The sequence below is a fragment of the Amphibalanus amphitrite genome, unplaced genomic scaffold (assembly GCF_019059575.1).
Source record: "Amphibalanus amphitrite isolate SeventyFive unplaced genomic scaffold, NRLGWU_Aamphi_draft 000686F_arrow, whole genome shotgun sequence".
In the NCBI taxonomy this organism is placed as follows: Eukaryota; Metazoa; Arthropoda; class Thecostraca; order Balanomorpha; family Balanidae; genus Amphibalanus; species Amphibalanus amphitrite.
In genome coordinates, this window is record NW_024882180.1 from 194,614 (window position 1) to 320,000 (window position 125,387).

The 125,387-nt window shown below is 50.8% G+C and overlaps 6 protein-coding genes across 12 annotated transcripts; 4 read left to right on the forward strand and 2 right to left on the reverse strand.

Annotated features, from left to right (window-relative positions):
• Positions 1–4,647: 4,647 nt before the first annotated feature.
• On the reverse strand, positions 4,648–7,580 carry LOC122364604 (uncharacterized protein K02A2.6-like). Its single transcript, XM_043335166.1, has 3 exons — positions 7,388–7,580; positions 5,003–6,865; positions 4,648–4,703 (listed from the first exon to the last, which is right to left on the reverse strand). The coding sequence occupies exons 1-3, from the start codon at positions 7,578–7,580 to the stop codon at positions 4,648–4,650; spliced, it is 2,112 nt and encodes a 703-aa protein (XP_043191101.1).
• An 11,927-nt stretch (positions 7,581–19,507) lies between these two features.
• On the forward strand, positions 19,508–58,369 carry LOC122364609 (formin-like protein 20). Of its 4 annotated transcripts, none has more exons than XM_043335182.1 (11): positions 19,508–19,656; positions 30,136–30,251; positions 52,081–52,200; positions 52,617–52,824; positions 53,702–54,445; positions 54,534–54,616; positions 54,914–54,964; positions 55,212–56,032; positions 56,427–56,591; positions 56,955–57,466; positions 57,789–58,369. In XM_043335182.1, exons 1-11 carry the CDS (start codon positions 19,647–19,649, stop codon positions 57,929–57,931), a joined length of 2,973 nt encoding a protein of 990 aa, XP_043191117.1. In that variant the 5' UTR covers positions 19,508–19,646; the 3' UTR covers positions 57,932–58,369. The 4 variants fall into 4 exon arrangements, with proteins under 4 accessions (XP_043191117.1, XP_043191115.1, XP_043191118.1 ...); XM_043335180.1 differs by lacking the exon at positions 19,508–19,656 and adding an exon at positions 19,717–19,882; XM_043335183.1 differs by lacking the exon at positions 19,508–19,656 and adding an exon at positions 20,032–20,186.
• A 696-nt stretch (positions 58,370–59,065) lies between these two features.
• LOC122364610 (proteasome subunit beta type-1-like) lies at positions 59,066–63,277 on the reverse strand. Of its 2 annotated transcripts, none has more exons than XM_043335185.1 (3): positions 63,082–63,277; positions 59,673–60,159; positions 59,066–59,376 (listed from the first exon to the last, which is right to left on the reverse strand). In XM_043335185.1, exons 1-3 carry the CDS (start codon positions 63,082–63,084, stop codon positions 59,159–59,161), a joined length of 708 nt encoding a protein of 235 aa, XP_043191120.1. In that variant the 5' UTR covers positions 63,085–63,277; the 3' UTR covers positions 59,066–59,158. The 2 variants fall into 2 exon arrangements, with proteins under 2 accessions (XP_043191120.1, XP_043191119.1); XM_043335184.1 differs by having other exon boundaries at positions 63,119–63,153.
• A 392-nt stretch (positions 63,278–63,669) lies between these two features.
• LOC122364611 (protein RFT1 homolog) lies at positions 63,670–72,627 on the forward strand. Its single transcript, XM_043335186.1, has 8 exons — positions 63,670–63,679; positions 68,603–68,693; positions 68,811–69,000; positions 69,296–69,523; positions 69,878–70,117; positions 70,581–70,831; positions 71,071–71,199; positions 71,640–72,627. Exons 3-8 carry the CDS (start codon positions 68,929–68,931, stop codon positions 71,911–71,913), a joined length of 1,194 nt encoding a protein of 397 aa, XP_043191121.1. The 5' UTR covers positions 63,670–63,679; positions 68,603–68,693; positions 68,811–68,928; the 3' UTR covers positions 71,914–72,627.
• A 3,214-nt stretch (positions 72,628–75,841) lies between these two features.
• Positions 75,842–79,746, forward strand: LOC122364612 (M-phase phosphoprotein 6-like). Its single transcript, XM_043335187.1, has 3 exons — positions 75,842–76,093; positions 78,455–78,546; positions 78,870–79,746. The coding sequence occupies exons 1-3, from the start codon at positions 76,043–76,045 to the stop codon at positions 79,195–79,197; spliced, it is 471 nt and encodes a 156-aa protein (XP_043191122.1). The 5' UTR covers positions 75,842–76,042; the 3' UTR covers positions 79,198–79,746.
• A 19,225-nt stretch (positions 79,747–98,971) lies between these two features.
• On the forward strand, positions 98,972–116,155 carry LOC122364614 (zinc finger protein 135-like). Of its 3 annotated transcripts, none has more exons than XM_043335190.1 (5): positions 98,972–99,063; positions 106,678–107,980; positions 108,338–108,529; positions 109,145–109,399; positions 113,348–116,155. In XM_043335190.1, exons 2-5 carry the CDS (start codon positions 106,694–106,696, stop codon positions 113,528–113,530), a joined length of 1,917 nt encoding a protein of 638 aa, XP_043191125.1. In that variant the 5' UTR covers positions 98,972–99,063; positions 106,678–106,693; the 3' UTR covers positions 113,531–116,155. The 3 variants fall into 3 exon arrangements, with proteins under 3 accessions (XP_043191125.1, XP_043191124.1, XP_043191123.1); XM_043335189.1 differs by having other exon boundaries at positions 99,036–99,282; XM_043335188.1 differs by lacking the exon at positions 98,972–99,063 and adding an exon at positions 106,203–106,328.
• Positions 116,156–125,387: the final 9,232 nt, after the last annotated feature.

The window sequence follows — 125,387 nt, forward strand, 5'->3', positions numbered from 1 at the left end:
ATTTTTACAAGTATCACTTCTTAATGATTTAAGAATATCATTTTCTATCAGAGAAAGCTTCTAACCGATTTTGGCAATTCAATAACTTCATTGGTCATGAAAGTACGAGAAATTATGCATGAGAAAGGCAAGTTATATTTCCTATTCCCTTCTTTTTAAAACAAAATAAATTTTTATTAATCATAAGTCATTATTTTAGTGTGTCGTTTTTCATCGTCATGCATTTAGAATAAATTTATTGCTGAGAACTGGCAACGCTGTTCGCTAGAGGAATTTCCGGTATGGGGACCACGAGAAATAATTGAAAGAAATTTGGCTATTTAGAGCTCAGCACTCGCGATGTCGGCCCCGAAGCGCTATAAGGCTTTCTGATGAAATCTTTTTCTGATATAAGGCCTAAACTACAGTGTCCCAAAAGTACAATTTGGCTTGGGTGTCGGAGTGAAAAATTCGAGCCCGAAAAGGCCAATGAGAGTAGAAAATGGGCAGCAAAACGTGCGATCTGAATTTGATAGATGAGGAAAGCCTTGACAATTTCAGTGTGAGTTCAGTGCTACGGCACTGGTCTTGGGTGTTATTTCACTCACTTATGCGAAAAGACCATTTGGGAGTGGGAAAATCACTTCGAAACTCATATGCGAGAGTGGAAAATGATTCCCCATTGGGTGTCGTCTCCCACCCAAATCAACATATTTTGGGACACTGCTAAACTATTGAACCATCAAACCATCAGACTTTCCGTCAGTCAAACCACCAGACCATCAGCGCATGCATCTTCTGATGGTCTGATGGTCAGCAGGGTGACCATCAGACCATTAGGCTACACCATTAGAAACCATCAGACCATCACAAAAAAACATCAGACCATCACACAACACCATCAGACCATTACACAGAACCATCAGACCACCACACAGAACCATCAGACCACCACACAAGACCATCAGAAACCATCAGACCACCAAGCAAGACCATCAGAAACCATCAGACCATCAGCTAGAACCATCAGAAACCATCAGACCATCAGCCAAATCCATCAGAAACCATCAGACCATCAGAAAAATCCTGATGGTTTTTTTCCTAGGGTAGACAGCGGGAGGTGATGATGCCCAGAACGCAGCGGGTGGCTCCGGCAGAGCCAGCCGGTCGACGGAGAGGCAGCAGCCAGCGCACCACTCTGGCTACAGCGACGGCAACAGAGCCCGCTCCATGTCCGGCCTGCGATGGAGAGGCGCACAATCTGGATTGCTGTCCAGTTTTCAAAGCCATGGCGCCAGTCGACCGCCTGCAGCTCGCGCGTGACAACAGACGCTGTTATCGCTGTCTCGGCGAGTCACACTGGGCCAGCCGGTGTCGAAAGAAGTTGATCTGTGGAGAAAACGGCTGTCGTGGGAAGCATCACCCACTGCTGCATGTGCCCGATCACTCGAGTCGGCGCTCAGAGGAGCAGGATGCTCCCGCACTAGCTGCTGACCAGCCGAGAAGTGTGATGGCGACAGCCTTGGATGCAACGAGCGGGCCACGTAAAGCACTGCTGCAAGTGGTTCCCGTGAGAGTACTCGGCCCAGCTGGGAAGTTCGTCGACACGCACGCGCTGCTCGACTCGGGAGCGGACACATCATTATGCATTGAGAGCGTGCTTCGGGATCTGTCGGTGACTGGGTCGACGGAGAAGCTCACGCTCGGTAACGTTGAGGGTACCGGCATGACCCGGCCTACAATGAAGGTGTCACTGCAGGTGGCTCCGCTGTCGGCAGACGGGCAATGTGAGCCTGTAAAGGTGCCCGAAGTCTTCTCCGTTCCCCAGCTCAATATCCGGCCGCAGAGAGTCGATTGGTCAAAAAGGGCTCAGTGGAAACACCTGGAAGGCATCTCGATTCCAGACACCAACGGACGGAAGATCGAATTACTCTTAGGTGCTAATGTGCTGGAGGCGATTCTCCAGCGGGAGGCCCGAGTAGGTGGGCCAGGCCAGCCGGCAGCCATCCGGACGTATTTTGGGTGGTGTCTGACGGGCAGCGTGGCACAGCTTCTACCGGTCGGCTCCCGAGAAGTGCTGCATGTGGCCCACCGCTGTGAAGGCGAAGAGAAGCTGCAAGCTCTAGTGAGAGACTTCTGGTCTACCGAGGCCTTTGGAACAAGGTACAATATGAAGCAGCCTCGCTCTCATGAAGATCGACTGGCGGAAGAGATGATGGAGTCCACCACCAAGTGGAGAGGTGACAGGTATGAAACCGGCCTTCTGTGGAAACCTGATTGCGCCCCCCTGCCCAATGACCGTAGCATGGCCCTGCGCCGCCTCGAATCTACGGAGAAGGCGCTCCGACGAGCACCAGAAAAGGCTGCAGCTTACCGCGACACTATGAGAGAGTATCTGGATAAAGGCTACGCCCGTCTGCTGACCGAAGAGGAACTACAGAAGCATCATCAGAGGTGCTGGTATTTGCCGCACCACGCGGTAACCAGCGCGAGCAAACCTGGTAAATTCCGGGTGGTGTTTGACGCAGCGGCGAAGTTTGCAGGCACATCTCTCAACGAGAATTTGCTAACGGGCCCAGACCTGCTGAAACAAATCCCAGGAGTGCTGCTTCGCTTCCGCCAGCAGCCAGTGGCTCTTATCGCCGATATTGAGCAGATGTTCCTGCAGGTGGCGGTCCGAGAAGAGGATCAGCCGGCACTCCGGTTCCTGTGGCGGGATCTAGAGACAGACAGACCCCCGAGCACCTATCAAATGGACCGGGTCATCTTCGGAGCTCGCTCGTCACCCGCCTCAGCGAGTTTCGTATTGAAGAAGACCGCAGAAGAGAGGGCTGAAGACACTCCCGAGGGTCGTAAAGCAGCAGCCATCGTGGTAGAAGACTTCTACATGGACGACATGGTAACTTCAGTCAACAGCCCCGCCCAGGCGAAAACTATCGTAATCGAGGTGACAAAGCTGATTTCAAGAGGCGGGTTCCGGCTGCGAAAATGGCTCAGCAATGATAAGTCTGTCCTCGTCGGAATTCCTGTGCAGGAGCGGGCTCCCAGTACAGCTGACTTAGAGAAGACACTGCCAACTGAGAAGGTGTTGGGTGTCACCTGGGATGCCGAGCAGGATGAGATTAGCAGCACGGCGCCCAGTGAGCTGGCTAATGTGCGGCAGCCGGCAACGAAGCGAGAAATACTGCGCGTCGTGGCGTCTATTTTCGACCCACTCGGATTCACCTCGCCGTTTGTGCTTCTAGCCAAACTGCAGCTGCAAGCACTCTGGTCTTGCCAGCAGGGCTGGGATGACCCACTCACCACAGAGGAATCTGATCGATGGGCGGCATGGATGGAGGAGCTGCCCCGGCTGAGTGACACCAAGCTGCCACGATGGTATGGTGTTCAGGAAGAAGCCCCTCTGAGAAGAGATCTCCACGTTGTTACGCCGCTAGTATCCGCGGCTGAGTTCGTTCCAGCTTCCGGGTCCGCGATCTCGGTCCGCGATCTCACACAGCGTTCTGAATAACGTAGTCCTGTATTGGTGATCGGTATCCGGCGGGGGCCGCTGCCCGACTGCTGCACGGCCGCACCGTGCCCACGAGCGCAGCGAGCTCAGCGCCACCTAGTCTACTGCACAAAGTTCAGAGGGCAAAGGGCTACGTCACCACACACTACCCCCCTCAACAGGAATGACAGTCGTGGCGAAGCAGACAACACAAAAACTGGCCGAAATAAGACTAAACATCCGTCTAAAACTATTTCAAAGCAAAGCCAGTCGCTTCGAACACGACTTTGTGGCGCCGTCACATTTCGGCTATGAGGCGACGTGGCTGCTTCCGCTGCCTGACGGAAACACGCTGAGCGATGCCCCCAGTGGCTGATCCAGCTCCTGTTCCTGTCGCCGATGAGGTCACACCGCCACCTCTGCTGACCTGCGCCTCCTCGGCGCCAGCGTCGCCGCCTGCAGCTACCTGCGCTTCCTCGGAGCTGCCACCGGTAGCGGTAGCAGGTGCTGTCACAGCATCATTGCCCGTCGCCTCTGGTCCGTCTGTGGCCGGTGTGGCCGGTGACCTGACCGTCGTTTCCGACCCGCCGGTCACACCTGTCCCGACGATGACCCCCGGTCTGATGGTCACCGGTGGTTCGCCAATCCCTGTGGGTGCCACCGGAACCTGTCCGTTACGGTTCGGTGCTGCCACCGTCGGCTGCCGGCTGATTTCCTCCGCGCCATCGGACGCTGCAGCAGCCTGTTGGGTGCCCGCCAGACGCAGCTGGTCGGCGTGCCGCGACCAGATCGCGCTCCCCACGTCCACTTCGAACGACAGCTGGCCCGTCCGGGCGGTGATGACGCCCCGCCGCCACTTGGACGGTCCACCGTAGGCCCGTGTCCAGACGTGGTCTCCGATCGAGAACTGCCTGTTGTGACCTGGCCTACCGGCCTGCCACTGGCGAAGTTTTTCCTCGCGCTGTCGCACGTGCACATCCGGCTTTAGGAGGTCCAGGTTGGTTCGCACGTTCCGTCCCAACATCATTTCCGCTGGAGACCTCCCCGTGGTCGCGTGTGGCGCCACCCGGTATGCCAGCAAGAACCGCTGGAGGCGCTGAGAAAGCGTTCCTCCGTCCTTGAGTGCAGCTTTCAAGCCATTCTTTACGGTTTGAACTGCGCGCTCCGCCGCCCCGTTGCTACTTGGATGCCACGGCGCTGTCCTGATGTGCCGAATCCCATTCGAGTTCAGGAACTGGGAGAACGCAGTGGCGGTCAGCTGGGGTCCATTGTCGCTGACCACCTGGACCGGCAATCCAAACCTGGCGAACATTTCGCGCAGAACACGCACAGTGCTTTCCGTGCTGGTCTCACGCATCGGCACTGCCTCCACCCAGCGCGAGTAGCTGTCATACACTATCAGAAAGAAAGAGCCCTGGAAGGGTCCAGCGAAGTCGATGTGAACCCTGAACCAGCAGCTGTCCGTCGGTTCCCAAGGGTGAAGTTCAGCACGCGGTGGTGCCCCGCGCTTTTCCATGCAAGCCGCGCAGTCACGCGCCAGGGCCTCCAGCTCGGCGTCCATGCCCGGCCACCATACGTATCGGCGCGCCACACCTTTCATTTTGGCGCTGCCCAGGTGACCTTGGTGCAGCTCTGCCAGCACCTGTTGCCGAAGGCAGTGGGGAACCACCGTCCTGCCACCCCAGAGCAGACATCCCAGGTCCGTGGAGAGCTCATCCCGCCTCTGACGGAACGGGGCCAGCTCCTGCTCCACCTGTCCGGGCCACCCACTGTGCACGTACGTCAGGACGCGCGACAGTACCCGATCGCGGCGTGTCGCCGCCGCGAGTTGTTTGGCCGTCAGAACTGGAGCTACTCCGTCCATGAACAGCAGGTACGAGCCGCCGCTGTTGTCGTCCTCAGCATCCGTTGGCTCGACCTCTCCGCCTGGCACTGCCATACGAGACAGACTGTCCGCCAGGTGCATGTCTTCTGATGGACGTAGCTCCACATCGTAGGTGAAAGCCGCGAGCTGCAGCGCATACCGCTGGAGCCTGGCCGCAGCCAGCGTTGGCAGCTCGCGCTCCGGACTCAAGATGCGCGACAGCGCCCTGTTGTCCGTGACCAGGGTCCATCTCCGGCCGTAGAGAAACTGACCGAAGCGCTTGACAGCGAAGGACACCGCCAGCGCCTCCTTCTCTACCATTGGATATTTCCTCTCCGTTTTTGTGAGTGTCCGAGAGGCGTACATCACCGGACGCTCCAGTCCTTCCTCGTCAGGCTGCAGAAGCACGGCTCCCACGCCGACTTCACTGCTATCTGTGACGAGCTTGAGCGGCGCCTCTGCATCGTACCGCTTTAGGACTGTGTCCCCTGCCAGCAGTTTCCGCACTCTGACCAGTGCGTTTTTGTGCACATTAGTCCATTTCCACGTGGCGCCCTTCTGTAAGAGCTCGTACAGCGGCGCTAGTTCCGTGGAGAGGTTGGGAAGCACGCGCTGGTAGTAGTTGATGCTCCCCAAGATGCTGCGCAGACTTTTCACATCTTTAGGGTCCGGCATGTCGATCACTGCGTCAACTTTCTCCTGTACTGGACGCAGCCCCTGTGCTGAGATGCGCCAGCCGAGGTACTGCACCTCGTCGAGTCCAAGTTGACACTTTTCCCGTTTCAGCTTCACCCCATGAGCTTCCAGCCGAGTTAGCACTTCATCCAAGCGCACGCACAGGTCTGTCATGTTCGCCGCCGTCACCAGCAGATCGTCTTGATAGGCCACACACCCGTCTATGCCATCCAGGATGTGATCGATTGCTGCCTGAAACACCGAACTGCACGCCGATATGCCGAACGGTAGGGATTTCATCCGATACCGTCCTCGGTGCGTGACGACTGTTGTCATATCCCGCGATTCCTCCGCGAGCTCCAGCTGCAGGAAGGCGTCTTTCAGGTCCAGTTTGCAGAACCGCCGTCCTCGGACGCTCGCAAAGATGTCCTCGGCGGATGACGTAGGATGCGTCGCCATTTGCAGCTGCGGGTTTACCGTCAGTCGATAATCACCGCACAGACGCACACCGCCATCAACCCGTGGCACCGTCACCAGTGGTGTTCCCCAGCCGGGCGCGTCGTTTGGACCGACTTTTTCCGCGATCCCGGCCTGCACCCAGCGGTCGAGCTCCTGCTCGACGGCCGGTTTCAGTGCATATGGAGGCGAGCGCACCGGCCGTGACACCGGCCGTGCATCCGGTTTCAGTGTCAGGTGCGCCTTTACTCCACTGATGCGCCCCGGTGTGCCGTCAAACACCGACTTGTGCCTGTTACAGACCGCCTCCAGGTCCGCCGTCCCTCGTTCCGGCGTGACGTCCATCACCGCCGTCTCTCCGCCGCCCACACTTATGTCCAGAGCCCGCAGCCAGTCGCGGCCTAGCAGACGGCGATCGCCAGGCAGGTCCACCACGACCAGTCGCAGTCGATGGTCCCGACCGCGAAACCTTACAGAGACGTCTGCCTCACCCCGGAGAGGGATCCGGTGACCAGTGAATGACGACAGCTGTAGCTGAGTAGGTTTCAATCGCAGCCGCGGGATGACCGTGTCCCGCCCCACAGCAGTGATAGGGCTGCCGGTGTCCACCACCATTTTGATGGCCACCCCGTTCACCGGTAAAGTCATTTTAACCGCCTCCGTTAGGTTAACAGCGTTTATCTGCCCCAGCCCCCACATGTCCGCCGTGGCAGTCCGCTGTCGGCATTGACTGCGCAGATGTCCGATCTGCTTGCAGCGGTAGCACCGCCGCGTCTCCGGTGCCGGTCTGACCCCGTCGGATCCACGAGTGTCAGATTCCCGGCGCCCCGGCCCCGTCGGCCGCCGTGACGCTGGTGCCGCACGCGCTGACTCATCCGGGCGTCGGCTGTCCTGACAGTCCCGCTGAAAATGTCCCGCCGCACCGCAGCGGTAGCAGCGGACCGTGCGCCGCTGGCGGCTCCGGTTACCGTCAGCCGTGCGCTGTGGCCGGACAGCGTTCAGCTGATCCGGCCCCGAGGTCACCACATCGACCTCTGGCCGCTCGTCCAATGCGGTAGTTGACCGTCCGACGCCGTCCGTGCTCAGAGACGCGTTACGGAACTGCGTCACTAGCATTTGCGTTTGCTCGTATGCACGAGCCGTAGCCTGCAGATCTTGCAGTGAAAAGTTGTCTCCTTTGGTTCCGACCGTCTGCAACAGTCGCTCCTGAATTTGTGGAGTCGCGCCGGCCACGCTCCTGTCCCGGAGCTCACGGTCGAGGTCAGCCGCCGGGAACCCGCACCGCCCAGCCACCGCCCGCAAACGAGCCAGGTACGCGTCGAATGACTCGCCGGCGTACATGCTCGTGCGGTGGAACGTTACACGTTCCGCCATAAGGTTAGACGTCGGCTGTAGATACTGGCGTAGTTTAGCCACAGCGGTGTCGTATTGTGACGTTGCATCCGTTGCAGCCGGCTCCGGCAGGGTGTCGAACACGTCCTGGATGTCCGACCCCATTAGATGGAGCAGGACTGCAGTCCGCCGCCGGTCGTCTGTTATGTCCATCGCCTCGGCGTAGAATTCCAGACCCTTCAGCCACCGGCTTAAGTCCATCCCCTTTGCAAAAGGAGCCACACTCGGCAGTCCGGCCGCCATGTTTGCCACCGCCCCGAGGCTGCACCGGGGTCAGGCACTGCACACTGCACTGACCGCGCTGACTCACCAGTCACGCCACACCGAGCAGAGTCCAAAGTTCAGAGTCCAGCGGCCGCCGTCGCCGCCCGCACCACTGTTCACCCAACACGGAGGTGCAATACAAATGTTCCCAACAACGATACAGCGAAACGCAGCGGCAGAGCTGACAGCGTTAATGCACAAAATTATGCAGCAGTATAAAAAAATACTAAGCACTAAGCAGAACTAAGCACTAAGCAATATCACCCGGCCCGACGCTATCACTTCACCGTGATGTATATCCGCGCCGACCGCCGCGCACTGCACCATCCAGCACGCCAAACGAGTTTGTCCGAGTCCCGACGCTGTCACTTCCCCGTGACGTATATCCGCGTCGGCCACCGGTGCCGCACCACCAGAACGCCAAATCCGTGAGAACGCCACTTTTCCTTCCGAGATCACCACTAAGCGAATCTCATCCTTGTCGCCAAGTTGTTACGCCGCTAGTATCCGCGGCTGAGTTCGTTCCAGCTTCCGGGTCCGCGATCTCGGTCCGCGATCTCACACAGCGTTCTGAATAACGTAGTCCTGTATTGGTGATCGGTATCCGGCGGGGGCCGCTGCCCGACTGCTGCACGGCCGCACCGTGCCCACGAGCGCAGCGAGCTCAGCGCCACCTAGTCTACTGCACAAAGTTCAGAGGGCAAAGGGCTACGTCACCACACACGTCTTCTGTGACGGATCTGAAAAGGCTTTTGGAGCCGTGGCGTACCTGCGTCACGAGTACTCAGATGGAACCATTCACTGTGCGTTTGTCATGGGCAAGTGCAGAGTCGCACCGCTCAAGAAACTATCTATCGTACGCCTGGAAACTCAGGCAGCCGTGCTGGCTGTGCGTCTGGCAGCGTCGGTTGTCCAAGAGCTCACTGAAGAGGTGCACCGGGTGGTGTTTTGGAGTGACAGCCAGGTGGTTTTGAGCTACATAGCTGTAGTGTATCGAGTACCTAGTGCATCGGGTGTCCGAGGCTCGGCATCGGGCCCCCGGTAATACGAGTGTGAGGCGGCCGCACCCTGCTCGGCTCCAGTCAGAGCCAGCAGTCGAGAGGCTCCGCCCGGCCGCACAGCACGGCAGTGCCTTAGTGTCTGCACCGCGAGTTTGTGAGAATACATCGGAATCCGGAGACGGCGGTGAACACTACATCTGGCGACAAGGATGAGATCCTGAATACTACCGACGATGAACGTCGAGGGGGTGTCGCCGCCAACTCCGTTCCTGGCGAGACCAGGAAAACCAGCACTGCCCTGGAGTGACTGGATTTTCAGTTTCCACAACTACCTGACTGCCCTGGGAGGTGAGGCCTACAGCACGGAGAGGAAGACGGCTCTCCTTCTGCACTGTGTCGGCGCCGAGGCGCAACGGGTGTACCGTACCCTACCGGTCCAGCCGAGGAGAGAAGACGAAGACGAGTTCCATGCGGCTGAGCGGCAGCTCGCCGAGTTTTATGAACCTCAGGTCAACGTGATCGCGGAGCGGTTCTTCTTCCGGCAGCGACGGCAAGAGTCGCACGAGCCGACGGCCGACTACGTGGCGGCGCTGCGCCGCCTGGCAGTAAACTGCTCGTTTGGACAAATGACAGACGCAATGATACGTGACCAAGTCGTGGAAGCAACAGTGCATCCGATTCTCCGCGAGCGTTTTCTGCAGGATAAGGGCCTGACCCTGGACCGCGTTCTGGAGATCGCCGAGGCATTCGAGCGATCCCGACGCGAGGCGACCGCCATGGCCGGGCCGGCGCGGCCCGCCGCCGACGGAGCGCAGTCACTGCATCAGATATCTGACGCTCGTCAGCGCCGCGGGCGCCGGCCCTGGCGACCCGCCCGGCGGCAAGACGACCGCCGCCCCGCCCCTGCCCAGTTGCAAGCCGACCGTCGCCCCGGACCTGCCCAGCTGCAACCGGACACGTGCCCCAGCTGCGGTCGGCGCCAGCACAATGAGCGCGGTCGGTGTCCCGCTACCGGGGCCACGTGCAGGCAGTGTGGGCGGACGGGTCACTTTGCCGTGGTCTGCTGGTCTGGTGAACGGAACGACGACAGAAGGTGTCACGAGCTGACTGTTCTCTGCTGCGCCGTACCAAATACCGATAAGATGATGTGCGAAGTACAGATGGAGGTACCAGGTATCACGCAGACCGTGAATCTGCAAGTTGACACGGGTGCCACGGTGTCCGCTTTAGGACTCGGCATCGCCAGACGTCTCTTCAAAGGCAGTCATCTCAATAGAACGTCTGCTCGCCTGTTCGGTTTTGGTCGACACCAGCTTCAAGTGCTTGGCACGCTGCCAGCGCTGGTGACCTACCGTGGACGGCGAGCCAACACAGAGTTCTTCATCATAGATTCCGACGGTGAAGAAGCCGTCATGGGACTGGACCTGCTGAAGCAGTTGGACGTAAACCTGCACCCCGCGAGTGGGGCAATTGATCAGCTGGCGGTCACTGGGAGCGCAGAAGTCCCGGAACCGCCACCGTCTCAGCCCGACCCTGGCGAGATATGCTCACTGACAATGGTCCGTGGCCACCCCGAAGAAGCGGACCTCCATGAAGACAGCTCCGCTGAAGAAGAGGTGATCGCTCTTCTGACAGATGAAGAGAGCGTGCTGACCGAGCAAGACGTCCGCACCGCGTCAGCTGCTGATCCTGAGCTGCAGCAGCTGCGTCATCAGATCAAGCGCGGCTGGCCGAGCAGCGCCAAGGCCTGCCCGGTTGAAGTCCAGCCGTACTTCAAGATGAGACACGAGTTGTGGGTGCGCAACGACGACGTCATCCTGAGAGGAGCCCAACAAGTTGTTGTGCCCGTTCAGCTCCGCCGCAGATACCTGGAGCTGGCGCACAGCGCGCACGACGGAATCGTCCGCATGAAACAGGCGCTGCGGAATCTGGCGTGGTGGCCCGGCATCAACCGTGAGGTGGAGGAGCTGTGCCGAAGTTGCGAGCGCTGCCAGCACAGCGACGCAGTCCTCTCCCAGCGCGCACGCCCTGCGCCCATGCAGCCAGTCGACCTGCCGGACCGCGCCTGGTCGAAACTGGGAATGGATATCGTTGGTCCAATCAACGGAGCACCAGCGACTGCCCGTTACGCCATCACTCTGATTGACTACAGAAGCAAATGGGCGGAAGTCTGCCTGACGTCATCGACTGAGACTGAAGACGTCATCAAGTTCTTGTCAACTGTGTGGGCCAAAGAGGGCTATCCCGACGAGATCGTGACGGACAATGGGCCCCAGTTCACGAGCAGGGAGTTCACTGCGTATCTGGCCGCCCGAGGGGTGAAGCACACCAAATCGTCCGTCTACTGGCCTAGAGGCAACTCCGCCGTAGAGCGCTTCAACAAAACGTTCAAGTCGTGGATCACAGACTGTCCACCAGCAGCGTTCATTGACGAGGTACGCAAGAGCCTGGCGGTGTATCGAGCCACCCCACACACGACAACTGGGAAGTCACCGTCAGAGCTCCTGCATGGACGACAGATGAGGCTGAACCTGCCTGTCATTCAGCCGTCAACACCAGGAGCCGACAGTGTGGCGTCTCGAGTTCGACGCCGACAGCAGTCCAACAAGAGGTCCTACGACCGCCGCCGTGGCGTGACGACGCCGCGCATCACTGAGGGCGACTACGTCTGCGTGAGACGGCAGGGACACCGCTCGAAGACGTCCTGTCGGTTCACGTCTCCGGTGCGAGTCACTGGGCGCGTCGGTCCCGCAACGTACCGTCTGGCTGACGGCCGGACCTGGAACGCCGCCCATCTGGCCCGTCTCCCATACGCGCCGGCGTCTCCCTCAGCATCTCCCCCCGCTGGGCCCGGCGAGACCACGTCGACCGCCACGACTTCCGAGGCCGACGCCGCTGGCCCGCTGACCTCGCTCGCCGCTGCTTCTCGCCCGTCGACCGAGACAGCTTGCGAGCCGTCGCCGGACGCCGCCGATGTGAGCGTGCAGCGTCCCAGGCGAAGCGACCGTGTCTGTAGACGACCGGACTACTACGTGTCGCAGTGATGCTGTTCCTTTTTTTGCGAGAGGGGGGAATGTGTAGTGTATCGAGTACCTAGTGCATCGGGTGTCCGAGGCTCGGCATCGGGCCCCCGGTAATACGAGTGTGAGGCGGCCGCACCCTGCTCGGCTCCAGTCAGAGCCAGCAGTCGAGAGGCTCCGCCCGGCCGCACAGCACGGCAGTGCCTTAGTGTCTGCACCGCGAGTTTGTGAGAATACATCGGAATCCGGAGACGGCGGTGAACACTACATCGGTTGGGACACCGCTCGAAGACGTCCTGTCGGTTCACGTCTCCGGTGCGAGTCACTGGGCGCGTCGGTCCCGCAACGTACCGTCTGGCTGACGGCCGGACCTGGAACGCCGCCCATCTGGCCCGTCTCCCATACGCGCCGGCGTCTCCCTCAGCATCTCCCCCCGCTGGGCCCGGCGAGACCACGTCGACCGCCACGACTTCCGAGGCCGACGCCGCTGGCCCGCTGACCTCGCTCGCCGCTGCTTCTCGCCCGTCGACCGAGACAGCTTGCGAGCCGTCGCCGGACGCCGCCGATGTGAGCGTGCAGCGTCCCAGGCGAAGCGACCGTGTCTGTAGACGACCGGACTACTACGTGTCGCAGTGATGCTGTTCCTTTTTTTGCGAGAGGGGGGAATGTGTAGTGTATCGAGTACCTAGTGCATCGGGTGTCCGAGGCTCGGCATCGGGCCCCCGGTAATACGAGTGTGAGGCGGCCGCACCCTGCTCGGCTCCAGTCAGAGCCAGCAGTCGAGAGGCTCCGCCCGGCCGCACAGCACGGCAGTGCCTTAGTGTTTTGCACCGCGAGTTTGTGAGAATACATCGGAATCCGGAGACGGCGGTGGACACTACAATAGCCAACGACAGCAAGAGATTCCACACATTTGTGGCAAACCGGATTGCTGAAATCCGTGACTTGACCGAGCCCAGCCAGTGGCGACACGTTCCTGGTGAGGTCAACCCAGCTGATGACTGCTCTCGCGGGCTAACGGCCTCTGCGCTCACTAAGGACAGCCGTTGGATCCGTGGGCCCGATTACCTGTGGAGGCCAGAAACCTGCTGGCCGGCTGGTAGTGAGCAGCATAAGCTACGTCCTGATGAGGATCCTGAAGTTAGAGTGGTGTTAGCTACTCAACACAAAGCCAGAGAGACAACCGCGGTCATTCCTGACCCAGAGCGATTCTCAAGCTGGCTGCGCTACAGGCGTGTAGTCGGCTGGACGCAGCGATTCCTGATCAACTTCGTGGCATCTCACTCGTTCGAAGATCGCCAGAACGACTTGAGAAGTGGTCCACTGTCGGCTGATGAGCTGCAAGACGCGCAGAATCTTGTCATTCGGGAGGTGCAGCGTGGGGCGTTCACTCAAGAGCTTGCAGCGCTGAGAAGCGGAAGGTCCATCAGCACGAGTAGCTGTCTACTTATGCTCTCTCCAGTTCTTGATGAAGACGGCCTGCTTCGAGTCGGTGGGCGGCTGGTGAACGCCCCTGTGCCTGAGTCCGCCCGCCATCCGGTCATCCTGCCGCGGGACAGCCGCGTGACAGCTCTGATCGTGAAGGACGTCCACCAGAAGCTACTGCACGCCGGAGTCGAGCAGACACTGAACGATCTGCGACAGCTATTCTGGATACCCAGAGGGAGAGCAATGGTGAGGAGAGTCCTGCACAGCTGTCCGGTGTGTCGCCGGCGCCGCGCAAAATCGTGCCAGCCGAAGATGGCAGATCTGCCCCAGGCGCGGTTCGACACGCGGCACGTGTTCAGCAGCGTCGGTCTCGATTTTTTTGGTCCTATGCTCGTCAAGACGGGAGGACGGCATGAGAAGAGGTACGGACTGTTGGTGACGTGCCTCGCCACCCGGGCAGTGCACCTCGAGCTGTGCCACTCGCTCAGCACCGACATCTTCCTCATGGCGTTCCGCAGATTCGTCTCAAGGCGAGGCAGACCGAAAGAGGTGTTCTCTGATAACGGGACGAATCTGCGAGCAGGAGAGAGGGAGATGCGTCGGCAGATCCAAGCATGGAACGTCCACGCCATCAGTGACCGCCTCGCACAAGATGGCATTAAGTGGCATTTTAACCCACCAGGTGCGTGTCACATGGAAGGCGCCTGGGAGCGGCTAATATCCTCCGTTAAGCGTGCTCTGAGAGCAGTGCTGAGCCAGCTGACTGTCACGGACGAAGCGCTACAGACCGTGCTGACAGAAGTTGAGGCGGTGGTCAACGGTCGACCTCTGACCCATGTGTCCACAGAAGTGGATGATTTGGAGGCGATTACGCCGAACCATCTTCTGCTCGGCCGACGGGTAACTTGTCTGCCACCTGGCGTCTTCGACAACGGCGAGTCTGCGAGCAGGAGGATCTGGCGACAAACACAAGCTCTGACAGACCAGTTCTGGACCAGATGGCTGAAGGAATATGTCCCCAGCCTGACCTGTCGCCGCAAGTGGACAAGAGACATGCGGAACTTGGCGCCCGGCGACCTGGTTTTGATCGCAGAAGATAACGTGCCGCGGGGTCAGTGGCCCCTCGGCAGAGTGATCGAAGTGATGCCCGGCCCTGACGGCCGGGTGAGGTCAGCTCGTCTGCGCGCTCGTGGTGGTACAGTGCACCGACCGGCCACCAAGATATGCCTTCTCGAGGAGGCGAGATAACTGCTGACGGTGTCCAGTGATACCGGCGTCTCACGCGCGCGTGCGCGTGGAGGGGGGAGGATGTTCTAATCCGAACAAAGTCCATATTAGAACGATGGCGCGAGACAAAAGGCGCATGAAAAATGAAATGTGTTACACTGATGAAGAATGTGAAGAAAATGATAACGGGGAAAAAAGGAATTTGAAAATTTGGCTCAAAACTTGGTTCATTGTGATATTGTTATTGCTTTGGCTCGACGAATGAATGAAATGTTTGCTTGCGTTTCCGTTTTTTCTTGATTGGAAAGATCCGGCACTTTTGTTTAATGTTGCAGACACAACAGACGGCCGCGTCTTGGTCGGGAGTGTCTAAAAAGCAGACGAGATTAGCAGACGAGCCCATGCTCAGTAACTACTGGACCGATTTTGATAATTCTTTCACCATTCAATAGCAGGGAACTTATATAGGTGCCGTTTTTCGTTTTTTGGCGATTGGTTCACTCTGACTGGACCAATCGGACCAAAATGGTCCAGAACCATACACCCCCTTAAAAGCAGACGAGCCCATGCTCCGAAACTATTGGACCGATTTCGATGAAACCTTCACCATTAGACGCGCCGTGGTCTGAAACGGTGCCGTTTTTGATAATTTTTTGATTGGTTCACCCTAAGTGGTCCAAATCGGTCCAAAACCCCTAAAATCTGTTGCAGACGAGCCCATGCTCCGAAACTACTGGACCGATTTCGATGAAATCTTCACCATTAGACGCGCCGTGGTCTAGAACGGTGCCGTTTTTGATAATTTTTTGATTGGTTCACCCTAAGTGGTCCAAATCGGTCCAAAACCCCTAAAATCTGTTGCAGACGAGCCCATGCTCCGAAACTACTGGACCGATTTCGATGAAAGCTTTACCATTAGACGCGCCGTGGTCTGAAACGGTGCCGTATTTGATAATTTTTTGATTGGTTCACCCTAAGTGGTCCAAATCGGTCCAAAACCCCTAAAATCTGTTGCAGACGAGCCCATGCTCCGAAACTACTGGACCGATTTCGATGAAACCTTCACCATTAGACGCGCCGTGGTCTGGAACGGTGCCGTTTTTGATAATTTTTTGATTGGTCCACCCTAAGTGGTTCAAATCGGTCCAAAACCCCCAAAATCTGTTGCAGACGAGCCCATGCTCCGAAACTACTGGACCGATTTCGATGAAACCTTCACCATTAGACGCGCCGTGGTCTAGAACGGTGCCGTTTTTGATAATTTTTTGATTGGTTCACCCTAAGTGGTCCAAATCGGTCCAAAACCCCTAAAATCTGTTGCAGACGAGCCCATGCTCCGAAACTACTGGACCGATTTCGATGAAAGCTTTACCATTAGACGCGCCGTGGTCTGAAACGGTGCCGTTTTTGATAATTTTTTGATTGGTTCACCCTAAGTGTTCCAAATCGGTCCAAAACCCCTAAAATCTGTTGCAGACGAGCCCATGCTCCGAAACTACTGGACCGATTTCGATGAAACCTTCACCATTAGACGCGCCGTGGTCTGGAACGGTGCCGTTTTTGATAATTTTTTGATTGGTCCACCCTAAGTGGTTCAAATCGGTCCAAAACCCCTGAAATCTGTTGCAGACGAGCCCATGCTCCGAAACTACTGGACCGATTCCGATGAAACTTTCACCATTAGACGCGCCGTGGTCTGAAACGGTGCCGTTTTTGATAATTTTTTGATTGGTCGACCCTAAGTGGTCCAAATCGGTCCAAAACCCCTAAAATCTGTTGCAGACGAGCCCATGCTCCGAAACTACTGGACCGATTTCGATGAAATCTTGACCATTAGACGCGCCGTGGTCTGAAACGGTGCCGTTTTTGATAATTCTTTGATTGGTCCACCCTAAGTGGTCCAAATCGGTCCAAAACCCCTAAAATCTGTTGCAGACGAGCCCATGCTCCGAAACTACTGGACCGATTTCGATGAAACCTTCACCATTAGACGCGCCGTGGTCTGAAACGGTGCCGTTTTTGATAATTTTTTGATTGGTTCACCCTAAGTGGTCCAAATCGGTCCAAAACCCCTAAAATCTGTTGCAGACGAGCCCATGCTCCGAAACTACTGGACCGATTTCGATGAAACCTTTACCATTAGACGCGCCGTGGTCTGAAACGGTGCCGTTTTTGATAATTTTTTGATTGGTTCACCCTAAGTGGTCCAAATCGGTTCAAAACCCCTAAAATCTGTTGCAGACGAGCCCATGCTCCGAAACTACTGGACCGATTTCGATGAAACCTTCACCATTAGACGCGCCGTGGTCTAAAACGGTGCTGTTTTTGATAATTGTTTGATTGGTTCACCCTAAGTGGTCCAAATCGGTCCAAAACCCCTAAAATCTGTTGCAGACGAGCCCATGCTCCGAAACTACTGGACCGATTTGGATGAAACATTCACCATTCGACGCGCTGTGGTCTGTAACGGTGCCGCTTTTGGATATTTTTTTATTGGGCCACCCTAAGTGGTCCAAATCGGTTCAAGTACAGCCCAAAAATACGTTTTCACGTAGTCAACCGATGAGCTGGTTTCCGCAGCGCGGAGGTGCCCCAGGCCCAATTAGCATGCATTTTTGCTCTAGTTTGGAAAGCAAAATGCATGACAATGGGTTTGGGGCACCTCTGTGCTGCAGAAATCTATCCGGACTCTGACAAAGTACAAACGGGTTTTAGGCATTTTGGACCGATTTGGACCACTTAGGGTGGACCAATAAAAAAATTATCATGTACGGCACCGTTTCAGACCACGGCGCGTATAATGGTGAAGGTTTCATCGAAATTGGTCCAGTAGTTTCGGAGCATGGGCTCGTCTGCAACAGATTTTAGCGGTTTTGGACCGATTTGGACCACTTAGGGTGGAGCAATCAAAAAATTATCAAAAACGGCACCGTTTCAGACCACGGTGCATCTAATGGTGAAGGTTTCATCGAAATCGGTCCAGTAGTTTCGGAGCATGGGCTCGTCTGCAACAGATTTTAGCGGTTTTGGGCCGATTTGGACCACTTGGGGTGAACCAACCAAAAAATTATCAAAAACGGCACCGTTTCAGACCACGGCGCGTCTAATGGTGAAGGTTTCATCGAAATCGATCCAGTAGTTTCGGAGCATGGGCTCGTCTGCAACAGATTTTAGAGGTTTTGGACCGATTTGGACCACTTAGGGTGGACCAATCAAAAAATTATCAAAAACGGCACCGTTCCAGACCACGGCGCGTCTAATGGTGAAGGTTTCATCGAAATCGGTCCAGTAGTTCCGGAGCATGGGCTCGTCTGCAACAGATTTTAGGGGTTTTGGACCGATTTGGACCACTTAGGGTGGACCAATCAACAAATTATCAAAAACGGCACCGTTTCAGACTACGGCGCGTCTAATGGTGAAGGTTTCATCGAAATCAGTCCAGTAGTTTCGGAGCATGGGCTCGTCTGCAACATATTTTAGCGGTTTTGGACCGATTTGGACCACTTAGGGTGTACCAATCAAAAAATTATCAAAAACGGCACCGTTTCAGACCACGGCGCGTCTAATGGTGAAGGTTTTATCGAAATCGGTCCAGTAGTTTCGGAGCATGGGCTCGTCTGCAACAGATTTTAGTGGTTTTGGACCGATTTGGACCACTTAGGGTGGACCAATCAAACAATTATCAAAAACGGCACCGTTTCAGACCACGGCGCGTCTAATGGTGAAGGTTTCATCGAAATCGGTCCGGTAGTTTCGGAGCATGGGCTCGTCTGCAACAGATTTTAGCGGTTTTGGACCGATTTGGACCATTTAGGGTGGACCAATCAAAAAATTATCAAAAACGGCACCGTTTCAGACTACGGCGCGTCTAATGGTGAAGGTTTCATCGAAATCGGTCCAGTAGTTTCGGAGCATGGGCTCGTCTGCAACAGATTTTAGGGGTTTTGGACCGATTTGGACCACTTAGGGTGGACCAATCAGAAAATTATCAAAAACGGCACCGTTTCAGACCACGGCGCGTCTAATGGTGAAGGTTTCATCGAAATCGGTTCAGTAGTTTCGGAGCATGGGCTCGTCTGCTTTTAAGGGGGTGTATGGTTCTGGACCATTTTGGTCCGATTGGTCCAGTCAGAGTGAACCAATCGCCAAAAAACGAAAAACGGCACCTATATAAGTTCCCTGCTATTGAATGATGAAAGAATTATCAAAATCGGTCCAGTAGTTACTGAGCATGGGCTCGTCTGCTAATCTCGTCTGCTTTTTAGACACTCCCTCTTGGTCGCGTCTCTCCGGTCTTCATCCCCCTGCCCCGCGGGCCACGCATCCTGGTCCGCGAAACGTTGAGCGTTGGAGTATCAATTCAATTATCAGATAGTTTGCCCACCTTAGGACTGCATTTGCCGGCTGATTTTGCACTTCGGTGTCCGCCAGCACTGGCCACTGGGAGGGAGGACTTTCATTGGTGAAAATAGTGGGAAGGGACCGACGAGTCGTATCGTGTAGGGTCCTTCACTATGACCGTATCAAATGCATCGGCGAGACGAGTACGACAGCCAGCAACTCTTCTACGCTTTTCTGAGAAAGACCGCATAAAAAGGATCCCATCCTAGCCTCTTGATCCCATAATGCCTTCTCGCCTCCCTCCGCACCTCCCCTCCCCACGGTATATAGAGAACTCCCTCCCCCTCCCCCGCCCCCCAACCCAAGCCGGCCGTATATCAGCTGTATCAGATCCCCCTCCCCCCTCCAGCCTTCAAGGTCACAGTTCCGGTTCAGCGAATCATGAATCATGAATCGTGAATCCAACGTGAATCGGGCAGCTGCTGGATTGTAGACGAAAACGACGCAAAATGGTTCCAGGTAAATTCATGGTACTGGCTCTCATGCGTATTGAAAGGGAGGCTGGCTGTAGAAATCTGCAATAGCATGAATAAAATGGTGCTATTTCGTCTCGTGGCATGCCTCGTGGTTTGTGTTGTTGCCGGTTGTGTTTTGGGGGCGTTGGTGCTTTTGTTTTGGGTTATCCGATTTTGTTCTTCTGAATCGAAGGAATTCACCAAACAAATTATTAAAGGATCTTCTCAAGGTATAGTGTAATTATCAGTGTTCGTCTACATCGCTGTAGTTGTGACTTGTAAAGGACAGCATAGGCGGCGGAACGGGGGGGGGGGCACCGTCTCCCCCTTTGATTTTGGTATGTTAACATTAGCCCTATTGGCGTTACATGGAAAGAATGGGATCAAAAGTCGGTAGTGACCCCCCCCCCCTTCATTGAAGTTGTTCCGCCACCACTGCTGGATGGGGACGGGAAAGCATTGGTTGTGATTTGTGGATCTTAGGAGTTATTTTCAGCACTTGGCATTAACATTCAAGACAAATTGTGATTATTGGCAAGTAGTGATGTTCAAAAGTACTGCATTTTAGTGCATTATCCACATGTTTTGTTTTTAATATTATACTTAGTTCTTTTTTAAATTTGACCTTGACCTTCACAGTTCGCTGTAGATGTATGGGACGACGGTGAAACAGGGCGCCTGGGGCGATTTGATCAAGGTTCGTGAAACTCGCACGTGACGTTTCGTATGTAGAAGGCCCATGGGGAGGGGGAGAAGTTCCAAATCCAAATGTCACGTGACTAATATGCCCTCTGGCACCCTGTTTTCACCGGCGTCCGATGTATGTGAGGTTCTGCTAGCTAAATTACTTGGAAAACTGGCAAATGCACACTGCTTTTCATAGATGATAAATGTGTTCAAAATTTTACGTAGGTACATGATGTGTGTCTAAATACACATTTGACTTGTTATTGTTATCATTTATCCTTTATGTACATGACTTGGACTCTGATTCCCCTCACTCCCAAGTAGTCTTTACTTATTTTTACAATCCCACAGGCCTCAGGGATCAGGAGACAGGATACTCAACTTGTCAGGAACCACAACAGATCTAATCAATCAGTCGTACAGTGTTAAGCACTGTGCTAATTTATCAGTATTTAAATCGTACTTTGAAAATATTTTTCATGTCTCAAATTATTCATATATGTACTGTGCACAAGCCACTGAACCAGTTTTCTCAGTCATTATCTTAGGAAATCTTGTGCTGTGTTCAAAAGGGATTTTTACATTGAGGATCAAACTTTGAAAAAGCAAACTATATCATATGCATATATGATATACCTAGTTTGTTTGTGGTAACCAACACTATATCATATGTATTGTTTTCATTTGCTGATTTTTAAAGCCAAAACTAATAATGGACTGTTGTTAATTACCTACAATTGGTGGAGTTTGACAATTGCAAGCTTAAACAGACATCTGATAGGATTGTCATGTTCAAACATTGAAGGTGTTAAAGTAGTAAAAGACAAGCATAGTTATGTTATGAGATGGATACAACACAGTCAGGTGGACACGTTTTGTCTGAGACTTCTTCAACAGTCATATCACCTCTTTCAGAAATAGAAACAGTACTAAAGTACTGCTTCTTTTTCTGAAAGGGGTATTGAAGAAGTCTCAGATGAATGTGTCCACCAGATATTTGTGTTACCTCCATCTCATCATATGTATTGTATGTGTTCATAGGATGACCATTGACCATTCCGCAAGCTTCTTAAACTTCACAAATAATGCCAAAATCCATAACCCACTTTTCTTTCATGGAGAGTTAGCAATCCTCAAATGCCTTTCAGTAGCTTGTTCATCATGCCTTAACCCTCGCCAGCACAAGGGGGTGCATCAACCCCCTAAGATTTTTTTTTTCGCGAATAACCCGCGTAAAAAAGCGACCGATCGCGACGAAACTTTCAGTACCCTGGGCCCTGGCATTGATCAATTTTACACCTAACCTGAAAAATTCATGACCCTGACCCAAATGACCTTTGACCTGTGACCTACTTTCCGAGACCATGTTTGGGCGGAATCGCGATTCGGCGCATGTCGGCTCGCATTAGCCGCGCCTTTGCAAGCTTTCCGTGGTTTCAAACGTTCAAACATGTGATTTGATGTTTCTCCCATGCATTAGGGTGGATGTCAAGTACACCTGAAGGTCAGGTCATTGACCTTTGGTGACCTCGTTTCACTATTTCGAGTTTTACATGTTTCCAGGCTAGTTTTTTTGAGCAGAATTCGAATTTAGCAACCATTTGAACAATAACGAAGTAGTTTTGGTGCCTTTGTAACTTGTTACGACGCTGTCAGAGGCGGTTGACACTACGAATACCCGTCACGACCCCTACTGGTTCACCTGACCTGACCGGACCCGACATGGTCTAAATGCTTCAAGACATCATCTGTGATAAAAACTAACGATATTCGTGATCAGCACTCCGAAAAACCTCTTAGCAGCCACACTATACGACTTTCTAACGGATCCCGATTTTCCCCACTTTTGGGTCATTGACCTGACCTGGAAGGTCAACCGATGACCTAGGACCTTGAAATTGGGTATCATCGGCTTTTTGTCGTGACAGGCAACACGCTCGTTTTTTTCCACGAAGCTCTAGCTCGATTAGGGGCCAAATGCGAGGGGGATCGTACCCCCCCCCCCCGTGCCGCCGAAGGACGCAAAATGGGCTGTGCCGGCGAGGGTTAATCAGAGGTCTAATTCACCATGGGAGATTATGGAATATGATTGTGTTGACTGCCGATTACCAGCCCCGCAGATTTCGTCTTTGATATGCCTACAGTCCTACACTTGTCAATGGTATTTAGTCTAAATTCCGAGACAAGTCATACAAATTTCAATGTGGCGTTTTTCTCATAAAGATCGCTGGATTAATCGCTACAAGAGTCAAAGTCAGACGCTGACAGCTGACTGCTCAGGATGTTTTCTTAAATAAATCTGTCCCACTTCCAAACCAAGCAGTAAAACCAGGCTGAATCTTTTGCTCAATGATGCTTGCCCCCCCCCCCCCCAATGCAAATTATCCTTACCTTTGAGGTATGTGAAAGTGAATGTGTAGTCGAATGCTGTTGTTCGCTAGCGGAACCGCACTGCCCGACTGGAACCGGCCGCCGCGTGCTCCAGGGTATATAACTACTATATATAGTACGTAGAAGCGTGCTCGGTCTTCGGTGAGTCACGTGACCGAGCTGACCTCGTTCTGACCCACTGCTTACTCGGGAATATGATTCTGACACTAGATGCGGCCATACAGAAAAGAGTGTTTCACTGTCATTTCGGATGGGAGCGCGTCTGCAATGCTGTATGATTAAGTCTTCGTAGTCTGTACCGTCCTCATAAAACCCTTCCCGCGCCTCTGCAGACACTCATTGGCTCGCTTCCCGCAGTGAGGCCATAGAGTCCACCGCGTAACAGTTTATTATCTTTACCGCATAAGCCCACTGACGCCTCTGACGGAAGTCGTCTCGCTCTCGTCAGTGGAAACTTTCCTACAATATCGGGAAATAAATCCGCTCATCCCACACCTTGAACGCCCCCCTGTATCGACACCCTCCATTCTAGCATCTGTCCCCAGCGTGCTGACCTCGCACCTACCTGGGAGTGGCGATCTACCGCGCTTGGCCGTCATCCGGCCAGCCCGGTCCCCTGGCGGGTGGTGCCGATCTAAATCGGGCGGCGCACTTGCCGACGGCGTGCCGGTCGGCCACGTGACGGGGGCGGGGCCGGCGCGACGTCAGGAGCCAATCTGGCAGACGGTCGCCGCTCGACGCCGGCTCGGTCGCCCGCTCGCTGCCGGGTTTTTGGCTCTTGGAGTGCCGGTTTCTTGGTGGTGTAGTGAGGAGTGCAGGTCGTCGCTCGGTGCGGTGCACGGCGGCTAACGGGGCAAAGAACTCAGGCACAAACGGTGACCATGATCATCCACGTGTTTCGTGTCACGAAAGGTGAGCGCCGCGCACCGCTGAGCCGGTACACTGGTGGTCAGTCGGACGGGGAGGGCGACGAAGGTCAGCTCCGGAAATCCCCAAAACGCTTTTCCAGTTCTGTCTGAAAGGATGGGATTAATTACATTCCGTTGAACTCCTTTGGCGACGACCGTGTACGGTCAGATGGCACGTGGCATGAATGCAAAAAGCGCTGCGCTACTAATCAGACATGTGAGCGCACATCTGTTACGAAGTTTGGATTGTTTTTTTGTTGGGTTAGGCCCTTTCGGTCGACAAGACCATTGCAGAGCCGGAAGGATGATAGGAATTAGGGGGAGACATTGGTCTGGGCAGGCACCCTAGTGAGTCGCCGGGGCTGAGCCCGTCCAGAGGACAGGCCACCCAGCCCCAAGGCACTCACTGCACCCGGTTACGGGGTGCGCTCCCTCAGGAGCAGCGGTGCCGCTCCAAGGGAGCAGCCCGCATGAGATAAAGTTGCCTGTCCAGCCCGGAGGGGGGATGCGGCTTGGAGGAGGAGGATTTCAGTATCCTGGGGATAGAAGCACGGATAGGTGGACGAAGTTTGGAGTGTAGATGGAACATATCGCTATCTTGGGTAGGCGTTGGGCGCCCGTACGGCATTCTGTCCTTGGGACGGGCCACCTGTCGGGCTCCCTGGCGATGACAGCTTGGTCCCTGACCGGTGCGGGTCGCTCGCGCCTGTGCTCCCCCAATAGCGCCCCTGTCCGTACCCTCTCGCCCCGTTCGAGGCCCCTGCGGCCCCTGGCTCTCGTGCTGATTTTGGATCCCCGCCGGGCCAGATAGACTTCCGCACATTGATGGGGTCGGGACAGTGATCCGATATGACACCCGTCTCACCAGCTGATGTGCGTGACAGCAGCGGTGACCGGCCGTCGCGGTGCTCGCATTCGCCGGCAGAGACGCCTGGTGGCCCTGCAGAGGAGCCATTGGCACGTGCTCTGGCGGCCGCGTGGTGCGTGGCTCGGTGCCAGACTCGCCGGCCGGCTGGCTGGCCCCCGCCACTGAGCCCCTGCCGGCCCCGGTCGGGTCGGGATGGGTTGGCTGAGGTCCGTTTGGGAACTCATGGTGCCAGGAAAATGGGTGATGGGGTGCGCGAGGTCCCCTGGCGTCCGGATTGGACGATGAGGAAGGATGCCTGGATGGGGTATGGGCTGGCACGGACTGGGGCGTGCGGGGTATGTCGGGGAGGGGGTTATTTTTGGAGAGCCGTGTGACAGTGGAGTCCGTGACCCGTCACCACGGTCCCGCCGCTGCCAGTTGCCGAGGAGTGTCCTCCATTGGGGTGGAGGTCCGTCTCTTGTGGAGGTCCCAGTCCGGTCTTTTTTTCATACTTCGCAAGGAAGCGCTGCTTGGATGGTGAAATTTTGTTCGCCGATGCAGCGTCAGCTGTGCGTCATTTCTGCTTCTGACTGCGGCAAATTTAAGCTGATTCTAGGGGTTTTTCATCCCAAATATGCGTTCCAGCTGCCTGCTGCAGCATCAAGCATGACGTTGTTTCACAATAACAACTCGACGCTGCTGCATGATAAGCTGTCAAACAACTTGGGCACCCAGACGTAACGATCAATTCATTTGTTCTAAAGCAGACAATGCTGGCTAAGTAGAACGGCAAATAGTTCTTGTAACGGGATTTCATGATGTGTTTCCACCTCACCTATTTTTTATAAGGATAACAAATAGTTAGAATGAAGAACTTTGATTATATTTAATGATATTCACAATTTTAAGCTCAATAATGCTATACTCTCAACGGTTTCATACCTTACCTTACCTTACCTTAGAAGTACACGGAATTTTGAGGCCAAGTAGCAGGCCTATTGGACCGGATCATTACTTTAAACTCGCTCTGTTTCTATTGATCGAAGACTGATGAATATTGGATGTTTTTCCAGTGGGAGTCGAGTCGGGACTTGAAGGCATTGACAGTAGGTGCGGATACAACAGAGGGAGGCAGGCCGTTCCAGCTGTTGATTGCTCTGACTCCCAGAAAGTTCCTCCTCGCTCTTGATCTTGATCTTGGCTTGTGGAGCTTCAAATGATGGCCTCGAGTAATCCTGGAGCTTGCCAATGGAAGGAGACCTGGGCGCACATCGAGGGAGCCCCGGAGTATCTGGAAGACCGTTATCATGTCTCCTCGTAGGCGTCGATACGTAAGTGAGGGCAGGTCCAACTCCCTGAGTCTCTGCGAGTATGGCTTGGGCCGTAGTTCACGGACCAGCTTGGTAGCACGTCTCTGGACTCTCCCTATCTTCTTTTGGTCTCCCTTCGATGGCGGTCCCCATATACTGTTACCATATTCCAGGTGAGGTCTTATCAAGGTCCTGAACAACACAGTAAGCATGTCTTTGCTAAGATTTCCAAACGATCTGCGGATGATTCCGAGGAGCTTGTTTGCTTTGGCCACAACCCTTGCTGTCTGAACATGAAACTTCATTGCACTGTCTATTGTCACGCCTAAGTCCTTTTCTTCGTCAACAGCAGTGAGGTTTGATTCAAACATTTTGTAGCTGACACAGGGGTTCCTGGGACCCATGTGGAGCACCTTGCATTTGTCCAAGTTGAGTGGGAGTCTCCAGCGTTGTGACCACTCAGCTACTTTGTCGATGTCTTCTTGAAGTCGAAGTCTATCACTGGGGGACTGAACAGGACCGAACAGCTTGGAGTCGTCCGCGAAAATCTTGATATGACTTTCAAGATGGTCAGGCATGTCATTGATGTATATGAGAAATAACAAAGGACCCAGTACGGAACCCTGAGGAACACCACTTTTCACCTTAGAGCTGCTTGACAAGGCGCCTTCGACCAGGACCTGCTGGGTGCGATCAGACAGGAATGCTTCGACCCATTTCAACACCCTTCCATCAACACCATAGTACTTCAGCTTAGAAAGAAGAAGACCATGTGGGACCGAATCAAATGCCTTGCTAAAGTCGAGGTAAATGGTGTCGACAGGCTGCCCAGAGTCTATTGCTCGCGTCCAGTCATCCATAGCTTCAAGGAGCTGGGTTGTACAGGACCTTGCAGGACGAAAACCATGCTGGTTTTCGTCCTTTTTTTTCATGTTGAAATCTTCGCTGAAAATTGACACACCCAAACCCGTGCAATACAGGGCATATTTCAAAGCACTTACTGCGTCCCATTTTGGGGCGCAATCCCCTCGCCTTGGGACGTAGCCCCTCCTGGTTTGACCCACTGCGTCCCTGACCTGTGCCCTGTCCGGTTCCCTGACCTGTGCCCCGCTCTCTGTCCTGCCCTGTTCCCTAACCTGTCCCTTGCTCTCTGCCCTGTACCCTTTCCTCTAAAATGTCCTGTGCCATGCCCTGTATCCTGCCGTGCCCTGCTCTCCACCCTCCTCAGTGCCCTACCCTGTTCCATGCCCTGTGCCCTTAGTCGTAGTACGCGCCCTCTGCTCAACTTTGGGACGCAGTGAAAATTTGTTAAAATATGCCCCGGTGCAACATGATTGGTGTACCTATTGCACAACCTTTCACAACCTTTGCACCTATTAACCGGCAAATAAATATTGATCGTCGCCTGAGGCGCCGCCAGCACGCCTCAGTGACGTGTCCTCCAAAGTCCAAGGTGTAGGCAGGCTCGGAACATTTCCTAGCTCAATCCTCATACTTTGCTCAATGCCCAAAGATTATATACCTAGTCAAAACGTTTAAGGTCCGCCCCATGACTCGGGAGTACAAGAGACAACAAAAAAAGATGCAGAAGACGTATCACGTGCACAATGCACATTCTACGTGGGCATGCGGAGGGACAGCTTACCATCTCTCTAACACCATTCATTCCTGGTCGCTATTGGCCCTTGTGCGACTCCGTTCCTGCACCTGCCTCTGTGCCGCTCCACCCCGGTGGGATCCTGGTTCTATCCCTGGGAGATGATCCCGCCGCGTTTCCATTGGGGAATAGCTCTGCTGGGAACGGGCGCGGTACGTTCCCAGGACAGGTGGAGGCCTATTCAGGGTGGCTGCGTGGAGGGGTTGTGAATGAGCGTACTCCAGAGAATGAATCCCATGTTGTTGAGTGACGCTTCTTGCGATTACGTTATCGGAGTCTGCACCGGAGACGGCCAACTGAGGACGATACTGTGGGGCTTATCTGTAACTTGACGGCGGGTTGGTGGGTTGTGACATTGTGTTTCGGTGTGTCTTGTGTCCAAACTCCATGTTTTGTGTACGTCTTTCTGCTTTTTTATTATGCTAATTTTTCTTATCGCCGTAAAAAAACGCTTATTACGAAGTTTTCACTTCAGCTTCAGCCTTTCCAAGAGGCAATAGGTGATCTTAAAGGGACCCTCCCACCTTCAAAAAAGTTTATGAATTGGCATGAAAGTGATGTCGCTCGGTTCAGAAAGAGCGAAAACGAATATCTACAAAATTTCACCGAAAAATATTCACCGGTTTTCAAGATATTAGACTTTTACTTTTGTTTACTTTTTTGGGATCTCCGCTGTTTCTAGCGACTTTATTTTAGAAGTGCGGCGTTTGCGGCAGATGTTGCGCGCAAATATATACCACCGCGTGCTACAAAACGTTTTAGTCAAACATTTAAAAATCGTTAGATATTTGCGCTGACGTCACACATTCAGAGGGGTATTCCTAAGCATTAGCCCCTCTGAATCAAAATGCTGCAATTCTGAAATTCAATATTTCCGATTGATTTAAGGCATTTCTCGATGTTGTGAGTGCCGAAACCGGTAATTGTGAGCCAGGGACCCCATTTTGGCTATCTCAACTCAAATCTAATGTTAAGGTGGGAGGGTCCCTTTAACGGCCTTTATTTTTGTTTGGCTACGGTATTTGAACTGTTGTGTTCAAAAATGTTGTGTCCTTTAAGTCTACACATGGGTAGACTTAAAGGAACGACCAGCCATGGGCTAGAGGCTAGAGTCAGTGCGTTCCGCCCTCGCCAGCGCGCTATTGAAGAAGTTGCCCCTTGAATGGCCAGTTACGCAATATCTCTGACAAAAAACGACTCAGATTGACACACTGAGAGTTGACATGCCTGAAGGCTAATGCCGTCACGCCCTAGGAGGGTGAAGTTTGAAATGTTTTGGCTCATCAATTTCGGGTCATAATCCCTTTGAACCATGAACCCGAGCATGCATCCTTATCAGCAAATCCCAGATTATTGCCAAGCCGTGCGTTTAGCCACTCCTTTGAAATTCAACGCCGGGGTAATTTTGAGGAATGCGCGTGCCCATTATCGGGGCCCGGGGGTCCCAGAGCGTCTCCGGGGGGGGGGGGGCGATGGGGCTAATTTACCACCCAGAAGGCGTGTCAGTCGCAGGGACGGGACACCGAGTTTGCCGCTTATCCGGTGTGAGGGGACACCGGCTCGGGTTCCGGTAATTGCTGAGACCCTTCGCGCTGCCGCCGATAGTCTGATGGAACGGTGATGGATGTGATGTCGGACTGCCCGATCGAACGGAGAAATCCGGACATTTCAGTGCCGTAAGGTGGGGCTATTTGAGACAGTGGGGCTATTTGAGACAGTATTTAAAATTGTTATAAAATAAAAACCGTTTGAAATTTATGCTTAATTTTGGCTCAGGCGATTTACTGCTCGATTCCACACTTTCCTGAGCAAAAATATCACATAAAAATAAAACGCTCTTCATTTTATAGCGATTTTAAATACTGTCTCAAATAGCCCCACTGTCTCAAATAGCCCCACTTTACGGTGACAGTTTAATGATTTACTAACACTCTTTTCAGTTATTCAGATTATGATCAGGATACGCATGTATTTTTCAGGAGTGCGGGGGAGTTTTTGACTTTTTGTTGATATTTCTTGTCCACTGCATTTTGTTTTTATTCTTCAGGGTACCTATTATTCATAATCCTTTTTCTAAAAAGCGTAAATTATGTTTTATATTACCCGCCTTTTTTTGGTGTTTAATATGCTTCTTGTCCCATCTCTCAACCCTTTTATACTTCCTGTTTAGGATGGCCTTGATTCTTTTTAGTTATTCGAGATTGCATTCAGTTCAAGTTTCACTGGTAATATCCGCTGCCCTGTGTCGACCCTACACGCTGTGTACCATGTGTCCACTCCATTCCTGCCTGTGCTCGGTCGGTCCACGCCCGCTCCTCCCCATCCATTCAGTCTCCGTCCCGCTCAATTAGGGGTCTGTCTGTGACCGGTCACCTCGGGTATCCGTCCCGTTCCTAATCCCGGTCCCACCCCATCCCCTCCTCCGCTCGCTGGCGGCACCGATCACGGCGGCGTGGGTCCCCATGTGGCCGGCCGGCGCGGGCGGGCGGGCCGACCGACCGGCCGGCCAGTCGCCGCCGAGCTGTGAGAGAGTGAGCGCCGCGCCGCGCCGCCGCCGCGATGTTGTGCCAGCGCGCCGGTCCGCCGCCGATGGCCGAGCGCCGTCAGGCCGACGAGCCGCCCGATTTCGACCTGCTGCTGGATGACCTGCTGGATATGAGCGATGTGTATCCGTGCTCGACAGACGTGCTGCGCCTGGACGCGCCCGCGCTGGAGCCGCAGCCGACCTGCCGAGTGCCGCTGGAGCTCGGTGACGAGCCGGAGCCGCAGCGTGACCTGTGCCTCTCCGGACGGAGCGAGGTAGGTGTTCCGCCCACACCCCGGGCTAGTCGAGCGCTGCGCTCTCGCCCCCGCTCGCTCTCTCCCGCTCTCTTTCTCGGTAGTTATCCAGTGTGAATCGCATGCCGGATGACTGCCAGAGCAGGTTTTCTTTGAGCTGTGACTAACCACCACGGCGCGCCGAACTTATTAGTGTTACTGATGCTGGTGACGGTTCTGATCATGGTTTTGGTTATCGTAATTATGCTAGTGTAGCCCGCGCAGGTCACTAACTGTTGCTGGAGTACGGCCTTTGGTCAAGTGCTCGCTGGTCAATCAGAGCGGCCTCCTTTCGTTTGGCTCCGGGTAAGAGCAGCTCATGGCGATGGGAAGTGAGCGGACTGCCCTGGATGGAAAGCGGCGATGGGTTGAACCGATGCCAAACGGTGATGATGCTTTACGGCCGCCCGTGCGCCCGGGGATGGTTGTTCGTGACACCTGCTCTCGTGGCGGGCTTGTTTAATTCGGTGAGGTTCAGCTGTAGCCTGTAGTGACCGGTGTGGAGCGGCCGACGGACCGCGCCACGTGGACTTCAGTACCGTTTGGTGTCAGTTTCCGAGAAGCCAGCCGGACCGATAACCGGTCCGGCTCGGCCCATGGTTCATCGCCGGCTTTCAGAGTTCACCCCGTAACTAGGCTCGCTGGACCGTCCGCCTTTCTATGCCGGTGGAGGTTTTTACAACAGTGCACCGGACGGGTGATGGGACCCCGTCCCTTCTCTGCCGCGACAACACGGTTCGGACGGACGGAGAATGACCTCGGGTGATTCAGACGGCCGTCCGAGCGGCGTGTTTCACCGTCTGGACGGCGTGTGAGCCGGTCGGGCAGGCGTCACACCACTGTGTCAGCGGCGGATTGGCCGCGGCACCGTCCAGGGAATGGGCGCCCCAAGGGTCGGGGACGGCGCTATCACAACACGCCGCGACCACGCGGTGTGGGGACCGGGCGCGCCGCAGGTGCCCACGTGTGCGCCGCTTTCACTGCGGTTATCTCCCCTAGAAGTCATCCTGTGATTCTGTCACCCCGGCAGGTATGCCTGGGCGCGTCTCCCCTGAGTTTGCCGACATTTCCCGACCGGCCGGCCGGCGGCGTCGGCTGTAATCTGTCCCGCCGGCCGGCCGGCCGGCCCGCGCACCACGTGGGTGCACCACCACGCCGCCACGTGGGTCCGGCGTCGGCGCCGGGCCGCCGATCAGCTGACCGTGGGGGGACGGGGCGGGGAAGGACACCTGACGGCGCCGGCAAGGGGGGGGGGGGGGAACCGGCGCCGCCGCACACTGGGCCGGGGGTCCGGAAAAGTGCTAGAAATTATTTGTGATTGAGTCGTTGATCTCAGTGACAAGCAAACATGCTAAAAACGAAGTGGGGCTGCTTAACCCTCGCCGGACCTAACTATTGTCGGACCCCCCCACCCCCTCGGCCGGCCGAGGGGGGGAGGGTTCGTACGACCCCTTTTTGCCGTTTCGCCCCTAATGGAGCTAGAGCCTCGCGGAAAAAACAAGCGTGTGCGCCGTTTCAAGGCGGAACGATTGATACCCGATTTTAAGGTCCCAGGTCAACCGGTAACCTCTGAGGTAAAGTCAAAAAGCCCAAGGTAGGGTTTGGTTTTTGGCAAATAATTTCGCAAAACAATGGCCGCAGAGCACCGATTTTGGCACCATCGTGTTCGCCTGGCTCAGGCGCGTCGAATGGTATGCTTTTTGTTCGGGTGAGGTCAACTTAAGGTATTGACCTCGAGTCAAGGTCAGTTCAGAGTACATCAGGCCACGAACTTAATCGAAGGAGGTCGTATCGCATATCATTCGATTCGGGAGGTCTTCCCGAGTCCATTGGTGGCTTTCCCGAGTCGCTGGCTCAATTTGATCGTGAGTTATTGACGAGAAACTCCTATGACCGGTGTGACGTCATAAATGACGTCACGGAAGGTCAACAATGCAAAAGTAAAGCATCGGATCTTGCAAGGAGTGCACGAAATCACGATTCCGTGTGCTTGAGATAGTTTGAAATCACTCCATGCGCAAAAACAACAGTTTCCTTATTTCCCCATTCACTTTTAATTGTGAGGTCACGTGACCTCGAAGAGTAGCAGGCATTAGCAAAAATTGCGAGTAGGGCATGACAGAGAGATGATTGGTGGTTTGTATGGCATGGTCATTTTTAGCGGCTCTAAATAACATTTCTCAAAAAGTCTAACTAAAGAGCAAGTTGTTGTTGATTACCTATCACTGACTTGTGTTTAGGGGTTAATAATGACTGAATTTTTGAGTTTGACCCAGAAATGTTGACAGCATTGTGTGCGTTGATCAATTCGGAGCTCAGGGACATATATTTTATTTAGATTATAAGCGTTTGTTTTTCACTAACTTCCAGCGTTTTAAAGAGCGCCGGGCCTTCAGTAGAGCGGCGAGGTGACACTTGCCCCTACATCATGTGGTTTACTGGCGCATACCTCGAAAAGTAGCAGGGAAAAGCAGCAAAGCACCTATATGGAACGAAAGATGAGTAATCAGAGGCTAGTATAAAATGTTCATTATGGTTCATTTTTAGCCGCTCGAAATAACGTTTTTATAAAAGTCTAATTAAAAAATTGGATATGATTTTAAATTACGTCTTGCAGCTGCTTGCAAACAGCTAGCTTATCTTGCAGAAAAGCGATGCAACATGTCAGAATGATGTTGGCACAGTGAACAACAGTGCCCTGAACTAGTCTGACAGGAAATTTCGTTCAAAACGACGATTGGTCAACTAATAAATTACCACTAAAGTTCATCATTAAAATCGGTAAATGTGGTGGCCTATAGAGAGCCTAAATTGTCTTGTGTTTGGTGACAACTTACGACCTCAATTTTGACCTTAGGGCAAAACTAGCATCGGAATCGTATTCTTCGATCAATTCGGGATTAAATGATACCTATTTTGTTCATATTGTGGACAGTCAGTTTGGGGGAATTTCTAGCGCTTTTTTCAGGCTGCCGGCCTACAGTGCGCCGCTACCAGGGGCCGACCGAGGTGGCAGGTGTGCGGATTAGAAATGTTATTTTCCCCGGAAAGGATTTGTAAGGTTGGGTTGTTTAATTAAAAGGGTCGTTTCGAATTTAAAAGGGTTTCTATTTATGTAAGAGGATGACATTTTGATGAAAAGTAGTTTATTGATGGCTGAAGTAATAACTAGAAAATGCGTCAAAAATCGTATTTTGGGTAGCGAGCTTATGTCTCTTTTTACACAGCGACGCCCGAGCCAGTGATGCAACGCTTGTTTATGAGCATACGATCGACTCGACTACCACTGCGGTGAGGGGTCTAATTTTGCATCTCTACCGCTGCCGTTGGCGGCGGGCCCGTCTGCAAGTGTGGGGGAGACTCGTCGGTGGGGAACGTCGGAAATGTGACGTCATCCGTCGTGACGTCACGCGGTTTGCCACGTCAGTGGGCCAGCTGTCTGGCGCTCGAAGGAAAGTGTAGCCAAATGGCGACCGAACCGAGGATAATTGGGCCGTTTGGCATGGTGGTTGTGGCATGCTGGTGGCACTGAAACGGCCGCTCACCGGAAATTGCATTGAGAAATGTGTGTTTGAGACAGGCTACCAGTGTCGAGTTCACCTTTCCGCTCTCGCCATATGGGATGCCAAGTGAACGGTGAAGACTTATTTGGTATTTTGCTATCTGTACCCTGGCCTCCGTTGATAAACTTGTCTGGCGAGCCATTGATAAGTTTGGTTCAGTGGGTACGAAGGGTTCAAAGGTCATATGGTGTTTAGGCAGGCGGAAGTTCACAAGTTTTTCGCTTCAAATGCTGTAGTAACTTAGCAATAACTTGCCGGGTGGTTGACGGCGTATATCGTACTGTGCATATAATGGACGTTCACTTCCCGATAGCGTTGGCCGTCAAAAACCTGCGGGCTGCGACCTTCGACATCCCATTTTATCGTTCTTCTTTCGTTTTTTTTTTTATAGAGGGGGTGCCAGGCAAGATTACTTTTGCCAGGTGCCTCTAGTAAAAGGCTTAGTGCCTTTTGATGCATATTGCCCGTCATATTGATAACTCAACTTACAACATTGGGCTTGAAGTAAGATGGGAGTTTGGAGCTGAATTTTTTTTCGGGTAATATTGAAGAATTCCGTTATCCATAAATTATTCTCATGGCAAGGTATGCGGGCACGTGCCGCGGGGTCTAAAAGGTCAGTCAGTCAGTCAGTGATTAACCGGTATCCGGCCAGTTCTTGAACCCATTGGGTGGGTGCGTAAACATGTGAAAAAGATGGTTGAAAAAGTGGCTTCCCGAACTCATATAAACTTAATAATTGGATACGAAATTCGAAATCATCGAAAAAATTCTGTGGAAAGTTCTGAATGCAAAAGGTTCTCCGCTGGTGTCATCAGGGTTTTTTCTTTGAACCCAAGACCTGTGTTGCAGAACAAGGCCAAAACATACGCACTGTATTCTGCTCGCGAGCAGACCTCCAGTATCTACTATAATCACCCATATCACTGCACATGAGTACGAGTAGTCATCCGTTCGGTTTTCTAGGCTTCTCACCAGTCCCCTTCTCCTTTTTATGCACATAACCCTGTCCTGACGCACGGTCAACGTCTCGATACCAACTCGTCTGGCTCCTGTATATACCTCTGTCACTAACATTCTGTCGGCAGTGGTGGCGGCGACGACGGCAGGCGGAGCCGCGTTCTGTATCGAGGTTTTGTCGGGTGGGAGGGGTAGGGGCGTGTTACGCCATGTGGTAGGTGTACTGCCGGGCCACGCGGCGCGGCGCGGCGTGGCCGACCTCATGGCCCCCTGTCGGTCCGATAGGTGTCGCTGAGACGCGCTGAGGACACCCGACCGCGCCAGACACGCGCTCCCTCGCCGGCCTTGGCTACCACGTGTGCGGAGCGCCGGCTAAGAATGTGGGCCGATTTGTCGGTGAAATGAATATAGGTAGAGGTCGGAAGTGCGGGCCGTTTGAAGGACATATGGACGCTGGATGAGTTGGTTCGCGATTTTGGCCAGGTCGTTCGGCCATCGTCCTTCGTCTCTGAATGAGACAATAGATATTCCTGGCTGGAGAGAAGGTGGATGATGCTCCGAGACTTGGATCCATTGGATCGTCCCCACGCGGTCCGTTGCCCGCCGCTGCCAAGGTTTCATCCGTTTATGGACCCAATCAGGTCATGCTCAGCACCAGACATGCAAAACGGTCGGGAGAGCTCAGATTTACGTGTGGTGAACCGTTATGCTAATAATGATCAGGCATTTGCGGGGAATGTTTACCGTCCGTGATTAACAGTCATTGTAAAGTTATGTTTTGTTGCATAACATGGCAAACATTGCATGGTGATGAGTGATGAACTGTTCAATCCCGGTTCCACTCCGCATCATTATGGGATGTAAATGTGTGACTGGTACCATTTTAGAGTTTTGGACGTAATTTTATTTACTTCTTGTTACACTTGTCTCAATAATAATTGTCGCTTACCTCGAGCTCAATAGTCCATTGTGGAGTGGTACGAAAGCTGGGTTATTTTTACGTATGTCTTTTTGCAACCGTCGGGTGTCCACGCATGCCGGCTACTTACAGACTAGTGGTTAACGACCGTCATTCTGAGCCTGCTCCAGAAGTGCCAACTCACCGTCTGAGATGGCCTCGCCCTGCCAGCACGACGCTACCCGTGGGCCACGGGAGCCGCTCACATCAGCTCAGTCAGTCCTACCCGCGCCTCCCCAGCTCCCGACCAACCCCGCCCATCGCCCAGTAGCTGGTCAGGCAGCACCGGCCGTTGAACGGGCTGAGAGACCGGTCACCGGCCATGGAGCGGGCCGGAACTGGTCACGGGCCGGCCGGCCTTGCTCGGCGCCTCGGCTCCGGACGTTACCCCCGTCGTGTAGGGAGGTTATGACGCTGCTGCGGGCGGCCTATGGGGCGGCGGGGGTGGTGGTAGAATGGAAAACGGATGCTGCCGAAGTGGGGCGTTTGGAGCGACGACGGCCGCTGAGTGGGCGGTTGACAGGTCCGTGGTGTTGTGCGTCGAACACTGTCAAGCAGGCACCCAGCTCATATCCCATTCAACTGGTTGCACGAAAAGGTTCTAATACTATAATGTAAACTTCTACTGCTTTAGCTCCCGTTCAACTCTGCAAGAAGAGGTTCTAATACCAGAATGCGAACTTGTGAACTTCTGTTGCTTTCTTGGTAATGAATCACACCGTTCTCTGATGTCGCAACTAGATGATTCATCGTTTGTCTAGCTGACCCGTCACACATACGACCTCATGCTAAAAAAGAGCTTCTGTTGCCGGTCAATGATGGCGAGCTCCACTATTTCGTGAGGGTTCTCTGAACGACTTTATTGAAGAAATGCAGTGCGAGTGACCAACACATGCCGGTCATGAGCATTACCCAGCCGCCAGACTGCCGTAGTCTCGGCCTGTTGGACCGTTTGTGGCGAGACGTGTCGCGTGCCGTGCTGCCATAGCACCATGCCATTGCAGTGTTGCAAAGCCAAGGCTCGGTCTCTTTCACAGACTACCCGTTCGCTAAATGCCTTGAAAGACTGACCGTGAGAATCCCATCGGCCGGTCACGGGTGCCCTGGTGGGCAGAGCAGGGGATGGGTTTGTTTCGCTCGACCACGTTCAACCCTGGCTCCCTTGCGGTGGAATGGGATGGGATTATACTGCTGAAGCTGAATTAAGGGCTGTGAACGTGGGTGAGAACGTGGAGCTTGCGGGCTGATCGCAGCTGAGTTTCCTGTGTCGTGAGCATATACGTGAAGTATATACTTCCGCATTTACTATAAATATTAGGGTATGATTGATCGGCTGTACCCGATTTTCGAGTTAAAGTTTTCGAGCTTAGGGAAGAAATACGTTTTTGAGCTTAGGGAAGAAATACGCTCGGATTATGGGAACGAAGTGGAATACGGCTCGTGTTTCACCCTGCCTTGCCTCTCCATTCCTATCCCTTATTACGGAGCGAGCGAAGCGAGCGGAGTCTTACGTATGTAGAATAACGGAAATTTCTGAGTATGAGCGGCCGGCCGGCCGTGGTCATGATTCTGCGACGCTTATATCTCAGCAACCACTTGACCGTAATTTTTGTAGGGTAGCTTCATTCCTTCTACCAAGTATTGGACTATTCCCGATGCATGTGGGTGACCCCTTATGCACGTGCCACGTGCAAAACGAAGAGGTGTCACTTTTGTAATAGTTGCAATATCTCGGTAACTACTGGGCCGATTGCGCTGAAAGTTGGCATGTAGGTAGGCACCCACTAGGCACTGCATATCCATGTGCCAGAGTTGGGGTGCTGCTGCACGTGCGCACGTGCAGGGGTCGATTCCAGATCTCGAGAACGGCTCGACCGATTGCGCTCAAATTTGGTACACGGTTACGGAGCAGTTAGTAGGGTGCCGTGCACAAGTCAGTTGGGACCCATTTTGCACGTGCGCACGTGCAGGGTGCCGCTTCCAGATCTCGAGAACGGCTGGGCCGATTGTGCTCAAATTTGGCACATCGCTAGAGACCGGTTTGTACAGTGTTCCATTTTTTTGAATTTTGGGTGGAAAATCACACCTAATGGGCAAAATATTTTCATCCCCAAAAACCAGGTTAATTGGAATTCTTTCATCTTTGAAAAATGCTCAACGCATGCTCAACAATTAACAGCCAGATTACCAGATACACCTAACAGCGCCATATAGTCAGAACTTACAGGTTTGCTCCATAATACGCAATTTCCATGAAAAAAGATGCTAAATCAAGGCACAAACCCAACAACTCACCCTGACTGACAACGAAAGAAAATAACCTTGCACACTTCCAGCTGTTAATAACAAATATGCGTTGAATGACCTTGATCACCTCAACTGTTTGTAAAAACCAGGCTTGTGTTCTGAATAAATGTTTTTGGATATTCATAACAACTATGATTGGTGGTTTGCTGCCAACGCAAAACGAATGAGCCGCTGCTTGCGCAAATTAAACACTACCTCTGCAATTCGCTTTTGACTAAGTTACGCAGGATACGCCTACAAAATTTTCATCTTTGGACCCGCAGTCAGCTGGGCACACCCTGCGCACACCCTAGGGATGAATTTAAAACTTGGTTGGCTATAACTTGTTTCATATACAAAATAGGGTTATAAGACCGATACAAATTTATTCTACATTCATTTCTGATCCTGTTGTATCAATTTCACCACAAATTATGTCCGTCAATGGCTTCTAGAGGACTTTAAAGCTCGATGCGTCGGGCCTGGCAGAGGTCCAAGATGAGAAAAGCCACCCTGCGCACACCCTAGGGATGAATTTAAAACTCCGCGGTCTCCGGCTGGTTTCATAGGTAAAATAATGTTTTGAGACCGATACCAATTTATTCTGCGTTTATTTCTGATCCTATCGCATCAAATTCGCCACAAATTATGTCCGTCAATGGCTTCTAGAGGACTTTAAAGCTCGAGGCGTCGCGCCTGGTAGAGGTCCAAGATGAGAAAAGCCACCCTGGGCCAGACTTGTAAACGACTCTGAGTTGATTCGTGAATCGACTCAGAATCAAACCGTTTTTCGATGAGTCATGAGTTGATTCGAATCACTTCATCGAGGAACTTGATGAGTCATGAGTTGATTCGAATCAATTAAATTTAACATCATGAGTCATTTGATGAATCGATTCAAATTTTCAGACTCAAACAAAGAATCGACTCAAAAAAATTTGAGTCGTTTACAAGTCACCATCAACACCCTAATAATCAATGCTAGATCACCCCCTCAGCTTTAGCCATCACTTAACTCCATATTTCAGACTTACAAGAGTCTCAGAGGCTCAGGCACAGGCGCCTAATGAGCCAAAAGCATTTGGCAGTTGGTACCTAGGTACTAGAGGTGGCAAAACTGGAAAATTTTGGGACCCGGACCCGGACCCAGTCTGACTGGCACATTTCCAGAACCGGTCAGACCCGGACTAGGTCAGCATTGGAACCAGATGGACCCGTTCCCGAAATTCATTTGGAAAATTGTGTACTGCGCAAGAAGAAAATATTTTCTTTCCAATTGAGCAACCTTGTGTTGCAAAGTAAAACACTCATGCCATGGTCATCTCACTTCGCTTCACAGTTTGTATTTTAGAACCAGATTCAGGTCATATTTAATAATATAAGGCGTAAGAAGAACAATGAATTTCATGCTCACCTAAGCCCCTTTTACTACAGCTGCTAAAAATGATGTGAACTGGGGATCCATGGAGCAGTGACTTCATCAGTCAGAACCTAACATCAAACATGGAACAAGATAAATATACTGATACCTTTGCTAATATTCTTGGTAAAAGATATTCGTTTTTAGAATGGAATACATAAGTCCTTCAAATATCAACTATATAACGTCCCAAACCAGAAAATCAAAATCAAAATAGAGAAACAAAACAGACTGTAAGGTCCGCCAGAAATGTCGACACCAATAGCAAGACAGGCGTTAAAACACTGCAAAATTTTGTTGGCGTTAAAGTACTGCAAAATCGAAATGGCATTAAAGTACCGCAAGGTTGCGATCATGACTTAGTGCCAATTCATTAACGTAGAAAACAAACTACAATTTGTTGTTAGTACTTATAGATATAGAATAAAAACCAAAGTTTCTGGGACTGACCTGATTTTGATCTTAGCGTCTTTGAGCTGGGATCCATGAGCAGAGTAATTGCGTATTACAAACGTATCACTATCACTGGCGGTCGCAGCCGCTAGCAAAAGGGGGGGCCAAACTCACACTCGCGGGACATAACATTAATCCGTCACCGGAGGGGGGGGGGGTGATCGGCTATTTTTTACGTCCACGAGGCGCCGCGCAGTTGGCACTAATTATGCTTCACCCAATCACCCATGTCATTCTTGCGTGGAATCTTTAAGCACAATTTAAGGCAAAACCACCAGTTCCATTTCCCGTCCCACGGTGTTTCCCCCGGTCGGGCCACTGCACCATGGCGACGGATCGGTGTAGCATATACTGGAAGGTCGGGCACGCGGATTTATGACCTTACCACTATAAAACAATTCGGAAAAGTACAGATACCTACCTCTTGCTTTGAACAAGCATGTGAAACCCAGAGAGCATTTTCAGACTATGACATTTACCCATATACATAGTTGTGTGGCGGCGGGAGAGAGTAGGTACACCGACCTCTGGAGACCAAAGGTTCCTGGCTTTCAAAATTGGCATCTGAGGGCCGCGCGCGACTCCTGCGGGCTTCGTAACGGCTCTATTGGGGCTCACTCAACCTGCCTAGTCCTCATGCTGAAAAGACTGGCCCTGAGCCCTGAGGATTTCATCAATCTCTGCCAGCCCCAAGACCCACAACGGCTCATAGGGTCCCGATGTCGAAATATGAGGGAATCTACGCGGGACCATCAGGACGTAAAGTGATCTCGATCAGGACCAACGTAAGGCTGTACAGGAGGCTGCGTAAGCCCTCTCATCTTCAGAAGCCAACCCATGTATGTTTTCACTTAGAGGCCAGATTAGGGCCCTCAGAGACCAGTACAGGGCCTGCAAACTGCAAAGGCCAGTAGTTTGAGACCATCAGAGACCGAGTTGGGCTCTCAGAGGCTAATGTGGGTCCTTACTCATTACAGGCCAACATGGGGCCCTCAGATGTCAGCGTGGGGCTCTAAAAGACCAACATGAGCCGTCGTTGGACCCCAGAGGCCAGCAGAGGGCCCTCAAAGGCCAAGATAGGCCCTCCTCAGAGGCCAATGCAGGCCCTTAGAGGCCGGCATCGGGTCTTTAGCAGCCAGTGCGGGGCCCTCATTGGCACCTAAAGGTTCGTCTTAGGACACCAGAGACAGAAATAAGGTCACCAGTGACCGGTGTGAGACGCTCAGACGCCGGTTGGGGCCCCTGAGGCCGGTTAGGGACCCTCATAGGCCAGATGTGGGGCTTAAGAGGTCGATGTGGGCTCTTAGCGGCCAACGTGGGCGCTTGACCGCCACTGAAGTTCCCTCAGAGGTCAGTGTAGGACGCTCAAAGACCGCTGTGGGAGCTATATTAATAGCTTGGAGTGGTTTTTTTAGCCTCGTGACGATCGAATAAGGGCCAGGGCCCCATACACCTATGGAGACCCATCGGTTGTTTGAGGGGGGGGGGCAAAGATGTGATGGCCCCCTTTATTGGCCTTTGGGGGGCATGGCCCTGATGCCCCCCCCCCCCACTGTGTACACATTACACACAAACCTCTGAGATTGTATACTAGCTCATGCAAACTCTATGCAGGCCCCGGAGGTCCCACGCTAATCCTTAAGAAACCAAGCCGGCATACGGCGTCACCACCGGGCTTCTGAGGTGCACCGCACCAACCCATGAGGTCTTACTTTAGTGTCGTAGAGCCACGCTCATTTGGCATGGCCCACCCGCCACTGCCGAAGAGGGTCTCATGCCAGCCATTGCTGGGCCTACGAGAGCCTCAAGTAAACCCACGCTGATATTCTTATAAGATCCGGCCTTGCTCGTGAACCGGTGCCAGCGACGCTGACCGTCAAATTGACAGAATGCGAAGCTGAGCCCACTCATGAGTAAAATTTACGTCCTTTGATGGCGCAAGAAAGAAAATGAAACATACAAAAAGCTTTCTAGGACTTTTGTTCGATCTGAAAGGTGGGGCCAAAAGATAGTATGGCCCCACCTTTCAGCACCAAAGGGGGGGCCATGGCCCCCGTGGCCCCCCCCTGGGACCGCCTATGATCACTATGATGAACAAGTAGGAAAATCCGTTCCTGATGCACATTTACTCGTCAATGCATTCGGGGTCTTTGTATCAATGTCATTAGGCGTTTAGTATGTGCTAGAGTGGAGACCGTGGATACTTTGTCCTCTTCCCGATCGTGTTCCAAAATAGGGTTGGGACCTATCTGCATGCTCTGTATGTTTTGGTAAAATAAAAAAGCTCAGAATTTTTAATGATTTAATTTAAAATCACTTTGTTAAAAAAATGCCTAGTTAGTTCAGAAATTAATTATTTGTGGCTGAAAACAACTTGCTTCTGATTGGTCGGGCTAATCATGACGTCACATGTAGGTATATAACTGTCTGTATATTTGGCGCAGTTGAGACATACATTTTCTATGTATTTTCCTATGGTAAATCGGAGTGGTTGGTCGTGTTTTCAGTGTCTCTTTATTTTGCGCTGGTATTGCGTGGCTAAGAAGTTTTATCCAGAATGGCATATATTAAAATGTTCCTTTAATAATGGAGCTTCAATATCTGTGAGTTTTATTGGCAAGCGAAAACTGATTTCGCTGTTATTTTATCTGGAAATTACTCATTTTTTTAGGTAAATATTTAAAATATTTTACGGGAACAAGTTGGCACTTTTCTTGATTTTTGCACTCAAATCGCGTGCGATTTAACTGTATTGGAACTTGCAAAGAAGCTTGGTGATTAATTAACTGTGTTGTTATGGCACTGTTTGCAAAGCATGGATAATGAAACTCTGCCAAAGACTTAGCTACATAGCAATGCCTCAAGTAATACGCAGGAGGGACAGAATTCAGAGTCCGATCGAGAAGAATCGGTGCAAATGTTACGAAGACCAGGCAGCTCTGATACAATAGCTAGTCGTCTCACTACTCTCACTCCATTAGACCAGCTGATTCCTGACAGCACCGACTCGGATGCAAAGATGGAGCTCATCTTCCAAGCCAGAAACCAGTTCTTTGATGGAAGATGTGATGCTGCCTCTGTCTCTGCTTTGTTGGCCACTTTGGACGGGGCGGAGCTCCGCTCCTTGCGTGAGCGGTTATTCGCCTGTCATCCAGAAATAGTTCCTTCGTTTGCTGGCCGTTCCCTGATTAGGTGCAATACGGGGAGCTGTAATCAGGGAAGTAACTTTCCATATGAAAGGGGTGCAGGTGCACCCCGTCCCCCACCCACTAGAAGTGCACCCCCATAGGCTAAGCGGCGCCCCACACGCCGCCCCACACGATTAGCTCTAGAGCAGATGGCGAGGGTGATTTCTCGGCTACATTCCATCTCGGCGTCGTGATGCTTGTGGGCTAAGAAAGCGTCCAGTCGTATGTAGGGTAGTGTAGGGGTAGGGTTGAGTTCAATAAGGTCCTTACATTTGAAAGGTTTGAACAACCCGCAATCAGCACAACATACCACAAGTTAAATAAAAAACTACCAAACTCCGCCCAACTAATATTAATAAACATTACAGCCAAACTAATGGCCTAAATAAAAATATATCTCAAATCCTAACAGTTATCGCCGGTGATGGCGCCATGAGTTGCTATTATCCAAAACAGATGCAAATAAACATGTTTGTATGTCCTATGTATGTTTGTTTTAAAAACATTGCAGCGGCGCTGGGAACTGCAGTCTTAGATCTGGGTATGTTTGGCATCTGTAACTCTTCATAGGCACATTAACCCTATTTCGGACGGGGAGACCTTTCAGGATTTTCTTGTACAATTGCCAAACGCCGCGAGACATTCAGCTCATATTTGGTGACTTTTCCTAAATGCTCATTGCGCACATCTCAGCAAAAAAAAAAAAAAAATGCCGGGTCAGGTCAGGTCAGGTAACCAGAGCGGGTTTGTTGACCCCACCTCAGAAAAGTTTGCAAACACGTCAGAGCTTGAGTTTTTCACGAAGTTATTTCCTCTCATCAAGTCTTCAAAACAGTACCTGCAGTATGTGTCGTTTGTATATCTCAGAATTTTTTATCTGTGACCTGAGGTTAGGTCAAAGTCGTGACCTTTACATTGCAAGCCTATGGAAAAGTATTGAAATGCGACCTGCACCTCGAGTAAACGAGTCAAAACCACCCAATTCTTTCAGAATTATGACAAATTATCTTATCTGTAATGATCCAGGTGCCATTTACTGACAGGGACACCGGAGAGGGTTATCTGAGCCGAGATCATGTGAGGTGATATCTACCATACATCAATGCTCACAATACTTACAATATTGACAATGCTTTTGCTTACAACACTTACAATACTTACGATGAGACCAGCAAGCACTCTGCCGTTACAGTTCTAACTTCTGTTTCGAAAAACGACGTTACACACATTCGCTGCCAGCATAACATGTATTGTTTGACAGTAACAAAATACAATTGACATCTGAACCCCAAACGGACCGCCATCCACTGAAATTTTATAACCCTGACCGGTCAGGGGGCGAATGGAGGTCATTTCCTGGGCATTACACCCAGCCCTTGCACAAAATATCTCACCTCACAGTGATCATTACAACAATAGCACCGACTTGATAGTGGATTTCAAAGTACTTGCATCAGCTCTTCCTGCTATTGCAGACGATCATCTCCTCAGGGTAATGTTGTTTGGGACATGAACGAAGATCGTTTTCGGAGTTTCATAAGTGCTACTGCAGCAGCCTGGCACAAAACAGGACTTGTACGCTCTCCTCTGCACTTTGACCTTCAGTATATCACAAAAGAATTGCTTAGAATCCATCTTACGCTTCTTTCACAGTCTCCCTTGCCACCGTAGGGCGTAGATAGATTGCTGTTGCTGGTAAGTTAAGGCACGGTAGATAGAAATTACCTCGGTTCTCAACGCCTTAAGTTATTTTCATAAAAAAGAACAAATAAATGATCAATAAGATGACAGGAATGTAAACATTTTAATCGTAAAGTAGTCCAAATATTGGAATGAGCTTTTGCTTTTCAGCATCCTCCGATTCATCACCTTTATCATTTGAAAATTCGAGGTACATAAAATGTTTATCACGCGCTCATGTTAAGTGGGAATATAGTACACGGCAGACACATCAATTTTTGACACTGAACATTTCATCCGTAAATGTTTTAGCATAATTTAAAGTTAAAAACAGCGCGAATGGCAGAGTGAAGCAAACAACATCTTTCACCCATTGATATAACATGTAATCTGTGGTGCGCCAGATGCGCCATTATTTGTCAACCGCAGAAGGTGACATGTGACGTAACAGCATCAAGAGCATCTTTTTTCAAGAACTTTTCAAAACAAGTTTCCTATCTTTCTTCCCCCATTTCTCTCAGCTTATTGATTTTATGAGGCAATGGTATGCACCATAAATTCTGTGGAAATAGTTTGATCATTTTCATGCATTCTTAAAAAATCGAGTTCCCAACCCCATTGTTACCTTTATGCAGTAGATTAGCGTGCGTAAGGCTTAGCATATATGACGCTCAAATGCGCCGTTTTCATATCAACACGGAATCATTGGCCTTGGAGAATGGCATTGGTATTGACTCAGTTATTTGCCAGCTGTTGCCGTATGATGGCGCTAGTAGAGCGCAGGGGGGTACGCTCCGGCTGTTTAGCATTACAAAAAATGGTGACAGACGTTTGTGGAGGATTGTCGACGAACTCTTGTTCCGCGAGCAGTACTTACACGCTAGCGGAAAATTCACCAATCAGCGCTCGGCAGCACTCGACGCTGATTGGTCCGACGCTCGTGACGAAATTGTGGGGGACCGCAGTTATTCTCTATGGACCCGAATAGGCTTTTGGATTTCGGAGGAGTTTCTTTAAAATTATATGCTGTTTGGAACTGTTTTCGAGTTGAAATATATTTCTTATGACTGTTAGCTATATAATGACACCATAAGATCATGATTTTAATAAATATTACCGATGTAATATCGGCCGAAAAGACATGCTGTCATGGCACGGACTGCCGTGCGGCTGATGTGGGGCCCCTAGTGCCAGCGTATGGTAATAATGGGTTGACGAAGGGTTATTGGAGAAACTTAGAGCCCCATCAGCATTCAGTATAGGGTCATCAGAGGCCGGGAATGTCCATCAGGGGTCTGAGTAGGCCTGTCATAGGGGCATACATGACACATCATGGCCCATGGGTCAATGTAGATCCATTAGGGGCCGTTGAAGGGCCATCATTGTTCAGCGTGGGCTCGCAATTACCTCTGATGGGCATATGCCGTGCCCCGATGGACTAACGCTGGCCCCTGATGAACCATCACCAGCCCCTGATAGGTCTACAAAGCCCCCTGCTGGGTCCAAATTGGTCACTGATATGCCCAAATGGGCCACTAAGAAACCCGTACAACATCCCCTGACTGCACCTGCTGGACCAATATCGTCCCCTCATGGGCCCACCACAGCTCTTGAATGACCTTTTCAAGTCCCCTGAAGTGCCTTCATTGGCCTAAATGGCCCCTGATTGACTTATGTGGTCCCTATTGGTCCTATATGGCCTCCATGAGCCCTCAACGTCCCTAGACAGCCTTACATTATATTCCACTGGGCCCTGTTGGATCAGCACCGGCCCCTGATAGGCTTGCACTGGACCCACCGGGCCTATACCGACCCATGAAGGGCCTATGTCGAGCCCTCATGGACCTCCGATGATCACACGCCGACATGTGTGGCCCCATCAGCAGTGGTCCGTCTATCCCATGTACTTACGGTCTTTTTGGCCGATGTGACACCGGTAGTATATAGAAATGTTATGATTAAATGTCGTTATTACACAGTCAAAAGTCACAGAAAGAATATCCAAGCTCAAAAATGGCCTCAAACCCAACAAAAACTGGTATAAATCCCCTTCAAAAGCCGTAAGTCTATTAAACGCCATAGGGGAATAGCTACAGTCCCCCGCAATTTCGTCACGAGCATCGGGCCAATCAGCGTCGAGTATTGCCGAACGCCGATTGGTCGATTTCCGCTAGCCTGTAAATGCTGCTTGCGGATATAGTTTTGAACAAGTGAGGGTCGCGGCTACTAATTATCGCTTGTCACCACTTTTTCGTCGGGAACGTTCTACCTGGTTTATATAGCCTTGGTAGAGCGCTAGTGTTATACGCTCTGCTAGCGCCACCATGCGGCGCCAGTTGGCTAAAAATCTGTTCAATATCACGGCTTCTGGAGAATGCCTTAGATTCATTTCATACAGATAGAAATAATTTCAAAGCTGATTGAGTTATGAAATGCATTTAAATATCAAACCAAGGCCATGGGTATCAGACATGAACTGCGATTTCCGGTGGGCACAGTGACTTTGGTAATTGGTATGTCAATGTCTTTGAAAAGGCAGGTAAGATTTGCAACTGGTCAGCCTTGCTTCAATTGGATTTGTGTCCATTATAAATGGATTTCAGTCATACTTACCTCATATGTTATTGGTATTTGATTTCTACAGCCCAAAATATTGTTGGGTGTGTACAGCAAACTGAATGGAAGTGATGTGTACAAACATTTGAAGTATTTTCTGGACTGCTTGCAGTTAGAACTTGTTTGCTTTGTTGTAGGTGACAAGATAAGAAATTGAAGCAAGACTGACCAGTGACCAGTATGCTACAGAATAGGTAGCCCAATCTGCAGGAATATTAGAATTCAAAAGTGGAATTGTGACTTAGGAACTGGAAACTGCATCAACCATGTTTGCCAAAGTAGGTACCTATGTACCTAGTCCTACTAGGTAGCTGCTTGAATCTTTGGTCAAGGCTACTATGCTGCTTAATACAATTGTGGTATGCGGCATATTCATTTTATCATAGCTTTGAGTCAAATAATCAACAAATGCCTATAGTGAGTCATGGGTTGAATGAAATAAGTTCAATAAAAATGTTGTGTGAGTCATGAGTTGATTTGAATAGATTCATCAAAATGTGTGAGTCATGAGTTGATTCGAATCATTCCGTTGGCTAGTTGCTCGAGTCATGAGTTGATTCGAATCATTTTATCGAGGAACTTGATGAGTCATGAGTTGATTCGAATCAATTAAATTTAACATCATGAGTCGTTTGATGAATCGATTCAAATTTCCAGACTCAAACAAAGAATCGACTCAAAAAAAATTTGAGTCATTTACAAGTCTGCCCTGGGCACACCCTAGGGATGAATCTAAAACTCCGCGGGCTCTGGCTGGTTTCATAGGCAAAATAATGTTTTGAGACCGATACTTATTTATTCTGCGTTCTTTTCTGATCATATTATATCAATTTCACAACAAATTATTAACGTTATTAGTTTTTAGATGTCTTTAAAACTCGAGGCGTCGGGTCGGGCAGGGGTTCAAGATGACTGACACGCCACCCTGGCACACCCTGGGGATGAATATGAAACTCTGTGGCCTCTGGCAGGTTTCATACGCGAAATGAGATTATAAGACCGGTAATGATGTATTTTACGTTAATTTCTCATGCTTTTGCAATAATCTTACCGCCAATTATTCATTTCAATTAGTTTCTAGAGGTTTTTAAACACGAAGCGTTCGGCCGAGGGAAAGCCAAGATGAGTGAAAGGATACCTTGGCACACCTCTAGGGATAAATTTAAGATACGGTATTCCCAGATCTGCCCAATACATGTTCTGAAGCTGGTAGATTGGATTAAGAAAGCCCTAGCTTTTTAATAAATTATCCCTCGCCCGTAGGGGGGGGGGTCGAACGAACCACTCCCTCGTTTTTTTTTCGAGAATAACTCGCGAAAAAAAGGCCGATCGCGACGAAACTTTCAGGACCCTCGAGTCAATTAATTGGACACCTACTCTGAAAATCTCATATTCCTGACCCAAATGACCTTTGACCTGTGACCTATTTCTTGAGGCCATGTTTGGCCGGAATCGCGATTCGGCGTATGTCGGCTCGCATTATGTCCTGATGTCCTGATCAGTGATGCCCTCCGTTCCGTTGCAGTTGCTCTGATCAGTGATCACTGATGCCCTCCGTTCTGTTGCGGGTGCTCTGATCACTGATCACTGATCAGTGACGCTCTCTCACTCAGCACTTACCACGTGACATGATACGTAGCTACCGCTCCGTTTCGGTGGCCGGCCATGAGGTCGGTGGCATCCTTTTATCATTTTTTTTTGCGTCCCGTTCCGTTCCGATACGGATGCCCTGGTTAGTTGCACACTTTTTATTGCGATGTTGCGCATTATGCTGCGCAGTGCACATCGTTCCGTTTGGGGTGCCCTAATCAGTGACCCTTTTTCTAGTCTCATGTAGTGCACCGTTCCTTTCGAAGAGTTGCGCTGACACCGTTTCCATTTTCACTATGCGTAATGAGTACCGACTATCGCTGGCCGTTCCGGCGTTCGGGCCGGGAGATTTCCGGCGTATGTCATGCTGCATAGTGCGACTGCAATTGCATACTCAATACTGCGTCCCGTTCCGTGTGCTCAGAGCGAAGGCACCATTTCCAGTATTATCCAGCCATTGTCATATCTGTTGAAAATGGAAAGCTCAAAGCTATATTTGTACACTGTACGAATGTTACCAGGTCAGATGCGAACGAAAACTACGTACTTATATTGCCGCATATTATCTCAAATATACAGTAATCTTGGAAGCAGTGCTGCCATATTGTAGGCGCAAAACGTCCCAGAGGCCAGAACACATGAGTTATACGGTTTCTGGTTTCATAGCGATCAGTTACGTCAACAAACTGCCCATCAGGGTATCATGATTACCTAAGATTTTATGTCTGACAGTGTCACAGTGATGACCACGCCTCACGCATTACACAGTCTGAGTCAACTGCACTAAATCAATAATACAGGACGACCGAATGATACCCTTTGCAACGGCAACGACAGGTTCCTTGCCACTTCCTTTGCTTAAAAATGAAAGAAAACTTATCCACATGGCAAATTACACTACACCAGACCAGATACCTTGACCAGTGACTAGAACCAAAGCCTGCATATAGGGAGAGCTCCCTCCCCCGCCCCTCCCCCACCCTCCTTAAAGGGACCCTCCCACCTTCAAAAAAGTTAATGAATTGGCATGAAAGTGATGCCGCTCGGTTCAGAAAGAGCAAAAACGAATATCTACCAAATTTCATCGAAAAATATTCACCGGTTTTCAAGATATTAGACTTTTACTTTTGTTTACTTTTTGGGATCTCCGCTGTTCCTAGCGACTTTATTTGAAAGTGCGGCATTTGTTGCGCGCAAAGCAGCATATACCACCGCGTGCTACAAAACGTTTTAGTCAAACATTTAAGGGACGTTCGAAAGCCTGATGACGTCATCAGATTCCCGTAATGGTTAAGAGATAGGGACCACGCTGGTCCCACCCTGCAAGTAAAGGGAAGAAATTTCTTGAACACCATAAAGCTGCGGGGGTTGCGACCAGGATAAATGGTGGTTTCTGAGCCTGGCCGCAAACTTGGCTATCTCAACTCAAAACTTATGTTAAGGTGGGAGGGTCCCTTTAAGATATGATAACAGATTTCAACAGAATCATTGCATCTTCTGCTTCTTAAAGACCTAGTTCGCTCGCATGATGGCGACTGGCGTCGCGAGGATGGAGGTCCGCGGATGATCTTTAGGAGAAATATACAGGCAGAAGGACCGTCCTGGATCCGTGCCAGTAAGCATGAGTAGGAACTTAGCAGATGCTGACGGTAATATCTGCTGTCTGCATCTGAAACGGAAAGGAAGGCATTGATTTAAGGCTAGGAGAAGGATGGCCACTGGACTGTCATTCAATTGTGACAATGCATTTTGACTTGTGAGGAAAATGAAATCTCACTGGTTGAAGTAGGTATTCATTCTTTGCTGTATAAGAGACAAGGGTGATTCTTAAATTCATTAGTCTCAATCAAACACAAATGTTGGGATAAAATGGGACGGATTTAGAAACACTTGGCGATCAGATGTTAAAGTTATAATTCTGCCGTAGATCATCCTTACCTATTTGCATCGTCTTTTTCGGTTAGTTTTGGTGGTCAGGAATGGTATGTTCTTTTATTATCAGCCAGCGTAGCGTTACGCCTTTATTGCGAAAGTGATATAGGTTTTCACTTGTTTTTTTCTCATCCTAGATTTTTTGGTCATCATCGTCACACCCAACCAAAATCCAATTTTAGAACACTGGAACCGGGTGTCGTGCACAAGTCAGCTGGAGGTATCCCCTCGAATTTTCGCACGTGCAAGGCCCACCCTCTCGCTCGCTCCGTTAGTCGCCCCAAAAGGCGTTATACTGGTTACGGAGCGAGCGAAGCGAGCGGAGTCTTTCCTTAGATTAACGGAAATTTCTGAGTATGAGCGGCCGGCCGGCCGGCCGTGGTCACGATTTTGAGACGCTTGTATCTCAGCAACCACTTGACCGATTTACACGCGGTAATTTTTGTAGGGTAGCTTCATTCCTTCTACCAAGTATTGTACTATTCCCGATGCATGTGGGTGACCCCTTATGCACGTGCCACGTGCAAAACGAAGAGGTGTCACTTTTGTAATTGTTGCAATATCTCGGTAACTACTTGGCCGATTGCGCTGAAAGTTGGCATGTAGGTAGGCACCCACTAGGCAATGCATATCCATGTGCCAGAGTTGGGGTGCTGCTGCACGTGCGCACGTGCAGGGGTCGATTCCAGATCTCGAGAACGGCGCGACCGATTGCGCTCAAATTTGGTACACAGTTAGGGACCGGTTAGTAGGGTGCCGTGCACAAGTCAGTTGGGACCCATTTTGCACGTGCGCACGTGCAGGGTGCCGCTTCCAGATCTCGAGAACGGCTGGGCCAATTGTGCCCAAATTTGGCACGTCGCTAGAGACCGGTTAGTAGGGTGCCGTGCACAAGTCAGTTGGAGGTACCCCCTCGCAATTTCGCACGTGCAAGGCCCACCCTCTCGCTCGCTCCGTTAGTTGCCCCAAAAGGCGTTATACTGGTGGTAAAATTGACGGGTCATTCTTTGTTCTGTGTGTGAGTTTAGAGACGGAACCTTGCTCATTGTGAGTAGCCATGTGAAAATTCACGTGTGAAATATGTGATCCACCAGCTCCGCCGCCGTTAGTTTGCGCTCCGTCCAACAGGTGTCAGCACTGACAAGTTGCCCTTTTCTGTCAACAGATGGCGTCCGGCCAGGCGCAGGACGCGGCAGAGAGCCAGCCGCTGCTGGGCGCCGCAATCACCAGCGACATGGACCTGACGGACATGTCCTTCAACGACTTCTTCAGCTTCACAGACGATGTAAGTACGCGGCCGTCCTCCGTGTGTTGGTGCTCAGCCGGCCAAAATAACCATCGAAGACTTTCCACTTGTACTGAACTTTCCACTGTGTTTAATGCGAGACACATTTATTAGATCGTATTCCATTGTGCGGATGCAGGACAGTGTGCCAGGTCTAACTAATAGCGCAGTTCCCTTGCAGCCCCCCCTGCAAACGATACCAGCAATCAGCCGGCAGCGTCGGCTATCTGCAATGTTACGTCACAGCCATAATGGCGTGATATCTGGGCGTTCCCGGGACTGTTTGCATAGATACTATCTCAGCGGCACCGTGCCATGGCTCTGATGGGCCACCAGTTTAACCTAGTGCCCCCTAGCTCACCGCTGACCCGTCCGCTCCCCGCGGTCGTTGAGGGCTAACCCTGTACTCCCCATAGGTGGGCGAGACCCTGGACCGCGAGATGCACCACTCTCTGTTCGGAGACAGCGGCCTGGGCATGGACCTGGGCTCGCTGATGACGGGTCCGCCGGCGGACGACCCGCTGCTACCCGACATTGCCGCCCAGCTGTTTGACGAGGTGGCCTCCGCCACCACCGCCCCCGCCCAGACTCCGGCGCCGCCGCCGTCGCCGATGCCGGAAGGCGGTGAGTGGGTTTTCTGTGGTGGAATGGGAAAGAATAGGTGGATAGATGGATAGAGATAGATGGGTGTTTGTTTTTTGTTTGTGTTTGTCTGTGTTTGTGTGGGCTGGCAATGGCTCGAGTACTGGAGTCACGTGGCGGAGATGCAGCAAACTGTGCCTCGGACTTGTGACATTGTTTCTACTTTCTACTTACTTTCTACTTAGTTGCAGCTCATAGTTTCTTTTTGTTATCTCAGCGTTCACTGGGTAAATATTGAATATGTCTTTCCTTTCGACTGATATAAATATCTTCAGCGCTTATTAACATTTTGCACCATTTCAATTTCATCTTTCTTTTCCATCCTAGCACCATTCTAACATTTTAACATCTCTAATATCATTCTCTCAAACTTCGACTGACACGGGCACTAATCAACTTATCGGCCGCAGGTTTTCTGGGGTCGTGGACACGCATGCCTCTTATTTCTTATGTTTCGTCGAAGAGGATTGTCTGTCGCGGAGTCTCAACGTTTAGGGATGCCAACTGTCCGCCGGATTATGTTATCTTTACTTCTTGGAGGTATGCCACCTTACAAGTCACTCGTCACACAGTTTCTGCATCTCTGTCGGTTAGAATAGCTCCAGCGTTTGTCTGAGGTTGCCCAGTCCCGTTATACATAGACACACAGACTGTGATTGTAGAGACTTTGGTCCGAGACTAGACTAGACTAATCCCGCCTGAGACATGTGTGCGTGGGTGCGTGCGTGCGTGTACCCTTCCCCGTCCCCGTCTGTCCGCTGTGCTTGCTCGGTGGCCTGGAGTGGAGAACGCGCCCGCTCGATAGCTGACTAACCCCGCTCGTCGGCGCGCGGCTCGCGCTGCCTGTGTGTCGTTACAGGCATCACTGCTCAGTCGCGTGAGGACCTGTTGGCGTTTTTTGAAGAGCAGCTGGAGCCAGCTGGTGAGAGTCACAGCTGCCCGGTCAGCCCTGCTCCGGTGGTGGTGAAACAGGAGCCGCAGCTGCCGCCGCCGCCCCCGCCTCCGCCACGGACCATGCAGACGGTGCGCGCTGGCCAGTCGCTGCTGAAGCCGAGTGTGACGGCGGGGCTGCGGCTGAAGGCTCAGGAGGGCCGCCGCGTGCTGGCGTCGGCTCCCGTCAGCCGCCGCGTCACGCCGTCCGGCTCCCGGCCGGCCACTCCGTCTGCGGCCGCTGAGGCTCCACAGGCCGCCGGACGCGACGGAGGATCACTGCGAGCCCTGATCGTGTCACTGAAGAAACGTGCCACGGAGGAGACGGACCCGAAACTGAAACGACTGCTGCTGAATGAGGCCCGCCAGGCCCGCAGCCGGCTGAAGACCACTGCCCGACGTGCCAAGAAAATCAGCGAACAGTACACTGGGGGACCGACGCCAACCGCTACACCGCCGCCGGCGACGGCTGCTTCACCGTCAGCCGAGCCGCCTCCACCGCCGCCCCCGCCTCCGCTGGGTTCCGAGGAAGCCCCGCAGACTCCAGAACTCCCCGCAACGGCGTCGGCCTCCACCGACTGTGGCTCGTCATCAATCAGTGTGGGCAGCGCCGGAAGCACCTGCAGCGAGACTGAGAGCATCGGCTCCACGGAGGCAGTGTCGCAGCTACGCAGTAAGTACGGGGACTCCGGCCTTCGAGGGTGCCTCCGCCGCCGCCGCGCCGTCCCTTCACCGCTCACGGGGCGCCCGTTCTGTTTCAGCGCAATGCGAGCTGCTGGTCAAACACGTGCGTCGCACGTCGCAGTCGGGCGCCGGCGACGGCCCGCTGCCGCCCATTCAGGAGGTGCGTGAGACGGACAGGATAGGTAGAGCTCAGACCCCTGGGGAAGGGAAGCAGACGGGAATGGGGAATATTTTGTTGTTGTTGTTGCTGTTGCTACTGGAGAATGTGGTGGTGACTGGATTTCGAGGCTGAAAAAGTTGTGGGCTAGAGATGAGTGGAACCAATTAAGGCTGGCTTTGTTACAGTTAGTATCTGTTTTTTGTCAAGTTAGAAAGGGAACTTTGCAAAATATGTTGACATCCGCTGTGTGTGCTCGTCCCCTGTTGAAGAGTTATGCTGATCGAGGCCGTTTTTCAGACGTCGGCTGACTCGTCGGATCGCTCGGTGACTTCGGAACCTCCGTCTCAGGTAAGTCAGCTCATCACTCGTGTTGGGTTCCGTGTTGGTATGAGTTTTCAGCGGTTGATAAGTTTTTAGGAATTCATCTTTGATAGTTTTGAGTTATGAATACAATTATAATGGACATGGAAGGACGAAGTGTATGCGCAAATTACGTTTTTTTCGTTTTGCCTTCATATTTTGTGTCAATTGTTCACCTGTGTAGGTACAATTCTCAAAACAACCAGCACTAACCCGCCACTTCTTCTGCTTGCAGACGAGCTCCCCGTTGCGTCAGGCGCTGTGGGACCACAGCTACTGCTCGCGGGGCAGCTCAGGCGCCTCCTCCCCTGTACCGGGCGGTGAGGGCGACACGCTGCGCAAGGTTCCCGACTACCTGGACCGGCCGGTGGCTCCGCGCTCACCGCTCCTCGAGAAGGTGCCGCCGTACGTGCGTGGCGTGCCGTCTGGCGATGGAAAACAGCCCTCTAGGAAGAAACTGAGCCTGACCGAGTACCGTCAGCGCAGGAGCGCCCTGAGCAGCCGGTGCGCCTCTCCGGCCGCCCGGTCCCCGCCGCAGGCGGCGGTCGTCCCTGCGGTGGAGGTGCCCGTGTCAACTCCAATGTCAACTCCAACTCCAGTGCCGAAACCGGTGCCGGCCCCTGTAGTGGCTCCCGTACCGGTGCCCGCGTCTATGCCAATGTTGACGTTTGAGCCGGTTCCGACGCCTGTCCCCGCGCCTGTCCCGGCCCCTGTACCAGCACCAGTGTCCACCCCAGTGCGGGCCCCACTGCCAGTGCCACCACCAGCCCGTCCCGTCAAGCAAGAGACAATCGAACGCCGTCCACCTCCACCTAGCGAGCTGCCAACGCGGCCACCGCCGCCACCACCTACACTGCCCCCTCCGCCGCCGGCTGTGGTACCTCCGCCGCCGCCGGCTGCCGTACCTCCGCCGCCGCCGGCTACCGCTCCTCCCCCGCCGCCCCCGCCGCCTCCTCCACAGCACGAGGTGGCGAGAACACGCCACAGCAGTCCGCCGCGAGGCTACCGCCTGGATACCCCGGCCGAGTCGCCGCGACGCAGCAGAGATAGGGACAGGTGGGTGTCTGCCGGGGAGGAGAGGACGACTGCGGGGTGGGGACAATCTGTGATCCGGCAGCGACTGCGCGAATTTGTGCTCCTTGTGTACATGAGCTATGTAGATAACTACTGAGGCATTCCCAGCGGTATAACTCGATAAATGTAAAGTTTCAGTGATCTTCGTATTATTTTTAGTTGTGTATGATGACACAAATGTGCGGTAAGGGATAGGGTCGTGTATGCTGTTGAGTTCCAAGCCTTGACGTGTATTGCTCTTCAATTAGGAAGTCTTCAGAATCTCGCCCTTACAACATTGAGCTGTGCAGCTGGCTCTCCGTACCCTTTTTCCCCTGCAGGACGATTCGCTATTCCTTCAAACCACGACTGACGTCTCTTCCGACCGCACCCACAGGTCGAGTTCGCGGCGGCGGCACACGAGCGGCTCGGACCGCAGCGTCGCCTCGTCGACCTCGTCCGACTCGTCGAGCTCTGCCAGCAGCAGCCGCAGCAGCTCCGAGAGCCGGTGTCGCAGTCCCGACGACCCGCTGCGCTACAACCCGGCTGACTTCGAGCCCAGGTACGGCGGTGACGGGAGCAGAGAAATGGCGGAGATAGCTAGGAGTGGCTATAGGATGTTTGGTTGTGTTCGGAAGGTAGCGAAGGAGGATGGTTTATTAAAAGACTACAGTCAAATGTGAAGTGCGTGGAGCAATGTATGTTTGATATAGGCCTTAGAGCACCATCCTAGTCAACCCAGTTTTGTGTATTTTGCTGTTACATGACGAGTGATTAAGCTGTTGCCTGTTTGAGAGATGATCGTGGCTGACTTGGGGCCCGTAAGATTTGTTTATGTCCCTCTTACATATCCCGTCGGCTCCATTCGTCTGTCACGTTTGTACCGTGGTGTTCACTCCGTCTGACTCACTGTTCTCCCTTGCAGGCCGGAGCGGCGGCGTCGTCCGTCAACACGCAGTCGCAGCCGCTCGCCGCTGCGCCGCTCGCAGAGCCGGTCACGCGGCTGGCGGCCGGAGAGCGGCGGCGGCGACTGGCGCTCCCAGCGGCGCTACGAGCGGGAACAGCGCGAGCGCGAGCGGCGCCGGAGGGAAGAGGAGCGCCGGGAGGAGCGGCGCAGACAGGAGGAGATCGCCAACCAGCAGGACGCCATCGGCCGACGGGTGGTCTACATCAACGGCCTGTCGCCCGGTGTGACGAGAGAGGAGCTGCGCAGGATGTTTGGCGGCTACGGCCCCATCACCAAGATCAGAATCAAGGAGCGCGATCCGGCTACGGATCTGTACCGTGAGCAGCGCGACGGCTGTTATGCGTTTGTCTCGTACGAGACGCACAAGGCGGCGGTGACGGCGCAGGCGCAGGGCAGCCAGCGCTACCCCCATCTGGAGGTGAAGTTCGGAGGGCGCCGAGAGTTCTGTCTGGACCAGTACGCCGACCAAGGTCAGTCATGGTAGCGCCCGCGGCGGCCAGGGATGGGCGTCCGGCAGTGTTGGCTCGTGATGAGAGCTATCAGTTTTCAGAATTCAGTTCGTTGACAGTTTACCTCCAGCCTTTAAATGGTGGCCTAGACAGAAGTTCTCTGTTTTATTTTAAATGCAGAGTGATTCACTAAGTTTATTGGACGTGCTTCCGATCATTGCTTCTCTTAGTTTCTGCAGGTGGCGGTACTCTTCGTTTTTCTTTTATTTTTTGTTTTGGCGTCCCCGAATGCGCTCATCGGCTCTGGACATCGGCACCTAACCTGACGCTGACTTTCCCACAGACGCCGACCTGAACAACCCCGCCTACTACGGCATCAAGGGTGGCGGCGGCTCGCAGCGCGGCGGCGGTCTCGACTTCGACACCCTCCTGCGCATGGAGATGCAACGGGTCAAGAAGACGGCGCAGTCGGGCAAGATGGCCTGACAGCCAGCGTTCAGTGTTAGCTAGCTCAGTGTGTAGTGCCATGTGTGTGAGGGACTGAGAGACTGCGGGAGACGGGACAGACTGCAGGGACGTCCTCTCTGTGATAGCACGGTGCCGCGCGCCGTCGGTCGGCCGGAGCGTGCGCGCGCGCGGCCGCATTTTGTACTGTATTTGTGGGCGCGGGTTGAGACAGCAGCGTTAGATGGAGCGGTGGTGTGCTGTGTGTGGGAGAGGGTTGTTGGGCGCGGCGGCGCGGGGGCGGCTCGTCCCACCCCCGGCCACCCGCCAGTGTGTGTCTGTTTGAGGGTAGCGAGCTCAGGGCATCTCCATTGTCTGCGTCGGCGGGCGGCCTCGGCTGTCGCCCGCCGACCTCGGTCGGTCGGTACTCCAGCGGACCTGTGACACGAGACAGGGCGGCAATACACGACTGGGACTGGCGCCCGTCTCTGACACTGCAGACCGAGGGGAGATGTCCGGTGGGGGACCGGGCAGCGAATGACTCATGCAGGGGCGATTTGTGACACAATGGGCGCGATAGTTTGACGGATGTGCTGAAGCGCCGGAGATGGGGTAAAGCGGGAGGACATCGGCTCGAGCGAGATACTCGATGAATAGCATTGCAGGGCGTCCAGAGGACCAGCAAAAGGAGTAAAAATAGTGACAGCTTTGAAAACGGAACGAGATCTAACAGACAAGCTTTTGTAATGCCTAGAGGTCGATGTTCTACAGCAACTGAGATGACCCTCGGTCACTTCACGAACAAGCGACGTTCCGGCTGTTGCCCCGAGAAAGTAATATGCGATGCAGGTTGACCCACACGTCAAACCATTTCCCAGTCGGTCGGACACCCTAGGGAAGAGAAAAACAGTTGAAGAGAAACGAGCCAAGAAACGGCTGGATGCTTATGCAAGCTTGTAACGAAGAAGTGTGGTGGCTAAGATTATCACGGTATGACGTTTAACTTCATGGTTGAGGTGGGCTACGTGAATGGCCACCACAAAGAGAAGACAAACGAGTCTTCGTAGCCAAGAAAACGAGAAAATGTCCCAAAATTAACGGTACATTTTCTAAAACCCTGCCCCACCAGCACTTTCTCTTTAAACCTGACAACTGACTCATTTCACAAACATTAACTATCACCTCCACAGGAACAACTGTATTATCATCATATGCAGAAGCGGACAGCAGCGCAGGGACAGTGCAGAGAAATCGGCCGTTCGCTCGGCCTCAGTCGCGGCGCAGGGGGAACAACTCCTCGGTGATGCCGTCCTTGGTGATGACCTGGATGGCCACGGCGTCGCCCGTGTAGATGTCGCGCTCGCACGCCGACGTGAACACGTCCTTGATGATGCTGACCGTCTTCTTCACGGTCAGCGGCTCGGGCGTCACGTTCTCCTGGTTCTTGTAGTTGATCTGGTTGTCCAGCAGTGGCTGGATCAGCGCTCCTGGAAGACAGCGGGAGGGTGAAGAGTGAGCCATCCGAATCTCATACTTCGGGTGCAGTGCGAACAGTATAGTATGTAACTAACTAAATGAACAGATGTCACATTATGCAGCATAACGGATGGATTTAATGGAATGCTCAATGATCATAATCAAAAATTATATCCCACCAGCGTACACCAAAGCCCATTAATTGATCCACCTAATCACCGCAAAACCTCCAGCCACCACCGATAGATCAAAGTCGCAATCCACCAAACTGGTGGCCTTTTAACCCCATTACTACTCCAATACTCACCTCCAGACCCTCCGGTATAGCATTTGCCGGGGTCGTGGTGGCCCACCGGGTCATAGTGGTACACAATGCCCTTTCCATTCTCATCCAGGCCGGCCAACACATTGGACACGTAGTACGGGAAGAAGCGCTTGTGGTAGAGCATGGTGGAGAGCAGCTGCGCCACGGCGCCCGTCGACATGGCCTTGTTGTGCTCGTGGCGGTACATCTGCATGCGCGCGCGCAGCACCTTGGTCATGGTTAGCACGTCACACCAGCAGCCGGTGCTGCCCAGGATGGTGCGTTCCGACAGCTGGAACGTCTTCTTCTGGTCGCGCGTGTAGATGCTGTAGCCGGAGCTGAGCCGCGTGTCGGAGGCGACCACCACGAAGTCGTCGCCGGCGATGGCCACCACGGTGCCGCCGTTGTCGGCGTACGGGTAGAAGTAGCGCTGCCGCGGCCCGCCGGCGGCCGTCTCCCGAGCGCCCGGCTGCATCGTCTGTACCGACATCTGGCGGTAGAGAGGGAAAACGTGTAATATCCGGGAGCTGCATCGTCTGTACTGACATCTGGCGGTAGGGAGGGAGAACGTGTAATATCCTGGGGCTGCATCGTCCGTACTGGCATCTGGCGGTAGGGAGGGAAAACGTGTAATATCCTGGGGCTGCATAGTCTGTACCGACATCTGATGGGGTAGAGAAACATTTCAGTTTAGTCTGCCCACACAGTCTGCAGTCTGCACTGACATCTGTAAGTGGGGGAGGGGAAACATATCACATCCTGGCTGCAACATCTAAAGACATATTCTGGAGGTGGGAGAACATTTCATGGCAAAAATATGACAGGAGTGGCAGAATCCATTGACATTCTTCAAGATGGATGAGATAGTAGCCAAGATGTGCAGTCATAGACTTCTCAGAAAGTATAAAACTAAGTGCCTAAAAAAAAACTTAGTTTCTCAAAACACGATATGAGATGGGACTCTGTTTTGTCTGCCGGTGTCAGTCGCGCCTCTCGCCCGCTGAGCAATACAGCACTTATACAACCACCTATATAGAGTAAAGTTCTTATATCAAAATAAAGAAAATAATTGCTTTAAAAGAGTTTGATTATTTTCTGATCATTTTCAGCATAAAAATACATATATCCATCAGGGTTGGCATTTTTGCCGGCAAAAACTAGTTTATGCCATTTGCCGGTTTAAACCGGTTTTAACCGGCAAAAAGTGGCAAAAACTGGCAAAAACTCAGAAATATCACAATGCTATGCCTAGACATGATTTTGAACAGGAAACATTTTAAGGAGAATTCGGTGAAAGCTTTATGCTTTCAAACGGAAGTGACATTGACCACTGAAATGTTTCATACCTAACTCAGAAACATTTTCATGGGCTATCCATAAGGAGCTAGTAAGATGCCTTTTAGGGGTGACAAATGAGCCAGTGCAAGGGTGACTGGGTGAGTCCTGCACAATCAGAAGTGCGAAGAGGTATCTGCCACCGATATGCACATGCACCCTACTTACCGTGGCCGCCTTGTCCCACTCTCCCCTTGCATGGAAATACATTCCGTTGTGGATGTCTACCGACATGCATAGACATTTTAAGCAGGGATAAGTAATGAGGCAACTTCAGAATGTTTAGTGCATCTATATAACTCCCAGAAATGCATTTGTACATTTCAAATCCATTCCTAACTAGAAAAGTTGTAGGTTTGGCCATCTGAGTTTTAGCCAGTTTTTGCCAGTTCTTGCCACCAGGGTTTCTGCCAGCCGGTTTAAACCGGTTAAAACCACTGGCAAAAACCAGTTTTTGCCACCCCCTGCCAACCCTGATATCCATAGCAAAAACAATTCCAGGAAAGTGAACTATTCCCTTTAACTCATCCTAGTTATGAATAGGTATCATCAATCGTCTTTTACTTTCTTTACTTTTTATACTAATAAAAGGCAGGTCCTGTTTATTGCTAAAGGCAAAAATATTATCATTTGTAACATTGACTAGTTGATTCCTATCTCAACCACTGGCAGATGCAGGCTCCAGAAAACAAAAAGGCAGTCTGGTCTACAACATGAAGGCATAGCCAGGCCCATAACCCCGCAGGCCGCACTCTGCACAGACATTGACATACACCACACTAACTTTTTAAAGAACTGTAATCCCCAAACCAAAAACCATTAACTTTTGATGCCTTAGAGCTGCTGTGTATTTAAGTTTATTTTTCCCCAAAAACGTACAATTTTACCTTACCTTACCTTACCTTAGGTGTACACGGAATTTTGAGGCCTATATATATAGGCCTGTTGGACCGGATCTTTACTGTAAGTACTCGCTCTGTAGGTACTGGTTGGTATCAGTTGTCGAAGACGGAGGAAAAGCGGATCGTTTTCCAGTGGATGTCGATTCGGGATTTGAAGGCATTGAGAGAGGGGGCAGAGACGACGTGTAGAGGCAGACTGTTCCAACTGTTCACTGCTCTGACGCTCAGGAAGCTCCGTCTTGCTCTGGAGATGGCATGGGGCTTGTGTAGCTTGAAGGGGTGACCTCTAGTGGTTCTGGTCTCGGCGAGGCGGAGAAGCCCTTCTTGAACCTGCATGGCGCCGTGGAGGATCTGGTATATAACTATCATGTCGCCTCGAAGCCGGCGGTAAGTTAGCGACGGTAGGTCGAGCAGACGAAGTCTCTGAGAATAGGGTTTCAGACGTAACTCAGGTACTATCTTGGTTGCTCTGCGCTGAACCCTTTCCACTAGCCTTTGATCTCCTCTTGAGAAGGGTCCCCAGACACAGTTGCTGAACTCAAGGTGTGGCCGGATCAGAGACCTGAAAAGCACTGGCAGGGACTGTTTGTCGAGGTTTGCGAAAGACTTCTTGATGATACCAAGGATTCTGTTTGCCCTGGCGACAGCTGCTGCCGTCTGCTGGTGGAAGTCTAGCAGGCCATCGACAATGATTCCCAGGTCTCTCTCGCTCTCAGTGGTCTTCAGGGGTCTTCCCAACATCATGTACGTCGTGTTCGGGTTGCCCGGGCCTACGCGAAGGACATGGCATTTGTCAAGATTGAATGGGAGTTGCCACTGGCTCGACCAGTTTCCGAGTTTGTTCAAGTCCTCTTGCAGTGTATCGCTAGCCTGGGAAGAGTATACTGGATGGTACACTTTGCAGTCGTCAGCGAACAACTTGATACTGGAAGAGATGTGGTCTGGTATGTCGTTGATGTAGATAAGAAACAGAAGAGGTCCCAACACAGATCCTTATTTTCGTTCTTATCTCAATCTAGAAGGTGGTAGATAAATTTCATCGATTTCATCTTTCAGGCTCTTGACCAGAACGCCCCTTCCATTGGATCCGGCAGCGATCCTAAGCGATAAGCTACAATTTAATAAACACAGTCCGCCCAACAACAAAATATAATAAAATTCAGTGCTATACATACCATAAGCAATTTTAAACAATCCTCTCAGCAGCCCTACTCTCTCAGACGCCGCAGCAAAACACACAGCAACACAATGCGCTATATTTGTCTCCCCGTTCATATATGTCGCTTAGTGACCCGGCAATTCTAAGCAACGTGTTCAATAATGTCTCCAACGAAAAGTTCACCAATCATGAAGCGCGGGAAGAGGAAAGTTTATTCAAAGGGAATCACAAGCAGTATTTGCTTAACGAAATGAACAAAAATATTTTGGATTGTTCCAGCTGCAATAGCAGGAAAAACAGAACGTTTTAATGAGTCACTGAATCATTTATCTTGATTTTGGTATTTGATTTATTTTACATATCACCTTTTTATTCGATACTTGAGTAGTCAAAAAAAATAATTAAAAAAGCTCAAATGATTTGATCGGAAATATTTAATACGACGTCATCAATTTCCAATTTAGCTTTTAAAAAGTGGATAATCACATGACGTATTTCCCCATCCTTGTTGTTCACCACGTTCCAAGTATTTTGTCACGTGTGTGGGGCGCGTATATATCTTTCCCGAGCGAAAAAAACAAACATTCCAGTTTTTTGGCGCTTTTGTTTCAAATGTGGTGTTTCTGTTCGAAGGCCCATACAGATGGTGTATGCGCAAAATTTCTAACGGAAAATCACCGACTATTTAGTGTCGACAGCTGCATATTAACTTTTTGAACACGCCTCCATCACTGCTTGTTTATTGGCTGTCTGGTGGGGCTCTCTCTATCGCCTGGATAAAAATAGGCCCCGCCCATCCCAATCAGCTGCTGCATGACGAGTTGATGACGACAACCACTACTTACCAGCAACCAATCTAGGGATAGCGTACGTGACAGTAATGGTGCAGCGGTTGCAAAATATTACATTGTTATTCAAACGGTTTTTGCTATTAGGGCCTTGTTAGATGAGGATGAGGTTAGATTAGATGAGGTGTTGATGAAGGCAGGTATTTTTTAAAAATATTTTTTTGACAATTTTTTGCCCTTGTTTTACTTAATAGCTGAACCCGGGACCACCTGAAGTCTAAACCTTATTTTATATAACATGTCAATGCTGATGCTGTCTTGAAATCAAAATGTGAAATTTAGACAATGGTAATAGGAATAATGAATAGCAATTTCACCAACAACATTTTAATCTCTAGGAAGTGCAATTAAAATTGAAATCACTGTCTGCCACACTGCTCCATCCTGGTCATGCAACCAACGTTCATGGGTGGTGTTTCACGGCAGAGCACGCACTGCAGTGCTCAGCACTGCAGTGCGCTGCGTGTGTCAGAGCATTGGGTTTCCATGGCAGTGTCAACAAACTTCACTGTGACGCTAAGCTATGACAGCATCCCAGAACGCTAGCACGCTGCGGTACCAGCACCAGCAGCATGCTAGCAGTATTTGAACTCAAACCTCTGTTCTTGGTACGGTTTTTCAGAACCTCTCACTCTGTTCCAAACGCGATTGATCATAAACTAAGAGGTCACATGCAACGTCATTTGAGTGATGCTATGGTATGCCGTAGCTACCAGTGCACACAGTGTCTGGATGGTGAAACAGGGCCATTATTAATCACATTTGCTTTGCTTTGTTTCAGCAGAAACCTGTCTGCACATGGGAGGAGCGCAACAAAAGCCCATCAAGTTCATGCATGGCAGTGGATCTCAACAGGAGAAAACCAGAAAGAACATGGATGCTTGTAGATTGCAGTTGTACACTGCTGTTATCACCTGATGTGCGTGGCTGGCATTGCTCCTGGCAAGAACCACCTGCAAGTGATGAGATGGTGCCTCAGTCGTTGAGTGTGCTGCAGTGTGAGAGGCGCCCTGATCTCTACTTTGTGATGGGTTTCCATTGGAGGTTCAACTGAGAAGTGAGAACTGACTGTGACCATGCTTGAGCATGCCAGTGGAGCTTTACATGCTTAGGGCAGCTTTTGAACAGATGCTGACCATGGCATGTCCCATCCAGTTATCACGTGCACAGAATGGTGGGGGGGAGGGCAACTCTGGGCTCTTGAGTCAGCCCTACTGCACAGGGGGTACAGATGGCCGCTTACGTTTGGTGTGTCCTGCACTGCATTATCAAGCCCAGTCTGCGCCACAGGCAATGGGTCGGGCTGCACTATGTTAAAGGCAGACTATCTTGCAAAGGAGGCTGGCATCCTCTCCCATAATGACACACCAATTGGCAATCATCGCTGCGATGATCACGAGGGTGTCCGCTTATCTAACATGGTGAGGTGGAGAGCCAGTTCAAGCTGGCCTGAGGGATGGTTTTACTTCATCTGAGGCCCCCTTTCCCCGCCTGCCAGGTCCGGTCAAACGACCGCTTCACAGTGAACGACTTGCAGTGGATGCCGTCCCACAGCGCAACGAGCTCGCCGACCAGAGGCGGCGGCCAAGAGGCGGCCGCGCTCCCCCAGTCGACGGTCCCGGTGGACGTCGGCAACGCCCACCGCGCGACCATCAGATCGGCTCGCGACAGCGCCGTCGCCGACTGACCGCATGACTGGTATCTGTTCTTGATGTGGGACCGACTGCCACCGCCGGTCGCGGAAGGGCATCGCTCATCGGCCATCGACGTCCGCCAGCTTCGCGTGGGTCACTGTTCGGGCTGCCACCAATACACCGAATCGGATGGAACCCTGTCGGCGAATGCCGGCGGTGCCCCGACATCGACTGCGCGGCGGCCAGTGCATCGCGTGCCGGGAGGAGGCTGGCACCCCCGATCGGTCATTGGTCACAAACCGTGTCCCAGCTCATGACTGCATCCAGCGCAGCTCTGTGAGATGTTCTGCAGCTGCTGCAGTCTGCCGCGTGTGTTGAAAGAAGAATGAACATGAGAAAACCTCAAAACTTTATGCCTATTCGTAATTGACCAGTATTGGAATAAGTTTGGATTTTGAGAATTTGTGTCCCTGTGCTTGTGCCTGTGTGGAAAGGCATGCTTTACGGTGTACCATCTCAATGTCAAATCCCGGCTGCGCTGTGCGGATTTGTGCGGCTGCTGACAGGCCACCTGGGTGCCAACGTATGTGCGAATCCGCGAATACGTTGTGTTTCGTCAGTCAGTATCGTTCTGAAAATATTGACTAGGCTATATAATAGGCTATATAGCGTATGACGGTTCAGCCCAGCAGTAATAACTGACCATTGATTGGGCGAATTTTGTGTGGTGGTTCGCTAATACATAACCTAAAGAGTGTTTTGCCGGAATCGTTTAGTAGCAGAACTGACCGGAATATAAGTAGAATGCAACGGTTTGAATCGTTAATTTGTTGAAACGATTGTTCTCTGAGACCACTGTGTAACTTTTGACCTGAGAATCACCAATTATAACGACAATGGGGAAGCAGTAGGCTGTACTGTAGAGTGTAGGCAGGCAACACTATATAGTTGGCACACTTACGAAAGCACACGACTTACGCAGTGGACATCTGCATCATGCATGTTAAGGTTTACTGGGAAGAGTGAGAAATTAGTCAGAATATAACTGACTAAGGAAAATAGGCGATATTTCCTATTGAGCTGGGGCGGAGAGGGGGAGGGGACGTGTGGTCAGCTATGCTAATAATTCATTCTCTTTATGCAGCTGTGTAAAAGGGCGTCCGTTTTTGGGTGAGACCTTCCCCATCGGCCATTTCCAAGTTAAATCGTGGTGGAGAGTCTGGAGACCTCAGCCTCGGTAGTCGGTACCCTGCGCGCTGCGCCACCTTGCGAAACATAAAGCAGCAGTCCTGACATCTACAGGCGTGACTTTTCATGAAAGCGCGGATGTGTTCGCGCTTATGCGAAGAAAGTTCTTCCGAGTATGGTTGATAATGAGATTAATTGTTGTCATTTATTTATTAATTCATTGGCAAAAGTACCCTAATAAATCGGTAAAATAGCTTGAACTGTATCGTATTTCCTTCGGAAAAAATGACGAACTCATCCTAAGACATCCAGATTATTGGATGCGTTCGTCAGTTGTAAGTAGTTCAAGTTTTTGGGAAAATTTGCTTGTGGAAAATCATAATATTTCAAAGATATTCCTATTTTCGAATAATTTATGCATTTATCTGCATTGAAAAATGATTGTAAAGCAAAAGTGCAAAAGATTATTGTCAACTTATTTTCTCAAATCACGATTTACGAACGCACAAAACTCCAGCTTTTAATTTAGTGCGTGTGCGAATTGCGGTCAAGAAAAAATATTTAAACTGTCTATATTCCTCTTAAAACAATGAAGGATGAATGAAGAAAACGCTGTTTTGAACAATTGTATATTTATTTTTTCTTAATTAAGCAAAAGTACAAAATTTTCAACTATTATTACATTTGCTCTCACAAAAACCATCACTTTTTAGCATGACGTCATGTCAGCCAAATTTACTAGCGCCATCTCTGGAGAGCATCTTTCGAAACCTCCAGACGATAGAGAGAGCCTCTGGTGGTGTGTGGTATAGGGTGTGTTGCTGTATATACCGTGTGTTGCTGGGTGATTGTGATAATATTTTCATGATTAACCTTTTTATTCAGCGGTAGAGACCCACAAGTTGACTCCATTATAAATACTGTCTCTTTATCATGAAACAGACTCAGAAACCTTGGCATGAATGCTCTCAGGCTCTCAAGAGAATGTTGAAATTCAGGTCTCAGTCTCAAAAGATTAAAATTGCATTAATGAAATGTTTCACCTACCTTCCAAGCCATAAACACTCATACTGGTACTGGATGGAACTTAAAATAAAAAACAGGGGTGGATAATTAGGGGTTTGTAGCACCCCTTAGGATTTTCGGTATTAGTATATATTAGGTCCGAGTGGACAATTGTGACGCTGTTGATACAAATATGTAACAGCAAAAAAATTAGGTTTTAGGTTAGGTTAGGTTGTAGGTTTGTAGGTTTGTAGGTTTTAGGTTGTAGGTTAGGTTAGGTTAGGTTGTAGGTTTGTAGGTTGATAGGTTGTAGGTAAATAGGTAAGGTTAGGTCAGGTTTGATTATGTTTTTTCTTTTTTCCAAGACATATAAGTATCATTTTTGGATTCAGGATGTCAAATAATGTAAGAATATGAAAACTTTATCTTTAAACAGTCACTCGGACTTAATGTATACTTTTACCGGATTTTCCACCAATGAAGTACCTATATGCTGCAGAGACCAGGGCCCTGTTTCACCGTTGATAGCAGCACGCTTCTATCAAATTGCGCGAGCTGACGTAATGTGATGAGGTCACACTAATGACGTTTCATGTAATCAGTGAGCTGCGTTTGGAACAGAGTTGCTGTTTTGTTGAATGCGATGTGTTTGATCGTACGGCCGTGAAGCTGTTTGTTGGCAGCAACATTTGATGACATCACACAGATTGACGGCGTCATGGTTTGCTGATGTTTCCATGGAAACCCAATTTGACACGTGTGATAGCAGCGTGCTGCTATCACCGGTGAAACAGGGCCCAGAATAGCATGGTCTGTGTTGCACATATTGATGCTGAAGCTATACCTATCAAATGTCTTTCAGATAACCTACCGAGTGTACTGTTCACATTCATCACAAATGCAGTCATTCTCCGGTATATTACATCTGATGTCCTGGGCATCATCAGTGTCAGGTATGCACCCTTTACTTTTTTCCATAAGTATGTAATGTTTTATTGCCAGTGAATTGAGTGTATTACAAAAGAGCAGTGTTGTAATTGCCTCTGACTGACGACCCGCTCCCCTGTTAGCGTGCCCGTGTCAGCGGCGGTGTCGGCGGCGCTGGCCGGCCTCTGGCTGCACGCGCTCAGCCAGCCGGCGCCTGAGGTCACCTCAGAGTACCGTCTGGGCGTGTGGGTCACCGCGGCCATGGTCGTACTGGAGACGGCCGCCCAGCCGCTGGTCATCCTGGCGCAGGCCATGCTCTTTGTCAAATTGAAGGTGAATGACGGCGGTGGGGTGACGCAGAAGAGAGGAACAGGGTGTCAGGGGAAAATATTTGAGGCGCGTCGGTTCCCCGATGACTCTGCTATATCAGTGAAATTATATCCGAAGCTCAAATCGCCTGCTGTGACAGTCGTTTGCGGATCGTCGATCGTTCACACCGCGTTGAAGTACTGTATTCTCCCTACCTTGCTGGCATATGTGGATTATCTCTGACTCTCTTATCGTCTTCTCGCCCCTCCCCATCTCCTCTCACCACTCTCTCACCCACCCGCTCTCCCTCTCTCCCAAGGTGGTAGCCGACATGGTCAGTCTGTGCAGTCGGGTGGCGCTCAAAGCCTGGCTGATCGCCCTGTACCCGTCCCACGCCATCTGGGCCTACTGTGTGGGCCACGCGGTCAGCTCCGCTCTCCTCGTGGTCATCTATTACGGCACCCTGCTCTGGCTCGTCCGCTCACCGGATAACTGTCTACCGGTGAAGTCGGCGAGCGAGCTGGGACCCAGACTGGTGCCGGGACAGGTGAGGCCAGTGAACTATTTGTAAAGGGGCGGGGTTTCAAATGTAGTCAAGCGTTTTCGCGGTCATAGTGGTTTCTTTTGGCCAAGTCGTCGCATTCTTCGTTTCATTTAGCTAGAACTTTAGGTCTAAGGCCTCTTAGATTGCAGTCAAACGGTATTAAGATCTACCTGTGTTACAGACAGCTCACGGCAGCGCTGGATCGAGTATCCTCAGAAATAGAGCCAAAGTTGTGCTGCCACGTTTTCCCAGCAACCGCGTCTGCCTCTAACATTTCCTGTCGCGACGGTGGCGATGTGACCCTTGCTGCCATCTCTCTTCACTGAACAGTAATACCTCTCTTCCCCTCCCCGTCAGCCGGCGCTGGACCGTGACCAGCTGGCCCTCACCTGGAGCTTCTTCAAACAAGGCCTGCTGAAGCAGTTGCTGACGGAGGGCGAGCGCTACCTGATGACCGCCTTCCACCTGCTCGACTTCTCCGAGCAGGGCCTGTACGACGTGGTGGCCAACCTGGGCAGCCTGGCGGCCCGATTCCTCTTTCAGCCAGTCGAGGAGAACGCCTACGTCTACTTCTCGCGCACAGTGGAACGGGGAAAGGTAGGTGGCAACGTGGCTGATTGTGTGGTAGGAGGTGTTTGATGTTAGTTTTTTTTTTTTTTTTTTTACTGAGGAGTAGTGGCATTTGGTGAAAATATCAGTAACGTTGACCACAGTGTGTCGATGCCCGGTGAGGCGCCGAAAAAGCTGTAAGCACACACTCTGATATTAGCCAATTATACTCGTAGCTACTCTTCATCTCCGCTATAAGTCCTTACTGCCAGTCGTTGTGATCTTCATCTTGGTGTCTTTTTTGTCATTCGGTTTGTTTTGTTGCCCAGCTTCTATCCTTCTGGCCATCTCTCCCCTTCTCGCCAGTCACTGGAAGGGGACAGTTTGGCACCTCTCTTCCAGCCGGTGCCTGACAGCTCACTCCCCCTCCAGCCGGTGTCTGCGGTGGCGGGCCGGGTGCTACACGACCTACTCCGCGCTATGAGTCTGACCCTACCTCCTCTCCCTGCAGCCGGTGTCTGCCGCGGCGGGCCGGGTTCTGCACGACCTGCTGCGCGCCATGAGCCTGCTCGGTCTGGTTGCCGTCACGTTCGGCTGGAGCTACTCCCACCTGCTGCTGCGGCTGTACGGAGGCGCCCTGCTGACCGCCGGTCCGGCCGTCAGTCTGCTGCGCGCCCAGTGCGCCTACGTGCTCCTACTGGCGATGAACGGAGTGCTGGAGTGCTACACGTTCGCGGTGATGCGCCAGGAACAGATCAATGGGTAAGTGCCGTGGAGGGTTTATGGAAAGCAGTCGGGAAATGGTCGGTGGCTTAGTAAGGAGTGTCGGTAGAGGCTGAGCGGATTAGGAAATGACGTTCTCATGTTGGTTTTTGTTGTTAGACTGCCTTTTGCGGCTAAAGGCGAAGTGGAAAGGCTGGCCAGTCGTGTCGATAAAGTGAAGCTAGGAACGTTACTATCGGGCGCTTTGACAGGTGTTGTGACGTTTTCCGGTGTTTCAGGTATAACCGGAAGATGGTGCTGCTATCTGTGATATTCGTCATCTCGACAGGGATCTTTACTAGGCTATTCGGCGGGTTTGGATTTATCCTCGCCAACTGCGTCAATATGCTGACCAGGATATACGTTTGGTGAGTTTTTGTGTTTTTGAATAGATTTGATTTGTCCTAAGTGGTCTAATTATTTACATCATTATCCAATCTGTCATGGATAGTCAATATCACGCTTTATTCGCCGATCTCGATATACTTGGATCTCGTTACTTCACCCGTCCATCGACTGATACGAATGTCTGCTGTCCCCAATAGTGTCCTGTAGCCCTCTCAATTCTCATCCCGTCCCCTCCCCGTATGCTGCTGGTTCCCGATACAGTGTCCCGTGCCACTCTCAACCATCATGTCTTCGTCCCATTTTATGCTGCTGCTGCCCGCTCGCCCCGTCCAGTGTGTTGCTGGCGCTTGATGCAGTGTCCCGTACCCCTTTCACCCTGTCCCCACCCCGTGTGTCGCTGATGCCCGATACACTGTGTCCCGTACCTCTCTCACCCTGTCCCCGCCCCGTGTGTCGCCAGTTGCCGGTTCGTGGCCGGTCTGCCACTGGAGCCGGCGGTGTCCGTGCCGCCGCTGCTCGGTCTCCGCCCGCCGGCCGCCGTGGCTGCCGCGCTGGTGACCGCCGGCCTGCTGGCAGCCGGCTCCGAGAGCTGGCTGTACCCCGGCTCCGCCGCCGCCCATGTGGCTGTGGGCGCGCTCTGTGGGGCCGCCGTGGTGGCCGCGGCGGTGTACAGCGAGCCCCGCCTCCTCCAGGCGGTCAGGGAGCGGGTCGGGGATAAACTGAAGCGCAGCTAGCGGGGAGTGCTACTCACATGGTCACGCAGGGAATAGGTGTTGTTTTGTTGTGATATTTATGTGCATTTTGGGTTGAATATACACCGTGCCTGTCAGTAGAGTGGATCTATCAATTTTAAGACTGGTGCGACTGCAGGGGGCGTTGTGGCTATCGCCCATTTGAGAGCTGGACAGTGCTTGAAAGCAACTTCCTACCGATGAATTTTGGCATTCAGATCCTAATTATAGCCATTTGTGATGAACGATGGCGATGCAGGGGACGACGGCAGGGGAGGTGTGGGGATGGCACCTCCCTGGAGCTTATGGTAATCGCGGAAGCCCATTACCGTTTACCACCACTGCATAGCCAAAGTGGTAAGACCGGAGAGACGCGATCAGGCCGGATTGCCAGTTGTCGATTCCTCTATCGTTGTAGAGGTCGCCTGCAAAGTGAGATTACTGCTTTTCGTAGAGGGCGGTAAAATCGTGGCCGGTTAGCGTCTGGTGGGGCTTGTAGGCTAATGATGGGCACGACCGGGTGCTGTATGCTATAGGTATGTGGTGACAGCGGCGTTCCTGAGCGTAGGGTGTATCTCTTGCTCTGAAGTCCAGAAGTCCTTATCGTTCTTGTGCATTCACTTTGTCAGTGCCTGATGTCAGTGTCAGTGTTTGTCAGTGTTTCATTCTGTAGCAGACATGCAGTCATATTTGGTTAAATAGAACCTGGCAGTCTGAGGCAGTCTTTTCATTACAGTACCTCATTACAGCATCTCATTCATTACAGTTCAATATTTAGAAATGCAAGACATTACACATAAGGGCCGATCGGGCATAGAAATACAAAACAACAGTATACGCTCGCTGGCTATTATTCTGAGACTCAGCATTGAACCTGCCATCACTACAATACAGGAGGCGACAGGTGTAGAGGTGACATCATACTCATTTATCAAGTTCTGCTGACTTGACCCACAAGTTGACTCCATTATAAATATTGTCTCTTTATCATGAAACAGACTCAGAAACCTTGGCATGAATGCTCTCAGGCTCTCAAGAGAATGTTGAAATTCAGGTCTCAAAAGATTAAAATTACAATAATGAAATGTTTCACCTACCTTCCATTGCCATAGACACTCATACCTACTGGTACCGTAAACTGGGGTGACTTTGTATCACTTTTGACCAGTTTGGTACAATATCTTGTATATCACTTGAGATTTCACTCTGGAAACTGTTTCATCATACCAATTGAACAATTCTCTATCTAACTGAGTACAATAAATGCCTTGAAATTTATCATAAATATTTTATTTTTTTACCAAAAAATTGATCATTCTCACCCAGACGTCGGGGTGACTATGATCACTACATTAAAATCACCTTATGTGTGCCATAGGAGCCCTCAGAAGGGGCTTGTGTGATAAAATTACATGTTTTGAATAAAATCAAAGGCTTTGCTTGACAAAAACTCACACATTTTACAGTAAAAATATGAATCATTGAGGTATTAAAATAAAGTTGCATGCTCTGGGTCTAAACTGACATTACAGAGCTATAAGCAGCAAAATTAGCTACTTTAACCTCTGACTTCAAGATTAAGTAACTGTCACAGATGTCCTAAGCCACAGGCTACCTGTTCTACATCACACTTTGTCTGCTGGTGGCTGTGGGACCACTTGCCACACTATTCATGCCCCTCCCAGCTGATTTTCTTTTTCACTTCCCATTGACGCTCCAATTACCACTGAGATAGAGCAGCTCAATGCTCATCCTCCATCATCAGTATCAGGGGGGTACGCTCCGGCTGTTTAGCATTATGAAAAATGGTGACAGACGTTTGTGGAGGATTGTCGACGAGCTCTTGTTCCGTGAGCAGTACTTACACGCTAGCGGAAAATTCACCAATCAGCGCTCGGCGGTACTCGAGGCTGATTGGTCCGACGCTCGTGACGAAATTGCGGGGGACCGCAGTTATTCTCTATGGACCCGAATAGGCTTTTGGATTTCGGAGGGGTTTCTTTAAAATTATATGCTGTTTCGAGCTGTTTTCGAGTTGAAATATATTTCTTATGACTGTTACCTATATAATGGCACCATAAAATCATGATTTTGATAATTATTACCGATGAAATATCGGCCGAAAAGACATGCTGTCATGGTACGGACTGCCCTGCGGCTGATGTGGGGTCCCTAATGCCAGCGTATAATGGTAATAATGGGGTGACGAAGGGTTATTGGAGACTCTTAGAGCCCCATCAGCATTCAGCATAGGGTCATCAGAGGCCGGGGCGGGAACGTCCATCAGGGGTCTGAGTAGGCCTGTCATAGGGGCATACATGACACATCATGGCCCATGGGTCAATGTAGATCCATGGGGCCGTTGAAGGGCCATCATTGTTCAGCGTGGGCTCGCAATTACCTCTGATGGGCATATGCCGTGCCCCGATGGACTAGCGCTGGCCCCTGATGAACCATCACCAGCCCCTGATAGGTCTACAAAGCCCACTGCTGGGTCTAAATTGGTCACTGATATGCCCAAATGGGCCACTGAGAAACCCGTACAACATCCCCTGACTGCACCTGCTGGACCAGTGCCGTCCTCTCATGGGCCCACCACAGCTCTTGAATGACCTTTTCAAGTCCCTTGAAGTGCCTTTATTGGCCTAAATGGCCCCTGATTGGCTTATGTGGTCCCTATTGGTCCTATATGGCCCCCATGAGCCCTCAACGTCCCTAGACGGCCTTACATTATATGTCACTGGGCCCTGTTGGGTCAGCACCGGCCCCTGATAGGCTTGCACTGGACCCACCGGGCCTATACCGACCCATGAAGGGCCTATGTCGAGCCCTCATGGGCCTCCGATGACCACACGCCGGCATGTGTGGCCCCATCAGCAGTGGTCCGTCTATCCCATGTACTTACGGTCTTTTTGGTCGATGTGACACCGGTAGTATATAGAAATGTTATGATTAAATGTCGTTATTACACAGTCAAAAGTCACAGAAAGAATATTCAAGCTCAAAAATGGCCTCAAACCCAACAAAAACTGGTATAAATCCCCTTCAAAAGCCGTAAGTCTATTAAACGCCATAGGGGAATAGCTGCAGTCCCCCGCAATTTCGTCACGAGCATCGGGCCAATCAGCGTTGAGTATTGCCGAACGCCGATTGGTCGATTTCCGCTAGCCTGTAAATGCTGCTTGCGGATATAGTTTTGAACAAAAGAGGGTCGCGGCTACTAATTATCGCTTGTCACCACTTTTTCGTCGGGAGCGTTCTACCTGGTTTATATAGCCTTGATCAGTATCTAAGCCTTTCCTTTCTCTTTCTTTATCTGGGTCTTTCTCATCTTTACCATTATTTTTGCTGGAGATGCTAGCGAATTTATACTTCATGCCAATGACAACAAAAAAACAAGCTGTGACATGAACATGATTATTCTAACTGGGACCCAAAGTGTCTGATATAATGCTTCATTGCTTTATTTAACTATTGGCATAGAAAATGCAGTTCACAGCAGCTAATTGCTCATTTGAGGCCCAAAATTGGTCTATGATCAAAGTCACCCCGGGTATCATTGTCACCCCGGTTTACGGTACTGGATGGAACTTAAAATAAAAAACAAGGGTGGATAATTAGGGGTTTGTAGGACCTCCTAGGATTTTCAGAATTCTGTACCGCTGAATAAAAAGGTTAATCATGAAAATATTATCACAATCACCCAGCAACACACGGTATATACAGCAACACACACAGCCCAATACCACAGACAGCCAATAAACAAGCAGTGATGGAGGCGTGTTCAAAAAGTTAATATGCAGCTGTCGACACTAAATAGTAGGTGATTTTCCGTTAGAAATTTTGCGCAAACACCATCTGTATGGGCCTCCGAACAGAACCACCACAATTGAAACAAAAGCGCCAAAAAACTGGAATGTTTGCTTTTTTCGCTCGGGAAAGATATATACGCGTGTGGGGCAACGGTGTGGGGTTTATTTTGACGATTGTGCGTGTTTGGACACGTTTATTCATTTTAAGTGTTTTTGTATACCTTTGCTACTGTTGCGCTGGTTCTTATTAGGTATAAGTTGAAGTAGGTTTTTTTCGACAGGTCTGCATTGCTTGCATTTCATTGATTTGCTGTGCAAAAATGGCTAAAAAGAGCGGAAAGACTTTGTCCAGTAATCTCTTGGAGATGAAGGTGAGTTTCTGTTTATATCAAAATCATCATGTCATCATCAGAGCAGTGTTTCACTGGATGCTGCTACCACGCTGCTATTCCATTTCACGAGCTGATGTCACACCTGTGGTAGTGTTGGAGCAATGGCCAATGGGCTTGTTGATGTCTCCATGGAAACCCAATTCAGTAGGCGGAACTATGGTCATGAGTACCCAAATATAGGAACGTTCCCATTTTTGGGAACGGAGTTCCCAAATATGGGAACGGGCGTTCCCATTTATGAGAACGGAAGGCAATTTTTCGGCCGTTCGCCCACTAAAACTCAAAAGTGCATCACGTCTCAAAAAAGTGCACGCTGATTTAAGTATCTACTAAATCTCCATAAAGTTATCTTTAATCTGACCGTGGAACAAGGAAATTGACCGTGGAATGATATTTTTAATGATTTTTTAAAAATGACAGAATGGTGGAAATATGGGTTATACGACATTTAACATGCAATTTTAAGGAAAATGAAGCATTTTTTACATTTTGAGGTCAAGTATAATAATTTTCGCCTGGTTATGAAATTTCATTCTAGCGACACCAGATGCTGACATATGCAAGCGAACACGCGGACAGTCCCGAGGTAATATTGTTGACTTTTGGTGTCGGGGCGATCGACCGCGTGGAACGTCAGTGATTTTACCGAACTACTGTTGTAAACTCAGTTTCAGTGGTTTAAAATCATTCAGCTGTATTTTATCAGCCCTGAAAGACATATTTTATTTGGATGCTAGCTGTTTAGCGTTGTTTTATAAGCAGCGTCATGAGCGTGGTTTTTGTCTTCGGCGTTTCTAAGCATGATCGTTTGGGGGGAATTTCTCTGATATAGGTCGCTCTGTGTGGCTTATTTATAATTTTTATGCTGATTTCGATCATACCTCGTGCCCATCCTACCAGGCCTTTTGCCACTTACACTCATTAAGAAAGGAAAAAACTAGATTTTCATTGGGACTAGGTGTTTTGAGGGTGTAACATATTCAGCGTTCCCATTTTTGGATACTTCTTGTGCTCGTCAACTCTCGGTGATTAGCAGACAGGTGCTTGACATGTCTCCACCCTCGGCGCGGACGGTGGATATAGGTATGGAAGACCTTGTTGAACATCGCTGAGCGTTGTGGATTACGTAATCCTGCAGAGGGGGGCGTGCCCGCTGCGAGATCGACGGGAATAAAAGCGCAGAAGACCGGGCGAAACATGCAACGGTCTTGCCGGAAAGGTCATCTGATGATTGTTGCGTTAACAATAATTTGCGGCGTTGGACGTGATGCTTGTTAATGAAAAGAGCCCCTGAAAGGCGTCGGTGAAATCGTTCCCAATTTTGGGTACGCCGTTCCCATAATAAGGAACGCTTGCAGCGCCAGTGTACGAGAGCGTTCCCAAATTTGGGCTCGCGGCCCGGGTGATGGACTGCTTTAGAAATAGGGGAACGATTTGAAACTACGATGGGCCTTACAATATCAAACTCTTTCCCATCAATATTGAGACAACTATCAGGTGGTTCACGATCGTTTTATATTTTTTGGACGTCATTTAACAGTTCTTTTTCTTGTTTTAAATAATGCCTACATGGCGTTCCCATATTTGGGTTTATCGTTCCCAAACATGGGAACGAAAATGCGTTCCCGAAAATGGGTACGCTTGACCATAGTTCCGCCTACTGAATTTGACAGTTGACACTGTGATAGTACAAGTAGCGTGCTGGTGTCACCGATGAAACACGACCTAGGTTATTGCTTCAAATACTAGTTGAGCTCATATTTTTATTTTTAACACTGTGCTGACATTGACATGTATCTTTGTCCTTTTTGCCACTTTAAAATGTTAACATCAACATGGATTTTGCTGAAGATGCCTCTGCCTGGTGCCCATGGTCAGCCTCGCCAGTACTCGCCACATACTTAGTGGTCTGCCGCAAACCCATAAGCAAAACCATGTCATACATAACAGAAACTAGTAATGGTCTGCTGCAAAAACCATAGGCAAAACTGAAACCATGTCATAACAGAAACTAGGATTGGGATGTTGATAATGCTGTAGGTTCCTGGATTGTAAAGCCACTATGCAATGAAGCATGACAAAGCTCCCCTAGGTCTAGCATTAAATGCTATGACATTTCAAAACTGAGGATTCGTCATTTGCATGTCTGTCACTGTAAAGTATGGCACTGATCAATGCAAGATGGACAAGATATAAAAGATGGACCCACCCAAGCCCAAAAGTCAATGTGCCTATTCAGCTAGAAATGTGCACCTCCTGAGTAGAAATTGGAAACTGTACAAGATAAAGCACATTCTCCCTTCTCATACTGGTCTTAACAACAGATATGTTTTTCTTCAGTTTATGAAAAGAAGCAAAGAGAATAGAGAGAAAGAGGAGGAACAAGAGGAGTACAGAGAAGTGTTTCATTCAAATATTCCAGATGATCAAGGGTAAGGAAGGTGCATGCATGAGCTTAAGATCATTGGAGTCTTATTTGAGTTCAGCCAAAGAAAGATTTTTCTTCACTCAACAAAGATTGTACGTTTAATACACTAATCACTTTACTAACCAGAATTATATGTCGTCTGGCAACATCTTGTTCCATGTTTTTTGAAGACAGTGTCTATTTCTTTGCATGTTATTAAAAAACTGGCAAGCATGCCTCAGTCAGAAGTGTTGTTCAACAAGTGGATCATGCTGGCCAATCCTCTAAATACTTCCCACCTTCCCAAGGCTATGACAGTTGATACTTGATTTGTGACTCCACCCCCAGTCGGCGAGTCACCTACCAGCCGGACATCGCCCAGCTGGAGAACCTGGTGTACCCGCGCCGCTCCTACGGCGGACAGAACCCGGCCATCGAGAAACTGATGGCCGAGAAGGACGGTCAGACGGGCGGCGCGGCCGATGAGTCCATGGAGGCGGATGTGACCGACGCTCAGATGGCTGACCACTACTCCTCAGTGGTGGGCACCATTGGGAAGAAGTTCCGCACCAAGAGGCAGCGGTCGCGGTCTCAGGAGCAGGCTGGCGAGCGGACCCCCAGCCGGCCTCCCGTGCTCAAGAAGGTCAAGCAGTTCCTGCGTCCTTCGGATGAGTGAGATGGAAGGTATTAGGTCCAAAGGCTGTGAGGCTAGCGCTCAACGGTCCGCCTAGCCACGGGGTCGAACGAACGCCGGACTAGTGTTGAGGGCCGCTGGCCAGTGCCGGATGGGAAACGGTGGGAAAGTGTGGAAAGACTTGTTTGTATTGCAGTTGTGCGAGATCCAGAAAATGTTTGGGATGTCCTAGACAATTTTTATACATTATACGGGACATCTTAGGACTTAGATCAACCGAATGCATCATTCGTAGCAAGTGTTTGTGACTGTCTGTGGGTGCTGGTGATCTGAGTTGAGGGCTTTGCCATTAGATGGCAGCACTGCCACGCCGTCTTGCCGTATAGTTGCGTGCCTGATGACTGGAAGTCCGTTTTATCACAAAAATGTTACCATTTTCGATTAGGCTCGACATCGAAATACCGTTGAATGCATATTTTTCATTCATTGTCATTTCCTTATTTATTTGTATTTAAAATGACATTATTTGTCCCGTATCACCCTAACTTATCGCAGAACCAATTAATACTAATATACTAAGATCGCCAGTCACCGGCTTGTGTATGCTCATGCGATGAGGTATCGAAGTGTTGTGCCGGATAATGCCAATGGTAATTGCGGTAAGGTGACATCCGATTATAATTTGCAATCTAAAACATTAAACGTAGAAACAGATATAGGCTATGACTGCGACAAGATTGAAACCGAGTTTCCGATAGACGGTACGGCCAAGACGGCTATAGCGCTTGTATTTATTAGGTTTGAAGGCATGGCGATGCTGCTGTTGTTATTGTTGCTAGCGGCGAGGATCCGGTCGTCTGACAATTGACCGTGGTAACAAGATTAGATGCTGACTCGGTTCCAGCGCCATGGTGGGTCTAATTAGGCACATAGAGGCGGAGAGGCGTTTTTAGCTCTCACCTTCCCCAAACTACAGGTCTTCACACGTCGTACGACTTGAGCTAAGGGGGCGTAAAAAAACCTCCTCCCTGTTCTCCTCTATTTTCTGGTGCGGCTATACCACTGCACAGCGTGGGCTAATCAGATAAGTCAGGTTTTAGTGATCACCCCACTATTACGTCGGTCATCTTCCATCAGTCATTCAATGATTTGTATGAAGACTTAAAAACGCAAACAGGATGCAGTGCCGACACCCAATGCTTTAGAGTTACACCACGAAGGGACTAGGGGATGGCCATGCATGGTCGTTTGTAGGTGGGACACTCACAGTCAGTCTGTTTAAATTGGTGAGCGGGCATTCCGCTCCCAACCCGAAATGTAGGTATCTGGTATCTATTGATCGCTATGGCTCCCGGCGAGCGCTGGTCCCAGTTGACGACTGCGTAGCTTGATATTTGGCCGTAATTATCGGTTTTACGTTTTTTTTTTCTTAGAACTTAATAATTTTCGAGATAATTCACGATGATAAAGCCCGGGTGAAAATGGTGACCGTGGAGCGCCTTCCAACCGTTTCCGGTTCCCAAATCGCTCTCATCTGGACACCCGACCGCGCGGTCAGCGGCGCACACTGGTCGGAAACGCCCTCACGAGAGGCCACGGGCGATTCCGGAGTTTCGGATTATTTTCTATATAGATCGATTTGAAATTGATCAAATTATTATACTTAGGCCAAAAAAACTAATCCGGGTGACCAAAAATAGCTGTAGTCAGCCCCCGAAGATGGGGTATCCCAGAACTCGGAAACTAACGCGGAGCAAGAGGTTTCTTGAGGCGGATATTCAGAGTCTTATTGCTGATAGACACCAAATTGAAATCCCACATATTATGCATCAAAATGTTCGTTATGAAGTTGCCGACTGGTCAGTGCAAAATTTTTGGTATACTTTTTCCCTAACTAAGATGTACTATAGCTTTTTTATGAAGGCTCTCCTACAGTGATTCTGGAATATAACTGCAAAGTTTAGGTAAGGAAACAACAGGTAGTCCCATCTAGTTCCACCCTGATTTTTTGTGAGATGAAGTAGGATTTAAATTTACACCAGGGCAACATAAAAGCTAACTGCGCATATTTGCGCAAAATTTGCAGGAGCCGCTCTTCCTACCCAACTACCGCCCGCCCCGCCCCAGTTTTGGCTCGGCCGCCGCGCCCGGCTTACGCTGACCTGTGTGGCCTGCACGCATCCATGCGCAGCTGACTGGTCATTAAAAACAGATGCGCTTGAGTTTATGAATTTTGTGAAAAGCGCGTTTTATGTATGCATTTATGTATGTATTGACATCAAAAGCCTTCCACATATTGCGTGGCGATTACGGCTTGTATTTAGAGAGCCTTGCTATTGACAACCATCACTCGGCTGAAGAAAGTGGAAATTGAAACCTTCGTGAATATAAGACGCTGCAAATATAGGACACCTGTCACTGACGTCGGGTTACCTTGGGCCGTCTTTTTACATTAGATCACAATTCCGGTATTTAACCCTGGCCGGACCGATTGGTTTTCTACATTGACCGGGGAGGGTTGGTACATCTCCCTCGCCGTTTCGCCTTTAATTGAGCTAGAGCCTCGCGGAAAAAAAACAAGATTGTAAGCCGTTATAAGACGCAAAAATTAGGTACTACCCGATTTTAAGGTCTTAGGTCAGCCAGTGACCTCTTAGGTCAGGTAAGTGCCACAAGGCACGGGCTCGGTTTTAGGTTACTTACTTTGCCAAAAATGGTCGCACTGCCGCGATTTTGGCATAATCGTGTTTGTCTAGCTCAGGCGCGTTGAATGCTATACTTGGTGTTCGGGTGAAGTCAACTTAACCCTCACCGGCACAGGCAATTTTGCGTCCTTCGACGGCACAAGTTGGTACGACCCCCCTCGCGTTTGGCCCCTGATCGAGCTAGAGCCTCGCGGAAAAAACGAGCGTGTTGCCCGTCACGAGAGGAAGCCGACGATACCCAATTTTAAGGTCCTAGGTCATCGGGTGACCTTCCAGGTCAGGTCAATGACCCGAAAACCGGGAAAATCGGGACCTGTTAGAAAGTCGTAAATTGTGGCTGCTATGTGGTTTTCCGGGGTGCTGATCACGAATATCGTATTAGTTTTGATCAGAGATGATGTCTTTAAGCATTTAGACCAGGTCGGGTCAGGTCAGGTCAGGTCAACCGGTAGGGGTTGTGACGGGTATTCGTAATACGTGTCAACCGCCTCTGACAGCTTCGTAACATGTTACGAAGGCACCAAAACTACTTCGTAAATGTTCAATTGGTTGCTTCAGCTCCAAAAACTAGCCTAGAAACATGTAAAACTCGAAAAAGTGAACCGAGGTCACCCGCGAGGTCACCAAAGGTCAATGACCTGACCTGACCTTCAGGTGACCTTGACACCCATCCTAATGTATGGGAGCAACATCAAATCACATGTTTGAACGTTTGAAACCACGAAAAGCTTGCAAACGCGCGGCTAATGCGAGCCGACATACGCCGAATCGCGATTTCGGCCAAACATGGTCACGGAAAAGAGGTCACAGGTCAAAGGTCATTGGGGTCAGGGTCATGCAATTTTCAGGGTAGGTGTAAAATTGATCAATGCGAGGGTACTAAAAGTTTCGTCGCGATCATACCTCCCCCCCCCCTGTGCCGGCGAGGGTTAAGGTGTTAACCTCGGGTCAAGGTCAGGTCGGAGCCCCTCAGGTCACGAAAATGGTTGAAGGAGGTCATATCGCATATCATTCGATTCGGCAGGTCTTCCTGAGTCCAATGGTGGCTTTCCCGACTCTCTAGCTCCATCTGATCAGGAGTTATTGACGAAAAACTTACATGGCCTTAGTGACGTCATAAATGACGTCACGCAAAGTCAACAATGCTAAAGTCAAGCACTGGACCTTGCAAGGAGTGCATGAAACCATTCCCGGTGCCCGAATAGCAGCTCCCAATTTCCCTTCTTGACTTAAAGTGGTGCTAGATCCTGTATTATTCTCAATTATGACGTCATAACTTAACAGATTTACGTCATATATTTAGTGCTTGACATCCAAATGATAGCTTACATATGACAGAGAAGGTATGCAAAGTTTTATGAAGTTTGCTTCACTAGTTGTGGAATAACAAGCAAAAAACTTTTGCGGAAAGGCCGCTGGCCTCTCGCTGGAGCGTTTCCGACCAGTGTGCGGCGGCCGGCGCGGCGTGGGAGCCGTCCTCGGGTGACCGCCGCCCCTCCCCGCGCGTCCCCTACCCTGTGACACCAGCTGTCGTCCTGTTCCCTAATCGAACTCCCCGGCCAGTCCCGCGCGAGCCATCAACGGGGGACAAGCCACTATCCCCCGCTGCCCCCTCGGGAAACTGCAACGCCGACCAAAAATCGATGTCTCCCGCGAGGGCGGCTCCGGCGCGGAGGGTGGGGGGTGGGGGAGGGCGGGGCGGGCCGCGCGCCGCACGTGTACGGACGCCGGACGGGCGGCCACATCTGGGCCTCGTTTCATAAAAGGAATTACTTACGGCGTTCCGTCAATTATGCCAGATTTGGCGTATTTGATGCCAATTCGGTTTCATAAAGCCGCAGACCGGAGTAATTCACGCCATCGAAAGTACGGAGCTTCATTTACGGCAAATGCTCGATTCCGGACCAATTGATGCCATTTGGGTTTCATAAAACGACGTAATTAACGCCAAATATTTTATCAAGCTCTTGATATCAGTGGTGTAAACTACGCACAAAAATGTTGCGTGATTTTGAATTAATGTGAAGATTCGAAGCTAATTTTTAATATATTTTATAATGTTTAGCCCGGTGAGGAAGAAAGAACAGCCAAATTGAGAAAAGGAACTGCAAATCTTCTGTACCAGTCGCTTTTTGTGGCCACTATCGGAATTTTGTTTATTCGCCGCGCCGCGCCACTTTCGTAGTTAGGCACTTCTGCTTAGCTGGCTTTCTGCTGTTTTCAATATATTGTTTTGATAAAGGATGGTCATCAATATCAATTTTGTTTTTTCATACATAATTTTAAGATTTAAATTCAACATAATTGTTTTATAAATTCTCGTAAAAAAAATAAGTGTTGACATAAAATTGTAATTTGTAGGACGCTTGATAAATTACGGTAACTACGCAAATGTGCTTAGTTACGGAGGTGTAAACAATTCCAGTTGTGGCTTTGTGAAACGGATTTATTTGTGCTCCGTAGTTTGAAAGGGTGTGTATTACGGAAAGGTGTAAGTTACGGCAGAGTTTTATGAAACGAGGCCCTGGTGTGGCTCGATAGTCGGCAGGGGCGGCGTCAGGAGTCATTCCGAGGGGGAGGATTCTCTAGTGACGGCTGATGGGGATGTGTGACTTCAGTCGCACTCGTGGTGTAACAAGCGTGAGTGAAGTATCCTCCCCTCCACGCTGCCTACCATGGGAATTACACTGGACGCGCCTCTGCGAACATTATTGCGGCCAATTGTGCCCCACTTGGTTCGATCGTGTGCGAGGCACGTACCGTCCAGCCCGCCCCGGAGGGAGGGTGGAGGGGCTAACGGCCGGGAGGGCCACGGACCCGACCTGGCAGCCTCAACCGCGGCACGACTACATTGTGACTCCCATGCATAGGCGTAGGAACAGGGGGGGCCGGGGGGGCCATGGCCCCCCCACTTTCGGAGGTGGGGGGGCCAGCAATGTTAACTGGCCCCCCCACTTTTTGCTTACTTAAGTGTCTGTCTGTACCTAACCTACCACCCGGTAACTTGACACTATTCAGCTTGCCCTTTAATGAGGATTCCTTTTTGTTTCTACAGCGTTATTGACCGCAATTTCCTTCACTCAATGAAGGAAACCATATCAGAGACAAGACTGTGAGTCCTGGTGACAGCATTTTGTTGAATACGAGGCGCGGGACAGCGAGTACTAAAAAGGTATAGGCAATACTAAGACAATACTAGCACGGTGCAGGAGAATGCGTATACAAACGACCAACGCTTGACCTTATCTGCTTGGGGTCGGCATAGTTCGTCAAGGGCGTACTAGCTGGGGGCCAGGGTGACCGTGCCTCAACCTCGGTTCAAACAGGCTGGGGGCCAGCAATGTCTGTTTCTGCCCCTCCCCCTTCCACTTTCAGTGCAGTGGCGGTCGCAGAGGGGGATCAGGGCCATGCCCTTCCCCCCTCCAAAGGCTAATCAGGGGGCCATCATATCATTTGCCCCCCCCCCAAACAACCAATGGGCCCCCATGGGCGTATGGGGCTCTGGCCCTTATTCGATTGTCACGAGACTCAAGAATCCCACGCTAGCTATTAACAGCTCCCAAACCATGGTCTTTGAGGGTCCTACACTGATCTCGGAGGGCCCTTCAGTGGCGGTCAAGCGCCCACATTGACCGCTGAGAACCCACATTGACCTCATTTGAGGGCCCCTAAACCGGCCTCAAGGGCCCAGCCGGCATCTGAGGGCCTCACACCGGCCTCTGGTGGCCTCATTTCTGTCTCTGGGGTCCCAAGACTAGCCTTTAGGTGCCTTTGAGGGCCCCGCACTGAATTCTGAAGACCCGATGCCGGCCTCTAAGGGTCCGCATCGGCCTCTGAGGGTCCACCTTGGCCTGAGGGGTCCAACGCCGGCCCATGCCGGTCTTTTAGGGCCCCACACTGACCTCTAAGGACCCATGCTGACCTGTAAGGACCCACATTAGCCTCTGATGGCCCAAGTCGGCATCTGGTCTCATCCTGCCCTTTGCAGGCCCTGTACTGGTCTCCCGTACAGGGCCCTTTGCAGGCCCTGTACGGGGGGGGGGGCGGGTGCCGCCCCTCCATAGGTTTTTTTTTCGCGATAGCTCCGAACACGCCGGCGATAGAGAGCTGAAGCTTGGCGTACCTGACCTTTGAATCAAACGGGATCTTTTGACACCAACCGCATTTTCGGGTCAGATCAGGTCACTGACCCATGTGGTCATAAGTGAACCTCTGCACGGTCTTCAGATGTCGCAACTTCGCAACGCCCTCACTGCCAGAGGAGATTTCACAGGGAAATGAACCTTGGAGGACCTAGTATCCAATAGGAGTCTCTCAACTTGTATAATGTATATCTCGGATTTTTCCTAAAGTTCATATGAGGTCAGGTCATTTTCGTGACCTCACCATTAGGTATAAGTCAATGGGGATAAACTGAAAACTTTTCTGGCACCGGGAACGATCGATCTCCAACTATCTCAAGCACACCGAATCGTGATTTCATGCACTCCTTGCAAGGTTCGATGCGTCACTTTTGCAATGTTGACCTTGCGCGACGTCATTTATGAAGTTATAAGGGTCTTATTAGTTTTTCGTCAATAACTAGGTACCGATCAAATTGAGCTAGCGAGTCGGGAAAGCCACCTATGGACTCAAGAAGACCTGCCGAATCGAATGATATGCGACCTGACCTCCTTCGACCAATTTCGTGACCTGGGGACGCCGACCTGACCGTGACCCGAGGTCAACACCCTAAGTTTACCTCACCCAAACAAAAAGTATACCATTCGACGCGCCTGAGAGAAGCGAACACGATGCTGGCAAAATCGCGGCTCTGCGGCCATTTTTTGCGAAGTTATTCACCAAAAACGGAACCGTGCCTTGAGGCACTTGACCTGACCTCAGAGGTCACCGGTTTTTGTTTGTTTTGTTGGGCTAGGCCCTTTCGGTCCAATGAGACCATTTCAGAGCCGGAAGGATGATAGGATATAGGGGGAGACATTGGTCTGGGCAGGCACCCTAGTGAGTCGCCGGGGCTGAGCCCGTCCAGAGGACAGACCACCCAGCCCCAAGGCACTCACTGCACCCGGCTACGGGGTGCGCTCCCTCGGGAGCAGCGGTGCCGCTCCAAGGGAGCAGCCCGCATGAGATAAAGTTGCCTGTCCAGCCCGGAGGGGTTGCGGTGTGGAGGAGAAGGATTTCAGTATCCTGAGGATAGAAGCACGGAACGGTGTCAGAGGTCACCGGTTGACCTAGGACCATAAAATCGGGTATCGATCTCTGCGTCCCGTAACGGCGCACACGCTCGTTTTACCGCGACGCGCTAGCTCCACCTGGGGCGAAACGGCGAGGGGGGTCGTACCCGCCCCCCGCCCCCTCGGCCAGCGCGTATGTAGAAAACCTATAGGACCGGGCCGTGGAGGGTTAAACTGGCCTCTAAAGGCCCAGACCGTCTAAAAGTCCCACACCGGCCTCTAATAAGTGATAGTCAATCAGCCCAGTTGCAGTGGTCGCTGATATAAAACCTCTTAAAAACGTTATAGGCCTGGCTGAGCCTAGCTGGGCCGTTCATGCTGATTTTTATAGGTATATTGAAAAGAATCGCTTTGCACGTTTCACGCTTGCTCGTAATGAAAAAGTTGCTGGATGCCTCTGGAATTTGCATGGGTGCCAACGGCTGCGGAGGACAGGGGAACGCGTCCATCAGTTTGAGTTTTTGGACGGGAGACTCCCTGAAATTTAAACCATTTTTTTTTCTTTTTTTGTCTCGATTTTTTTTTACCTCTGAGCATGTTTGCGAAAACAAAGTGGCCGAAATCCGAGGAGAAATCGGATTTTGGGGGTAGGTTAGGTTTTGGACCTCTGGGACCCTGGCCCCCCCACTTTCGAAAACGTTCCTACGCCTATGCTCCCATGACCCCGCCCTCTGTAGTCCCGGCGCTTCTGCTGACGAGACTTTCCAGCAACTATGTTGTGGCAGTGTCATAGATATGAAGTGCGATCTGAAAGAAGACAACAAATATAAAATAGTACGGGATCTGCAGGATCGTTAATCGGCGGCACTTTCGGATCACTCAAGACAGAGACAGCACGAACGGAATGGAACCGGTGGTCATACTCCATTTGGTGGTAGCTGATAGATGCCACCACCCGGGTGTGTTGATGAGGCCGGGTGTGCTTCTACTTGTCAGCAGAGGGTGTTGTGTTGTGTGTGTGCAACACCGCCCCAGCCCCCATCCCACGTGATGGTCGAAGGGTTTCCTTGTCCGACCGACTGGCTAGGGGCACTAACCATTATGGTTTCCCGCTTATAACTACGGGCTAGATCTGTGTGTCTGGCTAAATGAGAGACTAAATCGCTGTCTGAATGAGGAACTACTTGTCTTATGCGACTGAGCGGTGGGTCTATAGGCCGTTTGTTTGGGGTCCGACCGTTTAAACATGTTTTCCTCAACATTCACGCATCTTTCATCGAGTGCCCATTGCATATTACATTGAAAATAAGCATCTTAGCATACTGAAAGGAAACTTAAGTCCCGTAGTATCGAATATATTTTTGAGTAGGTACGATACAAAATTAAAAGAGATAGGGGAGAGTGGGGAAAGATGCCCAGGGTTTGACTATGTCATATATTATTCGAAAAAGACGATCGGAGAGCCAAAACTTGGAGTTTCAACGGAAGCCGACATCATTTTTCTCCAAAAATTTCACACTTTCGTGCCTGAAATATGATAACTTTTTTTGCTATTAAGCATTTTCCTGAAAAAGTGAAAGGGGGCATCTTACCCCACAGGGTGGAAAAGACGCCCCCTGGCGTTGGGTAAGATGCCCCCCTGCACTATAAGTGACATAAATAGGCACGTGAATCGCCTGAACGAATCAGTAGTCCCTTCGAGCCTGCAGTAGACACCAAACGTCATCGTAAGGGCCCTCAAAAGTAGTCGTAAGGGGCTTCAGAGGTCATCTCATCGTTAGGGCCATCATAGTCCAGCGTGGCCAAACAAGCCTCCGTGGTGGCGTTCGGAGACCACTGTGGGGCCCTTATAGGTCTTCATGATGCTTGAGGGCCCTCGAGCCCATCGTAGGGACCTCAGATGCCAGCGCGGCCCGTGGAGCCAACGTGGGAGCCCTCAAAGGATGTCGTGAGGGGCCCTGGAACCAATAATGGGGCCCACAGAGGCCGTCGTGAGGGCTCTCAGAGTCAGATGCCGCCCAAAAAGTCGCTGTGTGGGCCGAGAGACCGGCATGGGGAGCAATCGACCGTACCGGACTCTCAATAGTCCCAGATCGGCCTTTGTCTCTCATCACAAGTATGTAATAAATGATTTGACGGGCTGCTTGAAGGACAGCCTACGGATTTAGGGGGGCGTCTTTCCCCATCAGGACAGGGGGCATCTTACCCCAAGGTACCGAAGTAACATTAAATCAGCACAATTTGTTAGCCATAAAGCTACACCCTGAAACAAACTGTTTGGGACACAGTACACGCATGTTAATGTATCACGACTATAGCAAGGGACGCAAAAATTATCTACCTTCTTTGATATTTACAATGTTTTGACGCCAAAATATTTTTTGAAAGCAGCAAACAAAAAACATGCAATCACCAGCCAGCCGTTGCCCAACTGAGCTTCGCAAATTTTTGTGCAGTTAACAAGGCAGGCTTCCGCTTTACGCTAAGAACATTAATTTCCAGGTTCGATTCTTTGTTTCCCCGCTAGAGGGGGTGGGGCGTCTTTCCCACCCTGGGCATCTTACCCCACTCTCCCCTAATAGTTTCGTGCGAAACCTATATCATCAGTAGTGTGAAGATGGGCTTAGACGCTCATCATCAGATCGTAGCTTATTATCATGCTCAGGCGCCGGAAATATTTATCTCTTTTAGCTTTGTACCTATCATACTTAACCCGCGCCCCACTGGGAGGGGGAGGGGCTATTCATAGGCCCCCTCCCGTTTTTCTGCAATAACTTCCGAACCGCTTGGCTTGACGTATCGACGCCAAACTTTCAGTACCTTCGGCTGCATCAATTTGACTTGTGTCAAAATATGAACTTCGTAGCTACCATAGGTCGGCCAGAAATGACGTCAGAGTGACGACATGTTCGGCCGATTTCGACGCAAAACACTGAACCACGGCAATCACTCCCAAGAGCTCAGTTTCTAAGCTAGATCCAATTTCTTCGGCATGAGAGGATTCAGAATAAACTGCGCTATCAAACTGCTAACTCAGATTTTCAAAAGTTTGAAAATTTTGAAAATTGTATTACCTATATCAAAATTCAAAATTTATATTTTTATCTTTAAAAAAGGTTTTGACTTCGAAAAACCGGAATAAGTGTGATAGAACACATGCTTATGACTAACTCTAGCAAGTTTTAGCCAGATATCTTCAAAAATGACTTAGTTATACCGTATACCCATTATAGCAAAAAGTTCACAATTATAAATTTTTGAAATCAATTTTCAGTACGTATTTGACATCGTTCTACACCAATATAAAGAGCACCATCGTGTTTCTGGGCTCAAACTGCATCCGACAGACACCTTTTTTTGTGGAAAAAAATTACTTTTAAATTTGACATTTTTTTACCTGAAAGTGGCCTGACATAAGCTAAATTCAACTCAAAATGACCTCGAATTCGATTTTCGAATCGAATTCGAAATTTATGACCTAAATGGACCCTAAAACATGTACTCACGTGACCGCTGCATGATGTAAGATTTCCGTGACCTATGATGACCTGACCCTGACCTGAAAATCAAAGTACAAGTTTGGTACCCTCAGGGTATCTAAAGCATCTGATATCGAGCGGGTAAAGCAAAAATTAGCCTGATCTGACTTGTAAGCCGGCGGCCAGAGCCCAAAATGTGAACAAGCCAAACATTGATAATTTTTACTTTGACCTGACCTGTGACGTCATCGGTGACCTCGAGGTCAATTAAATTAGGTGTCGCTCGATAGTTTTTCCGGGGCTCACGGTTCGTCGGAAGGTCATCTCAGGCTCAAAAGAAACGGTATATACCATTCGAAAGCCGACGGTGAGCTGAATCCAAAAATGTAATTTTTATCAAAATCGATCGATGGCCTTTTTTGAAAATTGCGTTTTTGTAAAAACTTAATAATCGTTTATTTAACGGGCTGTCCCGGACATTCTTGAAAACATAAACAGGTATTTTTTAGTTCCAGTGAAAGCTAAACGCCAAAAGAACAATATTTAGCGAAGCAATATTTCCAAACATTAATATGCGTCTCCCACAGCCGACAATAAGGCGCAATCACACAGCTCAGTGTCACGATGGACCCAAGTCAGCCACACAGAAGCGTGAATTGACCCTTATCGACTCGCAGACCCGGCGCTCTCGGCCCGCCTGACCGGTCACGGAAAGAACGTTCGGCTCTCGTTCTACTAAACAAATGTCATATTTGTCACTTTAACTGTCCACATCGCTATTAAAGTTATTTAGGATACCTGTGAAGAAAATTCATTGTTCTGCTTGATTTACAACATGCTTTAATTTACATTTTTCTTATACATGTTTTGTTCCATCCAGCTGCGATCAGTGCCCGCGCAGGGGAAGTGAGCGGGGTTTCACTGTCAGAGGCTGTACTGGTGACAGCTGCTCGGCCGTGCGACCGGTCAAAGGTTACCCTGCCCCGCCGGGCGCTACCCCCACTCCACCCGAGCTGAGGCCGGTGCAACCTCTGACATTTCAGCGCGGCCAATTTTCCTTATATGGGCATGATACCAAGCTCAACTGAGCAAAGTAGACATGAACAAATGCAAATTAATGCATTATGTGAAGATGACAGAACAACGAATTTTCTTCACAGGTATCCTGAATAACTTTAATAGCGATGTGGACAGTTAAACTGACAAATATGACATTTGTTTAGTAGAACGAGAGCCGAACGTCCTTTCCGTGGCCGGTCAGGCGGGCCGAGTGCGCCGGGTCTGCGAGTCGATAAGGGTCATTTCACGCTTCTGTGTGGCTGACTTTGGTCCATCGTGACACTGAGCTGTGTGATTGCGCCTTATTGTCGGCTGTGGGAGACGCATATTAATGATTGGAAATATTGCTTCGCTAAATATTGTTATTTTGGCGTTCAGCTTTCACTGGAACTCAAAAATACATGTTTATGTTTTCAAGAATGTCCGGGACAGCCCGTTGAATAAAAGATTATTAAGTTTTTACAAAAACGCAATTTTCAAAAAAGGCCATCGATCGATTTTGATAAAAATTACATTTTTGGATTCAGCTCACCGTCAGCTTTCGAATGGTATATATCGTTTCTTTTGAGCCTGAGATGACCTTCCGACGAACCGTGGGCTATCAGATACCGTTTGATTTTTTTTTCGGCCCAGTAGTTTTGGAGTTAGGAGGGGGGGGGCTATGAAGACTGAAGAGCCCCCCCCCCCGTAAGGCGCCTTATACGCAGAACCCAGTGGGGCGCGGGTTGAGGATATATTTGCTATTACGAGGCTTCGGTTTTTCTTTCATCAATACACTCATTATCACAACTCACGAGCCTCAAAAAGCGCTTATCCATATCATTAAAGGGACCCTCCCACCTTAACATTAGTTTTGAGTTGAGATAGCCAAGTTTGCGGCCAGGCTCAGAAACCACCATTTATCCTGGTCGCAACCCCCGCAGCTTTATGGTGTTCAAGAAATTTCTTTCCTTTACTTGCAGGGTGGGACCAGCGTGGTCCCTATCTCTTAACCATTACGGGAATCTGATGACGTCATCAGGCTTTCGAACGTCCGTTAAATGTTTGACTAAAACGTTTTGTAGCACGCGGTGGTATATGCTGCTTTGCGCGCAACAAATGCCGCACTTTCAAATAAAGTCGCTAGGAACAGCGGAGATCCCAAAAAGTAAACAAAAGTAAAAGTCTAATATCTTGAAAACCGGTGAATATTTTTCGATGAAATTTGGTAGATATTCGTTTTTGCTCTTTCTGAACCGAGCGACATCACTTTCATGCCAATTCATTAACTTTTTTGAAGGTGGGAGTGTCCCTTTAAATTGAAAAGTTACTCCCGTGACCTCACATTATGCTGCACGTGTGAAGCATAGTTCATTGAACCTTGAAGTCAAAGGGTCAAAAACAGATATTCGACGCTAATTTTTTTATATACGGTAGACTTTAGAGCGATAATTAGAGCGATAAAATACAACCTTAGACATGTTCAACCCGACAATGTGAATCAATGTATGTGCTTTTTTTCTGATCGGGCGATGTCATTACGTTCACCTTAGGTCGAGCTTTAACCCTCGCCCGCACATGCCATTTTCCCATCCTAGAACGCACATGGGGGGGGGGGGGTGGTTGCCACCCCCCGCGCCATTTCGTTCCTGTTGGAGATAGAGCTTAGCAGTAAAGACCAAAAAGATTCTTTGGGAAGAGACGAATCCAATGATACCCAGTTTTACCTTCTCAGGTCAGTCATTGACCTTCCAGGTCAGGTCAAACTAAAAAATGTTGCTGTTTTGGGTCACCGTTGGATATCAAGTGCGCTGCTTACCAAATACCGATGACGATGCTGTTTTCTGGTGCCAAGGCAGCTAGAACCTCTTTGTCACACTATCCGACCAGAATTTTGCTGCTGAGGTCATTTCAGGTCAAGTTAGGTCAAGGTCAATTATATGTGTTTGTATGTCTGTGTGTGTCTGTGTGTATACTGATGTGTGCACCGATTGTTTTTGGGTCCATATCACATGAAATCATGATCTGAGAAGCTTTTACCAAAAATGCAGTCAAAAAACTTCACAAAAAGTAAATTCAGCTTGCCTAAAACGCAATTATCTTAGATGACCTAGGTTGACCTTGACCCTGACCTTGACCCCTGTACATCGTCGAACAACATGTTCCATGATAGGTGGGAGGTAAGACTGGCAAAAAAGGCCGAAATCAGGCTGTCAAAAGCTCACAAGGCCCATGGCAATCGCAAGATGTTGAGAATTGGCCATTTGGGTCATGACATGACCTGAAAAACAAGGTCATATCTCCGAAACCAAAAATCACAGAAACTTGAAAATTTCCATGGACATCAAGAAAGGATAGACGAGCAGCTATACGAAAAATCAGCCTTCTAGCTCTAAAAATGTTGAGTGCAGAGCAGAAAGACTGCCTGGGGGGGGGGGGGTGGCAACCACCCCCCCCCCCCATGTGCGGGCGAGGGTTAAAGTTAATCATTTGATAACACTAAACATTTGATGCGTCTCGTTAAGCGAAACACGATATAGATGAAACATGAAACATGACACAAATATCACTCAATTCTCAATAAAAAGCTTTTCCACAAAACGTCTACCTACCTATTTAATTAAACGGTTACTGCCTGTTGCAGGCCAAAAATAACTTAGGTTTAGGTAACACTTGCAAATAGGTAGGTATTAGGTATATGTATGCGATTTACTGCTACATATTACTGAGGCACTACATAGTGTTGTATCTTTTATTTCAGTTATTGATCACGGGTTTGAATCACTTTGTAAAAACTCGCAGAATACGGGAAATTTGGTCAATAAATACCTCTGGTAACTTGATGTGTGACCTGGATTTAATTGTGCCCAAGGTACGTACGAGAAACTAGGTTCTTAATTATTTGGCGATCCTTCGAATGCCATTTACCGTTTGTCGCCACCTTTTGTTGTTAGCCGAAATAAGATTCCGCTTTTTCCGCTTATCTACCCGTACTTACAAGCCTAATCCTATGCCCAGCACCCATACCCATGTATATTGTATAATCAGTGAATCACCATCTTACCAGTTACCTCGCTTCTCCCACTGCCTCTTTCCCCACCTGTGCTGCCTCCTATTCCTCCTACAACACCGCGCGACATCCTCTCACCTTCTCCTCCATCTCTTCGCTGCCTCCTATTGCTCCTGTACGACTCTCATCGCCATCGCCTCTCCCTCCGTACCCATCCTTCTTACCGCGCGTCGTCTTCTCCTATGTCCCTCCCTCTGCCGCCACTGCCGCCGACCGCCGCGCCGCCGCTCCGTCTTATCTGTAGGGGAGAGCGGGGTGAGTTGTATCATGTCCAAGTTGTATCAGGGCGAATTGTGCCAAACTTATCCAATGGATGGCGCTCGCGACACGACCAGCCGACGAGGTTTTCCGGGCGCCATCTTTCCCTGTTCTGTCTTGTGGCTGAGTGGACGCGTCTCGAGGTGAGAGCCGATTTTATGTTTTTTTAATGTCATTCTAAAAAAATAAGTTGCAAGAAAATGTGTGTTCTGGGCATTTAGATGTGCACGAATTTGAAAGATCTCCGTAGCGGTGGTGAGGGTAGGTTCTAAGGCTGCGTGAGTGAAAACGGATTTCTCCAGCTGTCCGCTGTTTTTTTAGTACGAGGATGTTTTTTTTTTCCAAGATGGCGGCTAGGTACATGTTGTATCAGAGCCGGGTGGGGTATGTTGTAACATGTATGTATGTATGTATGTATGGGTATGTTGCTTTTGATCGCGAAAGCTAAGCCCTGGCTCGCGTTTGTAGGTAGCTAGTCAATGCTCGTTCCATTCCGGCACAATGTGTTGGCTTCTTTGCTCTTAACGGGCCACTTTTGCGTCTAGTCTGTTGATGTTTCGTTCGGATTGCATTGACCTAAGTTTGGTCTAATAAAGTGAAGCCTTTGAGCATACCTATACATTGTATTAACCCCATTTAATGTTGTTGTTATGTTCAAAACCAATAGGAAGCACACTCCCTGAAACGTGAAATAGTGATACAAATTACCCCACCATGTGATACAACTCACCCAAGCCATGGGGCAAGTTGTATCAAAAACATTGTTCTATTCGGGAGACCGTAGAAGAAAAACTGGTAGAGGTAGCAGAAAAGTTACTTTGCACAAAAAAGCAGAAGAATCAAGGAAGGGGATAGTATGGAAATAATGAGTTTATCACGGATAGTTACGAGGTTATGGGTCTCGGAGTAAAAACTGATACAACCCACCCCACTCTCCCCTATGGACCGGTGCGCTGCGGGCTAGCCTACCACGACAGGCAGGCAGGTGTCTTCGTTATCTGTGTGCTGGACCGGTGCGCTGCGGGCCAGCCTACCACTGCAGGCGGACAGGTGTCTTGGCTCACCTTCGGCGAACGGTACTGGACACAGCGGACACGCCGGACACAGTCCACACAAGGAGGGTCGAAAGTCGGGGTGCCTGCTGTTCTGGATATTGTTTGAGGGATGTGCAGATGTTGGTGCAGTTTCTCAATTCTCGGCATTTAGTTTTATGTTGCGTTGATACATTTCCTTTATTTTTCGTTCACAAGTGTGTTGTTCTTATTTAGGGTTTTACCTGAACGAATTATTTACGCATGTAACATCCGATTTATTACTTTCTGCATGCATGGATCGGTATTTTAGGCTTACGTTTTCTGGCAAGGCCTTGCGGCAAGTAAAATGCCCAGAACGGGCATGTGCATTGTGTAACTTCAGGCTCGACCGATCAAAATTTCTAGCTGCCTTTCCCTTTCAAGAGTTTCCTGAAGACTTTTTCACGGAGCTAACGCCATGGACAATGCAACAACCCCCTTCTCAGCAGCCAGCAAGACGCCTCTTCTCCTGAGGTCATCGAACGGCGTCTCCAAACAGTCCGCATGCCTCTGAGCGTGCACTATCTCTGCCTGCGCTTCCCGGTTCGTTCAGCCGAGACCTCAGCCCGGCGAGGCTGCGCCTTCCTCCCCGTCAGTTGGGGGGAGGGGGGGGGGAGAGGTCTGCTGCCTGTTTATCGAACGATACGGTATCGTTTGTTTGGTCTAGCCTGACTCCGAGGCAGAGGTCGGGAGAGAGTCGCTGCTCTTTCCTTGCCGCTAGCTCGTTCTCTAGCCCTTTCCCTGCTCGAAGTCGTTTAGTTAGAAACGGAAATATCTATTTTTGCAAGTGCAAATCTTGGATCCACTCTGTCATGCTGTGCTGTAGCCGATCCACGAGTATTTGATCGATTTCTTACCTCTCCCACTCGTGCTGTCAGCCTCAGGTGCACACAAATGCAGTATAAAGAACTGAAACATGCCACGTTGTAAGCATAGCTCACCTAACTGTTCAACTTCATGTGTTCACATGCATGCCACGAACGTCAAAATGTGCCTAGAGCAATCACCCAGATCGCTTGCATCTTGTTTTGCCTCTGCTGCAATGTCAAATTTTCGATTAACGATCAAGTTATTTTACGTGTCTAGTTATGCAAAATAACTTGATCTCAATAACCTCGGGAGTCGGGGTGTGTTATCTCGTCTTTAGGTTGGTATGTTTTATTCGAAAGCATTTCTTCAACTTTCGAGAAGTGGGTAAACGCTTTGTACCAGTGGCGGCGCCACGAATTTTCGCCAGTGGGGGCAAGCTTGAGGTGACCCAGCTGTTGTCTGATACCCCGATCTGCAGAATCAAGGAGCACCTTGTCCCTAGATGTTGTCATTCAAAATTACCATAGTTTTGTAGCCTTCTTTGCATCATGACATCCTACAGTACCTACCTATCATGAATATTCCACAGCCACAGGTCTTTTATTCGCTTTTCAACATCAGCCAAATTTTGTGGGGGCAAAAACATAGTCTTGCCCCCACGGCCTCCTGTCAATGGGGGCAGTCTGCCCCCACTGCCCCCACGGTGGCGCCGCCCTTGCTTTGTACTTGGGTAGATATTATTCGACCAATTGGAATAAATACGGATGGGAGGCAAAATTATTTATTTGAATGAGTTCCCGTTCCGCCTGTCGGAGTAGGTAGGTAATAGGTATGTTGAGATTCAGCCAGCTGGGTGGTTTTGCCAGGTATCTGCTCGCGTATTACCAGTATAACGCCTTTTGGGGCGACTAACGGAGCGAGCGAGAGGGTGGGCCTTGCACGTGCGAAATTGCGAGGGGGTACCTCCAACTGACTTGTGCACGGCGCCCTACTAACCGGTCTCTAGCGATGTGCCAAATTTGGGCACAATCGGCCCAGCCGTTCTCGAGATCTGAAAGCGGCACCCTGCACGTGCGCACGTGCAAAATGGGTCCCAATTGACTTGTGCACGGCACCCTACTAACCGATCCCTAACTGTGTACCAAATTTGAGCGCAATCGGTCGAGCCGTTCTCGAGATCTGGAAACGACCCCTGCACGTGCGCACGTGCAGCGGCACCCCAACTCTGGCACATGGATATGCAGTGCCTAGTGGGTGCCTACCTACATGCCAACTTTCAGCGCAATCGGCCAAGTAGTTACCGAGATATTGCAACAATTACAAAAGTGACACCTCTTCGTTTTGCACGTGGCACGTGCATAAGGGGTCACCCACATGCATCGGGAATAGTCCAATACTTGGTAGAAAGAATGAAGCTACCCTACAATACAAAAATTACCGCATGTAAATCGGTCAAGTGGTTGCTGAGATGTGCTGAGAGTGCGGCCGGCCGGCCGGCCGGCCGCTCATACTCAGAAATTTCCGTATTCTACGTAAGACTCCGCTCGCTTCGCTCGCTCCGTAATAACTGCTCAGTGCTCAACTTCAAAATCTTTTATCATTAACCGTGCTTTGTTTTTGTGAAGATTTGGACGGAATTGGTTCATCGTGCTGACAATGAGGTCAGAGGTGCCGCCTCTTGCTTTGATTTGATTTCCTCGTGGTGGGTGGATAGGGGGGGGGGATGCATGCCTACTTCAAAAGACTAACCGTTCCCTATTTGCTGTTCTTTTTTATTGAAGAAGTCATAAGAAGCATGTTATTAAAATTGCTGCGCCAGAGGCCGTTTGAAGTCGGCACTCCGTCTGGCAAATAGCGTGTCTGTAGAGAGCGTCTCGGTTCCTGCTGCGGCCGGGCGGTGCGGGGCCGCCTTGGTCGAGGATGTTTATCTCGGCAGCGGTACCCCAGCCCAGGCGCCCGCGGCGCCTCGCCGCCGGGCAGCCGGCGCCTGAGGCGTGCCCTTCGTCTGACCTCCCCACCCCCGCGGCGGCCGCCCACCGCACCCCGCCCCTGCATACCCCCCCCCCCCCCGAGTTGGCTCGGTTTCAGGACGGCCGCCGGCGCCGCCGCAGGCTCCGGTTTCGGCGGCGTGCTTCAGCATCCGTTGCCGTGGCAACGGGGTCACATGACCGGCGTCGACGTTGCCGATTGGCTGGCGGCGCGGCGCTGTCCGGGCGGTGCGATATGGCTCGGTCGATACGGCGCGGCCGCCGGCGACTCCATCGGGCGCAGTGGAGACGACCCCCCGCACGCTACGTGACGGTGAGTTCAACGGGTGCTCGCGCGCCGGCAGTTTTGTTTTTGAGTAATTCGCTTGTGGTGCGTTGCAGTCATTGGGCGGTGTCTGATCTCTCGGGGCGCGCGCTGGGAGGGAGGGGCGCAATGACGGCTGGTGACAACTGACAGCTGACTTGGCCGAGGGGGCGCCAGGGATGGCTCCCCACAGCTGGGAGCTGTGAGAAACTTCTGAGTGGACTGCTGGTAGGTTGTGTTTGGAGTGTTTGCTGATTGTGCTTTTTGGGTTGGTTTTTGAAGTTTCGTGTCTCGGGGTAGGTATTTGTTTCGAGCGATTTTGCTGGATGAAGGTCCCGTTGCGGAATGCTTAGCATTGAGCAAGCATGCCTCGTTTGCCTCACAATATGCCCTGTTCGATGTTTTAGAGCCTTGGACTAAAGTACGGTATTTTGATATTTGATACGATATACGGCATTTGCCATTTGGTCTTGACATTTCCTTCTTACCGTAACATAGCAATTTTTGCATATTAGCTCCATTATGCTGTGTGAATTCCGCAGTGCGGCCTGTCATTCATTTGATTTAGGTAACCTATGTTTGCCTAACTGTGTTATTCATTAGTGATTGAATGACTGCAGCTAATTTTTGCTCTCGATCAAAACCCATACAATTTGTTCGACTTGTTTTGTGCCATACGGGATCCCCGTTAAACCTTGATGCTCAACCGTTCATACTTCATGGTTATGAGAGAGAGCGAGACGTGAACCCAGGATTTCTCACCAATATACCTATTCATCGGATAACATTGATATTACTATTAGTGATCTCCTGCTGTGAGAATTCTTACAATAACGCAACCACTTAATTTTGATTTCCCTTTTCTCTGGCAATCTCTCCCAGTTCCCACTATTCCACATTTGTTAGCTAGTTGGTATATGTAGGTACTTTTATGATGCATGCCATTGCAGACGGACCTTGACCAAATCCTTTGCTGGTTAAAGTGTCTGCGCACATGCCACTCGGCACGTGGCATGTGCTGCGAGGCATGCTAATGAAAATTCCTCAAATTCCATACAGCAACTTGACTGATTTAATTTGGGTTTTGCTTGTGAAGTTTCTGTGACCGAGTTCCGCCCTTTAATTAATAAAAATGAAGACGACTGACGGGCCTCAGTTATGTGGGTCTAGACGTGGCGCTGTGCTGCAAACAAAAGGCTGCAGAACGGCATCTTAACTTCCTCGGGAGTCCAGTGCAGTTCCCTACCCTTCGGTCTTCACTTTGTGCCGTCTAGATTTTTATTGTTATTTCAGCCTGTCAATAAATGACAGCGATTAAGTTAGAAGCGCCTGGTCATCTCTTCAGCGACGTTTTTCAGTAAAAGTAGGTAAGCCCAATTAACGTTTTATTAATTACCATACATACAGCTCTTAAAATCAAGTCATGTGATAAAGACATGGCCTTATTTTCTTCTTGCTCGCTGCAGATCTTGACAGTAGTTCTATTCAGATCTAGACAGTAAAATTAGGACACTCATGTCCTATTTTTACCTTAATGCCTTGATGACAGAGTTTTCACACCGAACAAAAGTAAATATAATTTTGAGCCCTGTTCCGCTCTACATCCTACATGCCTTATACACCGATGTGCGACTACGCCTTGCGCATATTTTTTTTTTTTTAAGTAATCAGTCACATCTCACAGGCGCGGTCGATATTCGAGCTTCTATCTACTTCTCCTCGTTTCCTCTGTGTATCACCACCTGCCGGCTCGTATTCTCCGTGTTCTTGCCCACTCCTCCGGCGGCGCTCCTCGCTCTCTCTTCTCTCTGCTTTTTTGCCCCGGCCTCGCCGTCGGCACAGCGCGTGGGGAGTTCGACGCTGCCACCGCTGCGCCGCCGCTACCGACGCGTCGCGACCGACGGGTGGGCGCCGGGACCCCAGCTATAAATAGGGGAGACAGGGCGGAGGCCGAGGGCCGTATTTTTGGCCGCGGCCGAACTGTCTGACGGCTGGGAGAGTTGGGTTTGGCCAGGGGACTACTTAGACAGTGCCAGTCGCGAGGTGGGACTGGGTAGGGGAGAATTCGTTATACCTCAGAGGTCTAGGACCGGACGGCCTTATCGTTTTGAGACTTAGCTCATGCTTTATGACATCAGCTGTGTGGTGATCACATGAGTGTTTGTATACCATCGCATATCAGTCACGAGCTCATACACGTTTTTCGGAAGCAATGCAACTGAGTGTTTCACCCTTGCTCCAGCCTATCACCATTGAGGAGTAGTTCTGACTCTTTGTTCAGCCGATACGATCGTATCAGATATCTCGCTGCTTAGTGGGTGTATGGGCGCCATTGAGCCCGGAACCGTGCCCCCTCACAGCAGGAAATCAGGGGATCCCCCATCTTCACCATGACGATAATGAGACTATTAAGGAGAAACGAGCCCCACCAGGGTGACCATATTGTGAACACTTGTTCTCGAGTCGTCGAGGATTGGAGTGTGAGAAATTGATCCGCTGTGCCGTGCTCAGACGGCCAAGCGCGGGCACAGAACCAAGATTCTTACAGACGCAGAACAGTCTTCTGATGGCATTGAAGGAATTTCATCAAATCTTTCATGCGCATTGAAAAATGTACATTGCACCACGGACTTTGAACTGCTGGTTATTCCATTAGATACGACCGGCCTGTGCTCGAACCTGGCTGCGCCTCTGCGTCCGCCCGCTGGTTTATCTTATCTGGCGCCGCCCGTTCTTGGGGGCCGGGTGCTGTGGCGACACTTCCTCTCCTCTGCCCCGCGTCTGGCGTCTTCCTCTCGCTCCCACCCCTCACCTCTTCCCTCTACCCGCCGTTGGAACGGGGGAGAGAGCGCGGGGAGAGGGTATACCGCCCGTCAGTGTGCGCGGGCATGGCGCTCGGGCTCACCGTCTTATCATTGTACCGGGGCGGCTATCGTCGTATGGCCCACTTGTCACCGTTCGCAAATAGCCACCTCACGCTGTGACGCGTGGCGCGTGTATTTGCCCACCACCGACTCATACACGTGTGTTTGGTGTGTGCGTTTGATACGGCAACGGGTGACGGAGTTTGTGGGTCCTGTGTGGTGGGAGGACACAGGAGGTGACGGTTCGTCAGCCTTGAGCCTCGCCTGCCCCGCCCGTGTCCGCGCCCGTGTCCGTCCGAGCCCGCCCGGCCCCGTCCGCTCGTTCGCCTGGTGTGACCGAGTTGATTCATTGTTGACATTTGTGCAGTGACGTCGACTTTGGGGGCCTGCCGAGCGCACAGCTGACGTCCCGTGCAGTTGGCGGTGCTCCCTGCCCGGACCGAATCAGCCCCCTCCCCCTCCCCGCTCGCCGAGCGCGCGAGTGACCCTCGCCCGCTCCCCACTCGCCGCCGAGCCAGCGACCCCTCCCCTGCTCCCCGCTTCAGCCACGCTGCCCCTCTGTGAGTCAGAGTAACTCGAATGGGGCATGAGGCAATATCCTAGAAAGGACTAGGGATGTCACGGGATATTCAATAATTAGTAACAGGTTATCACCAAAGGAATAGAAGAAAATAGGCAAATGTAGGGGACTGAAGCATTTATTTTTGGTCGCATGTTGTCGGACCAGTCCTGGAAAGGTCGCTTCCTGATTTCTATTCCATCGAATTGAAATTTGAAATCCAATTTGAATTATGCCTCTTCGCTGTCCATTCGTAGCTTCGTCGCGACGACTGGATCCCGAGGCCGAGGGACGGACCTGTCGTATAACGTCGAACACCTGCGTGCCATAAACTTCAGTCCCTTCCCTTCCCTCGGGCAGCTCGGACCAACGTGGGACCTCTGGGGCCCTTCTGGGTCCTTTCTGAGGCCCAGGGAAACGAGCGAGCCTGCCGAGCCCGAATGGGAATCCCGACACCTCGCCGCGCTGCGTGCCGCGCCGGTGCGGTCGGGTCGTCCTCGTGCTATCGCTAGCCGCCCATCCGTCACTATCGTGGCTGTATTTGCAGTCACGGCTGCCTTCCGTCCCCCGCAGTGAATGTGTCAGTGGGTCACCGATGAAATATACCCACTCGGGTACCGCTGTGAAACCCCGGCGGGCTCTTGTTTGGTTTAACAGGACTGTTAAGCGATAACGTTTTTGCGATTGGCGCAGGCGTGTGCCGGTGCCCGCTGACTTTTGCTGAATTGCTCCGCAGTTGGATGCTAGATTGCTGTTTTGCGTTACACCACTTATGTCAGCGGGCTGTGTTACACGAGGTCAGCGTGAATTCGCGTCTCTCGAGACAAACTCAACAGCTATCGCTAATGAAATTGGACCAGATACCAATAACAGTCGTGGTCTGTCATGTAACCAATCAATAGACCGGGCACGGACCGTGCTTGACACGCGCAAATCGATACAATCTCTGAGCCTACTGCTACTCTATTATATCGTGGGGACAGTGAGGAACGACTCACCCGACCTTTGACCCCACGTTTTGTCCCTTCCCTCTCTGGCCCACCGCGCCGTTCCCTCGACTGTGACCTGTGGACGCGCCGGTCCGCCCCCAATTTTCGACCGTCGGGCGGTCCGCCCCGTGCGGCTGGACAGTCGCGCAGGGCGGGGGCGGCTCACTTCCCATCCGGTCGTTGAGATCACCGGAAGTGACTGCCGGGCCGGGCCGGGCGGGGTGGGGCGGGGAGGGGCGGGGAGGGACGGCGTGCGGTCACCGTAAGCCGGCCCCGCCCCGTGACGGCCCGTAGCGCCGTGACTCGTGACGCTCGCTGGTGGCGGCAGCGCCCACTTCCGGCCCGATTTCGGAACCGAGAGGACCGGCCGGGTCGGCGGCGCAGGACCGGAATAGTTTCAGCAGGAGAGTGGTGAAACAGCGGCAGGCAGGCCCTGCCCGGGCCGCACCCCAGGGAGGCTAGTTCGTTGAGCCCACTGCCGTGAAACTCGGTTACCAAACGAGCGGGGATTCAGAGCAGCGGACGGGTGCAAATTACATTAGGGATTCTCAGAACATTGGAAGCTCGCGTGCGAGCCTGAGGCTGTATCTACCTATCGACGTGTTTCAATTTGAGACGGTGTAGCATTTGAGACCGTGGCTTTGTTGATCATTTTATAATTAAGGTATACGAGAAGATTGAACCATCGGTGCCTTGGGTTGGATCGACAACCTTTAAACAGCGCACCATTAACTCGACTCACCCAAGGCTATAGCTAGGACTCACCGCTGTGAACTGAACCGACAAATCACCTGATTGATGCGCTTCTGCTGAGGTGAGGCCCGGAGCGCTGGAGCCCCCCCCCCCCCTCCTCAGCTCCCAGGAAATGTCTGCTCACCCCAGCCGGCCGGGCGCTCGCGGCTGTGCCCAGCCAGCTCGTATGCTCCCTGCGGCTTGCCAAACCGTAAATGACGCCATGGGCGGATCTAGAAGGGGCAATAGGTCGTATGCTGACTCAAGATTTCTCAAGCTGGTTTAGAAATGCTAGAGATGCGGTGGAACTCTGTGGACTCGCAATTTTCTCAGGAGATCGTCAATATTCGGCTGGTTTAAAAAAAAATCTTCCCTTATAGGAACCATCTCCAGCAAGGCCCGAATAGCTCGTCGGACAACCTTTATTATTTCTGAACGCTTTGATGTTTACTCCATGCCCCACCTCAATGTTTTCCTGACTCCGCCTCTGCGTGTTATCCCGATCAAGTTTCGTCGCCACGTCGGTCGGTCATATCGGCGGTCGGATCATCGCGCCGGAATTTGGAGCTCCGCCGGCGTCAATATTCATGTGGCTGTAACGTGGCCCGACTCTGACGTGGCATTGTGACGCTGTGACGTCGAGTATGACGCAGTGACGCATTGATGTCTGGTTGTGACTTTGGACCGGACATAGAAGTTGAAATGCGCCGAGAGCACGTCCCGCTTCGGCTGTGCGGTTGGCGGTGTCTGGTCACGTACGACCGTTTACGTACCAGTTATTCAGTCGTTCTCTTTCATCTCAATCAGTCCTATCCACAGCCCTTAAATGTTTCTTTGTTAACTCCGGTCAATTGTTACTCAAAACTTGATCACTCCCTAATTATCATTTATTCCTGAGACACGTCTCGGACGGTAACTCGGTTCGCAACTCAGTCTATCGATTCGGACCACAATGCAATCAGCAGTCAGTCTATTACGGTCAGTCCTTTTCAATTATCAGTCAGTCCCATCAGTCTGCTCTCAGTCCCACAGTCGTCCCTCCGGCAGTTCTCCCCACCCAGAAACGATCAATGTTCTGCAGAGTGCGGAGCCTGAGCTGGAGAGGGAGAGAGGGAGGGAGGTGGCGGCGACTCTATTCGCGGTGCCCCTTCCCCTCTCCCCCTGTGACTGTCACACCCGACTGCGGTCGGTCTGACAGATGACAGCTGACAGCTGACAGCTGACAGCTGACAGATGAATCAGCGGTGGCCAGGGGTGCAGCCAGAACTCTGGCGACAGGGGTGAGAGACGTTTGCGATGCCCCCCCCCCCACCCAGCAAAGTGGGCCCCCTCAAGCCAAGTGGGTCCCTTACCAACAGTGAAAACAGTTGCTGTTTTGCCGAATATTCTCGGAAAATCCCAAAGCCATTTGAATAATAAATTAATATAGAATTATCATTTTAAACGTTGTTAACACTGTGACCTGTGGTCAGGTCATATTTGTTACCTTACCATCATGAGACAAATAGGGGAAAGTACAAATACCTCCTGCTTTGAACAAACGCGTCAAAACCACTTTGCAGAAACACGACCTTTCTGCGGCTCTGCCCATATGTGATGAACAGGGTGCAGTTGCTGGTGAGTGGTCACTCAAAAGGTCATGCTAGGTCAAAAAGGTCACCATCCGTTTTTCGGTCGTAACCTTTGAGGGAAACATGGTAGAGCGTTGAAATGTGTTCAGATCATCAATGCCGATTGAATGATATGCAGCATGACCTTTTCCATTCAGGGTATGACCCAGACCTGAGGTCAAATTTTGAAGCTGAGCTTTTCTGGTGAAATCATAGCTTATCCGATGCATCTCGACGAGAGAAACGATGGTGGCAAAATAAATGTCATATAAATAGTTTTGACACTAGTATGGTGTGCAGAAGCGCTAGCGTCGTAGTTTTGGTAAAGGCCCGGACGGCTCGCGACGTAGTGCTCGTTAAATGACGCAGCTCCACCCGCGTGACTGCCGAGGGCTCGGAGGGGCGGTGACCGAGTCTGGTAGACGCCGAGCCAGCTCACAGGAGTGGAGTTCGTAAATTTAACGTTGCCTATTCTGTTTGTGCTTCTTTTAAAATTTTACATCATGGTGGTGGCTTTACAGTAAGTTTGAATAACGTGGGACAAAGAAGGAATCACACGGGAGGACTCGATATCACAGATACCAAATTTGTTGCTTTTTTGGCACAATTATTTCGACAAAATCCGTCTATTTGGTGGTGCTGCCCTCGTGGCCAAACAGTTAACATGACGTCAAATCTAATGGCATGAAGGGCCCAGGGCCCTTCATGGGACCTTCAGAGGCATTGGGATACGGCTACACTACTGCCAGGAGCCTCTGACTGTGGGTACTGTTGCACTTTTATCATGCCTCACCAAAGGTTTATCGAACTCGATGTACTACGCGAATGCATTGCCGCAATTAGTGACCTCTCCTTTGTTTTACCGACAGGCCCGAGCGCCTCACCATGGGGCGCAAGAAGCCGGCGGCGGCGCCGGCCTCCTCTCCCAAGGCGGCGACCAGCTCGAAAATTAAAGCGTCATCACCTCGAGCCGCTCTGAAACGCTCCCCAGTCAACAAACTGCTCTCCTCGTGGTCGACCGAGACGAGTCCTCGCTCCAGAAAGAGCGCTGCCTCGTCCTCCCCATCACCCACAAAAGTTGGCGGCGCTCGCGCGTCGGGCTCTGCGGCGGCCGGTCCGTCCAGAGTCGTCCCGTCGGCGCCTCTCATCTCTCCACCGGTGAACCGCTGCGAGGGAACCATGGACACAGCGCGGCTGCTGCTCTCTATGAAGGAGAACGCGTCGGCGGCGCTGTGGCCTCCGGAACCAGTCAGCACTGCCGTTGGGGATGGGGCCCACCTGTCCAGCGACAACTACCGGCCGGGTTTGAGCGAACTGGTGCCGCAGCGGAGGGGTATCTCACCCCCGCGTGGTGGAGGTCTCTTGCTGGATCTCGATCGCCAGTCGGTGGACAGTAGTGCGGCCGATAGTGTTGTGGACACCGAGCTGAGCATGACAGACCTGCTGCGAGCGCCGGCCGCGCCGCGTGCCAACAAACCGCCCACCAAACGACACGCGTGCACCATTTGTGACAAGGTGATGGGCTCACGCAGTGACCTGGTGAAGCACGTGCGTATTCACACGGGAGAGAAGCCGTACAGCTGTAGCTACTGCCCGGCGCGGTTCACTCAGCTGGGCAGTCTGCGGGCACATGAAACACGTCACACGGGCGTCAAACCGTTCAAGTGTGACATCTGCTCGCGTGCGTTCAGCATCAAGGAGCGTCTCAAGGTGCACATGCGTATCCACACTGGCGAAAAACCCTTCCACTGCGACCTCTGCGACAAGTCGTTCGCGAGAGGAAGTCAGCTCATCCAGCACAAGCGTACTCACACGGGGGTGAAGCCCTACAGTTGTTCCTACTGCAACATGAAGTTCGCCTTCGCCACCAACCTCAAGCTGCATGAGAAGAAACACTCCGGCATCAAAGACTTCGAGTGTCCCCGTTGCTACAAGGGCTTCGTGCGTCAGGATGCCTTACGCAAGCACATTCAGTCCTACCACGAGAACGAGAGACCGATGCGCTGTCCCATCTGCGACAAAAGCTTCAAGGGCCACCTGGGCACGCACCTGCGGGTACACACACAGGAGAAGCCCTACTCGTGCACGGTGTGTGAGGCAGCGTTTGCACAAAACTCGCAGCTGACAGTGCACATGCGTGTGCACACCGGGATCAAGCCGTATGCTTGTCAGGTGAGTAAGCTGTTAGGACAAGGGGAGGGAAAGGGCTTGACCGTTAGGCTCTTATGGTACAGAATGTCTGTATCGTGTGGCTGATAACGTCGTGGGTCGTATTCCTGGGTTCAGTAACGTTACAAGTAATGTATGCACTTTAGCTATTTTGCACCACTTAAATGTTGTGGGGCGTGATCAAATGCTAACACGGTTCCACTTCCATGAATATATCGTGCTGCTCTGGCGAATACCCATTGCCTGGACTGGCCACCTTAACTTATTTAGCATCATTCCGCGCTGTAGCCATGTATAAACACGCATCGACAACTTTATCGACTCATACCGTCTACATATTCCTACCCCGCCCGTTCACAGGTGTGCCCTCAGAAGTTCGCTCATTCTACGGCGCTGAAGGTCCACCTTCGGCAGCACACGGGCGAAAAGCCCTACCGGTGTCCGCTGTGTAACCACTTCTTCAACCAGTTACCCCACCTGAAGAAACACCTGCGCAGCATCCACAAACGCGAGGACCCCTACATGTGCGGCGCGTGTCGACAGTTCTTCAAGGTCAGTGGCGCTGAGAGAGTAGGACTGAGGGAACGAGAGAGGGGAAAAGGTCGCCGCCGGGGAACGTGATTTATATGGGAGAAGGAAGGGAAGGGCTGTCGGATATTTGGAGTTGTTTGATTTTATGTAATTTGGTTGGATATTTTTTATTGCGAGCAACGAAACAGATTACCCGCGGTAACCCACTTTTAGATATTATCTCGCTGCTTCTTACGTGTATTTTATATTTCCTAGTATGTTCACTCATTCTGAAAGTCAATAATCTATCAAATTCACGTGAGGTTCAAGTGTGACCTGACCAGACCTCATTCTGACGCACTTAGACCCTGACCGGTCGTGTCCAGACCTGACCTTGCTTCGCTCCAACCCCGCTCCACCTGAACTAACCCGACTTGAATTATACTCTTTCACTCTGACTTCACCCTACCCGACCGAACTTGACCTGGCCTGACCTGTCCTGAGATGCTCTCACCTCGACTTAATCTTATCAGACCTAACCCGACCCGTGCCAGCCCGACTTGAATTAGCTGCTCGTGACTCTACTCGTGTTCACATTGACTCGACCTGACCTGCCCGAGCCGCTGGTGACCGTGACCTCACCCCATCTCCCCTCAGACCAAAGCCGAGCGGGAGCGGCACGTGGAGTCGGACCACCCGCAGTACCCGGCTCACGGCGGCGGCGGCCCCGAGTTTGGCAAGGTGGACACCTACCGCACAGAGATCCTGGAGCCGGAGACCATGCCGGAGATCATCACTCGCGGCGGCATGGCCGTCTCCAAGCTGCGCGGCTACCTGGCGATCCTGATGAAGAAGATCAGCACTAGCGCCAGGCTGCTCAAGTTTGGGTTCGGCCGGCGGCTCATAGATGACGTGAGTGTCGTAAGGTGGTGGTGGTTTCCTGAGAGTTTTTATTTTGTTGGGTTAGGCCCTTTCGGTCGACAAGACCATTGCAGAGCCGGAAGGATGATAGGAATTAGGGGGAGACATTGGTCTGGGCAGGCACCCTAGAGAGTCGCCGGGGCTGAGCCCGTCCATAGGACCGGCCGACCAGCCCCCCAAGCACTCTCTGCACCCGGCTACGGGGTGCAGCTCCCTCGGGAGCAGCGGTGCCGCTCCAAGGGAGCAGCCCGCATGAGATAAAGTTGCCTGTCCAGCCCGGAAGGGGGTTTTGGCGTGGAGGAGAAGGATTTCAGTATCCTGAGGATAGAAGCACGGATAGGTGTTTCCTGAGAGGGCTTCCCAGCCAGCAATTCGCTTGGGCTGAACTGTGGCAAACGTCGGGCAGCTTGGGCTTAGCTTGGGTTTGCCCACTTTGATCAAAACCAATGCATTTTTTACTAGGGCTGAGCTGGGGCATGCCGCAGCTATGCCCACGTGCGGATAGCAGTAGCTCAGCCCGACATCTGCCCGCGCATCCAAAACAGGCTTAACTTGGGCGGAGCGCGGGCTGATCAAGCTGGCTGTGTCCTTCGGCTAACTGGAGTAAAGCCGGAGCTTAGCCATACTTGTTCGGCTGTTCGCGCATGCGCAGTTCTGCGCCAATCATGTGCAGCGTTTGTGACAGTCTGTGCGCTGTGCGACGAAACGACACACCGGTGTTGAGGCATTTGGTGGTTGATGTTTGGGCGCGTGTGACAGCGCGAAGAAGGGATAGTGCTCACTGCTCTTATCAAGTGGACTGGCGTGGAGTTTTACGGTAGGTAAGTGTATTGAATGGTGCGCTTGATCGTATGTAAACGTCATGGTTTTGACTGAGTTTCACGCCATCAAACATGAATCTGAATAGCTGTTCAGCCTGGCGACTTATACCCTCGCTCAGAAAAGCCGCATTCCGTGCCTTTATATCTTTGTGAAATACCAGCACTTCTGAACCAGGAAAATGAAATACAAAACACAAATATTTATCTACTTATCACCGAGCACGCTCATTCTCTGTCCGCGTTGAAAATCGAATGACCATTTTATACGGATCAATGAGAAGTGCTTTTACAGTATTGATGCAACAATAAGTTATTTTTCAAGCAAACATGCAATGTAAATTAAACCAATTAATCTCTTTTTCAGGTACGTACCATTAGAGCAAATGGCTCCAAAAAATGGAATAGTTATACAAACCAGGACCGGGTGGACGCCGCAGTCGCCCTCGCCAAGTGGTTTAGCGGAAACTGCCTGCTTATAATTAAGTAGGTATATCTACGGAAATACGGTATACCTACGGAGATACGGAAACTGCGCCGAAAGTTGGCCGACCACCTACTGCAGATGTGTGTGTGTGTGGAGGAGCCAGACGCCTCCAAAGCTCCCATTCACCAGAGTAAAGTTCCTTATAAACGATTGTTTGCTAATTGCTTTATGTCTTATGAGCGATTACTTGCTGTCCTTACTTTGTGCTTTCGGTTGAGTGTTCAACCAAGTATTATGAACGGGGAGGGAGGCTAGCGGGCCTTTGATTGTTTTATAGTTTTGATGGCGCTTTTTCATGACTCATGCCATATTATTGCTGCAGTTTGCAGTCCACTGTTTCATGTATTTGTGTTTCATTTGAGTGTCTGTAGTCGTTTGAAATATACATTCAATCAAAGTCAACCACTACTTTCCTTTCGCAATGCTCGATGACCGGTTAACAGAGCATATGAGTGACCGTAACAATTTTAAATATGCATTGAAACCGCACAACCTGCTGAAAGTGCATTGGCCGCTCCTTGCTACTTGATCCAGTGTGAAGTAAAAGCAAGATGAAGTCAAGTCGAGACTTGAGAAAACAGGAGCCGTCACTCGAGCCGAACCCGAGCAAAGCCACAGCAGTTTGCAATGCATAAACCCCATTCACTTCTATGGCTTAAGTCGGGATAGACAGGGCACACAGAGTGGGCTTGCCGGAGTTCAGCCCGCTCGGGCCCAGAGTAATCTCCATTATATAAATGGATTCACTGCTCGGGCTTAAATCGGGCTAACGCCAATCGTCGCTCAACTAGGGCTAAACTACGGCTGTCCGGAGCTCGCAGAGCGGGCATACCTCCGGCAGAGCATGGGCTTTAGTCGGCGTTTTTGTGTCATACGCCGACTTTAGCCCAAGCCCTAGCCGACTTTAGCCCGACTAAAAATCTCGGGCAATCCGCACTTGAGCCTGCTTGGGCCCGGAGCAAAATTGCTGGCTGGGTTTGTGTGATTTAGCTTGATTATGGTTTGATGAGATATATAGTATGTAAGGTCTTCAGTAATGGTGGAGTGAAATCGACACATTTTTATCACTATTACAAGGTGTTTTTTTAACTAGCGTGCCTGTTCCTATTCATTATTCGCTCGGGATGCCTTCGAGCCTTAGCCACAATTTTAAAATCTCACTCATTATAACGACGACTTGAGGTCACATCTGTGATCTCAAGCCATTTTAAACATTTCTGTGGCTGTTCATCTGATTATCATAGTTTCTCTCTCGCGCCCTTTTTGCTTTCCTCTTCCCATCCCTAGGCACAGGTCCAGGGTTATAATTTCTGGCCTGCCGCCGTTTGGCGATTTCGGCCGAGCAGGGGTGAAAAATTGTATCGTTTTGTCGTTGTCGACGACAACCGAGAAGACGATCTTATGGCGACCACGCGCAGCGCCTGAACTGATTTAGACCTCCCGCTTAGTGCAGTTAGAAGCGCGCAATCCATTCGTATCTGCCCACCCAACCCAATCGCCTCTCCCACGCAAACCATTCTCTGTCCCTCCCCATCAAATCGACTCGCAGTTCTCGAGTCCGTTACCACCCTACGCGGCGGCATCCGCCAGTGGAAAATTTCCTGGTAGCTACAGACATATTCCAACTCCCCGTAGCTATCTAGTATATACTGCGTCGTTCGACCATCGTTCGGACGGCCGACCGGCGACCCTCATAAAGGCGACCAATGACATACCAAGTGGTCGCCGTGGTTGTCCACTGGCAACACGTGTCTGGCAAATCTAGTACCTTCCAGGACTCGGCCGGCCCCTGCCCGCACCCTTCAGCGCCGCCCCCGGCCGGCGGTCAGTTAGCGTCCCCTCCAATCCGCCGGGGCTCCTTTTGTGACGTCATACCCACCCCCGGCGGCGCCTGGGGGTAGGTCCGCGGCGGGACCGCGCCAGTGCCGGTAATATTTTGATGCGGGGAGGGCACGCCATGTCATGCCCACGAGGATATGGTGTCTCGGGACTTCCGAGGTCGAGGAATAGGGATCGTCGGACATTTGAGCTTGACAGCTGAGCGCCCTGCGCTATCAAGAAGGAGAGGAATTAGAATGTATTCGCACGCAGGGTCCGTGGCGTCTGCACGACTTAAGTGCTTGTACTAACTTGAGCACGTTTTGTTGAAAGGTGAGTGGAGGTCGACCAGTGGCACCGTCGAAAAGTCACTGAAAGGCGGGTCAAAAGGGCTATCGAATCTTTTCCGCGGCGCCCGGTGTTTCGAAGAAAAAAGTTGAAAAAGGCAATATTTTTCATTTACGGCATCTGGTGACCTGACCTCTGACTTGATCTAACAAATGAATGACATATTTTCATCCTTATTTTGGACGTTCTTTCGAATGCCGTTTACTGCTTAACACTGCTTGACCCAGGATCAGAGTTAAAAGAGCGGGGTGTTGTACCCCCCCCCCCCCCAGCAGGGCATGGAAATCAAGGACCCTCAGCGGGGCGCGGGTTAGACATCTTTAGCCGACAACCAAATAAGCCCGTTTTCCTTCGGACGACAACCACCGAAACACTTTTTTCAGCCCTGCGGCCGAGTTGTCTGGTTTCTCGTAGATATCCCGAGGCACAAAACCACCAATCTTACACCGCCGTCCGTGCTCTCCACAGGTTCTCAAGGACTCACTCGAGACTGGCGGCAAAACTCCATTCCGAGAAGGCGGGAACGAGGTGGAGATTTTGCGCGCCAACGTTCAGCTGCTGCTCGACTGGACCATTCCGCGCGACTACATGGAACAGTACAGAAAGGAGCGCAAAACCGTGGAGGAGATCCTGGAGGAGCTAGCATCGTAGGTGGCGCCGGCGAAGCATTACAACGGGCGCTGGGGGGTTCGAGCTCTGAATGGGTCGAGGGAGGAAAAGGAGGTGGGCTATGATTCATGGTGAGCTTCTGGGAGGGTTATACTTGGTCACTACGATAAATTGGGGATGGATAGTATGTCTCATGGGAGTAAGTGTGGGTTTCAGGGTTTTAAGGGGGAGTGAGGGTGGACGAAGGGGCTGGCGGACATTTGACATCCGGGACGTCGGGGACCACCCGCCGCTGCTGGTCTGGTCTGTGGGACCTGGTCCCATGGGGACCGGACCGGCCCGCGGTGCGTCTGGTCATCCTCAAACCGTTAAGAAGAGGAAGGGGGGGGGGGGCTGAATGACACACGATGGGAGGTCAGGCACCAGTACACGGGGCACCGCTCCTGGCAGAACAATCAGTACCAATCTGTGCACGAGCTTCTGCGGCCGGCTACCGAGGGGAGGGGGGGGGGCAGTAGCCGGCCGCTGTCACCTTGTAGTCACCGTCTAGTCGAGAACGACAGGCATTAGTGCGAGATCTCGTTGTCTTTGTATAGCTGGTGTCCGACCGCGGGTGAGGAAGTAGTACCTACCGCGACCCAAGACGGGTTTCAGTGTTAATGTCGAGCTGTTGTGGCCATGACAGGGCGTTTGTCGTGCGCTCAGGACGATATCCCACCGATTGTGTGCTTGTGTATTACGCTGAAAACAGCGCATATGCGTAATCGTTTTTTTTGTGACGGTAACTAACTAGAAACTACAGACATCGCTTGGTTTACCATCGGGCATTTTAAAGACCGCATTTATAGGGCATTTGTAAGCTGATACTGTAGGCCAGCCAGTGTAGAAACCATGGCCTGATCAGTGACGCATTCTTCAAGGTTTTAAGATATTTTCTTGTCGCCCCTAAAGACAGGTCAGTCACATTTTGAGCTTGTACACATTCTGGTCAGTTCAGTTGGTCATTTTTAGCATGCTCGATAGACGGTGACTAGCGCCGGTAAGTTGTATATACGCGTGCATGTGGCTGGGTGCGTGTGTGTATGCGTGGTTGGTGTGGAGTGCAGATCTAGTCCCGACTTGTGCCGCCGGCACGGCCGCCGCTTGCCCAGCCGCGGCCAACAAAGTCCAAGGGCGACTGAGTTCTGCGCTAGTCACTCGTGTACAGAAGCTGCCCTCTGGCGGACAGTAGGTGCTGCTACCTACCGACAGTGGAATGACAGCATGGCAGGGACGCGCACGGCGATGGTCCCGACTTCTCGCAACACAAACATATCAATGCTCGTTTTTGTGAAACCTTTTAGGGAGTAAGTGCACTTTGTCATTAAAGCTATTCCTTATGGCCTTTTTAGTATAATGTGACTATGATCAAGTACGTCACATTTGACCTGTTCAGTCTTTTATTGCCTTCTCCTTCTTCACCAAAGTGTTTGCCCGGGACCATTGCACCGTCGCGTTTCATAGCCTCCCAGTGTAATGGTATGTGTTGTCGTGAGGTGTTACCGTGCCCAAACGGCCATGTTTGGATGAGTGCCCAGGATCCAGTCAATAGCGTAAGGATAGCCCAGCCTCGGGCCATCGGTTAATGAAAACCGGTGGTTTCGTTCGCTAATTTAGAAGTGTGCGTTTAACTTGGTTAGCCCAGCTCATTTTTGTAATTTTGTCTGCGCATTACAATCAATGTAGTAGTCTAGGGGTATTTTAGAAGCACTGTTTTTGCTTGTCTACGCGGAAATCAACGTTCTAGCTGTATCAAGGGATAATTTTGTCGTGCCATTGTTGATGCCATGTGCGTGTACTGTGTATATAGGTGCATGGAGGGGATTGGGGACATTGGCCAGTAGGATGAGTGTGCTAATCCAGTCCGGTGATCACAGTTACCGGTCACGTGACCCAAGGCTGAGCGTCAGCTGGTGGCAGGCCGACGGTCGACCGACGGTCACGTGACCTTTTATGCACTCGTGAAGCTTCATAGCTTCGTGAGCTTGTGTTTACTTGCCGATTGAATCGTGTTTCCCGTGAGTTTAATCTAGCCGTGCCAGTACCGATGGTGTGAAATTGCCGCTACAGTGCGCATTTCTACCAGCTTTGTTACCTAGATCAGGGGATCTTGTAGTAAAGTTTGATTTTAGGTATGAGATGCAAGTGTGTTTCGTGCGCTGGTTTCTTGTAGCTTGTGACATATATGATGCATATGCTGTATTCTGATCCATGCTGCATGTACGTGTTGATATTCTCTTATTGGATTGTCCAGCACAGCACCTAGTAGGCAGTGCCGTCCCTCGCCAAGGCGTTCGCGTCTGGACGGCCCAGCCGCTGCCTAATGCCTATCTCACGTCATTGTGCCTATACAGTAGCCGGTGACTATCGCTGTGTGACTCGTGGCGCCCCGCGTGGTCACGTGTCACGTTCACGTGGCACGAGCCGGTCGGATCGCTAACAAGGGTACCGCCTCAGTCACAGCTCAAACTATGCCAGGCTATGTAGGGTGTATTGTCTGAATATGTGTTGTCCAGTGTCGGCACACCCACTGCACTGCAAAGCATCGAACGTACTGCCTCTAAATAGCTGCATGACGCTCAGCACAGGCACCAATGCACCGTTCTTTCAATACAGAGTTGAGACGTTTGCGTGTGTTTGTGTTGTTGGATGCTGTTGCGAGTTGCCGGTTTCCTGAAAGAAAGGTATCCTTATTTACAGTCACCGTGGGTATCCTGAATCCTGATCGCAGAAACTTTCATTTATTGTGATTGACATGTTTTTACCAGCCATGACTCACGTAATTACATAGTGTGGCCTCATCTGAAGCGAACCACCTAACTCTGCAGCGACAATACCTTATATTCGAACTGCGCCATATTTGCTGCCGATTGCTGTGAGCGGAGGAACAAGCTGACCTCCCTGTTTATTTTCATTATGCAGTGGCAGTTGCACTACCCCAATACTCAATAACTAGTGTGCTTGGCACTGGTAAAGACACCCGACGCTGACGTTCCAGAACTCCAAAGACCTGAACCGTTTTCAATAAGAAGGAGCAGCCATGAGTGACCTCTCAGGTCACGTCCTCTCCGTACACAGGACTGCTGAGCAACCGTCAGCGTTGGACCACCGCCGGCTGGGATGAGGCCTGCGCGTACACAAAGCTGCGTGTGCAGTGTGTACGCTGTGGAGCTCGTAGCCGCCCTATCTGTATGGATAGTGATGACTAGCAGCACCACGGCACTGATAGTTACCACTAATTTGGCGCCCATATGGGGCCGTGGCTGCGCCGCCGGAGGGCATAGGTCACCGCACACGAGACACGGGCCAAATCCGGGCCCGCGAAAAAACAGCGGCCCCGCCCCTATTGTGTCCTGTAAAAGGTCACAGCCAGAGCTTTATTAATTAGTGGTTAGGTGGAGTATTTTCAGTACAACGGAGATAAGGACAGCGAAGTGTAGGCTGCGTGCAATGGCCTCGCCTCTGATTTATGGGCATACGCAATGCATTGATGCATCGGAACACTGCAGAAAATGTCCCAAGATCGTCGCTTATGGCTTATCTTTAAAATCAACCACTCTAAGCACACGACTTCTTTCTTGCTAGTTTTTATTACTTTCTTATGTGAAAATGTACCCAGTATTTAAACCCTGACCAAAAATCATACGATACTTCACCAGCTATTTCGGCTAGTTTTCATTGATTTATTATCCGTATCGCAAAACTAGATCCATCGAAAGGTACACACACACACACACACACACACACACACACACACACACACACACACACACACACACACACACACACACACACACACACACACACACACACACACACACACACACACACACACACACACACACACACACACACACACACACACACACACACACACACACACACACACACACACACACACACACACACACACACACACACACACACACACACACACACACACACACACACACACACACACCACACACACACACACACACACACACACACACACACATCGTCCCTAGAATTTTACCTCCTTATTCAGCTCTACCTAAGACTTAAGAGTCATAATTTTATCGCCGTCTGTTGACGTTGACGTTCTGCCTGCGTGGGAGGCTGCCACTGCGTCTGTCGCTCCTCAGACCCTGACCCAGATGGATCTGTGCCTGAGGGAGCGTGCGGCCTTGGCCTCGTGGCAACGGATGGCGTGTCAATAGCAGATGGCTCCGAGATGCTACCCTTTCCGGCGTCGTGTGTGACTGGTGTGTGTACACAGGGGCGGTCGCAGACTTGGCGTTTGGGGGGGGGCCAACTTGGCTAAGGGGCCCCTACACTGACCCGGGGGGCCCGGTGCTAGCCTAAAGGGGCCCACGGGCGTAGTGCATGGGTGCAGAAATCCAGCCATGGCCGGTGAAGCGGGGGGGGGGGGGGGTAGGGAGCGGCACCCGAGCGGAGGCTCATTGCCAGCTTTGAGGGTGTACCATGTCGAAAGGGTAAGATCATTTTGAAGCATTGGTAATGTCAATAATTCACGCAACTGTGAATTGACTACCGCAAAAAGTAAAACCGGCTAACTTAGCCATTTTCGAAGATACCGTGCGAAAACTTTTGACAGTGGGTCATCGGTATGTGTTCAATCACATGTGTTTCGTTTCTTATTTTTACTTGAGCACAAATGTAAGTTTTGAAGGCCATCACAGTAGCAAATGCATCGAAAGATGGATAGTAGTGGGCAAAATATCCTGAATTTGTCGTGCTGCATCGAAAGTAGTGTTGATGAGAAAAGGGTTTTTTTTATTCCAGATTATTGTGGGTGCACAATACATTGTCTGCACCCACTGGATAATTATTGTTGGTGCAACTGCACCCACTGCACCCATGGTTCCTACACTTATAGGTTCATGGATAACGGTTCGGCGATACCTATCGCATAGAGGCTGCAACGTGGCCCTTAGAGCATAGTGTCAGACCCCCAGAGGCCGGCGTTGGACCCAAGGGTCAGCGAAGGGCCTCAAAGGCACCAGATGGGGCCCCAGAGGCTGATGTAGGCCCTCAGAGGCAAGTGCGTGACGCCAAAAGGTAAGTGTTGGGCCCCATAGAACATAATAGGGCCATCAGTGGCCGGTGTAGAGACCTCATAGGCCAGTTGGGGTCATATATAGAGGCCAGTTTGGGGCACCTCAGATGTCGGTGTGAGGCCCTTAAAGACCGGTATGGGTCCTCAGAAGCCGGCATCGATCCTTCAGAAGCCAGTACGGGGCCCTCAGAGGCACATAAGGGTCAGTTTGGGTCCCAGAGACAGAAATGGGACCATCAGAGGCCGGTGTGGAACCTTTAGAGGCCGGTTTGGGCCCTTAGAGGCCAGTTTAGGGCCCTCAGACCAGTACAGGGCCTGCAAAGGGCAGTTTGAGACCATCAGAGACCGACTTGGGCACTCAGATGCTAATGTGGGTCCTTACAGGAAAGCATGGGTCCTCAGAGGTTAGCGTGGGGTCGTAAAAGACCGACATGGGTCGGCGTTGGACCCCAGAGGCCAGCCTCAAAGGCCAAAGATGGGCCCTCAAAGGTGATGCGGGCCCTAAGAGGCCAGCATCGGGTGTTCCGAATCCAGTGCGGGGCCCTCAGAGGCTAATGTGCGCCCTTACAGCCCAGCATGGGGCCCTCAGAGGTCAGAATGAGGCCCTGAAAGACTGGCATGGGCCGGCGTTGAACCCCAGAGGCCAGCAGAGGGTCCTCAAAGGCCAAGATGGGCCTTCAGAGGCCGATGCGGGCCCTTAGAGGCCGGCATCGGGTCTTCAAAATCCAGTGCGGGGCCCATAGAGGCTAATATGTGTCCTTACAAGCCAGCATAGGGCCCTCAGAGGTCAGTGTGGGGCCCTGAAAGACCGGCATGGGCTGGCGTTGGACCCCAGAGGCCAGCGGAGGGCCCTTAAAGGCCAAGATGGGCCCTCAGAGGCCGATGCGGGCCCTTGGAGGCTGGCATTGGGTCTTCAGAATCCAGTGCGGGGGGCCTCAGAGGCTAATGTGGGTCCTTACAGGCTAGCATGGGACCCTTAGAGGTCAGTGTGGGGCCCTAAAAGACCGGCATAGGCCGGCGTTGGACCCCAGAGACCAGCGGAGGGCCCTCAAAGACCAAGAGAGGCCCTCAGAGGTCGATCCGGGCTCTTAGTGGCCGACATCGGGTCTTCAGAATCCGGTGCGGGCCCTCAGAGGCAATTAAAGGCTAGTCTTGAGACAGAAATGAGGCCACCAGAGCCTGTGTGAGGCCCTCAGCCGCCGGTTGGGCCCCTGAGACCTGTTTAGGGGCCCTCAAAGGCCAGTGGAGGGCCCTCAGAGGTCAACGTGGGTCCTCAGCAGTCAATGTGGGCGCTTGACCGCCACTGAAGGGCCCTCAGAGGTCAGTGTAGGACCCTCAAAGACCGGTATGGGAGCTGTTAATAGCTGGCGTGGGTTTCTCGAGCCTCGTGACAATCGAATACGGGCTAGGGCCACATACGCCCAGGGGGGCCCATCGGTTGTTTGGGGGGGGGGCCAAATGATATGATGGCCCCCCCTGATTTGCCTTTGGGGGGGGGGGCCATGGCCCTGATGGCCCCCCCCTGCGACCGCCACTGTGTGTACACAAGACACCACCTGGGATAGCAGGGCGCAGCGCGGCGGCTGATGATGTTCGATGGACACCGGGGCGAGTGGCTTGGACCAGATTCCCAAGAATAAGGAATAATGGAGTCATTGCTGATGTGGATGGGGAAGTATGTAATATTCGCCAAATAAACGGACACTTACTGAAACTAATGCGGTCGGCTCACTCCGGTGAAAACTGTCTTGATATAGTGCGTTTCTGTAGGCATAATTTCTAAAGATATTTTCTTCAAGAGTAACATATTTGGGGATTAATCATATTTGCTTAAAAAATTTCGTACGGAAACTGTCTAAAGAAGTATCTAAATGGTGAGGCAAACCGTTCATGTAAGGACGGTAGCGAAACACTGGCCACGGAACAAATTAGGCAAGACTTTGTTTTAGTGGCGGTGGTAGGTTAACATTTGAAATCGACACTTAATGTAGTTTTACCTTTAAATTGCTGCTTTTGTCACTTTCAAAGACATGGATAAGACTTGGTATTTCCGTATTTCTTTGACTCCTCGAGCGGAACAGTATTGGCACTGCCAGTGCGCGCTTGAAACGATATGAGAACTGTTTTAGCCAGACCTGGGGAACTGCGCGGGTCACCCAGTGTCCAATAAGCAGGCAGACTTAGCGGCTTCATTTTGGATCATACCCGAAATAAGCTTTATACTAGCACCGTCTGCAGCGTCTAACCTGCTAACTTTCGACACTTCGACAGCCGGCGCGGCGCGCGGCCGGGCGGCGAAGCCTGCTTCCCGACTCGTCCATAGATGTCGCTGGTGGTAAACGCCTGAAGTTTTGCTGTGCCGCAGTACAGCGCGCAGCTTACGGCGACGGGGCGTCAATGGCAGTTGGTAACAATTGCAGCGGTGGCCCTTATGGTGATAAACTATGAGCAGAGGTGACGTTTAGTTGACATTCCTTTGCACTGTCTGTCTTTTTCTGTCTTTGCAACATGCACTGCTAGCTGTCTGGCCATTAGATCACTGAAACTCCAAATCAATTATGAAACCTTATTTGGACGATGACCTGGAGAGCTTCGGCGGATGCGATATGCTTCAGCGTCTAGCAACCAGTATTGGAGCTAGCCTTACCTCATTGTGATTGTTTGATATGAAATGAAGCGATGGAGCATGCAGTCACACCTTACATCATAACATGATGCGTAATATTTTAGCTCTGTAGATGTAATCGAATTTCAATCAAAAATTGTATTGATATTGGCTACGGTGATGTCTCAGCATGCTGATTTAGGCAGTTTGACTGCATTTTGATAACCACGCATCAATTAAGGGTTTCAAATGTTCAATAATGGCTGTGAAGTAGATTCATTGTGAACTGGAATGCAGAAGCGTCAGATAATTTTCAAACATCAGTAAGCAACAATGCGGCAGCATAACCATTTCCTTTAATGATGCATTGTATGACGCAATACAGTTCATGATTTGCAATATCATTTTTATTTTAAGCCAAAATAACTTGCTTCTCGCAAACATGCTATCATTGAGCTATTACATGCTATGTAAATTTATTTAGGTACATGTCATGTCCCGCCCCTCACTTAGGTATACTGTCTAGACTAGACGCCTTATACTGTCGCTGACAACAAACTGCCACTATCGTCGTTTCGTCTACATCTACAACACATATCCCACCGATAGCGTAACAGCATGTCGGAGAAGCATTGCGAGCATCGTGACGAATACCTCAGTCATTGTGGAGTAGGGACATTTTTGGGTCAATTTTCCAAATTTTAGGTGGGGGTGGATTTTCCCATTATTTGGTCCATTCTGATTTCATCTGTGTCAAAAATAACGAAATCAAACAATTTTTAGGGGTCGCGAATTCAAAATGAAAAGTTCAATTTTAGCGGAAAATCGACTAACTTAACACTATATTGTTTTGGGACAACGTTACCATGCCAACAAGTTGGGGTCAATTTCCCCATTATTATCTGCTCTGTTCTGATTCTATAGCAGTGACAGAAATAACGATATCTGACCACTTTTAGGGGTCGCGAGCTTGCACTGAAAGCTTCAATTTTAGTGGAAAAATGACTTCGTTTGAACGACTATGAAAATACAAAGCAAATGTGTTATAATAATATTGATGAGTGCTGGACAATGTGCAGCATTGTTTGAGTTGTATATTCGACGTCTAGAAGTAAAAGGGAGCGCCAAAAAATTATCATTTTGGTCGATAAACAGCATCTGCTCATTTATATTCGCTGTGGCTTAGATCGTAATTATAACACAGGACCGGAACTCTTTAAAAGACTGGCAATGTGACCCGAGGGCTGAAATCAGTGATCAAAGCTTTCTCATTGGGTATGCCTAGTTTTCAATGAGTCGTCTCATTTTGCAAAGGAAGTGACTGATCCCTATAAGACATGAGCAATGACCTATCGATCCAACCTAGGGGCATTAAAAACCGTTACGGTACTTGACGATACAACTCACATGCCATATTCTTACGGTAATAGGGCATGAAGTAGATAAAGAAGTAGCTAATCACCTCCGTATATTCAATCATAACCAAATAAGACAGCACTACACTATGCCGGTATGCATGGCCTTTGTTAATTCGCCAGCCCATCTCCCCGAGTCCCGGAGTTGGAGACCGCCGAGGGAGGGGCGCAAGCTTTACCTACACCACTGTCAGGTTGCTACTGTCTGAACGTTACTTTGCTCCCCCCCACACACACACACAGCGTGCGATTGTGTATGTTAACCCTCGCACGACCAGGCCATTTCTCATAACACGAACGACCAGGGGGGGGGGGGGGTTGTTACGACCCCCCCTGGCGTTTCGAAACGGAAGGTCGTAGAGCTTAGCGGAAAAAACCAACGGATTGCTCTCAACGAGATCTCGCGATTGGTGGTATATTTTTTGGTCCTAGGTCAACATTTGACCTACTTTTGACCGGTCAAAGGTCAAATTTTCGGAAAAATAGACTTTTTCAATTTTCCGCGGCGTTTGCGGCAAAACGGTGGAAGATATCGACTTGAAACCTTCACTATCGTGTTCTGTGATCAATTCTCTATCGTTTGGTATATATTTCGTTTCCCTAGCTCTAAAAATGGCGTGTTGGGAGCGCCGGAAGTCGGCAAGGTCACAGTCGGCGGCAGAAATTCGAAAAATCAAAATTTAAATTTTTGAAATCTGATTGTATTTTTGGATTTGGAAGGTCCATTTGCTCCTTATAGAAGCTAATATTGCTGCATATTCCCATTGAGGTGACAAGAATTAGCAAAATAGTGGTTCGGGCGCTTTTCAAAAATAGTACCGGACGCTGTTCCTCTTATGACGTCATAACTCCGTGACCTGACCTGACCCGGTCAATTTTTTTGCACCACACGATAGCCAATACTTGCCTCAACATGCATGGGAAGTTTCATCATGATCCATCAAACAATGTGGGTATCACCGGCAGAAAACCTAGGGATTCGGCGCACACGTTTGGTAACTGTCGGCCGGAGGCTGTACCTCTTATGACGTCATAACTCCGTGACCTGACATGACCCGATCAATTTTTTTTCGGCAAAAGATGCGCAAAGGTTGCCCCAGAGGGTATTGAAAATTTCAGCCCGCTACGACAAGCCGTTTAGCGTGCACTTCGAAAAAACCTCAGGGGGGGGGTTGATACAACCCCCCCCCTAGGCGTTCTAGGGTTAACCCATTAATGCCGCTTGGGTCATATATGACCCAAAAGCAAAATCTTAATGTTTCTTATCAATGGAGGCAATTGGCACTTTGAGGAACTTGCTCGTGTGTTTTGTTGGATTTGTGGGTTTAGTGACGAGCGTCGGAGCCGCATAAAACTGGTGTGAGCTCGTCCACTGAAGTTTCTGGAGCCAAAGACGACGGGACTGCACAGCCGCCGGTCACTGGCAATGGCGCGCCGTCCCAAAAAGTAATATTATGTTATGTTTGCACTTTACTATCTGTTGAATAGTCGTCTACCTATATTTAAATTTGTCTGAAAAAGGCATGGTGTGTATTTTTGCCCTTCTTCTTGTCAGCGGATAACTTTTTTTCCTCGATAAATATCCTTGGGTCATAAATGACCCAGCCGGCAATAGTGTTATCAATTTACTCGTATGTTGAATACAATGAAAGCAACTGATTATTATACGATTATTTATTTCTGGGGGTTGTGATCAGATCACAGTGGCGGATCCAAAGGATAGGGGGTCACATGGGTCACTCATGACCCCCCTTGGGGCCCGGGGGCACCACCGACCTATCAGGGGCACCACAGGCCTGACAGGGGCACCACAGGCCTAACAGAGGCACCACGGGCCTGTCAGGGGTACCACAGGCTTGTTAGGGGCACTACAGGCCTGCAGGAGCACCATCGGCCTAGCAAGAGCACTACAGGTCTGCCAGGGGGCACCACAGACCTGCCAGGGGCACCAGAGGCCTCGCAGGGGCATGAGCGGCCTCACAAGGCCTCACAGGGGCACCACCAGTCTCGCAGAGGCACCGCCGGCCTTGCAGGGACACCTTGGGCCTGTAAAGGGTTCCACGGGCCTGCCGGGAGCACTTCAGACTTGTCAGGGGCACCACAGTCCTGCCAGGACCCAGGGGCACCAGCGGCCTAGCAGGGGCACCACAGGCCCGCCAGGGGCACCACAGGCCTGCCAGGGGCACCACAGGCCTGCTAGGGACACCAAAGGCCTAGCAATGGCACCGCGGGCCTGTCAGGGGCTCCATTAGCCTGTCAGGAGCTTGACCTCAGGCTTGTCAGGGCCCAGGCGCACCACAGTCCTTCCAGGGACACCATAGGCCTGTCAGGTCTATGGTGCCCCTGACAGTGTCACGGGCACCAGAGGCCTAGCAGGGGCACCACAGGCCTGCCAGCGGAACCACCGCTCGCCAATGAGACGTTGCAAAACATTGCAATGCAGTGCCTCTTAATATTGGTTGGCTGAGACCGCCATACAGTATGCACAATAAGGTATCTAGATATATCGGCTTTCGTGATAACTACTTATTTGTGACTATACTAATGCCGGTTGGGTCATTTATGACCCATGCCTATAACTTGAGAACCGATGGAACAATTTTTTGAAGCTTGCACAGTTTTCTTACTGGGACCCATGTGGCTAACATTTGTTAAGGACAACTTAAGAATCAAAAAATAAAAATTCCGGCATTAATGGGTTAATGGATAGGAAGGTGGCCAAGAACATGACAGGAGAGGAGCACCGGAACTTCATCCTCACCCCATAATGGAAGAAATATG

What these genes read in the sequence shown, in the direction of transcription:
- LOC122364604 (XM_043335166.1), bottom strand. Translation starts at nt 7,580, where the DNA reads ATGCTAGTGACGCAGTTCCGTAACGCGTCTCTGAGCACGGACGGCGTC. An exon ending in GGTCCGCTGCTACCGCTGCG is followed by an intron (nt 6,866 to 7,387) that starts GTGCGGCGGGAC and finishes GCCGTCTGCTAG; the next exon opens with GCCGCGACTGGCTGCGGGCT. An exon ending in CGAGCTGGAGGCCCTGGCGC is followed by an intron (nt 4,704 to 5,002) that starts GTGACTGCGCGG and finishes GCGTTCTCCCAG; the next exon opens with TTCCTGAACTCGAATGGGAT.
- LOC122364609 (XM_043335180.1), top strand. Translation starts at nt 19,723, where the DNA reads ATGAATAAAATGGTGCTATTTCGTCTCGTGGCATGCCTCGTGGTTTGT. An exon ending in CGCTGCCGCCCATTCAGGAG is followed by an intron (nt 54,617 to 54,913) that starts GTGCGTGAGACG and finishes GCCGTTTTTCAG; the next exon opens with ACGTCGGCTGACTCGTCGGA. An exon ending in CGCAGCAGAGATAGGGACAG is followed by an intron (nt 56,033 to 56,426) that starts GTGGGTGTCTGC and finishes CCGCACCCACAG; the next exon opens with GTCGAGTTCGCGGCGGCGGC.
- LOC122364610 (XM_043335185.1), bottom strand. An exon ending in CTATACCGGAGGGTCTGGAG is followed by an intron (nt 59,377 to 59,672) that starts GTGAGTATTGGA and finishes GCTGTCTTCCAG; the next exon opens with GAGCGCTGATCCAGCCACTG.
- LOC122364611 (XM_043335186.1), top strand. Translation starts at nt 68,929, where the DNA reads ATGGTCGTACTGGAGACGGCCGCCCAGCCGCTGGTCATCCTGGCGCAG. An exon ending in CCAGACTGGTGCCGGGACAG is followed by an intron (nt 69,524 to 69,877) that starts GTGAGGCCAGTG and finishes CCTCCCCGTCAG; the next exon opens with CCGGCGCTGGACCGTGACCA. An exon ending in GCACAGTGGAACGGGGAAAG is followed by an intron (nt 70,118 to 70,580) that starts GTAGGTGGCAAC and finishes CTCTCCCTGCAG; the next exon opens with CCGGTGTCTGCCGCGGCGGG.
- LOC122364612 (XM_043335187.1), top strand. Translation starts at nt 76,043, where the DNA reads ATGGCTAAAAAGAGCGGAAAGACTTTGTCCAGTAATCTCTTGGAGATG. An exon ending in GTAATCTCTTGGAGATGAAG is followed by an intron (nt 76,094 to 78,454) that starts GTGAGTTTCTGT and finishes GTTTTTCTTCAG; the next exon opens with TTTATGAAAAGAAGCAAAGA. An exon ending in AATATTCCAGATGATCAAGG is followed by an intron (nt 78,547 to 78,869) that starts GTAAGGAAGGTG and finishes CTCCACCCCCAG; the next exon opens with TCGGCGAGTCACCTACCAGC.
- LOC122364614 (XM_043335188.1), top strand. An exon ending in CGTGTCGACAGTTCTTCAAG is followed by an intron (nt 108,530 to 109,144) that starts GTCAGTGGCGCT and finishes ATCTCCCCTCAG; the next exon opens with ACCAAAGCCGAGCGGGAGCG. An exon ending in GCCGGCGGCTCATAGATGAC is followed by an intron (nt 109,400 to 113,347) that starts GTGAGTGTCGTA and finishes TGCTCTCCACAG; the next exon opens with GTTCTCAAGGACTCACTCGA.